The 144,179-nt window shown below is 39.2% G+C and overlaps 3 protein-coding genes and 2 long non-coding RNA genes across 13 annotated transcripts in view; 2 read left to right on the top strand and 3 right to left on the bottom strand.

The window, feature by feature from the left end:
- Positions 1-3,832: 3,832 nt before the first annotated feature.
- Positions 3,833-25,634, bottom strand: LOC128850495 (uncharacterized). Its single transcript, XR_008447908.1, has 5 exons — positions 23,638-25,634; positions 15,519-15,668; positions 11,523-11,632; positions 9,089-9,237; positions 3,833-8,441 (listed from the first exon to the last, which is right to left on the bottom strand). It is a non-coding gene; the product is annotated as an uncharacterized LOC128850495 (long non-coding RNA).
- An 11,852-nt stretch (positions 25,635-37,486) lies between these two features.
- On the bottom strand, positions 37,487-45,218 carry NXNL2 (nucleoredoxin like 2). The gene is made up of 2 exons (XM_009566370.2): positions 44,904-45,218; positions 37,487-38,080 (listed from the first exon to the last, which is right to left on the bottom strand). The coding sequence occupies exons 1-2, from the start codon at positions 45,203-45,205 to the stop codon at positions 37,912-37,914; spliced, it is 471 nt and encodes a 156-aa protein (XP_009564665.2). The 5' UTR covers positions 45,206-45,218; the 3' UTR covers positions 37,487-37,911.
- Positions 45,219-58,134: 12,916 nt separating this feature from the next.
- Positions 58,135-104,130, bottom strand: SPIN1 (spindlin 1). Of its 9 annotated transcripts, none has more exons than XM_054053383.1 (7): positions 103,485-103,702; positions 83,875-84,021; positions 76,496-76,712; positions 68,374-68,422; positions 62,913-63,166; positions 61,858-62,091; positions 58,135-61,735 (listed from the first exon to the last, which is right to left on the bottom strand). In XM_054053383.1, exons 3-7 carry the CDS (start codon positions 76,545-76,547, stop codon positions 61,536-61,538), a joined length of 789 nt encoding a protein of 262 aa, XP_053909358.1. In that variant the 5' UTR covers positions 76,548-76,712; positions 83,875-84,021; positions 103,485-103,702; the 3' UTR covers positions 58,135-61,535. The 9 variants fall into 9 exon arrangements, with proteins under 9 accessions (XP_053909358.1, XP_053909365.1, XP_053909360.1 ...); XM_054053390.1 differs by lacking the exon at positions 83,875-84,021 and adding an exon at positions 102,624-102,704; XM_054053385.1 differs by lacking the exon at positions 83,875-84,021 and adding an exon at positions 102,620-102,704.
- LOC128850437 (uncharacterized) lies at positions 91,873-104,091 on the top strand. The gene is made up of 3 exons (XM_054054781.1): positions 91,873-91,939; positions 93,357-93,419; positions 103,202-104,091. The coding sequence occupies exons 1-3, from the start codon at positions 91,873-91,875 to the stop codon at positions 104,089-104,091; spliced, it is 1,020 nt and encodes a 339-aa protein (XP_053910756.1).
- Positions 104,131-138,997: 34,867 nt separating the features above from the next.
- LOC128850534 (uncharacterized) overlaps positions 138,998-144,179 on the top strand; it is a 12,145-nt gene continuing 6,963 nt past the window's right edge. The window contains exon 1 of the long non-coding RNA XR_008447960.1: positions 138,998-143,988. This is a non-coding gene — a long non-coding RNA (uncharacterized LOC128850534). The remainder of the gene's footprint in view (positions 143,989-144,179) is intronic.

Raw genomic sequence — 144,179 nt, forward strand, 5'->3', positions numbered from 1 at the left:
TATAGCAGTTCAGATGCATGGTCACTCCTTGCTTTTTAATAGCAGTGATGAAGAAGCCTGGACAAAGAAAATAATGGAACATTATACTTTCCACTTCAGGGTCCTCATTCCTCTTAAATTCTCACTGTATTTTCATTGTGGACCTCTGAGGCATCCAGACAGTTTTCCCATAGTTTTGCCTTTCTCCTCTGAATTACTATGAGGCTAAAATTAGTGTATACTATGAAATAAATTTCAGTTCTTTCTTGTTTAATTTCATGGTGTAATCCAACCTCTTCAGACTACAAACCAATTCTTGTCATCCTCACTTTTTCCAAATTATTTTTGCTTGTAAATCCTTTCTCTAATTTTTAGGCAGGTTTTTTAGAAAGGCTTTACCACAAACTGGCGTTTTTTGTTCAGATTATCATTAAAACGCTTTTTCTTTTTTTTTAATACCACCTCTCCTAAAGACATTGAAGAAAAAGTAGTTTATGTGGGTTTCTACTTCTCATTCTTTCATGGCGTTTCTAATGTGGGAGGCAGCCACCAAGGTTCCACACGGCTCTCAAGCCTTTACTCTATCAAATAATAGACTTGACAAGTAGCAAGTATTTATTATTTTGGACCTTCACAGCACCAGACATAATCCATAGGTCTTATAAAACAAAACTCCTGAAACTGCCACCCCTCTGGATAAACTGAATCACTTCTTAACATACTCTTCGATAAACAGAATAGATTTTGCACCTTGGCATTTATATTGTAAATCACAGTGTTTTTCTTCCAAGTCTTAAGACATTATCAAAGTTTTTCTCTGACTGCCAACAAGGTAGTATTCAATTAATGATCCTACCAGTGATTATATCATAAAATAGCTTCATTAATCTCATTTTAGGGAGTTCCTGGATATAACTAAAATTGTCAGGATACAGACAGAGCCTGGCAACGGGCTGCTGCCTCCAAAAGGGTGCTATAAGCACAGTATTACTCAGATGCATTCCCATTGCATCCTCATAAAATTTTTCATCTGCAGCTGCTGCAGTTGCACAACATTGAAGAGCTAGTAGTCAGGGCATTGGGGTAGTAGGAGTTTTAGTTTCCTGGAAGAGAAGCAAAGTCGGGAATCCATCTAACCATAGTGCTGATCTCTGACAATCTGGTCCATTTTAAGCTATATTTTAAGAGCATAAACAAATGTTCTGTTCAGTTTGCTGGAGTTGAAACATCTTAGTAAAGACAAAAAAAAAGTGATTTCATAGTGATACTCTGGTCAAAGGATGGTGTAATCTGGGACTATTTCTTGTAAAGGTCTCGAGGCATTTCTGAATGACAAGGCCATCTTTCTTGGAAGTATTCCTTCTTCTTCTGTTGAATGAAAATCAAATGTTCTGTGTACCTCAAAGGACAAAACAAACTATGACTACCCTATCCTGACAAATCATGAAAATTGCTCAACAGTAAAAAACATTTTCAGTCTTTCTCCATCTCTCATGCATTTCCCTCACACGTGGCAGTCTGGTTTTCTCCAGCTGTGATTCCTCCTCTGTTTCCACTCTTGTAAGTTCTAGAAAAGGGTCCTTAGGACTAAATATTAGGGAGGGCGGGGGGAGGGTATCATTCCAATGAGAAGATTGTACAGATTAAAATGTAATGTAATAAAACAAGTATTTTAGAAATATGCACTTACAAGCATTTAACTATAAGCAGACCATTTCATAGATTTTACTACACTGGACTCTTGCCAGTAAATGAAAATTGCACAGAACATGCAAATTTCACAATAAGTTTTTTTGCATTATTGCATCTAACCAGCAGAGACAGCAGTAACCTCCACTGGTGCTCTGCCTTCGGCCCCCTTCTGAGATTTAGACCATTAAATTGCTTCCATATGACAAGACTAATAATGCTGAAAATCAATCTGACTATGATTCTGAAGTTTTCTTTCCTTTCAAGAGTCATATTTCAAAAGTTCACAGCTGAGCCTCATCTTCGTCTAGCTTCAAGCTAGAATCATTTAGAGATAATTTAAACATTGTGAGAAGATTCAAACATAAGCCGTTTCTCTGCATTCATTTATTTTTCAGCATGAAAGAGTTAAGAGAAGAAAAGCCTTTCAGAAGGTATCAAGCACTAATTAAAGCATTAATTGTGGAGAGCACAGGGAAGAATGAAGATGGTCTAAATGCTGTTTATTTGCACAAGTCATTTACTGTAAAATTCAACAGCTCGTTTTCAAGCTTTCCTCTCCCTGACACAGATTAAGAGATATGCTGATCTAGTTTCTGGTGAACTAGTGCATACTGAATGATGGATTTGGACACCGTTGCCCAATCTTCACAAATACTTCAGGGAAAAAAACATTAGCCTTTTTACTTTTGTTTGTTCTGGCCCCTCTTGCTGAAATCTCTTTGCCTAGGAAAAAGATTATATACCAGAATTTAAGTGTTCTTGATACATTTGGTCCCTAGTGGCCATGAAAGAACTGTGTTCATTTCTTAGTCTGTAAAATCTATGTGACTCTTTCACTAAACTGAGCCTTACTCGTCATTTTAAAGGTCTTTCCAGTAAGACTAAAAACAACATAAGAAGCAACGTACAAATATTTGGATATTATATTGGATATAGAATATGAAGCATTTGGGTTTTTTTCCTGGGGTTCTCTTTTGCACTAATTTACAGACTGAGGGTTAATCTGTAAACAATCATCTCTTTCAGAAGAAATTTCATCATTACTAAGCTATTCCATTCGTTAAAGAGAATCTCTGTTTCTTTATCCCAGTTGGGTTGAGGTAATTGCCTTAGGCTGCAGGCAGGAGAATGGAAAGAAGATGAAGCATGTTGAAGACTAACCACACAAAGAAACTGCCTGAACAAAGAAACTGCCTGAACAAAGAAAATGCCATGATGGCAGGAGGAGAGAAAGTCTCTCAGCCTAGGCAGGCATGCTGGAAAAGAAACTGCACAGAGCTGCTCACTACTTCGTATCTTCACAACAAAAAAAAAAACAAAACCAAAAAAAAACACAAAAAAACCCCCAAACAAACAAAACCAACTAAACAAAAAAAAAAAACAATGAAGAAAGTCATCAGCAATTCCTGTGCACTGATCTGTGTACATGCAAGCAAACTGCACTTAAAGGTACTTTCTGATAAGAAAGGAAATGTGACAGCCCACAAATTACACTGTTCATTAACCTAGATGCTGATAGAAAGAAGATTGTTTACAGGTAAAGCTCTTCCTGATTTTGATCTGTTTACTCTGACATTGGAGACCAGAGGAGCCTATTTAATCATGTTGGGGTCTCAAATCAAACCTGCTATCTCTTTAGCCACATTACCCCTATATGTCCTACTACCCTGTACGTCCCAAACGCAGTAATGACTTTTGTCTCCTGTATTTCATATGGGATTCATATTACTCAATGGAAGAAATCAAGTTTTAAAAAGTTTGAGCATTGGAACTACTCACCCTGGCTTCTTTTATAGTCAAATGAGGAAAAATAAGGAGTGATTTACATGACTTGTTTCAGCAATCTGTCTTAGAAAGAGATGAACTCTGTTCTAAAAAAGCTCACTTCTTTGTACTGACTGCAAAACAAAACCACAGCGAGCAGTACAGGCTTCAAAGCCTAACCCTGAAGCATCTAACTGAGGAAAGAGACAACTCGCTATATAAGCAGGGAGCTCCCTTGCTGCTACGGAAAAGTCTGTCGTAGACACATCAGGGAGACAGTGTCATTGCCACAGTGTGTTTCTGGCTGGCAATCTTAATATTAGTAATCATAGGAGAGTTTTTTATTATTATTCTTTCCATGAGAAGTCCCTAATGCATTGGCTGATGCTCACTGCCAGTTAAGCATCATTTTACCTAACAAAATAAAACTGAAACATGGTCAGTACTGGTGATAACTCAGAACAGTGTCTACGGCCCACTGGCAGACCCAAGGAGACATATTTGGAAGTCCTCTTGATGAAGACAAACCTTTGGAAGGTCCCCAGGCTATTTCTTTTCTCTATAAAATGGACACAGCATGCCACAGATGTACAGTCACATACTTTTAATGTGATAGCTCTTATGGGTCCAATCCTTCCTCTTCAGTCGCTAGCCATAGGATAGATCTTTATTTTTAAAATCTTTTCTTACTATACATTAAAAAACTTGTTTTCCGCTGTTTTTAAAGAAAAATTATTCGTGCATTTATATAGCTTCTATCTGAAATGTATGATAGCTCATACAGCAAAACAGCATTCTTAAAAAAATAAGGCTCATTTATTTTTTGGTAATTTTGTGCTTAAATAAATACGGGTCAGGTTGGGATACGAGTAGGAGTAATATACCAACAATTCATCAGCAACCATACACTGTTCCCTCTTTCTCTCCCAAGTGAATTAAATCTTAATTCTGTTCCTCAGCCACAACAACAGAAATTTCTACAGACAACTGAGGCAGACTTTCTGAAGCTAGGCTGAAAGTATCAAAGAGTTTAAGCATCCAGACTTGTGTTACTGATGAAATATGAAAGTTTCATCACACTTAGGTTAAGAAGGAAAAATATGCAGAAAACCATAGACCTACCTAAGCCCTGTGAAATCTAAACTAGTGTGTCCATGGCCTTTAACTGTCTATGGATCAGGCCATCATTATATGTTTGCCCAGACATGCTGATATAGACCCTGGAGTTCTGACTTTGTCTCTGTTTCAACGACTTCTGTGATACAAATGGACCAGACTCACTTTTCTTGAGGCTTTAGCTAACGGGCAAACAAAAGTAGGATTTTGGCTATCTGTGTAACCAGGCTGTCATCTGGATGTTCTGTCATAAGGAAGAATGTTCAGAAGTTTTGCCATATCAGAGTCACATATCAGAGTCATATAATCTGGGGATTTTCAGTGATCCTTATCATACAGTATTCTTCTGAGATGGTGAGTAATCTGGGATGAGTTCTGGTCTCTCCAGAGTGAATGACAAATCTGTTCATAACGATGGGGTCAGAAGCTCATACATGGACTCCTCTGCGGAGAGGCTGGTTGAACAATGTTACACTGCTAAGGGCTGACATGTCAGTGAAATGTTTTTTGCACACTGGTCTTGTGTTGGTATAAATTTCCCTTGATCGATTCTTCAAAACACGCTTTACTGTCTTCATAGAAAAGTTGCATTACCAGAATAATCTCTTCTTATACACTCTGTATAATTCTGACAAATGATCTAACAGATTTCTCCTCTTTTCTTGCTGAAGACACATTCCTGACTCTATTAAGGAAAGGACTAAGGCAAATCTGAGCAACCAGCTGACTTTTTGTTAGATTAATACGGTAGATTACTTCATGAGTTTTTCAGAGTGCAAAGTCTTCGTATGTTTGAGTAAATAAGTCTCACTACCCAGGAGCAATCCAAATATTTACGGTCTGTGTTTTATAAACATTTATTTTAACTGTTCACAGTAAAGCTATACTCAGCATACAGCCACTATCAGTGGCATCAGGAAAGCCTGTGATTTATCTTCTGTGGGGTGGTTTTGTCACTTCGGAGTACCAGTGCTCATGTTCTTTTTTAATTGGTTTCATAACCATTAATACCAGATGTTAATAGTAACACTGAAAATAAAATGCCACTTCCATTTCCAAAGACATTGTCTACCCACTAACGTGTCTTTCCAGTCTCATGGTGATATTTATTTTCTTGTTCTCTTTCAGATCATGCTAAACTGTAAACATGTATCTGGCAAGGCCAAAAAATGTTGGGTATCTGTGTCACACCACATAAATGCTACAGTGAATACCAGAAATCTAAGATCTAGGTGCCTGAAATTCATCTTTTGTTGAGTTGCTCATGCCAAAATATGCAGTTCTCCAAGGGTTTGTCTATATCTCATGAGAGTCTACCAGTTGTGGAACTGTTCTGTAGCCTTATTCTAGATCTCCACAGTCATGAAGGTTTTCTTTCTTGCCACAATGATTTGTTTTAAAAAAGTATAATCTGTTTCTGTGATGCATTTTCTCTCCTTATACTTTCATTACTGTTTGAGATTAACCACCAAAGATGACATGGTTTTGATTTTGATTTGTGGACACATGATGCGTATTGCACCACTGTTTTGCCAGGGGCATTCAAAGTGCCCTGGCAGATGAGTGCATACATGCTTCCCGCTCTTGGATATGAAGAGAGCTGTTTAAACAGCTCCATTGTGTTCACTGTAAACTCTGTGAAGTTCCTTACAGCTACATGTCACTTCTAATTTATGTTGACTAAAGTTTTAACAATGATAGATAGTACTAAGCTCTTTTCAAAATTTTTGCTCATACAGGAGCTGGTGCTCAACCTTGCACAAAATATTTAAAATATTATGACTCTTTCATTAAGAGTGAAATAATTTTCATGGGCACATTCAGACTTTTTTGGACATTCAGATATTTTATGCTATGCTACATATTTACCACTACCGTTTACCTATGAGAAGGAAAAATAATGAACTGGACAAATCTGCCATATGAGGAAGCCACAAATGAAAAGTATTCAGTGCTTTGCTTACCAGAAATAATACTGTTTGGTTTCTCACCATTGTCAACTCTAATTTCAGCTTAATCATTCTTTCCAAAGGCCAGGAGTACTTTCTTTAACTGTTCTGCAATAACTCCCCCATGTGGGCATTCCATTTTACTCTATATTTATTATTTGATTTTCAAAACGGAAAATTGTCTCAAATATTAGTTTTTCTTATAAGTGGCTGCACATACAAATTTTTCTGGCACACTTATGATGTATGAAAATCTTTATCTTGGTTACTTTTCCTGTGTCAGCAAGATGCGTAGCATGTCATTTATGCTAATCTAAGATTCAGCACAGGCAGACTGTTTTGATTTCCTATAAGTTAGGAAGGATAGTTCCAGCTGGATGGAAATTATCTGAATTGCCTTTATCGTTAAAAGAAGGCTAAACAGCAATCTTCTCTGATTTAGTTGTTTGAGTCTGACTCCTGTAGAAACTCATGTTGACCAGCACAGCTTCACCTCTATTTGTTTACTGAAGCTAGGCAAAGCCTGTTTGCTGTTAAGGGCTCTGAGCATGTCTAATCAGCCTAGTCTTTGAAGTACTGGTTAGAGCTGACCGCTATCCCTTGCTAATACTGTCAGCATAGCTCATACCGAGGGAGATGAACTGGTAGTGCAAACAATTTGGAGAGTACATACAGCCTGAAAGCTCTGGAGGATTATAGACCCTCCAAAACTCTGTGTAGTCAACACAGCTATGAAACTTCATACAGAAGTTTAATGTAATTAATTGTTTCTAAGCGGTTCGATCACACTGACTATGACTACTTCTCTGCTTCTTATTTAGGGGTAAAAATTGTCATCTAATTATCTGATGGGCTTTGTGAGAATAGAAAAACACTGACTTTTTTCTTCACTTTAGCAAACGCTAAAATCTAAATCTCTCAATGGACAGATCACCAAAGCACGAAAGACTATGTTACACTTCTGCTGCCACTAGGTTGTATCACACAAGCATCCCATACAGGTTTCCATGTGGGCACTAAATGTAAGTTGGCATGAAAAGAGGAAGAGATGCTTCAGTATGCTTCCCCATTTGAGCTGATTGATTGAACAGTGGGCTAGAAAGAGACAGGAGGGAGGCAATTTTCAGGCTAAGGAAATACAGCAATTTCTCATCCAGAAATCTCCCCACTGGCATCTGTTTGACCTATTGGGAACTTGTCTAGTCAAGAAGAAAATTGTGAAATGGCTCTTCTTAAATGTTGTCTTTTTCCTTAAACTTATTTCTTCTGGGAGTTAAGGTACCAAAATGCTACAATAAAGGCAGATTATGCCCCCTTTTCAGATGGACTGGTCCCACGAAGTCCTGGTATCTCTCTAGGTCATTTTTTACAATGTGATTCTATGCTGTATATAAACATCATTCATTCATGTATTTTGTCCAGGGGAAAACAAATTAAGAACCCTTCCTGTCTTTTTTCTTCTCTAGTCCAACAGATCTTTTGTTTCTCTCATTGTCCAAACTCGTTCACTAGGTTTCCCCTTGGATGTGTCTGTATCAGCTAGAAGGTACACAGCTTTTCTACTGAGATTTGTAAACCTGTATGAATATATATACTGCTCTCTAGAATTTATAATTTGCCTAGCAACATTTTTTGTGTATAACTTTTCTAAATGTACAGCTTATCTTAAATAAAATTTATCTTTCATTGGTCCTTGTTGAAACGAAATTAATGTTTTTTTCAGCAATGTTGAAAATTTAATCTTTTTAATTCTTAAGGTTTTAGTAATTTGGTAAATCCAGGATAGGCATACTTCATACATTTGAGAGTAAGTACTCTAGTGCATTTACTTTTATATCAACACCTGAATTTTCTGGTAAGGTCATTAACATGTCGCAGCTTCAGTTCCAGATGCATACAACTGTCTTCCTTTCATCTGAGCTGGAGGTGTATTGTCACAGGCTGAAAGACAAGTGTTAAAATTTAGAACTGATACTTGGCATAAACTACTGCATTACAAGTGCTATCCAAAATTACAAAACATCACAAGTTAATCACTGTAATTAAATAAATGGTACCTATTGTATCTTTGTATCGTGTGTCCTTCAAGGATAGTGGAATATCTTCTAAATATTGAGGAAACACCATAACACACAAGTGAAATAAGACCCTAAGAAAGCAGAATTTGTGAATATGTGGAAGCTGATGAGGGATATATTAACACTAGCTGCTTTAGCAGTCAGAGGTTCAGAGAGGAAGCTCTCTGAATGTCCTATACAGTCAATGGAGTGATGCATGCCCTCATAGCGCGATTCATAGAATCATGGAATCATAGAATTGCTAGGTTGGAAAAGACCTTTGAGATCATCAAGCCCAACCATATCTGTCCACTACTAAATCACATTCCTAAGCATTTCATCTACCTTTCTTTTAAATACCTCCAGGGATAGTGACCCAACCACCACCCTGGACAGCCTATTACAGTGCTTGATAATTCTTTCACCGAAGACATTTTACCTAATGTCCAATCTGAACCACACCCGATGCAGCTTGAGGCCACTCCTTCTCATCCTGTCACCTATCACTTGAGAGAAGAGACCAACACCCACCTTCATATAACCTCCTTTCAGGTAGTTGTAGACAGGGTTCATTCATTAGATTTCACATGTGTCTGTAACCTGAAATGGCAAACTTTGAACTTCCTCACTTTCAAACATGTATTGTATCTGCAGGAAGAGACCAAGCAGTCTAAAAAAGCCTGAAAAAAAGAAAACAATTTACATAACTGGGTTCTACTAAATAACAACTCAATCAGCTACTAAGCATTTTTGCTCAGTGAATTTCATTACATTTTTGACATTTCTGTGATTTTTTATAAAAACCTGTTCTAAACGCAGATTTCCTTATTGTGTTGCCTTAGGTAAGGATAAGTAACTGATCACGAAGTAATCCTATATTATGCATCAGATTAGTCATCCTATTGCACATGTAAGTGTGAAAACTGCTTTGGAAAGCCTGAAGAAGGTCAAGCATTTGATGGCATTTTCTTAAAACTTGGGTTTCGATTTTCTAGGCCAGAAAGTCCAACGCTTCTTGTTCTCTTGACAGAGGATACAGTAATATGAAGGAAACTCCCATTTATAGGTCTTCTTAAATGCAATGACATCAACCAAAACCAGCCAAAGAAGCTGATTCATCTTCTGTGGTGACGGGTTGACAAGTCACAGATGTCTTATTTTTTTTGGAAAGTCTCCCAGAAAATCCTCCCAGTTCTGTCTAGCACCACTGTTATCACATTCTTTCTTACTTCCTTATTTTTCATATTTCTCCCATTCATGCCCTGTAAATCAGAACTGTATTGATTATCGTTTCTTGGTTACTTCCAACAGGTAATTAACAACACACATACAGTATAGATCAATTTAAAATTAAAATTCAGAGCCACTTTGCTTCATAGACAGCAGGTTGCCTGTTGCTTGTCAATGAACTCAAGCATCTAATGAAACTTAGAAAGAAAGCTCATAATGTTTTTAAGTTGGTGAATTACATTTTAGGTTAGAAATAATGGCAGAAATTATCCACGAAAATCATGCCAAAATCAAGCATAACAAAAATATACGCTTCCAGTTTCAGGTAGCTTTATAGCTCAGTGACTGTAGTGCTGTCTCAATTACTTTAAAAGACTTGATTATATTTTCTGAATATATGAAGAGTTTATTTCTGTCTATTCCAAATCCACTTCTCTTCTGGCTGTTGCTTTAACCCCAAAGGAATAAATCAATTGCCTTGCCATCTATATAGTCCTCTGTTTGGAAGAATTCTGTCACTAAATTGACAACATCCAGCAGTTATCATTTTAAAGCATTGTTGTTCCTGCCAAAACCAGTTTCTTTCTTAATTTTAGTCCTCATCAGTTGGGTAACAATCTAAACTTCTTCTGTGGTCAATGGAGCGTGACAAGAGTCTTCAGAGGACAATTACTTGTCTAACCTAGACAGTTATTTCTGGATATGATTAATTATGTTTTCTGGATTGCTCCTGGTTTCCACATTCACAGACAAAAAGCGTGACACCTATGTTTTAGACCATTAATGCTCATAAGAGAGATACCATCTGCAATGTAGAGTTTAGTTACAGGAGTTCATATTTGTTTATGAAGTAGTCTTAAAGCATTTAAAAAAACAAACAAACAAACCTTAATTGCTTGTAATTACTTTCAGCCCTTAATAACATCTGCTGCCAATTTTTTTAAATACCTGTGGAAAATACTTTTATTTTTCAGCTAACTACCCCATTGATTTAATGAGATGAATCTTAAACTCTCTGCAGTATGACCTTACATTTTTTACTGTCTTGGTTGTGTTGCGAGGACATTTTCATAAAATCTTACCTTACTGTTAAAGACTGAGGCAAAGAAGGCATTAAGTCCCCAGCCTTATCCTCATCCTTTGTCACTAATGTCTCCCCTGCGTCCAGTAAAGGATGGAGATTCTCCTTGTTCCTCCATTTGTTGTGAATATATTTGTAGAAGCATTTTTTTACTATCTTTCACAGAATTGGCCAATCTAAGTTCTAGTCGGGCTTCAGCCTTCTGATTTTCTCTCTACATCATCTCACTTCATCCCTGTAATCCTTGCAAAATGCCTGCTTCTTCTTCCAAAGCTCATATACTTCCCTATTTTTTTCTATCCACCCAGATCTCTTTGCTTAGCCAAGCTGGTTTTCTCCCCTGCCGATTCATTTCCGGCACACAGGGACAGCCTGCTTTTGTGCTGCCAGGATTTCCATCTTAAAGAGCACCCAGCCCTCTCAGGCTGCTTTGCCCTTAAGGACTGTCTCCCATGGAACTTTATCAATTGTCCCTCTAAACAGTCCAAAGTCTGCCCTCTGAAAGCCCAAGGTGGCCATTCTACTGATCCCTGTTTTAACTTCTTCTAGAACAGAGAGTTCTATCATCTTGTCATCGCTATGCCCCAGACATCCTCCAACAATCACATCTGTTTTACGTTAAGAAGTGTGGTAGAGACCATACGTTGTACATACCTTTTTGCCTCTCCTCTCTGAACATATCATTAAAGATGTTTAATTCATTTATTTTCATTGCTGGAACTTTCTTGGAATCCTAGAATCTTTGTTGCCGGCTTTCTATTTTCCTGAAATAGAAGCATGGATTTTGTTAAAGTATATAAATAGCTGTGAAGAACACGGTATTTTAATGAACTTCAGAATGTGGGATTTTATGTACTTTCAGAAATGGAGAACAAGTAATGAAATAACTCATATATATTACACCTCCTAGCAGATGCAATAGACATGTCCAGCATCTTACGATTCACAGATCCATACATGTAATTTTGTCCCTTTCTAGCTAAGTGCAATAACATTATGCAAAATATTGTTTCTTGCTTTTGGGTTCTGGGATTTGGACTCTTGGCTGCACAGTGCTCCAATGTCATGGCTGAGGTGGTGTACAATCTGCTAATTATTGCACTCATTTTCTTAGGATTTTAGAAAGATTACTACAAATTTGTGCGGTTTAGAACAGTTTGCAGTCCAGCTTTCCTGCTGACAAATGTGTGTTCCTACCATTATGTGAGTGAATGAGAGGTAAGAGTTGCAAACCCCACTTAACACTCCATTTAATGTCCCCCAGGTACTTTTCCATGTACTGCATTTCATGTTTATACTTCTGACAAATGTATGATAAATTATTAATAATCTGCAATTGTGTGACTATTTTCCTTTTTTAAAATACATATTTTCATTTCTCATGGAAAAAGCTCCAGTTTGCCATAGTCTCCAAAATATGCAAAGGTAACATAGGTCTTTAAAATTACTGTCTGCTTGAGAATTTCAAGGCTGCTAATCTTTTCTACCCAAACACTTACCTATGCTCCTCAGAGATTGTAAATCACAGTCATCATTAAGTTCTGATGCTAAAAACATTGATTTTTTTTTTTAATAGTGGAAAGGTTTAGCTTTTTCTTTGCCATAAATAATATCACATGGGTTACATAAACCAAAGTGGTTTTGCACCCTCATTAAACAGGTTTATTTTATTTTATTCCTAAGGCCAGATTCTAAAGACAGGACAGGACTATAAATGATAATTATATGTGTGAGGAAAATCCTAATTGGTCAATTTTTGCAAGACGCTGATACCACATCATAACAACTCTACACCATAACAGTGTCCTGTCTTTAGATGTGCAAGTTGAAGTACCCACTAAAAAATTTAGTCTTTTTTTTTAACTGTTAAAGTAGCTAGAAAAATTACCCTTTAAGCAATCTCAAGCTACAAAATAGGAAGCAAGTAGTCTTGGTTCCTTTTGCAAATTAAAATTCTAGCGACCTGGTTCTTAAAGCATCTGTCACTTGTCAGGTGAATTTTGAATAATATCATACAAGAGCTGGATGGTCTACACCAAGTGTGATGAGGTGTAGAGCAGTGGGTCCAAACAGCTGGCTACCAGTCCTACACGGTGGGGAACGAATGAGCAGTTACAGCCCTTCCTGCCATCTACTCTGCTCTGAGCTATGGTGTCTGTGACTACCGTCATGTTGTGGCTAGCATCAGCGTGCATTGGAATAACCATCATGCTTACAGTGTTAACTTCTGCAGCACAAATGATTTTGAGAAACACTTCATCTTTGACTGGGATATTTTAGACAAAGGGAACTCGTAGGAAATCATGGGGTAGAGCTGATCTTTCTGATGGGATTCACCTGACTGAAAGGAAATGTCTACATTAAAGATATTTACCTCTGTCTAGATCAAAGTTCATCTTTGTATAGAGGAATATAGGGCTTGATTTGTTATGATTCTTCTCATCTTCAAGTGGGTACTAAAGCAGTATTGATAGTCATGATCTGTTTAACCCTAACTGCTGTGAATTAGAAACATAGAATCATTTATGTTGGAAAAGACTTTATAAATGCCTGTATAGAAAATGTTTAAAATGAGGTGAGGCCAAACGTAGCATCTGTCTTTCCAGATAAAACTCATGGGACTGATCCACAGTCCACCAAAGTCTATGCAAGGCTGTTTGTTGACCTCTCTGGGTCTGAGGTTGTTCTTTTCTTAATGAAAGATAAACTGTAATAAAGAATAAGTGTTGGATTTCTTGAGCTCAGCTGCCAGAACTTTCTCAGAGTTCTGGCACAGCTATGGGAATACATTAGAGATTTTTAAAAGCCCATTTTCTCATGTTAGTCATTGGATACTGGCCATGTTCCTTTCAACCTTTGATTTAGTTAGAGAAAACCATCTAAATCTATCTTTTTGGGTTTTTTATTTAGTAAGCAAAATCGCTGGTTTAATACTTGGAAACCTCTGAAAAATTCCGGGAAAGGAAAAGATTTAACTGAAGTAAGGGATGTACAGACCATTCCTCTCATTTCTTCTGTTCCAAAACGCCTATATTTTGAATGATAAATTATTATTGCCAAAATGCAAGTTGCTGAGGATTACTACATACTTCAACTACAAAGTATCAGTTGTGAGGATTATTACACACTTCCAGACTGTTGGGCGAATATGATCAAAGTAGGCCACATCAAACTTCTAGCTGCCATTTCAGCATTTAATTACCAAAGCATCTCAATCTGTATCTCGATAAGTGAGGGTAAGTTGTTTATAAACAAAGTCATGTTCCACCTTGACACTGCTACATCCTTCGGGGGCCCTGAAGGTGTATCATTACAGAGAAGAGGATCTTCTCTTCTTACCTACAAAATTATTCTGTGCTTCAGTCAGGAGTGGCGTTGCGCTAATACTGCTTGTAAGAAATCCCTAAAGCTTTGCAATGAGACACAATGTCTACTGGGGAAAAAAAAAACCTGTTTTATCTTGCTAACTGAAGATCATATGTAATACAATAAACCATTCTATGCAATTTTCCAATCTCAATCATAGAACTCATCAATTGTGTTTCAAGATTGCTACACTAAAGATGTAGCAACAAAATTCTCTCTATATATGGATAATTAACAGTTATCACTGCATGTCAAAAGTCAGATTTTCTGTTGTCTGACTTGGAATTTCTAAACGCGCTCTAATATTAGTAAAAAATTATGGAGGTTGCACAGAAGTTCTGTTTATTGTGAAACGTTTTTATCAGATAATGTTGCTGCAGTGTTCAGAGAATTTTTACACGGAATTACATGAGAAACATGTCATGCATTGGCTACAAATATAGACTAATAAATCAAGATATCTTAGCTCTGGGGTCAGTAACACTGCAGAATATTAATGCGAAAATGGAAATCTCATAGACTAAGAAAAGCTAACAGCAGAAAAAAGCACTAGAAAATGTACTTTCTAGGAATAGCCTTTCATTGGTTAACATACATGTCTAAATAAAAACAAGTTTAATATTGCAAAGTAGCATGCCTTTTTTGTTTTCTTGGTTTTTGAGATAAACTGGGCCTCCAAAATATATGACATAATTGTCTCTGCTCAAAATTTTTTTACTTTCACCTCTAAAATTAAAAACCCCAAGAACAAGGACAAAACCCCCCAAAAAATCTGTGAATTTTCAAAAATGTCCTAACTTTTCTGTCACCGTAGCCTAAATTAAGCCCTTTTATATTTTCTATTCACTATGGAATATTAAATACTGAAGTCACAACCAGGCGTTTTTTCTTCATTTTGCAGGCTACTTTCTTTTTCTTGACCATAACACAACAGAATTATTTGAAACTTCCTGAAATGTACAGTAATTATATGATCTTATAAATGCCAGTACAGTTTAAACATAGCCAGAAGAAACAGCAACAAAGACAACTTATGTAGTCAAAAAAGCAGTGCAAATTTTTCCTGCAAAACTGACAATGACTGAATTTCAAAATAGGTTTTACAAGTTCTTAAGAACAATGTAAGTTGGAAGGAAAGACGTAAACATCATTTCCCCATTTAACTGAAGCTGCTGAATTAAAATGCAGGGTATTGTCCATTATTTCGGGTAAGAGGAAAAGTAAGTGATGAGTATATTAAACACAGGGCTGTCTATATGTAAGAATGCACAAAAACATAATTACCTGAGCACAGGAGGTGTTAAAAATTCCAGTTTCTCCACTTGCCTCTCCAGACCTCTCTCAGCTATCAGGAAGCCCAAGAGGTAAGAATGTCAGCTGTACCAAGACCAATGACAAAATCCAGAGCTGATTCCAGTGGGAGTGGGATGTCAGCTGAGGAAAAGAGCCAGAGTGGTGCTGATATATTAACCTCCTGACAATTTGAATGGCTCAGAATAATCCCCTTCCTCGTTTAAAAGACAGTGAAGCACACTTTGTAAACAAACATTCAAAGGAGATAACAGATGCCCACTATCTCCCTAATAATGTTTAATAATTCATGTAAATGTGCCATTGGCATTACGTCAGTCACAGACACTAAAACCATGGTTTAAACAAGCAAGTCAGAGTCTGGATTGTCTTCACTTCTGTGTACACAGCCTGAGAAAAATTGCAGGATCACACAGCCACAGGCAATGCCTTTGCTGAAAAATCAGAGCTTGGCTGCTGTCTGTACAGACTTTGTTCTCTCTCTGTGAGCAACAGTTTTGGATGTTTTGGTCAGAGATGTCATTTTTGGAGAACGTGATGGGGAATTCTACTTTCTATGCTGAGCAGAAATCCACTGTGAGGATGCACTGAGCAGCTTTTCTTAGCTTATTATTTTTTCCAAATTTGTCAATTTCTGTGTGGTAAGAAGAGAGAAACTTGCAGTTTAATATAGTTTTGCAATGTGAATTTGTCTTAGAAACACTGGAGAGCATGAGGAGGCCCCATGTAACACTTCTTGACATCCTGTTTGAATTTCTGTAGGTATTATTCTTTGTGAAACTTGAACCTCCTAGGACAGTTAGGGCCTTTCTGGTCTCATACCAATAATGCCTCCAGCTGAGGCACAGGAAATCCAAATTGTTCTTGAAATTAAATCACGGGAAACCTTGATTTCTTGCTTGTCTCAAGCAAAGTTAATGGGAAACAGATGCACACTTCTGTCAAAGCAGCACATCGTATATTTATCTACTGCTGGCTTAACTTTTGGTGTAGTTGGTTAAAATGAAGATATTAGGTTTTATTTTCTTCAATTAGCGTTGCATTTTGTTAGCAGGCTTTTACAAAATACTAATGAAAATAAATTACCAGTTTGCACTGATACTGACAACTCCGATAATTACTGGCACAGTAAAATCACTAATTTTATCAAAAATGAAATTTGTGTCCTCTGCAAAACACAATAGCAGAAATACTATTCAGAATCTAAATTGGTACAAAAGGATGAAATACGTAATCAACTGGTGTAACAAAACATTCATTCCAGACTCAAATAAAATATTTTTGTTTTGACTTCAGCTAACAACATTCTGTTAAAATAAAGCTCCCCCTAATGCAAAATTAAGATCTATCTTTTTTTTAATACTCCTCCACCCTCAATATGAAAGTATGCAATCCATCCAATTGAACTATCACTTCAGTTGTCATGAAAGAAGCACCTCTATCACAACCCCCAAGACAATGTTTTAGGATCATCAGTTATATTATTATATGCTGTGAAACATGTGAGCAGCTCTCAGTGACAGTATGGGGCAAAAGTAGTACTTTCAAGACAGTTTAGATACACGTATACATTGGTTATTATTCTCCTTTACATTTCTCAGCACTATGAGTGGACAAGACTAACACCTTCTGCCTCCCTCTGAATAGGGGTACACAGAAAATACTGTCGCAATGTAAAAAGCATTTTGTAAGAGTCTGATTAGTGGTTCTTGCTGTTTAGTATATATTAGAATCAGCAGTGATCAGGCATATACCATAGAGATGATGCAAAACAGAAAAAAAACTCTCCTCTTTTGTGAACAAAGCTAGGAGTCTTTTTAATTCAAATTCTTTGTGGTATTCAGAAATATGAACAAAAATTGCTGATAGTTGAAGAAGGAGAGTAATCTGGGTATCTAGTTTAATACTACCTTTTATACATACAGTGCATACGATTCAGGTCTCAACTTCCCACTGTACATGACTAATGCCCTGAATTCAATGAGATTGCCCTCACCTGCAAGCACATAACTGAAGATTAATCAGGTCTCTTCATACCTTCATAGAGCAAATTCAGGAACTGTTCACAACACTGAATATCTCAGTGTCGTCCTGAAATTTATGTTTAGTGTGACACAAAAAGCCAGCATTCAAAATTTGTCTTTTTCATACATATGACGTATTCATGCAGCTGCGTCAATATAAAGCTTTGAAAGGGATATACTCATTCTCTAGTCCTCAATATTTCCTAAAAATATATGACATCTTAGAATCACAGGCTCATTAAGGTTGGAAAGATCCGAAGATCATCAAGTCCAGCCCAACACCTCCATGCTTACTAAACCATATCCTGAAGTGCCACATTTACAAGCTTTTTGAATGCCTTCAGGGAAGGAGACTCCACCACTTCCCTAGGCAGCCTATTGCAATGCTTCACCACTCTTTCACTAAATTTTTTTTTTCTACTTTCTGATCCAAACCTCCCCTGGTGCAGCTTGAGGCCATTTCCGTGTTGGTCTGGAGCACACGTACCAGTCTCAGTGGGCCCCAGCCTGTGGTCACAAGGTATACTCTCATGCTTTAACTGAGGTTACTATGAGTTTATAGCCATTTCACTTCTTTGCTTTCTTGAAAACATCAACTTAATCATCCCTGGGGACCTTGTGGTCTGCAGAATGCTGTGGAGGAAATGTACTAAAGGAGCTGTAACTCACTTGCAAGGGTAGAATTATACCCACTTTCTAGCTTCTTTATCAGCCTGTCAGTGAAGAAGGAATGAAAGCAAAAGGCAAAGCAAGGAATGTTCATGCAGTGCCACATGCCTCTCCTACTGCTGACCTGCGTGGGCTCACTATCGGCTCCCCAGAAACCCTCCTCACTGTTCCCGAGGGCTATCTAACTTGCTCATGGGTCACACAGCTGTCTCCTTCTTCACATAGTGCCATAGACACTGAGGCCATGACAGATTTAAATACTGAAAATATTCCTTCGTTATTGGTTTATCATTTTCCTACTCTCTTTCCAGAACATATTTTTATAATCTTCCACTCGTGATAGCCTGGCTTGCTGAAGGAAGTTTTTTGTTTTCAGCTACAAAGTAACTTTGCACTTAAAATAATGAAATAAGTACAAGCTGCTAAGTTTTCTGCCTTCATTACCCCACTGGAAATAGGCCTAATCCAGCTGGTAGAATATATATCTTTAGGAAACACCATGATGGGGATTTTAGATAACGCTTTGTGTCACTGAAGGTAACAACTAGGGGGGATTGGACTGCAGAAGTCATCCCATTAAATGCTTGTCATCAGAGAGAAAAAGTGCTTGCATGTACAGTCTCCTGTACCATTAAAGGCACATCAGTTTGAACCATGCAGGAAAGGTAGGAAGATAGAGAGGCAGGCAACAGAAGAAAGGTAATTGTAAGAAATGCCAGGGGTCATAGTTTGGGAAGGAGTGGAAGTGTAAGGGATCATAGACTTGGGAAGTAGATACAGCGATTGTAGCAGAAAACTGAAGATAGCTTGTCTGAGGGAGGGGAAGAAGAGTGGTGTTGGTTTTGATTTTATTTGTATTCATGTTCTGTGCAGAGCATTTGCAAGTGCTTTAGGCTGATTATGATTGGGACTTTCTATGTGGTATAAAATCATTCACAGGATAGCGTAAACCTTATTTAGACATGTTTTTTTCAGATATTTGAACATCTTCTGGGAACAAATATTTAGTATCCTTGTCACTTCTTTTGCTATGACTATTGGACAATACATATATTAATCTTGCAGAACCAAGGTGAAATAAGAAAATATTACCCCATGAGGCACAGGCAGACGTGGCCTGCCCAGAGCTAGCCTGCAGTGACTAACTCCCAAGCAAGCATGCAAATTACTTATTTTACCCCAGATCTCATGTTCCTTGTTGTTTCCTGTCACTGCATAGACCTGAGATCTGCACTGATAGCCACTGAAAGGAGTAACCTCCCCGTTAATTTACATCTGCTTAAACAATTGCTCCCTGGGTTAATCAGCTCCTGTAAGTCCCAATACAGTAAGCTGTGTTGCTTCCCTGAGCATTGCTTCCTCATCCTTGTAAGCAACATTTTGCAGCTAGTGGCTAAGGGCCAGACCCTGATCTCAAATACAGCAGGATAGATAGCTGCATATTTTGTACACTGCTGTCGAGTTTATCCTTTTTGGTTTGATTCAGACTTCGTGAAAAGCTAGGGATGTTTTTAAAAAGAAAAACTTTTTTTCTTACAAATGCACAGTGTTGCTCTGTTGTAATTCTGCCACAATTTCTTATTCACTGCTTCCTGACGACTTCAGGGTCAAAATAAAGCATTTCAAATAGTATGTGTGCTACAGCAACACATTGAGGCAAGTCTATGTATTTTTAATTCCACAACAATATTTGAATATCTAGTACAAATGACTCGTATTTTCAGCAGGTTATTACCTTCTTGAAATATTAGTAAATTCAGTCTGTCTTCCTCAGTTGCTGCATGGTACTCTACATTTTTGGCTATTTCCCATCATAGCAGAAAAGTTAAAGAACAGTGCTCACAGTGGCAACAGTGTGCTCTCAAGCCTAATACCGTCCCTTTTTGGTAATGTTTGGTTTAGGTTCTGGCGGAGAAACAAACTGTCTGAAGAAAAGCGCCTTGATGTTTGCAATGGTGGAAAATTCCAATCTTCTCATTAGTTTATTTGCTATGTTTTGCATGGAATTAACAGCAGGTTTAAATCCTGTGAGTATTTTTAATGGTCTTAGTAAGAAACAGCCCTGCTGCTTGGAAGCTATTGAAATTTTTTAAGAAATAAAAAAATACTTTGGAATATCAAAATCAAAGCCTTAGCTATAAACCAGTCAAAAATCAGTGGTCTGGTTTTCTCAGAAGTGTTTCAAGGACTGATTTACTCCTTTGTCACAATGTCTCTTGCCATTCCTGCTGGAGACTGACTTTTGCTAAGACAGATTCACTATTTCAGACACAAAATTCTCATCTTTTAAGCGGGTTTTGGACCGGGCCAGTGGGAGAGAGAAAATATAATGGAGGAAAAAGGTTTACCATTCTAGCTGTGCAATGGAAAATGATCTGCCTGTCCAAAAGGAGAGGAAAGACAGAAAAGGAAAACGAGAATGTCTTCCCTTTTTCCTATGAAGAGAAGGGAGAAGGGTGGCAGTGTAAACTGTGGCTCTAGTTTCCATGTCAAACTGGCTTAATTTTGCTTTCAGTGAAATTTTATGGGATTCTTCCTGCTTGCTGCTATTTTGAGAGCCACTTGGAGTTTTTACTATCCTTCTTTAATCAAAAAGGCCGTCCAAGCCAAGGTGGGGACTGGGTTACCAGATTTCTCTAAGAAATGTTGCGAAGATGAAGGGGAAATTCAGGTTAGGCTAACTTAGTTTAGGACAGAAAGAGCAGCCAGGCAGGAGATTTTTAATGTCTCGTGTTGAAGTTTTTAAAGAAAAAAAAAAAACTGGTTATGCTTTCTTGTGTCAAGGGTGGAAAACCAAATCAAAACAACAAAAAAAAGCTATCTTTGCCCTTAAGGCTCTTACCAAACAACAGAACCTTTTCTTCTCCTTGCATTTAATGTTTTACAGAAAATAACGGTTTTGTATAAAATGAGTACACAAACAGACTTTAAGAGTTTCTTGCAGCAGCAGCCAACACCCAGGCTGTTTTACAACGCACATCAGAGTGCTCATCTGCCTTCCACCCCTCTGAACACAGGCAGGTAACACAAAATCCCTTCAGGTTGTGACAGGTCATCTCCTGCTCTCCAAATTCACCTGGAGTAGAGTTCTGGGAGAAGCATCCAGCGTGGTCCCTGCAGAGGAGAAAAGCAGGGTCCTGGAGCAAGTCTGGGGGAACAGTCAGCTACCCAGATGCTCGGCTCTCTGGGGGCACGGACGGCTCTACACGTGCCTGCAGAGATGCACAAGCTGAGGGACTACTTTTTCTGATACATAGCTGCTGTAGGACTGCAGGCATCTCAAGGAGAGAGCAGGTGGCCCTGACCCAGAGTGCTGGCCCGGGAACCCTAGCTTCCTTTGCTGATTTAACAGCCTTCGACTGGCTAGGCAGCTTTCAGTGGCTGTGAGCAAAGGGTTTGATTTTGCTACCTTCACTCTGTGTGAGCAGAGACCCCACTCTAAACTGGGCTTGCCTTTTGCCATGGACCTCCTGCTCTGAGGATCACCCTAGGGCACTAGTCAGTAGTTAGTGGAGAAAGATGGGGCCTTGGAGCATGAATGCAGGATTGATCCTTAACAAATAAGTAAGCCTAGGCAATCTTTATGCCTGCAGTCCTCAGAAGTAATAAAGAACCCAGTAGACTCTCTTTTCGAACCGTTGATTGGTGATACTGGGAGCTTGATGTCAGGGACTAGTTCCTAGTATGAATATCCATGCTTTCTAGCTGAAGCAAATAATAAGGGCAGAAATTAACGCCTCTGAAGCAGGATTATTCCTGAGGGAGCTAGTGTGCACTAGAGTCAATACAATCCTGCCTTAGCTGCTCTGAATGCAAACTGGATAGATTCAAAATTATTGCATAGGGTGCAACCATTCCTCCCACTCAGAGCAGTGCATGCCCTATAGGCCTTTCTATTCCTTCCAGAGTATTGCTTCATAATTATGCTAAATTGCAGTAACATCAAGGGTGTTTCTTCATCATACTCAGTAGCCTTGTTTAGCAGGGTTGTGTTAGCTAATTTTGATGTAGCCACTTGGGCTTCACTTTTCTGATGAGAATGGAGCAGATGTGTTTATAAATCCCTTTAGGGGTTCCAGCAGAAGATTAAAAGATCCACCTACACTGTTGGCATGATACCGTTGCATGTACGTATCATGCAACAGTAGCTTGCTGTGCAATCAGATATTGTCCCAGTACTGAACTATCTGAAGATTCAAGGCTAAATACAAACTTGATTGCAGAACTTACATTCCATGAGTGGTACAAGCAATTTTTAAATGAACTTGACCTGACTTTTTAACCTTCTTACCAAGTTATGCAGACTGTTTGTACTGGCAAGAGAATCTAATTGTTGGGGTCAAAAAGGGAAAGAACAAGAGTCAGTCACCTTATCTTAGCTGAATCACTGAAACACTCTGTGACCTGTGCAAAGTCCTTAGTTTCTGTTGCCTTACTGATTATTTTTTTAAAAAATAAGACTACTCTGGGAGCCAAGTATATCACTTGAAATGTAATTTTTTTGTTCAATTTATGTCTGCTTTCAGAAGAATTACCTAAATGTGGGACAGACTGTAATGCTAATACCAACACAGGGACATTGGAAAGAAGGTGATTTCTTGGTTGTGAGTCATGCAAAATACAAACTGGGCTACTGGTGCACAAACTTTATACTGAAGGCTGCCAATAATTCTTAAAAGTCACTACAGATTGCTTGGGTTTGGTTGTGACTTTTATTTTTCTCAGAATTCTCTGAATTCTCAAAGGCGGTGAATTTCAGCTAGCTGATCTCAATTTTAAGCTCTTCTCCTCAAAGCTGAATCATCAAAGTTTAGAGCCTCAGGACACTTTGAGAGCCCTCTCACTGAAACATTCAAGAAAGGCAAGTCTAGCCCAGTGGCTTTCACCTTTTTCTCATTCCTGAGAGCCATCTGCCTTGTATGAAGTATGAAGGTGATTGAATTGTGCTCTGTATAGTAGAGTCAGTGTCACAGAGATGCTAATTACCCAGGAATCTCTCAGATTCCTGCAGATAGTACCTGCCATCTTATATGCTGTTTCACTCCCAGAACATAAGGAAACAATTTACTACATGAACTGCTGTGTCCTTTGTAATAGCTTATTCTGTATTTCTTATCCTTAAGTTGATATTGAGGTAATATGCATTCAAAATTAAAAGACTGCCACTAGATCTCCTGACTCTGAGTTTGTCACAAGCGCGTAGCATTATGATTGTCTGTGGCTTAACATACGTGCCACAATTCTTGCCATCTGATCATGAGAAAATAAACCATGCCACAGATAATATAAGCATATGATGAACATGCACTGATGAAAAAAGAATGTTTACAGTATCAAGCACCACAACTGAAGTATTAATTTCATTCTTCCTTAAAGAAGAGCAAGAAATAACAACTTACCCACTTTTTCTCCTAAAGCAATACAATAGTATGTCCAGCTTCCAACAATGAAGAAAGTTCTCTTGGTCTGCTATCCTCCTGTCAGCAACAGTAGGGCTCCAGTGAAGGTGTGGAGGCAAGATGAAGTCACACTGTCCAGTAAGGATTCTGCCCTTTCAGTTCTCTTGGGACTTGACAACCACGGAGAGAAACAGCTGCTCAAACAGAATTCCCAGCTCTGCACCTCCTGGTCAAGGTGAGAGAGAAAAAAAAGTGTGACTGCACTTGATTTGAGCCATAGATTTCTCATTTAGAGGGTAACCAGTATACTCTCTTTCCTTTGTTGTGACTCAGAAAAGAACAAGCAAATAAAGTGGTTTTGAACAAAAGTTGGGTAGACAGCAGTGAAAAGGCCAGTGCTATAAGCACATGTGCAGTGCTGTTAATCCAGTGAACAGAAAAAAAAGCCACTGGGGTCACAGGGATGACTGAGGTATGTGTACAATCTTTCATTACCCAGAAAAAACACTCCTCTCTGCTAGTGTGAATTTAGTGCTTCATTACGAAAAGGACTGATTACTCGATACTGTTAATTTTACCTTACCCTATCAGCTTCTAAAGAGCTACCCATGGGTACATGCATTTAACGTCCACTGAAATCGCACCTCATGGGTTTTTTTGGATAATTTAGGGATTCTTTTTTTCTTTGTTTTCATTTTTTGTTTTGTTTTCCTGAAAAGGCACTAACGCTAGAATTGTTTGTGAAAAAAATAACTCAATGAATCAGGGCAGTATCGTGGGAATGGAAGAGGGGAGTAGAGAGCAGAGGAGAAAAAGAAAAATACCATGTTCAGATTTCGACAAGGCAGGAAACAGAAAGGCAATAGGAACACTGAAACATATAGTGGCCATAAGTTCTCTGTTGTGAAATTATCATGTCCTTGCAGGCTTATTCTTTATGTATTTTAAACTTCTTTGCAAATCATCCATTCATCTCAAAGGTCACATCAACAACAATTGACTACTGACTGAAGCTTGGAAAATGGCATATTTATTATTTTAGCAAAGTTGAAAAAATGTGTTGCACTAACAATCTCACTGCTCTGCAAAGGGAAATAGCTTCTTTGCTATCTATCTTTTAAAATAATAAAAATATGTTTTCCTATGTGCTGTAACACATTGGTACAGATATAAAAAAGGCCCAATAGTATCCTCATTAAGTAAAGGAATGCAAAGTCCCAGGCCCTCCTCCCTCTGAGCCAGACAGCACTTCTGTAAGACAGGTAGTCCCACAACTACCTCTTCAGGGTTCATGTGATTCCTCTAATTAGCACAGCAGCAATCACCTAGACTAGATACAGACATCAGGTCTAACGTGGTTTAACATGCTGTGTCTCCCTGTTGGATTTAATATGATGGCTCGTCAACTGAACTTTCCACTCCCAGTATAGGTAGTTTGGGTAAGAGCAATGCCAGCTTGATTAGAGCTACCCAGTGGATACTTGAGCCGCTTGTGAAGTATGGGGGCATTCAGTTCACTTATCTCTACTGATTCTATGCAAGTAAGATCTGACAAATCCTCTGCTATCATGAGATCCACTGGGAATTTTTTCTGTGGGACACAATACAGGTCTTCACTGGCAGCTGCTGAGTTTCATATCAGCTTGAGGAGAAGGCCAGATCCCTTACCACCTCTCTGCGGAGCAGATAAATTATTGAACAGATAAACCATTGAACACTAGGCCTGTTCTTGGTGTAGGCTGGAGACGCTGCTGTGGATGGCAGCCAAGGTGGTAGCCATCTGTACCTGCTCATCTGCATCAACGACAGCACAAGAGGAGGGCAGATGTTAGGGTCACTCCTGCCAAAAGCAACTGCCAGCACCACCCACTATGTTGCAGTTTGCACCTCCTGCAGGAGTCAAGAAGCAAGAGGCGAGCCTAAGAGCCATCTCTCTACTTTGCAAAAGGAAATACCATTTTACAAGTGTTGGGACCAGGTGGAGTGGCTACTGCTAACCAGTCAATTCTCTGAAAAAAAAAAAAAAAAATTGCACCGTGAGGAGTAGATAACATGGGCACAGGGTATTTTCTGCTTGCAGCCCAGAAAATGTGCTTCCCCTTGCTATCACACAGACTACGTTATTGCCCTTCTACAGCTGCTGGCTAACAGACTGGCCGCATGCCTAAAAGATGGGTTTGGGGTTGAGCTCTTCCCCTCACCTCTGCCCACCACTGCTGAAATCCTTGACCACCTGTGGAGCATCATAAAAGTCCCAAGAACCAGAGGAAGAGATCTCCACAGCGTTACCAAAGAGCAGAGTGTTATTAAGCCATTAGTCATCTCACAGATAAAGACTAGGAATGCTGCAGTTAACATTTCCTCCCATAAAGCAGCAAAAAGCTGCTACTACTTCTAAAGTGTCCCCCTGTGCAATTCCCACAAAGAGTGTGATGATTACTGCCTAGACTCACCCTCCTTTATTTAATGTTGGAGAGAAGGCAATGGGGTACAAGTATTATTTGTGTGCCTTTGGAAAACAGTGACACTGGGCTTTCTTGTTTTGATTTTAAGCAGTGATGCTATGCCACTTCTGTGCCAGAAGCTTCAAAAACAGGTCTGGGGGAGTGAGAGGAATAAAAGGTGTCAAAATCTGGGAAACAAAAAGCAGTGAATTCTTCAGAACTCTATTATGAAGTGCTATTAATGTTAAACTAAGGGAAAATTGAAGGCCTACTTCTACTGTACCCTTCCTGGGCACAACATGTCACCTTTAATTTCTAAGATAAATTCCAGATTTTTTACTGTCCTCTGATTTCAAAGCACTGTTTCAAGGTGAAAAAAATGTCAACCACATTTAATTCATGGGAAACAGGAGCTGGAAGGTCTGTTCAAGATCACACAGCAAGTGAATTTCAGAAACCAAAAAGAATAGAAACCAGCATGATTTTGAGTATCTTCCCCTGATCGTTGGCTCAATCAGCTTTCCCTTGAGAGACAGTGACTCTCATTGTCTGTTCATAGGACAGGCTCTGCCTGTAATGGGAGGTGGAAATGCATCCCCCTTCTGCATCCCCCTTCAGGCATAGCTTTTAAACCTGTGCCTATTTCCAAGACGGCTTCCCTGAGCATGCCACACAGTCTGCAGAACTTACAATAGGGTGAGCTCATTGCTTTCTATAGAAAGTCTCTGAGAAAGAAGGACAACATTTTATTGCTGTAATAAACATCATGACACTGCTTTCTTATATTCACACTATATTTTCAAAAAGTGCACACAGACCAGATCACAATAATAAGAAATATCTGTAATCTCTGTGAGAATGTTGGGGATTCATCTTGCAGACAGTTTACATTGTTAAGTTACCCAAAATCACACTAAGTTTTCACTGACTTAATCAACTGTTGATTCTAATTGGTAAGTGTAATCTATCTGCTCCAAAATCTGCAGGCTAGCAATAAAATTAGGACAGCTCATTGTATTGCATTAGCCACTAAAAGCTCCAGGCAGAGAACTGATCCTTGTCACACGAAGCACACAACAAAAAAGCACCCTCTCAAAGACACTGACATCTCTCAAGGATTGTCCAACACCTTGCAAGATGGGAGGGGCTTCTGTGCTAACCTTACTGCATCGATAGCTTCATCAAAGAACTACTGAAGCCCAGACCTCCTTTACCATGGCCGATTCTGCTTCTTTTCTCCGAGACCCTGTCCTAGGATGCATATGCCTGTTATCATCCTTCACTTGTCCAGTCCTGATCTCTCTGTAGGAGAACTGCTTTGCCACAGTTCACCAGAAGGAGCTTCCACCAGGTAGAGAGAGGAAGAGGAATACCCTATGTTCATGAGTCAAGCGAGTCCCCAGAAAACAGTGGAAACTCATAGGGGCCAAGCCACGAAAATGAAACATCTGGCAGCAAGTAGCAGAGGTCTATATCTGTGGTGATCAAACATCTCCTCATTTCTCTGAATAGAACAAGTCATTGGAAGCTGCTTTTTAATTTTCACTTGTAGACAATCTGATATGTGCTCAAACCAGTCTCGTCCAGTATTGTGCTGTGGCTGACCATTTTGAAGAATACAGCTTCCACCTTTTCTACCTAGCAGAAAGGGCATATTTTGACTCGCACAGTCCCAGCTCCCAGCAAAGTAGAAGGGGGTTACCGTACGTCTTCTGCATCACTCCACAGGTAATCACTTATGGAGTTATTACTGGCAAAGACCATCATGAATATATCATCTAATGCATCAACACCCACTTGTAGCAAGGAGGGAAAGTGGGTAGTGGGTAAGAAAAACGGGAAGGAACTGTCAATAATGCTCTAGGAGCTGGTAGGATAATCAAAGGGAAGCAGAAATTGGATTTGGCAAGAAACAAACTTGTCTCTCCTACTTGTCATGATAAAAAAAAATAATGACTTCTAACACTGTCACAAGGCTTTAGTCTTTTCACATATTAGTTTGGAAGGACGACACTTGGCTGTGTTTGCAGGGAACGGTAACAACTGGCAGCTTATCATTGCAGGCTTAATGTCTTTTTTTATTGCAAATATGTTAAAGAAATAAAGCTTCTATCATATTCTGTCTTTCTGTGCATTGGGTTTCAGTTTCACACCCTCAGATAAATACTGAGTTATTTAGAAGAAGCAGAAATAAAATTCAAAGACTTCAGGAATATGGAACTATAACAAGAGTACATTTGCAGATCTTTTGTCAGATGCATTTACCTTTTTGTGGGACATAATTTGTGCTTTATATCTTTGAAAAGGTACCTTTTCAAATCACTATTTTCAAACCAACTATTTCCCAGGTCAGTTTTGTGCTCTATTCAAAGAACAGAACAATGTGCAAATTTTAATTCTTCTGCTGAAATCCATAACAGAAAAAATTGAAACATGTCCATTTATATCAGATCAGTGCAAATAAGAGTGACCAACACACTTGCCTAGATTTCTTTCCCAGGCACAGATAGGTTAATGATAACAGGGTCCAATTGAAAAAAAAAATCATTGGGTTTCAAAATGCATCATTTTCCAAAGTGCATTTAGTGTTTATTTCAAAGGGTTTTGTTTCAAGGTACATCCAGGTAGTCTAGAATAATGATAGTTAAACAGTATTCAACAAAATCTCAGTGTCCATGTTTGGTCCAGTCAGAGGTCTTTTTAAATTATTTTTACAGTAATTTCACTTGCCAAAACAAGCAGACAGGTTATCATAAACACGTGTGTAATGCTCTATAGCTTTATGCAACCGGCAACGCAATCTAGCATTTTTTGAAACAGAACCCCCAGGAAGCAAAAGGAAATATGTCCTCATACATCTCACGCACTACAGTTCTTTAAGTCACACTATCAAAAACTAAAGCACAAGATCAGGGAAAACAGCTTTCTTTTATCTCCAAGCATGCACTTTGAAGTTAAAGCTTTAAGACTACAAGGGGCAGTAAGAGACATGTTTTATTTCAGTAGGACAAAGAAACTTCAAAACATACTTTTTATTCTTCTGTATCAAGCTTAGTCCACATGCAAGAAATGAAGACCAGTGAACATAGGATGGCAGTGTTACCACATATACCCTGCTGCTGCAGAGCCATGTGCTGAGAAGCCCAGTTCAGCTCAGCCCGCTTATCAGATCATTCCCTGCCTCAGTTTGGTTGTGTTCCACAGCTAGCAAAGAAGTGCTGAGAGAGTATTCTCTCCCATATTTAGCTTGTTTATTCAGAGAAATGCTCTGAGTTTAACTGCTACTTTTTTAAGGCCGTATGTACCCAGACAAAATATGAAACTGATAAGCAAGTCAGAGCTGCACTTAAATGGCAACAAAATGACTTCTGCATTTTTAAAGAAGAAAAAAACCCAAAATAAAACCAACCAAAACCCAAAACCAACCAACCAACCAACCAAAAAAAAAATATGTAAATATGTTCAGGCTTTTTTACCATACTGGAGAATTAAACTAACAAAGAATCTCTAGACAGAGTAACAGGGGGGTTACTCGGACATTGTAACACAAACTGCATGGCTGTTTATGCTCCACTTCTTCAAATCTACTTTTACACCATTCAGGTATCAGAAGAGGCATTGGATAGATGTAGATGGATGTTCAGGCAGTGGAAACCACAAAGCAGCTGAAAGAAACCATAATTGTACTGTTCATTTTCAAGCAGAGCTCCTTTCACACCGTGTCTGCAGGTGTAACTGAATGCCACAGAGAGCATCACCATTGCATCACATGAATAATCACAGCAGCCAAGACTGCACTGAGTGAACATCATCTTTAATGGCAAGAGGCAACAAGGAATGTAAAAAAGGCTGGGAACATTTCCAAACTCTAGAAAAGAAAACATCAGCAATTTGAATTTTTCTGATCACTGCATTACCAAATACCAAGAATATTTCAGAGGAAAATAGATCATTCCAATTGTAATATTTTTTGTGCTTTGAAGAACTTATTTGGGCACTAAAAAAATAGTAACTCAAATGAGAATGGGGTTTTTTTCCACCTCGTTGTTGGGGTTTTTTTCCACCTCGATGTTAGGATTTTAAAACTTGCAGCACGCATGTTCTGGGTAAACCAAAGTATTGTGTGAACTTCACCAGTTGTAATACTGAAGGCTCACCATCTGCATGCATCTACAGCTTTCTTTCCAAAGGGCTGTGTCAAAACAGAGAACCTGGAGCCAGAAAACCCTGATACCTAGCCCTGGACACAACACAGCCTCACTGGGGTACTTCAGGTAGGCTTGATCCTGAAAGGTATTAAGCTCCTCCTGTGAGATGCAGGGATGTGGCTTTGACATGGACTTCTGCCGGGATATCTCTTTTGAGGTATTTTTTATCTTTGCTGCCACTGTGCAAGGAGAGGTGTGGAGGAATCAGATGTTGTAGTATTGTGCTTGCACTGCTGACATACCAGAGAGAAAAATAAGTGGTAGCACTGGGATAGATGACGTTGCTAGCTTGTCCTCTCTTTGTTTAGAGACAAAGAGAACAAAACCAAGCTGCAAAAACTGCACTCTTTAAAGAGGCAGGTACACATCCAGGCATGAGTGACCCACACTCAAATAAGCACATCAGTTCGTTACTGCTAGGTATGAGAAGCTCTTACAGCAGATTAACAAAACCCAAGTTTGGTTTACAAGGCAGTCTACATAAGCATGTACCAGTGAACTAATGTCTTGCCAGGACACTGGACAGTAATTCTCATCTTCCTCTCATCAAGCTTTTCCCCTTACAGCTGCCCACCAGCCACAAAAAGCACATTGGGGTCACGTTCCTTTAATCTGCTTAATAAGTGTGTTACTTAAGGATAGCAGGTGAGAACTAAAGTCTGAAGACACTTTCTTCTTATAAAGATGTTTAGAAAATAGGTATCAGGATCTCAGCAGAGCACACAAGTTTGAGGCTCGAATAACGACCTAAGTTTTGGCCTTACATTCCTTTTCCAGTGAATGACCTCTCAGTTTCTGATGTTTCTATATTTTTGCCAAGAAATGGTGGTTCAGTTATTAATTATTAATAACTATACTGTTAAACAGATCTACTTATATAGGAGCAACTCAGGAAACCGAGTATGGAGATGTTAGTGAGGTGGCAATGTGCAAGATAGCAAAGGCTTTGGAGGTTTTCTGCTACTGAACGATTGAATGTAGGGATGATGGTGCCCTCTTGTGGGTAATCGCGGAAATAGAAAATGGCAAGTCTCATTACAGCAGGTGCTTAAACTTCTCTACATTTTCGTCTCATGTGTTCAGATCATTCAGAGTAGAGAACTCGTAGCATGCTGCAGGACTGCAATTTGGTCTTGGTTAGAAAACTCAGTGTGTTGGCTAGGAATACAGCTCTGAGGTTGTGGTCCACAAGCATCCCTGTAGATACCAGATATTTGAGCTCAATTCTCTTTACTGGAAGAACACAGGGATAAGAAGTGCATTTTAGTGGTGTAGCCTAAGAGCTAAGACACAGGGATAGGCCACTGTGAGTCAAATCTGGCTAGGACTACTTCGCTTTATAAATGTTCCTTCTTTTCTCTCTGTCACCAAGTGTTTAACCCAAGTAGCATTAAAAATGGACTGTCTTGAGGGGTTACATGTCTTAAAGAGAACAGATTTTGTGTCTTTCCCAGACATTTTCAGAAAACTTGGTTTTAGAGGATTAACTATTCAACTGGTAGACTGAGGAAGGAGAAGAGTGAGCAAAGTGAGCAAGCAGGAGAGGACATGCTGACAGGAAGGCTGAGGGCAGCCTAGCTTGGTTTTGCCTTAGGTACAGCAGCTTGTTTCCTGTGACCAGAAATATTTCTGAAGTCCACAGTGCTGGAAGGACAAAACTGCCACAAGCGCTGTCTCAGAGTACAGAATCATAAAATCTTATAATCACAGAATTGTTAAGGCTGGAAAAGACCTCTAAGATCAAGTCCAACCATCAGCCCAAACCCACTGTGCCTACTAAACCATGCCCCAAAGTACCACATCACACACTTTTTGAACACCTCCACATAAGATGACTCCACGAGTTCCCTGGGCAGCCTCTTCCAATGCTTCACCACTCTTTAAGTAAATAAATTTTTCCTAATATCCAATCAAAACTTCCTGTGGAACAACTTGAGACCATTTCCTCTCATCCTATCACTTGTAACTTGAGAGAAGAGACCAGCACCCGCCTCACTACAAGCTCCTTCCAGGTAGTTATTAAGAGCAAAGGTAAAGGCCTCCCTCAGCCTTCTCTCCTCCAGGCTAAACAATCCCAGATTCCTCAGATGCTCCTCATAAGACTTGTGCTCCAGATGCTTCACGGGCTTTGTTGCTTTCCTTTGAAGATGCTGCAGCATCTCAATGTCTTTCCTGTAGCAAGGGGGCCAAAACTGAACACAGTATTTGAGGTGTGGCCTCACCAGTGCCAACTACAAGGGCTCAATCACTTCCCTACTCCTGCTGGCCACACCATGGCTTATACAAGCCAGGATGCTGCTGGCCTTCTTGGCCACCTGAGCACACTGCTGGCTCACGTCCAGTTGGCTGTCAACCAGCATCGCCAGGCCCTTTCCCACTGGGCAGCTTTCCAGCCACTCTTCCGCAAGCCTGTAGCGCTGCATGGTGTCATAATCAAAGTGCATGACCCGGAATATCTTGCTGAAGTAGGCACATTGTTTATACAGGTGGGTGACTACCAACAGTGCACACGGGATTGTTACAGAAAGCATGGCTGCTGGGATTTTACTCATCAAAATACATTTTCTTCTCAACACCAGAAGAATATCCGCAGCTCCTGTCATCCACTGTGAAGAGCAGCTGTTGACAATCACACCAGAACTATTTCAGAGTACATTAGATTAGTAATATTTTGGTTTTAAAATTACTTTTTTATCTCCCATTTTCCCCATGAGTATATTAAAAATGTGGGTAGCAACTGCAATGACTAAGTAAAACCTTAATCTATAAAACTCCCTGTTCAAACTGTCTCAATCTCAAATTATTTTGGATGGAGGATAAGTACTGTGAGAACAAGAAATATCTTGCTCAGAGAACAAACAGTGCTTTGAAGCTTTGAAGATTCAGCGGACTGTTTGAAAGGTGAGATAGGAGATAAGAGGACTATCTAAGCAATCAATGCACACAAAAAGAAACCCCATTCAGACAGCTTGTCCTTCAGAAGTAACACAATAGAGTAGAAGGTAAGCACTTTTAAAAACTAGCTACCTTTATTGTATTGTATACTGCACTTATAAGCTGTTTAAAGACAGTAAAACGGTAGCATTAGTGCTTCTCTAGATTAAGGCAGTTGAGTTAATGCTGCGAGCAAAAGGAACTGTTTCAGGTCCATTTTTATACACTTGCCAGAGCTCAGCTAAAGAAATGATGTCACACTGAGGTAAGAAAAGTAGTGCCCGGGTTAGATGACATACTAACTCTGGGACTGAATAACAAGAAGTACAACACCCATGCCTCCTGCACATCCTCTGCACTATCATGGCATGACACAGCAGAACAGATGAACCAAACACCAGCCCAGCGGCAAAACCAGAGCTGACCTGTGAGTGCTTCAGTGGCCCTCAGTGTCTCTTCTGGGCAGCAGAAGACCCTACAGTCTGCCCACAACACTACAAATAGCCAGAAAAATCTCTTCTGTGAACTTAGTGACTGTAACCTGGAACAGCAATAGCCTTGTGGCTCCTTCCTGCGGCATCTGCTGGTGACAGAACAAGTTTCCATTATCAAAAAAGAAGAGAAGGTAGCACCTGGCCTCCAAGATGTAGCAGCTGTTTATACAAGTTTTGTTCGTCTGCTCTGGTTCGCAAGCTTGAGAAGATCTTGTTGCCTGAGTATGTCCTGTTGCCGGAGTAGGAAGAGGATGGAGGTGTCAAAGGGTAAATCTATCCCTCCTGAACCCTCATGTAACATGCAGTCTCCAGCCTCTTCTGCTCTGGTCCCTGATTGTCCTGACACTGCAAGTGTATCCTACCTCAGAATTATTTGGCTACAAGATGAAAATTAATCTTCTCTGACTCTAGATCATCCCATTTCTTTCAAATGTCTCCTTAAATTCTTCACTCTGAGCTGCCAGTCTTCCTCTGTCTTCTCGTATCAGCATAAGCTCTCTCTCTGTCAGAAGCCTTCCTGTGCCCTATTGTATGTCTGGTAACATCAGTGTACTGAAAATTCATCATTTTTCTTGGTGTAACAAAGAAGCTCATACACTGGAGCTACATATTTTTATTTCAAGTAAATATTCACTTTTTTCCTTTTCAGGATATATGTGCATTTGGTGCTGTGAGTGTGAATACGTAAGTAACATACCTCGCTGTCAAGGTGTTTTTCATTTGCACATCTCTGCAGAAAAAACCACAGACGAGTGAAGGCACAAACTCGTTTGGCAATTACAGCTACAGTCCTTTTGGGTTTTAGGTGTTCCATACTCACAGCAAAAAGTGATGCTTTCCAAATATTTCAGCCCAAGGGAGTCTAACTTTTCCACACTCTCTTACCATCAACTTTTTCAATTGAAAACATCATGAAGGCAGTGTAGTTTTCTGAATCACCTGTAGATTATTTACGGAAATTGTGCAGTGAGTTCACAGCCACAGTTTGGTAACCACTGGCTTGGGAATCAAATTGCATTTGGGTCCACAGATTGCATTGGGGTCCTGGCATTGCCACAAATTTCACAGGCAACCTTCTCAGACACTTTCATTATGTCTTGTTTTCCCTGTCAGTAAAATGAATACAGATCATATCAGCTGCTTCCCAGGACCATTGAGATGTCTGGTGTTTTGATGATGGTGAAATCTGGGTGGATGTAGCCAGACAAGCACAAACTGTCATTATTGTATTTTACCACCAAATAAACCCTTCAGCCTAGAGTTAGACTTCAACAGACTTTGAGGAAACAGAATAGAACGCTAAATAAAAATCCAAGGATTGAACAGCAAAGAACGCTCACCATCTTTTGTTAAAGTAGGTGTTTAAGAAAAAATTACTTGCTTCGACAGTCACAAAAAACAGGTAGATTCATGTACAAGACGATAAAATTAAAACAAACAGCCATGCAGAAGAAAATAATTCTGCCTTTAGCGACTGCCTTGCCTTCCCTGGAGCTGGGTAACAGCATGATTTGTCACAAAGATTTAAAAACCAGAATGCTTTAGCGACTATAAAATGTTCATTACTCTCTTGTTTGGGACAAGTTTTAAGCCATCATTTCCCTGGCTAGTTTATAGCTTTGCAGCTTCTAGTATATGGAAGAAAAGGCTTTTCTGCAACACTAAATTGAAAAAACATGATTGCTGCATTGTTTCTCATAACAGATCTCTTTTCTGGTGGACAAATCATGCAATTTAACTGATGGCTAAGAAATGAACCTTAAAAATCTGCCCTGGAATTTGCTATTTATCTCGCAATTACTAGCTTGCTCTTGTGAATCTATTTGCTACTTTCACAGTAAGAAAAAAAATCTCTTCTATGCATTTTTGCAGTCAGAGGTCTTGGAATTAAAAAAAACATTCTGCTTTTCATCACTGCTATTTGCACCAACTTGCTTTTGCTGTTGTAATAGCCTAGAGCAGCCCAGCAGAAGATTTCCACCTAGTGCAAAATAAATGCAAGAGCACTGCTGATCTACATTCACAATATTATATGAAAAGAATCATTATTTCTGAACATGCTGACAAAGATGTTTAGTCTTGCGCTCTTTAAATAAAGAATAATAATTACTTTGATACACAATGGGAGCTACTTTACATTGTATTTTCCACTAAAATTATGGCTAATATTTATGCAATTTCCAGAGATGTTCTTAACTAGTAACCATGGATAAACTGAGACAACAGTGCCCATAGGCATCAATGTCATAGTTATGGTGAGATCAGTGCCATGAGCAAAAGATTAATTTCACTGGTCTTCTGAAAATCATCTTTGAATTAGTTAGGTCCCACTTAATTCCCTTTTTTTGTGCCTTTTTTAAAATCTGAGAAGGTCACAATAAGGTGCAAGTTTTGTGAGTCCATATTCTCTTTTCAGCTAAATTTTTAAAGATAAGCTACAAGTCTCAGTGTTAATAAGCAAGTCAGGACTGCAACACCAGGACACAATCAAGATCTCAACTCTTACTCATTACCCGCCCTTTCAGTCTTTGCTCTCTTCATTACACAGCACTACATGTGACAGCAAATTTAGGAAGTTGTAGAAAGAAGATGTTTACACTTAGATGATGGAATTTTGCTGTGGTCTATTTTGTGCCAACAAAATAGAGCTGCACACCTCCAATGCATACAGGCTATATGGGTCACAAAATGTGCATGCACTGAAATTTCATTAGCTTATCTTGAGTACCGGAGCACACTTCAAACACCTCAATCTTCGGAGGCAGCATTCATTGTGTTATTACATGTTACAGTGGAAGAAACTACGAGAAGAGAGATTTATCAACCTCTTACATATCTAACTAGGCATAGTTACTGAATAAGCACAGTACAAACATTCCCAAAACAGTACTTTTATCTGTTCACAAACTGATCGCACAGTTTTGATCATCTATTCAAATAATCAGGGCTTACATCTCAGTTCCTACTCAGAACCTGAAAACACTTCTATGCTAAATTATTTCAACTTGTATTTGAAGTATTTGTTTGGGACATTGTGCCTATGTTCAGGTCTTGGAGACAAACAGCACATTCCATAGCAACTTCTTCAGTTGTCATTAACAACATTTCTTAGCACTGAAGAGTCATGAATTGTATTGAACTTCATCTAGGGAAATTTAAATGAAATTGAGGAGGCAGAAGGCTTAAATCAGCCTCTGTTTGGATTTGTTCCTTTACATTTCCACCTTCATAGAACCTGACAGAAGAAAATTTAGGGTTGCCCATTTATTAATACTGCCCACACAGAGAGCATGTAACAGCTAAAGTTGATGCTTATCAGTATCTGGCCTTAACAAATAACTCAGCTGTACAAAAAGCAGGTGGTTGAGCAGAAGGTGAAAATGGTATGAAAATTAAAAAGCTGTCATGTATGCATCAACTGTTACTTGTTTTCTGGAGAACACCTGTTTGCGGTCTACTCTTTCTTCTTACTGCAAAAAGAGCTACTGATATTTCATTTTGTATATACCCTCAGTTGAGATGCTAAGTAGAAGTTTAAGTCGATATTAAAAATGCATATTCAAGAAATCATTAAATCATTTGAAGAAAAATCCAGGGGTAAGGAACATTTAGCAGAACTTAAATAAATCCCACATAAAGTAAAATAAAAACAAAGAATGACATTTACCCAGAATTGACAAATGAAGGTGTCTTATTTTTTTAAAAAATGACATTTTCTGATTATCTTAGGATAAACAAGGAAGACACATTAGACACATATACTGCATAAAGTTATTTATTAAAGAAAACTATTTCTTAATAAAATATATGTGCTAATCACCAGAAAATGCACTGTCATCAAGAAAAATAAGTTTGTGCTTACATGTAACCTTTATTGTACAGATTTTGCAAAGGAAGTGCATAGAGTTGCATAGATTTCACAGTGCTCTATTATTACTGCCTAGAACAGCCCACCCTCTTGAAATTCTTCAGTATTATCAGGAATGTTTTGATTTATACTGAATATAGTAGATGGAACACTACAAATAAAACAATTACATTTTGTAACCTAATGCTAATCTTCAAGTTGAAAACAAACTTTGTTTACAAGAGAAGATAAATAACCTTGCCCTTCTTTTTGAAAAAGGCAATCACAGTTTCAGAGCTCTACAAAGTTTTCCATGATGCCTTCTCTTGCTTTCATCTGCCAGCATTTCAGATATTAAAGTTTTGAAAGATATCCGCACCCTCAAGCCAGTTCTGGAAACAGGATAGTCCCTTGTCTCTGATCTGTTTCCTTCCCTTGTCAGTAATGACTTCTCCAGTTTGTTTCACAATCACCAGCTTAGGAATTGCTGTTATGTTGTATTTCTTCTTCAGATCACTGAGGGGGAAAAAAATTGAAAATAAAACACATGATTAGGAAACATATTAAGGAAACTCCTAGTCTCTCACGAAGGGTACTCTGGACAGGGTACATGGGAGAGCAGCAGTGATGAGAGCCTGGGATTCCTCAGAGCTTGAGGTAAAGTACTGTGTAGCACAGGGAGATGAAGAAGACTGCAGCTGGTACTTTACATGGTGAAACTTAGCTCAGGTTGTTCAGAAAGCTGCAGCACCCTTCCTGTAACTGCTCTTCACCACTGCCTGCAGTTTCCACAGGAGCAGAGATGACTCTCAGAGACTATAAAGAGGTCCACATAAGGAAAGCGTGACATGTCCCTCCACCTTCTTTTTACTAGTCAGCAACAGATGTCTTCTGATGTTTTTTTACTGGATAGGAAGAGGTTCTCACCTAAGTCAACATTCGACATTTATTCCCATACAAAGATAGTCAAGTATGCCAATCCTACAGAGCTACTCTCTAAAACCACCATTAAAGCACAATGCATAATCCTTCAGTGTAAACAGAAGAGTCTGAATAAATGCCTTAGAATTCCACAGTGAAACAGGCCTTCTACACACAGACACGTAAGCCACTGAAAGATTTAGAACAAGGTCCACTTGTCTAAGTTGTCCAAAAATAAAATTTTAATTCCTCGTCTGTCCATCACACAGGCGATAGTAGTCATTTCTCTGTCAAAAGGTGGGAAAATCCAGATAGGTTACAAATAACTCGGTCTTTAATAGCTTACTGTTTTATAACAAAACATAGTTAAAATACAGTTAAAAAATGTAAAAGCCATACAAACGGCCAGACATAAATACAGGCTGGGCAGAGAATGGATAGAGTGTAGCCCTGAGGAGAAGGACTTGGGGGTGCTGGTGGATGAGAAGCTCAACATGAGCTAGCGTTGTGTGCTTGCAGCCAGAAAGCCAAGCATACCCTGGCCTGCATCAAAAGAAGTGAGACCAGCAGGTTGAAGGAGGTGATTCTGTCTCTCTACTCTGCTCTCATGAGACCTCACCTGGAGTACTATGTTCGGTTCTGGAGTCCTCACCACAGGAAGGACAAGGATCTATTCAAGTGAGTTCAGGAGGGCCACAATGATCAGAGGGTTGGAGTACCTCTCATATGAGGACAGGCTGAGTGAGTTGGTTTTGCTTAGCCAAGAGAAAAGAAGGCTCCAGGGAGACCTTATAGCAGCTTTCCAGTACTTAAAGGGGATCTACAGGAAAGCTGGGGAGCGTTTCTTCATCAGGGAGTGCAGTGATAGGACGATGGGTAACAGTTTCAAGCTGAAAGAGGGTAGATTTAGATTAGATATTAGGAAGAAATCTTTTACTGTGAAAGTGGTGAAACACTGGCAGAGTTTACCCAGAGAAGTTGTGGATGCTCCATTCCTGGAAATGTTCAAGGCCAGGCTGGATGGGGTGTTGAGCAACCTCATCACATAGATGAGTTCAAAAAGATAAGTAAGGCACAAACAAAAGGAATATGTGAAGACTGAAAAGGAATCGAAAAATACCACAGGGTATAATGCTTCAGTTGAGCATGACACACGTAACAGAAATGGCAAGATGAAAAACATTTCCAAAGAAAACAGTTTAAGACACAGTTTGCTTGCTAAAGGATAAAATGAAGCTGAGAAATAAAGCATGTCCTGGTTATGGCTGGGATAGAGTTAATTTTCATCCCAGCAGCTTCTGTGTTTTGGATTTAGTATGGATTTAGTATGAAAATAATGTTGAAAACACATACTGTTTTAGTTGTCACCAGGTAATGTTAATGCCTAGCTGAGACAGAGTTAATTTTCTTCCGAGCAGATGCTGTTGTTCAGATTTAGTAAGAGAATAATGTTGATAATGTGCCTAGACCTTTAGTTGCTCCTAAAAATTAAAGACTTTTTTCCCAGTTTCCCACATTTTTCAGGTGTACAGGTGCACAAGAAACTGGGAGGTACACAGCCAGGCAGCTGACCTAAGCCAGCCACAGAGGTACCTGATGCCGTGTAACATTGTGCTTAGTATATAAACGGGAAGTTGGTGATGGGCCAGGGCTTGCTGATCCATGATCACAAGCCGGGCAACAGGTGGTTAGGCGGTGAAAAACTGCATTGAATTGTACATTACTTGTTTCATATACTCTTCATTATTACTATCATACCTTCCTTTGTAGTTTTATTACCCTGATGTATCTCTACCCACATGATTCACTTTATTCCAGATTTTACTCCAGGGCAGGAGAGTGAACAAGTGGGTACATGATATTTAGCTGCCAGCTGAGGGTAAGCCATGACAGTATCGCACATGGTTCTATCTTTCTAGAAAGATACCTTCTGTATATGAAATTCACCACTTGGTAGGGCAATGTTTCAATGCAAATGACAAAGCAAAATTCAGGATACAAATAGGCCAGAAAAAAAGTGATTTTGAGACTAAGACTTATCACTAGTATTGAAAACAACTTTCTGGCATGAATTTTATTAATTCATAACAGCTCATGTAGAAACCATGTAGAAGACTACCACTTCATGCCACCTGTATGAAAAACAAGATGGGTGGAAGACACATTTTACTGGCTTAGTGGACAATAAAATAGCTTAAGATGCCTAACAACAGTAGCAATCAGACAGAGCAGTAGGAAATGGAAGATAATTTGCTATGGAGACTGGAAACTAACACTGCTTTCCTAAGGGGAATGCATATGCAGCTCATCCACTCCCACAGACATCTTGTTTACACACCTTATGGGCCCAAGGTCGCTTGCATCAAACTAGACCCAAGCACACACAGATTTTGCTCACATTTGTGTGCAGCTTGTAAAATGCCCTGAAGAAGGATCTGTAACGGTTCTGCTGACAATGGTGCTTAATCACTGTGTCCATGTGTACAGGTGGTAATAAAACCAACTTTTTAAAATCTGTTAAGAACATCCTCTCCTATAGGGATTTCAAGTCCTGAGACTCACCTGTACAAACTACATTATGTGCCATGGGACCAATTCCAATGACAACTCATTAAATCATTAACCACAAATAGAAACACTGTATGTAATACAAAGGCAAACTCAACTCTCTACAGTAAAATACAGTCATGCGACCAAGGACATCCCTCAAAAATCAGTTGCCTAGCTATTCCCAGGTAAGTGTAATGGCACATAGAGTGTCTTATTGACTAGCAGAAACTAAGGTCAAAACAAAGCAGAAGAGGAAACTGTAATAAAAAGTAACTAAGGGGGCTGAACAAGTAACCTTTGTACAGAGACAGGGAGCCTTTTAGCCAAATCCTTTGATGTATCAGACTATGGCCATGCAGACTATAACGTGAGAGGGTAACCTTCATTTGCACGTGAAATAACAAAAAGATGAAATTAAGACTGAGGGAAAGTGGAAGTCATTGCTGTTGGCGGTCTGTTGACTCTTACAAAAAGGCTGGATGGAAGTTTCTGAGACCGCAGATTTTATATTACTAGGTAGTATTGGAATTGGCTGGGATGGAGTTAATTTTCTTCATAGCTACTTGCATGCTGCTGTGTTTTATATTTGTTACCAAAACAATGTTGATAACAACCACCTTGTGAAACAGTGCTTACACAGCATCAATGCCCTTCTCTCACTGCCCCACCAGCGAGTAGGTTGAGGGTGCACAAGAAGCTGAAAAGGGACACAGATAGGACAGCTGACCCCAAACTGACCAGAGAGATATCCCATGCCATATGACACCGTGCTCAGCAATAAAAACTGAAGAAAGAAGGAAGGAACAGACCTTTGTAGTTAGGGCATTTGTCTTCCCAAGCAACCATTACACATGATGAAGCCCTGGAAATTGCTTAACACATGCCTGCCAATGGGAAGTAGTGAATGAAATTCTTCATTTTGTTTTTTCTATCAAACTGTCTTTATCTCACTCCACAAGTAGTCTCATTTTGACCCTTCAGATTCTGTCCCCCATCCCACTGAGGCAGGGAGTGACTGAACAGCAGCAGGGCTTGTCTGTCCACGAGAGCCGACTTACAACGTAATTGGGTATTTTTAATTAAGGGTTTAAGATCTATACACAAGATACAGACAATACCGGGCAAAGTTAATATCATATTGGGAACATGGTGTGGTTTTTTTTTTTTTTTTTTTTACACTTGTGTGATGTGATACCTGACAATATTTTAAATTTTAACAATATTCACTTGGAAGTGCTTCCACTTGAAACTGAAGGGCACCTTGTGAATTTGCTTCTAGCAGTATAGCCTGTAATATATAATTATATGCCTATTGCCTCTTTCTTTAAAGTGTCTGTTAAGATTTTGGGATAGCAGTCTAAAAAGACTAAGAACAGGCAATAGTTCTTAACTGGTCATATACTTTCACTCTGTCTACCTGGGAGCCTTCAAGAACTACTAGCCTGTTCTGGGCATTGACACAGAATGACGCCTTTCACAGTAGCGCTCAGTATAAACACAGCAGTATGTCTCTTGTGTATCATAATTAAAACATCAGCCCCCATTCACTAGGATTGATGTTGACATGTTCTGCCGCATACCTGCTCTTCCACTACACTATTCCCTTTCTCCTCGTAGTGCTCATTTCCAGCTACATTGTCTTCACACACCCCTGCAAGAATAAAAAAAGGCTGTGCCTCAGGCAGCAAAAATTCACATTAAAGCTGAAAACAGTCAAGGCATCAGGAGCAGTATTTCCTGCAACAGACTACGCGAAGTAGTAAAGGTGTAGTCCCATCTCAGGGAAAAAGTCAGGACTGACAGCATGGAAGAGTCTTGAGATCCTGATCTGAATTCAATATTTTGCTTCTCTGCAGGTATGTGCAAAGCATTACACTTCATACACTACAAGTATGAATGCACGCTATTACTCTACAAGACAAAATTCACCTGAAAGAAATTCCAGGCTTCTGTTTGTGACATGTGTTTCAGATGGCAAATATAAAATTGGCTTTATTGTGCCTAGAAGAGACTTTAGTCCGTGCTGCGATTATACATATATTAAACACTGAAGTTACTAACTAGAATGTTTTAACTTCATGGAAGATATCGAAATGCCTTCTCTACATTGTCCACAAAAGAGCAACCAATTGGAACTTCAAAAAACGTTAATGAATATTAACATGTTAACAATTATGTGCATATTAATAAATATTAATAACCAAATTATTAATTTACATTAGTCAATTTTAAACTCATATCCTTACTTAGAGCTAGCATCTAGCCAGAATTACAGTTTGGTTTAGTGAACATCTGTCTACTCTAAGTCCGCAACGAATCACTAGTATCACTGAAAACAAACTACCAGTTAATTCAACCTAAGCACCCTGAACATCTCCATACAACCCTTTATTGTCATATGCAAGAAACAACTTCAAAACCATTGCTTTTTCATATCTCTTTGCACTTTGTCCTTCAGTAAACGACTTCAAATGCTACAATGGGACGATCTGTGACAGAACAAGCTGTGCTTCTCTACAGGATTCTGAAGGGCGTTACGGACTGCCGCAGAAAAGCCAATTAAGATATCTGTACCTCCATTCCTCATGACTTGAGCAAAAGCAGAGTCAGAAATAGACCCCTAATCCACAGGGGCTGAAGATGTAAGCGCATTCCCATGGTCTATGCCAAAGAGATTTCCGGATGCAGTAACTTAAAATGCTACATTTCCATTAGGAAATCTGCCTGTATTCTATTACGATTAGTATTAATACGTAACCAAATACAATTACTGCCTGGGGAGCCTTTGGAGAACTACGGAAAACAGCCTTGCTGTTTCAACACATTTTTAAGTCAACAGAAACTAATCATTTAAAAGGCCTGACATTAATTGGTCACTTGCATCCAGGAATGTGTCAAGAACAATGAAATAAGTTCTGGCTTCAGGCTGTTTGCTCTTGAGGCTGTCAAACTGCACAGACAAAACAAAATTAGCAAACCTGCTTTATGCTGAGTGAGTAGCTAAGGTGTTACACAGGTCTATCCCAGACAGCGCACAGGGGGTGGATCTACAGTCAAATGAACACTAGAAGTTACCAGAAGCATTAAAATAGAGTTGTCACAAGAAAAAATCTTGAAAAGGAGTCACACTAACTCCTTTACTTTGATGCCACCTGTAACAATATTTTCTGCAGCCTATTACATTTATACATTTATTTACGTAAAGAGGAAAAGGAATCCCTTTATCAGTATTTACATGTATTTTGTCTCCCACTATAGGCATTTCAGTAGCCCTAAACATCTTATCTGTGCTCCTGTCATCCCAATCCACACTTCCTGATATGAGCTGAACCAGCAAACTCCTGTCCAAAGGAGTCTGCACCCTCGACTTAAGTCATTAAAAGTGTTCTTGACAGCATCTTCCACCCTGTGACTTACACACGGCCATGCCCTTTCCCTTTGTTGTTCTGCTGAGCAAGCTGCCTATAGAAATGCCCCTTTAGAAAGAACAGCACAAGAATTTTACATCCAGTTACCACGTACATTTATCACCGCAAAATTCCAGCTGTTATTACGTTTAATTTTCACCTACTTTACCCGCACGTCTGAAACTCCTCACGGTTTGCTCTGCTCTCCACTAAGCTTTTCAGCTGTGAGTTTTGCTACTTCTTTATTTCATTTCCGACTTCTTCTTTTATTTACTCATTGATAGCCTTTCTTTCCAGAGAATTAATAAGCTAGAAACCCCGAAACAACCGCGACAACAGCTACTGCAGTGCTAAAAACCACTCGATTCTCACCGGGAATTTGGGGCAGCCTGATAGGAGGTGAAGGTGGCAGCGTTGGGGTGGGTGGGAGCGGGACCGGGAGGGGCGGCAGCGGTACTCACTGCTTGTAGGGGTCGTGGAAGGGCAGCGCCAGCCAGTCCCCGTGCATAGCGTGCATGTACCCCGCCATCTCCTCGGCGCTGTGGTCGGAGGAGATGAAGACGACCTCGAAGGGGGCGGGGGGCTGGGTCTCCTCCAGCAGCTCCGTGTAGAAGTCGCAGAGCACGGGGGTGAAGTCGCGGCAGGGCGAGCACCAGCTGGCGGAGAAGTACAAGCCCACGACCTTGTTCTGCAGCGCCTCCTCGGCGTCCACGCTGCGGCCGTCCTTGCTGACCAGGACCCTCCCGCTGAACACATCCACCATCCTGCCCCGACCCCGCCACCCATCCCGCCCCGCTCCGCCCGCCGCCCGCTTTTATAGCGCCCGCGCCGCCCACGGTCACCGAGAGCGCCGCCAAGCGGGGGTGCGGACCCTCCGGTACCGGGATGCGATGGGGGGGCGGACCCTCCGGGACCGGGATGCGATGGGGGGAGCAGACCCTCCGGTACCGGGATGCGATGGGGGGAGCAGACCCTCCGGTACCGGGATGCGATGGGGGGGGCGGACCCTCCGGTACCGGGATGCGATGGGGGGGGCGGACCCTCCGGGACCGGGATGCGATGAGGGGGCGGACCCTCCGGTACTGGGATGCGATGGGGGGGCGGACCCTCCGGTACCGGGATGCGATGGGGGGAGCGGACCCTCCGGGACCGGGATGCGATGAGGGGAGCGGACCCTCCGGGACCGGGATGCGATGAGGGGGCGGACCCTCCGGTACCGGGATGCGATGGGGGGAGCGGACCCTCCGGGACTGGGATGCGATGGGGGGAGCGGACCCTCCGGGACCGGGATGCGATGAGGGGGCGGACCCTCCGGTACTGGGATGCGATGGGGGGGCGGACCCTCCGGTACCGGGATGCGATGGGGGGAGCAGACCCTCCGGGACCGGGATGCGATGGGGGGGCGGACCCTCCGTACAGGGGTGCAGCGCCGGGAGGTGCTCTCCCCACACCAGGATGCAGCGCCCGTCCGCTGTGTTGTTTTTCCCCTGGCAACTCTGGAGGGGCAGACGGGGCGGGGCTGTGAGCGAGCAGGTGGGTTTCACCAGGGAGGAATGGCACATTCCTTGTTTCCCACCCTGCCCCACGTTATCGGTACAACGCTTAGAGATGTTGTTTCCATACTGGGACCAGTGCTGTTTAATATCTTCACCCATGATATGGACGCCGAGATCGACATCAAGTTTGCAGATGGTCCCAAGCTGAGTGCTGTACTTGCTGCAGCAGAAGGACAGGATGTCATCCAGAAGGACCTGGACAGGCTGGAGAAGTAGGTCTGTGTGGACCTCATGAGGTTCAACCAGGCCAAGTGCAAGGTCCTACACCTGGGTCGGGGCAATCCCCAATTTCAGTACACAATGGGGGATGATGTGCTTGAGAGCAGCCCTCTGTAGAAGGACTTGGCAGTGCTCATTGAAGAGAAGCTCGACACGAGCTGGCAATGTGCGCTCGCAGCCCAGAAGGCAAACCGTGTCCTGGGCTGCATCAACAGAAGTGTGGCCAGCAGGGCGAGGGAAGTGATTCTGCCCTTCTGTTCCTCTCTTGTGAGACCTCATCTGGAGTATTGTGTCCAGTTCTGGAATCCTCAATATAAGAAGGATACGGAGGTGTTGAAATGGGTCCAGAGAAGGGCTACAAAGATGATCGGAGATGACCTTCCATATGAGGACAGGCTAAGAGAGTTGGGGTTGTTCAGCCTGGAGAAGTGAAGGCTCCGAAGAGATCTTACAGCTATGTTCCAGTACCTGAAGGGGCTACAGAAAAGCTGGAGAGGCACTGTTCATAAAGGCTTGTAGTGATAGGACGAGAAGCAATGGGTATAAACTGGAGAGGGGCAGATTTAGGCTAGACATCAGGAGGAATTTCTTCATGAGAGTGGTGAGGCAGTGGAACAGGTTGCACAGGGACGTTGTGGATGCCTCTTCCCTGGAGGTGTTCAAGACCAGGTTGGATGGGGCCTTGGGCAGCCTGATCTAGTGGGATGTCCCTCCCTGTGGCAGGGGGGTTGGAACTAGAGGATCTTTAAGGTGCCTTCCAACCCAAACTATTCTATCATTCTTATGTTCCTCTTAAGTGCCAACTTGCCCTTCTGGGAATGCGTTTCCCAGCTTACTAAACTGGCTGAAGATAGTGAACCTGTAATGGGTTTAAGCAGTAATCGCCTTGGCACCAGTGTCAGACTTCTTCAGACAACTTCAGATAAACTTCAGCTTGTCAGGGGTTTCACCTTCTCACCTACTCTTCCTGAACATCTCACCACAGGGCTTGGTCAGCTTTGCCACTGAACTTTTTAATTCTTTTGTCAGACAGATCACGTTGTTTTGTGTTTGGGTTTTTGTTTTTTTCACCAGCATGGAAAATGGTCGGAATTCCTGTTACAAAAGAAATTATCTATTCTGTGACCAAACAGAGGAGGAATTGTCATTTTATTCCAGTGCATTTATCATGTGTTTGGTTTGAATAATATTTTTTTTTCCTCCAGCTGATACCAAGTTAGAAATTAATAAAAATATCAATTTGTATTACAACTATGCAATCTCTTTTCTGCCTAAAGTGGCCTGCAAAAGTGAAATTAAAGGTGATTGGGCCATAGGAGACTTGAATTACAGTTTAATTAAAAGGTCGTGATAGGATGATAACCATACCTGGTAGATTTCCTCATTTTCTTTACGTGCACAATGCCCAATTAAAGTAAACTTTAACTTAAAAAAATTATCCATATCTCCCAAACTACACTCTAGTATTTATAATGGATACTCCAAGTGTCTAATCATGGTGCTACCACAGAAAATACTTCACATTAATACTCTGTATCCAAATGCAGTTTAGGCTTTTGGTATTTGGTTGGTCCTCATTTTTTAAGCTGCGGCACTCAAAAATTTGTCAATTTTACTTTCAGAAAAGGCAGAGTTCTAACAGATATATATCATGATTCAAATACTGAACACTAGAAAGGAACTAACGTTAATTGCGATGAGTTCTTGCTTATGTAAACTGCAACTATGCTCATAGTGAGATGAAGTCCAGTTTCTACAGCTGACCATCTACTGACCACGTAGCATGTACTGTAAGACACTTGAAGTAAAAAATGCCATTTTATAGGAACGAACTGAGCACAGGTGTCCCCCTGCACACATCTTTCCTTTTGAGATACTTTTGAAATGTTATTTTTCTTCTGTTGACTTGACCCAGAATTTCTGTCATCTTCTGCTCTGCCACAGGTCTGTCCTGAGCGAAAGAAGCAAGGTATCATTTAAAAAACTTGATCATGTGAGAGAAATCCCAAAGAAGCACCATCAAAGTTACACTGGAACATCAAGGTTTTTTTGTAGGCTTCATGTAACTGCCTGGTTTTAGGATGAATGCTTTGGGAGATGCATTCCTCTGCCCTTTCTCTTTTCCCATCTTTCCATTTATTATGTAGATACGATGCTAATTAAAAGATTGCTTACTTCTGCAAAAGCACACACATCATTAAAAAAGTGTGAGAGGTCAGTCAGTCATTATTATTTTCTAAGAGATCTTTACCAATCAGGCCTTTTTATTCATGTCCTGATATATCTGACTAATTTGTAACTACTACTCTGGGGAAAAAAAAAACCCAACCTGCTTAGGTGTTTGGAAACTGTTTTATTCAAACACAATATTTCTCCATTTTCATGGCCTGTTCAGCTATGTTATTTTCAAATCCAAGTATCCATTTCCAGCAAATAAGTGACATTTAAAATAAGGTAATCCCCCATCTCTTACATCTCACCCCAGTCCTTTCTCTAAGTTTTCAATGACATTTTGTGCTGTCCCCTCTTCTGATTTTCAACTGATGTCGGAAAAAGAAGACAAAAGGAGCTGTGAATTGTTGCCATTTTTAAAAATACCATTAAAGGGAAGTTCAGCTCACTTGAGCCTTTGATTTACCACCCTGTCTGCCTTTGTGAGATCAGTTGTGAAACAGGATTGATTTGGAGCCTTTGGAGTTACAGGAAAATGGAAATAAGTTTCTGTATACCTTCAGGATCCCGGAGGCTCATTACTGATATTCCTGCCAATTTCTCCTTCTGTAGGTGAAAGAGTATTTTCTCAGATATTGTGAACAGAAGTAATGATCCAAGGAACTTGCAGCCACCCCACCTCTGCAGGTTAGAAAGCTGGTTAGCCAGATATAGTAGTATTCTGTGAGAAAATGACATATTGAGATTGTCTTCAAGGCCTCTGGGCATGGAGGGAAAAGTTCACGGCTACCAACAAAGAGCCAGATGCACCAGGTACACAAGGTTTGAGCTTACAGTTATCTATGCTAAGCTTGTAGACAAAGGTAAGAAACAAAGAAGGGAAGCGAAGTTGACAGAGAGTACAGCTGTAATTAATAGTTTTGCTGCTTCTGGTACGCATAACTTGCTGGAAGGCTGTCTGCATGCAAAGTAACTGCCATATTTTACCTCTGGTAATTCCTGTATCTGGTAGAAAGAACGATCTTGTGTATGAGAAGGTAACTGTATTACCTCTGGAAATTGTTTTATAAAACTTTGTGTATGCTTCCCCTTCCCTAAACACAGAAACAACAGATGACAGGAAAAAAGTTGAAAATGTGTGCAGAAGACTGCATGGTTTAGGCTGCACCCTGCCTGTGCAGAAGGCCAGCACAAGCGCACATACTAGCTTAGAAAGGAAACTACAAATTATTGGCTGTTGTTCTCCAGATTGTAAGTCTCAATGACAGTGATACTAAAATTCTTGAAACTATTTAACGAATAACTAGCATGCATGAAAAAACATAAGATACCTTCCTTGGGAGACTCAGGATGATAACTCTTATTAAGACACCACAGATTTTCTAAAAATGCTGCGTATCACAGAAAGTCTTATCTTTCACTTGCCTTTCATTTGAATACAAGAGCAGTTCTCTATGGCACTATAAAGAGTTTCAGATTATGACTTGTACCAAAAAGGCTAGAGCCTGTTTTGGCTACAAACATTTTATAGGGCTGTTCTCGTTAGAGATGTTAACACTATCATTACTTATCCCATTCCCTAACCTCCACTTGAACTGATGCTAATGGAGCTTTTTATACAGAACCCATGGTCCTTTCTCAAGGGAGTGTATTAGCTCTGAGATGACACTGTCAGAAAGCTTGTAAACACTACTCATCCAGTGGTGCTCTCTGGGGAATTCCAGGATAAATTCAGATAAAAACTTCCCACCATGAAATACCGTATTTCTGATTTTTTTAGAAAACAAGCTTTTTATTATAGAATCTATACATTATTTTAATGTACCAGTATTTATTTCTGTCTTTTAACCTAAAAGCAAAACTTCCAGTTTATTTGTACTCACACTCCAAAGATGATCCTACTTCCCTTGTGTGTTGTGCTTCAATTAACATTGAAGTTAATTACATATCCAGGTTTTGACAAGCAAATGAGAATTTATAATATTTTAAGAGTTTGCATCAGTAATTCATGTTTTCGATTATATAGGGCAGCATGTTGAGAAAGAGACAGAAAGGAAATGAAATGGAAGAAAAAAATGTCCAAAGTTGCTAAGCCCTACAGTATACGCTCAAGACAGTGTCATTCTATACACCTTTGGTGGCAGAGTTAACGTCTCTTTAGGCGATGTGCAAGTTAAACTAGGAGAAGGTTCTGAAAGGTTGTCCAGGTCATTAACTTATATTCCCTTCACTCTCTCCTTTGTGCACCTTTTTCATAGTTGGCACTGTTCTGACCAGTAAAGGATTTGATCTGATAAACATTTGCAATAAGCAGCCTCTTATAGTACAATTACAGCTTGCTGTATATCATGATGGTGGATTTTTGAGTGAAAGAGTATTAAGCACAAGGTTTCAATCTGCTTACAGTTCTTCAGTGGTCTGTAGAGTATGCATACTGGTGCTGCGACAGTGAGGCAAGGCAAGATGTTCCAGCAATGTTGCCTGCTATGAAGCAAACATTCATTTGACCACAATGAAGCAAACATTCGTTGAGGTGAGATGTTCCAGCAATGTTGAGACATCGGTTGCAAACACGGTTCTGACAAAGTCCTTTACAACAGTATATATCAATATGCTGTATGGGAGAGTTATAATCTGAGTTATTGATGAGAAAACAGGTAAAATTACTTTGCATAGTGTACATAATGGCTTACAAAGGAGAAGAAAGCTTCTTGGTCTCAAGCCAATACATTAATTAATAATCTGTGAAAAAAGACTGGTGTACAAAGAAATAGTGAGCCAAAAAAAGGTAATTTTTACCATACACTCTGCCAGCTAAAATCATTATTGGACATTCATAGCACTCCTTAAAGGTGCCCTGTTTGATGCATCTTTCCACATCTGGGATCAGGAGACTTAAACACATGGGTCATTATTATACAGTCAATAATAATATCGTACTTTGTGAATCCTTTATGACTGTTCTTGGATCTCCTTTCTCTATGTAACCTCCAAACACAAAGGAAATAATTTTTTTTTCAAGCATAAACATTAACCATATAAGTAGCACATAGGTTCTTCAAATTAGAATTTTATTACTGTCAATCAAATTGTTTAGTGCCTAACAACATACTGGAGACACCAAAGGCTAGCTGTAAGGGAATCTTGCTTTCCCTGAATAAAAGAGGTCCTGGAACACAGCTTACCACTTTTACCAAAAAGCGATCCAGCATTAAGTCGGTACTGAACATGGGCTGTAACAGGTACCAATTAACTAAAATGTTCTTTACCTGTTTAAGTAAGGAATATCCCCTTTTTCTAAGCACCACATTATTGCAAATAACACATAACAATTATTATAGTTACCAATTGTTATACTAACATTTGGAACATAGCCCTGGGTCCCATCTTAGAGCACATTCTTGGCATAAATAAGCAATAGGACATTCAGCAGGTGGAAAGAATAACAATACAAAGACTTAAAAATTATCTGGATTCGAGAGATTGCCAGGCATATTTTTTTCTTTTAATGAGGAAATATGCAAACCTGTTAATACAATAGATTCTAACTAAGCAAGAAATCTGTTATAAAAAGTGCAAAAACTAGGGCTACATTCTTCACATTGTTCTCTGGGTTCAAAACGATAGCAGTGCTGAACACTGGGAAAATAGCAAACATATGCAAATTTCTCCTTGCACTGGGAAAAGCCTGATTTAGCCATCCATTGCACCTGACTTTATCCTAGCTTGTGTGTATCAAAGTAGTGTTAGACAAGTCTTAGTATCAGTTCTGTAGCGTTTCTGACTTTCAAACAGGCACAACAGGGGAGCAATTTGGAGTCCTCTAATAGGACAGTAGCAGCACGGCAACAAGTAATAACATTTGTGCCTGCAGCAGTGGAAAAAAAAAATAAAGTTCTGCTCAAGTTCATTTGAGTTCAGACATTCTTTCTTCTTCACTCTTTAGCCTTTTGGCAGATTAGTGTAATTAAGCAGACTTTTTTTCCTTGTCATGAGACTTCTGACTAGGTGGATCCCTTTAAGGGTCAGAATCATGCAGAATCATGTTAGATCCTGTGTTGCTGTGCCTTATAAGAAGCATACGGCTGTGTGAGACTACCTGCAGGATCCAGCTTAGTCCTCTACAGTCACTAGCAAACACCATCTAATCCTGCTTGTTCCCAGAGCTTTTGATAATAGGAGGCTGCCTGATTATCACAAGGTCTCTGTCACAAGGATGGACTCCAGAGGTTTGGTGGTAGTTTCAGTTGCTTTGTTTAAGTAATTTGATAGGCATATAGGAAAGTAAATAGTCTCTGCTATATAAACACACTCTCTTCTTGTAAAACTCCAGTAATAGGCTTCAGTCATGGAAAGTACAGCCTGCATCTACTCCTGCTAGTTTTGTTAGCAATCTCTATTCTAGCTAGGTTGACTTTAAATGTCTTAATGTACCAGTTCTGATGAGTTGAGTTATATTTTAAAGAAGAAAAGGATTATATTCTCACTTACAGAAGAAGAGATGACACTACTAAAAGTTTGTCATGTATAATGGTGCTATTTCAGTCTAATAACATTTTTTCCAGCTTCATCTTTGAAAGAGTTATTTGAAACAACCTATTGTTTCATTAGATCATTTTCACTACAGATTTACAGAGTGCAAGATCAACATAAACAGAACACACTTTGAGTACTCAGCCTTGTTTTGTATTGCCCCTATTCCAAGTTCCTACCGTATAACTCTCTTCTTTAGCAACTAAAAAGAACACTTCCTGAGGGGGAAAAAAATAAAAAGGAAAGCTTATGTAAATATTACAAGGCTGTGAGCTAGCATAATTCTATGCAACTAAGCAAGCTGCCAATGCAGCTATGTTGCAGCTGCTAGTAGGATCTCCTAGTAGGAGTTTTGGCAGAGCACACTGACCCCGCTGTAGTCACTTCTCTCACGGATTTGCAGGTAGTCTCCAGAGTGTTTTGTCTAGTGTGCTCATTTTCACACAAAAAATCTGGTTTTGCTGTTTGCATAAAGGAAATTGTATTTTAAAGCTGGGATTCACTGTCACATATATTGTACATGCTTTATCTAATCATGAGAAAAATACCAAAGACCTTCCCCTTGCACAGACACACCCAGAATACATACATCCCCTAGCCTCTAGTCTTAAGTTTTCTAATTTTGAAACCTTTAGAAAGAGAGAAATAATTATCAGCTAGGACAGTTAAAACACAGTGTATTTTTCGCACTGCTAAAGAATTATCCCCAGAAAATTGGCACAGGTTGAAAGTTCCATTACAAAAAGGAAAAAGTCTAAGAAAAAAAGAGCTGCTTCTTTGGTTGAACATGGGTTAAGAAAACATAGGTTATATTTTAGAATTCTGAAATTACATTTAAGTTAGAAGAACAAAAGATGTCAAGGACTCAGGTATCACCTGCTAAGTCTGCCTCATGAACTTCGATTTTCATATGAAAACATCACTTTCAATTACACACAAACTTATCCCAGCCAAGGGAAATAAAGAAATCATACATGGCTGTCAGGTAAGGTGCTCTTTCAATCAATTTAAATTTTACCCAGCTGCTCTTTCAATCCCCCTCCTCAACAGATGAGAGGAAAACATATGATAAATTCATCAGCTGTGATAAAGGCAGGGACGTTGCTTACCACTTACCATCATGGACAAGGAAGACTTTACTTTATTGCCAATTAAAAATAAGAGTAGGACGGTGACAGACAAAGACGAAACCAAACATACCTTCCTCCTGTTCACCTCTTCTTCCCAGGCTCAACTTCAGCTTCAACCTTCTACATCCTCCACCCTTCCCTGAGTGGAACAGGGAGCTGTAGAGTGGGGGTTGTGGTTAGTTTGTAACACTCCACTTCTGGTGCTCCTTCCTCCTCACACTTTTCCCCTGCTCAGACGGAGGGGTCTCTCCCATGGGATACATTTCTTCATGAATGGCTCCAAAACGGGTCCTTTCCACATGGTGCAGTCCTTCATGAAGAAGGTTCCTCCAGAATGGATTCTCCATGGGCTGCAGCTTTCTTCAGGGCATGTTCATTTGCTGCAGTGTGAGTACCTACTCCAACATGGTAATCCATGGGCTGCAGGGGGACAGCCTTCTCTACTATAGTCTTCTTCGCAGGCTGCAGTGGAATCTCTGCCCTGGCCCCTGGAGCACCTCCTCCCTCTCCTTCTTCACTGACCTTGGTATTTGCAGGGCTGTTTCTCGTATGGTTTGCTCAGACCTCACAGCTGCCACGCAGTATTCTGTACCCTTTTTCTAACACGCTTTCTAGAGCTGCCACCAGTAGGCATGGTGGTGTTAGGCTGAAGGTTGGACTTGATGATCTTAAGAGTTCCAACGTTAATGATCTTGGTTCTACATCCTGTGGTGGGTCCATTGGGGCTGGCTGTGTCCAGCACAGGGGCAGCTGCTGGCCTCTTCTCACAGAGAAGACCTTACTGCCTCCCTGCTGCCAATACCTTGCTACATAAACCCAATACAGCTCTTCTAAATTCAGGCACCCTGTGAATACCAGACTTTTTGGCGCCTACAGTAGGAAGTAGCAAGGCAGATGAGGTGGATATTGTAGTCCAGCACTCAATCTAATCAGTAGTGTTTGGGGTGATACAGAATATTGTCAAAGGCTGCTGTAGTAAAATCAGGTAAGACCATTGCCTCCTTCCCTGCCTTCTATCTGTGTACTGAAAATCCTTTGTTTGGAGGAGCGGACTGAGACACTGGGTCCTGCTGATGACAACACAATAAATTTTGCCACAAGCCATTTTGCCACCTGATTAATTGACTTAGTCTCACCTCACTATGAATCACTAGGAGTATAAATCTGGCATTCAGAATACTGTTTGGAAGATGAAAACTCCAATTACAGGTCAGGTTGATGGGCCTGAATCTGTGTCTCTCCTGCCCAAAGAAGGATGCCTCTTTGATAAGACTTGTGTGCCTGGCTTTGTCAGATGTTACCAGAGAACATATTGCTTACTAAAGCACTGTATTCTTAATCAAAGCTAGTAATTGCAGTAAGAGAGCAGCCTCAGTAGACAACACACTGAGACTTACTAATAATAGAACAGACTTGTGTCAGGCAGAATGAATATCCTATTAAGGCAGAAAACAGAGAACGAGTGAACGAAGACCAAGATTAATGAGAATTTCCAGCAAGTAACAATTTGAACCTTCCTTAATGAAATGTATAAGTAGCTTTTTGCTACATTACTACATAACTGTCACAATTCTTTTTTACACTTTTGAGCATAACCTTTAAATCACTATAGGCATCTTCTCTAATGCTTGGACTATTAGTCTTGTTTTTTTGTTCTTACAACTTATAGTTACTTTAATTCATGAAATTCACCCTAAGCTAGGCTCTTGGAAGTTAAAAATGCCTAGGAGTTAGTAAACAATGATTGTAAAGTCAAACTAACTAGAACTTTCATGGGAAGCACAACAAAGTAAATGTGCAGATATCCACATTCCTTAGCTTTCAACAGGTCAGTTTTAGTGTAGAGTCCTGAGCAACAACATGGCACCAAAATGCATAAAAATGTTCAAAAAGGACTTGTAAAAGTCAGACTGCATTAAACAGAAGTAAACTTAAGGATTATTTCCAGAGAGGTGGGTGAACAGGTGCCAAAGTATATAGTTTTTTTAAATGTCATGTTACAAAACCATTTACACAAATGGCATATAAGTGAAGTTATGCAAATCATAACTGGTTTCAGAAAAATAATGTACAGAAATATGTTACATCTTAGTAAAATAAGGAAGTGTTAAGTAGACACCACCTAATTTACACTAGCTAGACCCCAGTCAGCTGCTCTGTGTTGTGCATATATAGCTGTATATCGTGCATATGCAGCTCTGCACTCTGAATTTGGGAGAGGAATCAAGGAATTCACAGGGCAGTAAACTATTAAAAACAGGGAGAGCAGAGTGTGAATACTTAGGAGCCTGGTAGCTTTCCCAGGCTGCCAATCCTCGAACAAATTAAAAGATATTGATATTGGCAGAGAAAAAGAACTCAATGATAGAACGCTCCAAGGCAGGAATCACTGAAAAAGAAAAAAAAAACACTTCTAAGTGTGCTAAAAAAGTTAAAATCTTTTATTATCTGGTGCTTGAAGATGAAAATACATACCTGTTGCTTCCCTAACCTATTACTTCTCCTTTTACAATATAACAAACTTAATTTTCAGCAGCCCAACCTCTCCCAAAATATCCTTACTAGAACTTATCCTTTCTGAAGAAAAATGGAGACCACTAAAATCATCAGTAGCTCAGCTGCTTACAGCATGAATATTTAAAAAATTATTACATTCCAAAATAAATAACTTGGTAGGCAGAGAGAGAAGCTATTTTGTTCTGAAAAATATAACCTGCTTATACTCACAAGGAGGAACGTGACAGATGTGGAAACAGAATACAGTAGTATTAAAGCTGTACCTCCAGGTAGGACTCCCAACCTCCATCCTCCTACATCTGTGGGACACTCCTGTCTTCAAGTCATTGACATTTGAGGTGCTTGCAAATGAACTCCTAAGCTTTCAGAGGCAGTTTTATTACTGCAGTAATAGAGAACAAAAATGTCTTTGGTTTTATAAGGCTCCTTCGTCTGTGAAAAGAGATGATACAAAACTGAGGCTGGTCTATCAACTGTAATACAGAACAGGTTCAGACATTAGTCGAACTGTTAGTGTATCTATTTTTAATTATAATTTAATGTAGCCAGCTCACACAGATTAACATCTGCTTTTTGAATGCCTTTCTCTTGCTAAAATGAAGTCTTAGACTCTCCCTAATTGGCAGATGTATAAAATATAAATAATCACTGGGACAAGTCTCTCAGGCAGCAGGATACAATAAACACGACACTGAACTAAAGGAACTGAAGCTTGGGTATTCACCCCAACTGCACACTGGCATGCTCCAAGACTTTCAGTATACATCTAATGAGCTTGGTGCCAAAAAAATGTGTTTCGGGGTATCCGTATAACACTTTCCCCTTTATTATCAGGAAATAGGGTAGGAATAGAGAAAATCTGTACAATATGAAAGTCTGCCTTAACATAATTAACATAACATAATTAAATCTTTATGCATTAATCAGAACAATTTACATGACAGTAAAAAAAGCTGCAGCATGGTAATGTTATCTTCTCTACCCACCACCTCTAATTTGGATCAATACTACTTTTTTATCACGAGTAATACGTGCTTAATTGAATTTTGAATTCTATTAATTCTAAGCAGACATATGTATCACCTAAACGCTGCCAAATACTTTTTGCTTTTCCCAACTGGAATATTTTGCGTGCTCTAGCAGTAGAGACTTCTTGACAGACTTGCAAAATCCATTAAAGAGGATTTTTTTTTTGTGTTCAATAAAATACAATTTAAGCAGTATGCTTTACTTTTGCCAAGTTCCATCTCATCAGTATTTATACTTAGAAAAAATGAAATTAAGTTTGTAAGCAAACTTATTTCAGAGGGCAAGCATTACACTAGCATACAAGTCTCAGCATTAAAATAACAAATCTTCTTCAGTTAGAGAACTGAAAAAAATCTGCTCCTTCACAATCGGAAATGACATCACTATGTTTCGCTCATGAGAACAAAGTTTACAGTCAGAAGTTGCACATAAAGGGTTTATTTTAAATGTTTTATGGATAGACTTACATCATAATTATAAAAATTACTTACAGAATTAAGTAACAGATTTAAAGTGTTTATACTTCTAAATGCAGAGAACAGGGAACCGTCTACATTGTTCAAAATAAAATAAAAATGAAACCAAGCTCTAAAGATGAATTCATTACCTAATTTTAAAATGTGAACACGAAGACCTTTGAACTATACACATACCGAGAACCATCCAAATTGCACTAATGATGTAAAATACAAAAAGCACAGCATTTTCAGGGAACCAGAAACTGTTTTTAACATATTTTTTTCCCCTTGAAGCAGCTAGTCAATTCTATTTGAAGATAAGCCTCCCTCCTTAAATAATTCATTTAAAGAAGGCTTCTACCTGATGCAATAAAAAACTTCCCCCTTAGTCCACTCTAACATAGTTTGTGGTTTGGCACTCAAAAAGAAAGAAGAAAAATGTAGTGTTTTGCTAATCAACTGCAATTTTATTTTTTCTTTAACAGACTACATGGTCCCTTCAAATGCTGTATGACACATACGACTGGAAAATTACCTTCCGTTGGCACTATGCTCGTCTCACCGGTGCATTTAATCCTACTAACAACCATTAAAACAGCACAATAAGCAAATTCACAAAAAATTGAACACAAAAAAACCCAGAACAAAACAAAAACCTAAACATCTTAACATGCAACTTTAGTTTGTTACACTGAACGTTCTAATCTTCTAAGCATGCAAAAAAGGATGGTCTGCATTTAAGGTGTTTTTTTTTTTTTCTTTTAAAAAGTTTTACATGGCAGCCTGACGTCACACACGCACACACACAATATACAACAATACTACAGCAGGTAAATGTGAAAGGCGAATAACTTTTATACAAAGATCCATGGCTTGTGCCATCACAAGCCCTATGTCATTTTGGAAATTAATGTTGAACCCCTATAACAAGGAACCAACATTTAGTTACCAGGGTAACGCAAGCACTGCATGCAGATCTGAAACATGAGCCTAAAACAAAGCCCAAAGCAGATGGGCAGGGAGTGGAATTAGTCTCAAGCCTCAAAAAGGTGGTTTAAGATATAAAAAAAAAAAAAAAAAAAAAAAAGAAAAAAAGAGGAAAACAGATGAAAAGAAATATCTACGCATCAGACAATGGGGACATCTAAAAACAATCATAAAATTTACAGTTTATAGATTATACTCTAATTGGCAGAACACATGGTGTATTCAAGAGGCTTGCAGAAAACCCACAAATGCAAGCCTATGCTAAAAATGTTCCAGTAGACCTAAACCTCAGATATTTCAAAACAAACCTTGCATTCCTCAGATATTTAGCCCAAAGTTCAGTGTACTAGGTTATTCATGTATCTTGTGTATATTCAATACACTCATTCATTCTTGTGCCACAAATATCAACTTGGGCTCATGGAGCCAGGCTCAGCTTTGAGATTTACATGCAGGACTCTTAAGAGTCAATAGAAAACACTTAACAGATCTGCAGGATGAAAACACTGTGTTGCAAATCTGCTCACTTTGTTCAAAACACACGGAACATTTAGGACTCAGGTACTTAGTGCTTAAGGACTGCATTGAGAAGCTATTCACTGAAAGACAATAGCCTGCCTTTGGTTGCCCATGATGAAATACTGGACATAATGCAATATAGTAGCAATGGACAAAGAATTAAGGTATCATATTTATATGGAGAGCATTTATTACCATTCAACAGCATAATGAGGCACAAGCCTTAAGGCTAAAACATGAAATCAGGCAAAAAAAAAAAAAAAAAATGGACAGAAAGGGGCTTAAACCACTGAGTCTTCAATATCAAGAATACTCACAACAGAGGTCATCCAGACCTTTGATTAACAGAACCTCTCCTGCATCCTTCCACTAATGGCATACAGTTAGGTATCAGTGTATTTGTTCCTTCCATCAACTGTGTTGACTGTCCTCACATACTGTAAGAAATGCACTTTTTGAAACTTGTAGAGCTCTGCCTTAACGTAACATGACAATTTTGTTACTGTGCTGATTGTGTTGCAATTCTAATATTTTTAAAAGCTGCCACACTTAAAAAATCCTAATCTTCATTTGTAACTATCTTGCAAGATTAAAACCATGAAAGGATTTTGCTGTTGTGGGCTGCTATTTACATCCACAATCTAACGCAGAGGACTGAACCACTGAGACTGCCTATAGCTCCCATTAGTACACCACTGGCATGCAGAACTCTAGTGTTCATAGAATGAAATTCACGTTAACAGCATACCTCAAAGCATGTACAATGTACACCACAAAAGGCAACGACAGGTTTAAGCTGTAGATTTGTCCAGACAATCCGTATGTGGAAAAGCCAGAAAAAGAGTAAGTGGGGAAGATGCCTTCTTGAACCAAAATGGTTAAAAACAAAAAACCATACAAAACAAAGAAATGCAACAGACTAAGCAGAAGGCAAGAAATGTTTATCCTCTAAAGTCTTTAATGTAAAAGGACTCCTACCCCACACCCCCCAGCATGAGACTGTATTTACCATGTAAAATATTAAGTAATTTTAGGCTTCTAAGTCCACACACAAACATTCAGGTTTTAAACGAGAGACTACTGATTGCCAATATGTAGTCTAAAGTCTTCCACAGTAGCATATATAGTTAAAATTGTGGCACTAAGCACTTGGGTTTTGCTAAGAAGTGTGTATAACAAAGAAAGAAGTACATATAGGATTGAAGGCAGCCTTGTTGCATGTATTTTACTGGTTCCTACAACCTGCAAATATGGGCCATTAACCTGTAATTCGCTAATTAACTGGTTATACAGATTAAATATATTTTCATAGTTTAAAGCCTTTTCACTGAAAGGTGCATAAGTCAAACACTTGATATCCTACTGCCCTGCAACTACTAAAAATGCACAAGTATTTCCCATGTACTGCAAATTCTTAGAAAGCTAAATTGGAAATAAAGTGTGTAGAAACGCAACAGGTTGATGTTACTTCGGTTAGGCACTCCTCAATGCTCTGCAAACTGTTTAAACCTTTCAGAAAAGTCACTTCTATCCCAACCCTGCAAACAAGGACTGCCAGTAGCCAAGAAATTAAATTTAATGTAACAAAAGAAGGCATATCAAAATATCAAACTGCACTTGCATGTGGCAGTTGAACAGGTGAGTGCAAGGTTGAAGAAAAAGTTAAAATCTATGAAAAATTTAGATTAATGATTACAATAGTAGATCAACTTCACACAGCTTGAATTTGCAGCTGTTCTTTGCTTTTAACTCCCTCCTGCCCAAATATATTGACTTCCTTCAAGAAAAGGAGTTCTTACACAAAATGTGTCATGTTTGTTTATACTATTCAGAACCAAACAGTTTTGCTGGCAGAGATTGTGGGTTCGCAGGGACATTTAAGCTTTCATTAAACTGGAAAGCAGTCAAGTCTTTGTGTCTACAAATTTTACATTTTATAGTTCCACAAATTTGGCAAAAGTTCATGATGACGTCTAGGATGTCTTCACCAAATCGTAGACATAAATATGGAAATCATCATCAAACTTGATGAAATAGACAGATGGTTTGGCTTCAACTTGATGAATGACCATGCCAGTCCTTTTTGAGCCATCTTCTTTGGCATATTCCACTTGTTTACCTACCAGGCTGTCCACAACTTCACCTGGTTCCCGTTCAGCAGGAGGTGAATCATCTGTAACACAAAACCAGTGTACTTTGGTACTTTAACAGATTTTTTCAACACAGAAAACAACTGTGGTCTTCTTTAAAACTCATAGGAAACAATCTGAAAAAAACAATAACCGGCCTACTTACTCGAATCAGGCATGATGCGAAGATCACCTTCTTTATAATCATCTAAGAGTTGGTACATGTACAAGACGGGATCTTTCTCGTAGGTAATATAAAACCACGTGTTCATAATAGGAGCTCGAGCCAAAACCATTCCCCTCCATTCATCTTTTGAGCCATCTTCTGTCTCAAACATGTGTTCCACAGCTTTACCAATCATTGTGTCTGCCAAGTGGGCATCACTGATTCGAGATGAAGCTGAAATGACAGCATTTTGTAAGTTCATTCAAAAGCACAGATACATAATTTTTTAAAAAATAATCTTTATCCCAATTCATAAACAAATTTGACTGAAAGTCAATCCACATACAAAACAAACACTGTTAATTCTGGACAGTTTACTACTGAAGAACTGCAGAATTCTATAAATGTTTCTGAAATAACAATATACCATTGCAGTCCCTACAATTAAACAATCATAATGCAAGCTAATGGGAGATAAATAAAGCCACAATAGTGAACCCTGTCTATACTTTACCTAGACACTGGAGAGAGTGAGATAGGCTTGGGAGAAGCAGAAGACTGGCCAATCACAGAACAGTTCTGTGAATTTATTAATGAAATTCTGGGGTTTGGTTTCCCATAATGCCATTCTCACAGTCTCATACCAATTTATTAAAAGTATTCTGGCGAAGTACAAGAAGAAGAATGTGACATTATCACTGTCAGACATTCACAACAGAAAACACAAGACAACACTGCTTATAGTTTAAATTTAAACAGAAATATCAACATCAACTTTACATACGGTTCTTGGGGGCAAGACTCTAAAAAAAACCTACACAATGTACTACCTACTACTTAAAGACAGAAGACAGCACTGTGCTTCCTGGTATCATCAAATATTTGTGGAATAAAGAAAATGTAAACAGAGCATTTAGATTACCTGCTATATGACAAAAATGAAGTTCAATAACAACAATTAAGTGGCCATCTTGAGGGAAGTCTGGAGAGAGAGATTACTGGAGAACACCACCTTGTATGTATGTGAACTTCGGAGAAAATCCCAGCACACTTACCAACTCTGTCTGGAAGAACTTCAAGTGCTGAAACTCTTTCATCTTTGTGCAGTTCTAGTCCATACACACAGTCAAATCCATCATACTTTATAAGATACAGGGAGGGATTTACAGGAACTTGATCAAGGACTGTGCCCTTCCATTGTGTAACAGGTCCACTCCCTTCTTTCCATCCATGCTGTATTCTGCAGCCTACAATATTTCTTCGTGGCTGAGAAATAGGTTTGCTTGGTCCCACATTGTTTCTATGTTTTCTGTACACAGATACAAACATAACATTAAAAAAGTACATACATATTCAAAACTCTACCCTAGACAAGAGTTGTATGGTGTAAGATGACAATTTTATAACTTAGTATACGTTATTCAAATTAAGGGTATAACACACATTACAAAATATCTGGAGGAAAAAAACCCAAACAAACAAAAAAAACCCTCAAAAACAAACAAACAAACAAAAAACCCCACAAAGAAAACTACACCGAAAATGCCGAACACGTAATGAAACATTTTTTGTGCTTTGTATGGTCAGTTTCCTAAATAGTCATTTCTAAAACTAGTTTGCTTCAACTAAAAGAACTATTTTAGCCCTTGCTACACTGAATGCCAAAAGTAAAACTCACCTGATCAGGTCTCAAAGCACAAGGTTACCCAGCAGCAATATAACTTTACTATCACAATGCTCTCTGCAGAATTGCAAACTTAACTGCTGTCCCAGGAGGCAGTAGTCACTGGAAACACTACTCATGGCTGACTAGAATTCTTCCAAGGCACTTGTTTTCCTTAAGCTGTGTTTTCACCTGAAGGAAATTTAGCTTCCTTTGGCATTTACAAGTATTTTTACTCCAAGTATTTCTAAACACACATGGTAGCATTTCTCTAGCTTCCCTTTTATATTCTTCTATTGTAAAAGAAAAAAAAAGATACATAATGATAATGGCAATAGAAGGGATATTCCTTAGTGTGGAAAACAATACACACACTTTTTTTGTCCTGGCTCTGTTTTCATGGAAGTTGCACTGAAATTCCTGCTGCTGAATAACAGCTGTTGTTCTGATCAACAGTCATGTAAGCCATTTGACAGTTTGAAATGACTGAAAACTGTCAAATGTCATAAAAGTTTTGGTCTACCCAATTATTAAAAACACTATTTGTCAGTTTGAGTACAAATTGAGAAACTAAGGAGCATTATGACAGTATATTGGTGATAAGAAACAAACACCATATCTATTTTATCATGTTACAATGCACTAATTTCTGGAAAGATTATTTATAGGGTTGCCTGATCAAAATTCTCATGAATATGAAGTAGCTGTAGTTACTAGTTGTAGTAGATTACTAGTTGTAGCACTATACATTTAAATGGAAATAAAATATGCACACTAGTAGCATGCATAAAAGCGACATTTAAAACAGAAATTCACTTGCAGAAAGCAATATTTTTCCTTAGATTAGAAATAGTAAGCAAAGAGAAACATCTCCAGGAATGATGAATGCTCTCAGAGAGGTTCCTATATGATCCAAAAAAGACTAACCATCATACCACTTTAATCCTGCAAGCAGTCCTGCAGAATTCTGTATTCCTAACTTTGATAGCACAGATTATTATAGGAACTCCAATCTCTTCCAGTTAAGAGTCACTCTCCGACAAAGCTGATTTTAATTTTATACAGACACTAGAATGTACTTTCAAATTCTAGTTCTTGCTCTACATAGAATGTGCATATATATACATATATTGGTTCTGAAAAATTGTAATAGTCTCAGTAATAGCTTACCACTACAAAGTGAGATCACAGATCTGGTTCTTGGCACAATAAAAGTGATAGGTTTTTGCATGCAATTTATTTAGTTCTAATAAATTAGATTTACATTCTAAAGCAGAATAAAACCAACTGAAGTAAAAAAAAAAAGTTAGATAAAACAATGCCAGTTTTAAACAGTTTGTCTACGCTGCTATGTTTAACCTCACAGTCAATTTTCCTTTCTGCCTATAAATCATAATCCACTTTAATTTTTAAATTGGGACATTTAAGCAAAAAGTTTCACACTCATTTGCAGAACTATGATGGAAGATACATAACTGAGGTCAAATTGGTAAACTTTAAAATGCCTCAGACATCAAACAGCATTATAAATTTAATTACACCCATCAGGTGTACTTGCAGTTCAAATTTTCTGTTTGAAGGTTGTACTACTGAACAGCCATTCACACTTATTTGCAGTGGTTGATACTGTAAGAAATAAGATTTTCAAACCAACGAATTACCAGGCAAAACCTACTACTTCTTGGATGTGGCCATGTAGCCAGAAAGAAAGTATAGATTTCTAACTATCAGTAAATAATAGCTATGAATATACATACGTGTAAGACAACCAAGTAACCAACTTACACCTCTTGTCTCCTCGAAAGTGTGTTATTTCTGTGATTCAGCAAGTAACACAAACATCCATATGCTTCTATGATGTTCTATCCAGAAGGCCCAGCACGATTTTTTTTCCTTCCATTTCATTAGAATTACTTTTACAATTACATAAGTATTTGCTCTTGTAGATTGCATAACAGCTTTCCTCAACATGCAGAACATGGAGCCAAGAAAACCAGACAAAAAGCAAGCTGGAAATAGCTGTTGACACGTCAGAAACATCATTATAAATGACCCTTCAATCCCCAAAAGTTTCAGATGCTCTTCCTCATCTTGAAGGCAGAAGTTGGTAAGTAAAACCTAGTTATGTGAAAAAATTTCATTATCTCAATCAGATACTCCAGAAATCTTCTAGACTACACAAGAAGGAAGAAATCTTTCCAGATTTTAAAGTTGTATTTACATGGTCCTCACACAAACTTCTATTCAGCAGCTACTATCAGGGCAACCAAAATAGCAAAGAACTGGACAGGCTCGGCACCAGAAAAAATAAACCTTTACTTCAGGGTTGTATTTTAAAGATCAGCTAGTATTTAAAAAAAAAGAGAATGGCAACTCTGAATAACCTAGCTATCAAGTAAAGCTATCTATTAAGGTTTGATTGGGTTTTGTGTGTGGGTCTGTTTTTTCGCCTGATCATCTCATCTGAGAAAAACACAAGGTAGAAAAAACTAAGGTTAAAAAAAAAAAAACCAAAACAGAAGGGGGCAAGAAAATTGTATCCGAGATGTGCAAAAAAGGCACAATTGAAAAATATGAAGGAAAACTATAAACCAGTATAAATGCAGTATAGCAGCAATGATGAGTACAATTTTGAGTCTTTCATGGTGACAAGCAGAAAAGTTATTAAAATTAGGACCCAAAAGTTACTAAAATTGTGATCTTATTACAGACTATCATTAATAGCAGAACGACGACGAGAGACTTGTTATTAACTACTTTTCACAATATTAAGACAATTAGGCGTATTAGTTGAGGCAAAAGTTTTAAAGTATTTTCTGCACTCCCTCAAAAGCCACCATACAATTTTGAGTTTCATCTTCAGACTCTGCAGGAATGAAGATTACAAATTCGCTTAAAGTGGGATCAGAAATTCAAAACAGTTAAGTTCACTTGTAGTTAAATTGCAGGTATAATCTGGGCCTCAAGGTCTTTGAATTGCCAACTACAGGAAATCTAGAAAACCAATGAAGAAAGCATAAAACAATTCTGTTTCTTGAACTCTTTTCTTATGCAACACAGGTAGAAAAAATAAGCTCTGTGAGATTACTGACTGATCTGATGCCAGTGAAGTCAGTTTCGTATTGGCGGAGATCACTACTAGCCACTGACAGAGCACTTGGAAGAATTGCTCTACACCCACGGGAACTCTTCAAAAGGCTTAACTAAGTAAAAGTTGAGAAGGTTCATCCACACTGCTCATTCTATTACATCTTCAATTACTGAGTCATGCCCTGTTCCATCCTCATGGCTCCTTCCTCTGTCAGAAACCTTCTGAAGCTAGTTTAAAATTTCCTTGTGTTCTTTGGGTGCCAGCAGGCTTATTCCTCTTTTTCTTGAAATGAGGAGTAAGTAAATAAATACCTAAATTGTTGATAAAATATGTGTTACTAACTCACAGTTTACTATAACAGCTCAGAGTAGTATCAGCATATATTACTACATGGTCATTCATATCCTACTCGTTTATGGTAAACTATTACAGTCTATTACTCTGCCTCACTCTAAGACGCATCAGAGAGCAGCACACCACAAATCACCTTGGTTTGGTACAAAAAACCCTCACTACGTAATTCATAAACAATTAAATTAAGCTACATTAACAGAAAACTAAGTTGAATGCTTTAGTTAAGTGCCTCAAAATCACGTCACTTAGGATAAAAACTTCTTATGCCCATAAAGGCCTTTACGCTAACAAATTGACAGCCTATTTAGGTATTGAAATAACTGTACATCACAACAGTAAAGACAAATCTAGCCACCCTCAAGTACAAAAGGCAACCCACCTCTGATAGTCTTCCCATCATACACTCCTTTCTCTGAGCGGTTGAAAGAGAACAAGAGAAATTAAGTTTTAACCAACTCTACCCTGCCCCTAGATAAATAAATGTTTCTCTTCGCCTTCTATGAAGATAGACAAGAATGGATAATGAGGAGCCGGTGGAAGGGATTAGAGTAGTTTTACATCAGGTGTTGTCTCTGGGAAAATAATACTGTCAGCAGTGATTAGCTATGTTAATAGCAGCAAACCCACTTGCTAAACAAATTGCTTTTGACAGATGCACCACTATATGCTTTACACTTAAAATATATAATATAACATTTCAGTAAGTTTCACACTTACCCAGCCTAGGTTTCTCCCAGAGATGCAGCTAGATAACCATATCTTGCTGTTTGATCTTAAGACCAATTATACCCAGAACACAACCTCTATTTTCACACAGTTACTCACCCATATTCAGCTGCTACTACTTAAAAATGTCGTAGAGAGAAAAATACATGCCATATGTAGGATAAGCAGATATCCTTTAAACACAAATATCAGCCTCCTTAAAGAACATACTGCAATACTTCTGTATTTAAGAAAGAAGAGAAGTCCCTTTTAAAACTATGGTTGTGCTGAATGCAACATTAGGCATTTCTGAGATTATTTCCAGACTAAGTTATCAGTAAGTATGCTTTGTAGTTTTTATTGGCCTGGTGACAATGTATGAGGTCTGTGCCAGAGAACAGAGATACTACCGTACACATGCCTAATTTCTGGCTCACAACTTCTCTAACTTCCATAAAGAATTACAAAATTGTACTTAAGGACAATTTCACATTAACAGTAAAAACAATGTTTAAAACCCTCTATTCGTGGGGCGTTCTTTCCTATCACCTTCCTGAAAAAATTCCAAGTGACTCTACACATACATTGACTGAATACTATTCCACATGATTTTCAACAACAGCATGAGTGGAACAAAAAGACATACTTCTGTAGCAGCACCTCCAGCTATGACAGCTATACGTCAGTAAAAGTATTAACTTACTTGTGGGAAGTTCTTTTCTTCATCATGCTCGCAGACACTCCTGCATGACCTACAATATAAATGACAGAATTATGGAAAAATAGTGTACATATAATGCCAAAACCACCATCTTATAAAAAGCCTTCCTTTTGAATGTTAAAATGTAAAGAATCCAAACACTTCACGTTATGACTGATCTACTACTGTATGTCATGTTATGACTGAACTGCTACTATGGGAGAAGGCTCTGAAGAAACAGATCCAGGGTATGTGCTCATGAAGTTCAGGGATGAACAGGAGGAGTGACTGACCACAACTGTTAAAAAGAAAGCTAAACTTAACACAACAGGGACCTGTGTGGTCTTTGTTCTAAGAAAACTGCTATAATAGTTGACATGATCAATCAGCTACAACAATGAAGCAAATCAGCTGGCTGGGTAACTACATCCCGAAATTAATCAAAAGGGTGCAAATACATGTCTTCCTCAGTTAGCCAGACCAGCAGTAGGGAAGTATATACACATCTCAGCCTAAGAGAGAACATAAGGACTAGGCAATAAACAAAAAGAGCATTGACAAGAGCAACAGGCTTGAACTGGCTTCAACTGGTGTATTCCTTTCCAGCAATTGAGGGGACACAGTGCTGTGATGGTTAGCATATTACACAGACCAGTAAGCAGAATCCCATTTTTATTGCAATGGAACTGTATATTTCAATTATTATATTCTGCTAAGTACTGGTGATTTTATGGTTGCAATATCCTGCAAAATAAAAAACTAGTGCAATGTAAAAAAAAAAAAATTAAAAGGTATTAAAACATTAAACTCTCTTTCTGGAGGTGACCTGTGTTGTCAGTAAGGGAGGGTAGTGAAGACTGTGCAGACAGGCCCCTTGCCATCTAGATGGTGTAAAACATTTCAAGTGCTAATCTAATAAAATCTAATAAAGAAGAAAGATAGCTGATAAATTACAAAAGAGGAATGGAGAAATCCCAAGTGGGACTTTTCATGGGTAACAGAACATTGCACTGATACCACTGATATTTTGGGATATGAAAAGCAGAAAGCTTCTAGCAAGTTCAAGAAAGGAAAGGGGAAAGTAGGCTTATGCTGGTTTTTAGAAAGTTACTTATGAGCTGTAGTAAAAAAATCAGCATATATAAAACTTGATGTGCAACAGCTAGAAAAAACCAAAGTAAGTTCTTAGAATGAAATCTGCAGCCTCAACTCATTTCCCACACCCACATGTGATCACTTACTAAGGTCAACTCAAACAAACTCTGTTAAAGCAATGGCTGCTACATATGCTGAGAATGATAAATGACCAGATGTTTGGCTTGATCCTGATTCTCCCAGTCTTCTCATTGTACTGGTTTTGACTGGGACAGAAGTAATTTCCTTCACAGTAGCTTCTATAGGGTTATGTTTTGGAATTGTACTGGTAACAGCCTTGATAACACAGGGATGTTATAGTTACTGCTGAGTAGTGCCTACACAGAGTAAAGCACACTTTCTGCTCCCCGTACAGCCCCACCACAGAGTTGACTGCAGATGCACAAGAATTTGGGAGGGGACACAGCTGGGACAGCTAACTCCACTGACCAAAGGGATATTCCATACCATATAACATCATGCTCAGCAATAAATTAAAATAAACTACATCTTATGGTTACAATACTCAAACAACTCCTCAGGAACCTACATTTCCAGCTGTAATGACATCTAAAATGTTCGGGTTCCAAAAATTAAGCCCTATTTGCCAATTGCTACAGTAAAGATCCTATTTATAAGACCCATGTTTGTAAGAACTATTAGCTGGAAATTAAAAAATAGTATTAGAAAAAAGCTTGTTTAGAAACCCAAGATGCACTGGGACTTGACTACAACTACTAAACAAACTTTCTGACCATACTGTCAACTACCTCTTCAGTATACAAGGTAGCTGCATTTTATTAACACATAATATAATAAAACATGTTCTATTAAATATATAGTGATGTTCTATTAAAAATATTTAGAAAAAGAAATCTGTTATTAAAAAATAAAGGAGCTGCACCACAGAACACCAGAATCATAGAATGGTTTGGGTTGGAAGGGACCTTAAAGAACATCTGGTTCGAACTCCCCCACCATGGGCAGGCACATCTCCCCACATTTTATGTTTGACATTACGAGTAGTAATGTCCATTACATAACCGGAATTAAGATTTTGGCTAATTAAGCTCAAGCAGTTAAAACCACTACAGAAATAACACCCACATATGCTGCAGAATAGTTTGGGGCAAAGCTTGCTCTGTCCGCCTCTCAAGGACTCTCAGCCTCCACCTAAGAAGGCAAGTCCAAAGCATGAAATCTCCCAAAATGACGAATAGGAATTCTGGATGTATCCAGGAAGATTTACTACAGAAGCTGCTACAAACCCACGGGAGAATCCAGGTAGAACCTTTGAAACGAGTGTCCTGTTCACTAAGTTCTCATCTTAGAAACCTCATTTTTCATAGGATCTAGCTTGTTAATTTCTGTAATGAGCTCTAAACCAAAGCCAATTAAGATGATTAAGCACTGCTCAGAGTCTTATGTCAAGCAGTACAATAAGACAGCTCCCAGCTTAATATACAAAGTTATGGCATTTCAATTAATACCACTGTAACAAGCTCTCAAGAAGAAATGATACTAAGTAGTTGGATCCTAGGACAAACCCACTCTCTTAGCTACTAGAAGCATATTTGCCAGAATTAACTCACTTTTGTATTTTGGACTGCCTGAATTCAGTTATGTCTCAAGAAGATACAATCTCCTTAAAAAGGCTTCTCAGGTTACACTACCGAGTTGTGTAGCACTTCAGCTGGCTAGACAATTGCAAAAATATTAGCAAGTTTTCACTGAATCATGAGCATTGCTGTCCCCTACAGCAGCTATAAATAAAGGGAGGAACAGCACAGAATCCTTGCACTTAGCATATTTTAGTAACAAGGTCAAAATCAGAAGATTTTGAAATCAAGACAATTAAAAGGAAGCAACTTAAGCAATTTATTAACAGGTAACAGACAGTCTGATGTAGCAGCTGCACTGTTAAAACATACACACCCCCTCCCCCACCACACTCCCTAATTTCACTACCTAATCCCCTTTCAGTCACCAAAACCCAAGGATGATGTCCAAGTAAAATGGTAGTGGTAAAATGGTAATAACACCTGAACTGCTTTTCCTCCAATTTACTATCAAAACCATCTCAAACAATTAAGTAATGCTTTGACATAACTGCTAAAAGTTAGATATTATTTATTAAAAAAAATAAAAATCTCAAGCAAAGGTAGTTTTTATACTTCAGGAAACTAGTTCCATTCTTGAAGACCATATGTTACATGATGTACACAGTTCTATCTGTTTAACAGCAGCACGTGAAAAAACATTTCCCTAATAGAAGCTTCGCTTAAGTCCAGTGATGGCATGAGAAGACAGTATGTTCCAACAGCCACAAGCATCACTTGTAAAAACATAAAAAGTATGCTGAACAGCTCCTGTCACACAGAAGGATAGCTATGGATCCAAAAGCAACTCTTTATTACCTCTTCCTTGCAAAGTATCATTTGACCCATGCCAAGATAAGGTATTTCTCTGAAGCAGCTAATGTAAAGTAGTCTGAATTGCTGCAAAAACGATGCCTTTGAAGTGGTAAAGTCCATTATAACCAATTCACACACGCAAAGTCCTGTTCAGTTTTTCTTCTCCTTATAGGAATTAAAAAAATAACTGGAAATTCTAAAATTATTCTATGTCAGAATATTTTAAATCCTGTGTATTTTGGGTTTTCTGCAAGAGTCAAGGGAAAATGCAAGTTAAAACAGACACAAAACTTATTATGGTAAGAAATGAGCTCTGCAGAAGACTCTTCTTTCCAATTTAGAGTTTAGATTTGCCAAGAGCTTGTACGGTTTCTATACAGAAACATTTATTTGTAAATGCATGTCATTTTAATGAGTAATACCTATGTCATACTGTTATGTCTTAATCACTTAAACTTTTTTTTAGAGGAAACAGATTTTCTTAAATTATCTTTTGACACAGACATATATTGCTGATCATCTTTTCCACCTAGTGACTGCAGAACATACCAAAGCAGTAAGCTGGATGACATAAGTTTTCCCCAAACCTCCAGTACTATCTAAACAGCTTGGAATAGACACCTAACTAGCATTAGTCGTTCAGTTGTTCGAAGCAGAAAAGCATTTAAAAAATCCTAAACATTTCAAGGGCAGTATCTTCATGCAAACCTTTGATGAGAAAAACAACAACATCTGTGCACTAAGTGTTTTGGGGTCAAGCACGGTTTGGTCACAAGCGACGAGACTTCAAAGATATTAATACTAATTAGAGAACAATAAAGACGAGTTACTACATTCTATACAGCATAAATGGTATTGACTAAATGGGTTATATTTCAGAATCTTCTGTGGGAATAGAAGTAATCTCACAGGATTTATTCTGTGTCTGGAGGCTACTTCAGGGACTTAAGAAATACGTCAACACGCTTATTCATATGTAGCATTGCTCAGCTTCAAACTAAGAGTCTGGTGCAGCAAGAAGAGTTGTTTTAATCGAACTGAAGGAGACAGAGACAAAACGAATTCCGACTCTGCCAGAAGATTTCAATGAAATCCTACACAAGTCACATCTATGAGTAAGATCCATTTTCTTAGTTCACAAAGACAGTACTGAAACAATTTATACTTGCTTTTAAATGCAAAAACAACTACAAAAGCTTCTGAATGACTTAAAGTCTCTTATTTCCTTTTGTCTTCTGAGAAACTGCTTTATTTTCAAACCAATCAGTAAGGGCACTACAATTGTTTCTTGACCATCAGGCAGTTTGGTGGGATTCTGTACCTCTGGGAAATAACTATTAGGAAGGACTCTAGAGGACTATGCCTTTTACTTACACAGTATTAAAGAGGTGATCACTAGATAAGAAAGCGCAATTTTTAGTGTAAACACAAAGGTACTCAATTTATTTTACAATCAATTATACTATATAATGTTAATTCTACAAAAATCTGTATTCCCCTATATTGGAGACAGACATACACTGATTACAGACAGGTATACTGCCATGCATAGGCAACGCTGGCTGAAATATCCTAGAAAGTGACTTTGACAAACTCACAGAAGCTGTAGCCATGTACCTGACTACTGTGAAAAAACAAGAAGTCTAACTTTCCCTCTTTTCTCCATCTTCAACTCCGCCCCTGCTGAGGGTGCACTCGATCCCCCTGTTACAGCATTTAAGAAAATACTAAACAGTACTGGTCCAAGTACAGACAAGTGAAGGACATCACTTGTTACAGGTTTCCAACTGGAGATTCAGCTGTTGACTGCAACTCTTCAGATGTAGCCATTCAGCCAATTCCTTATCCATAAAACAGTCCATCCACCAGGTGTATCTCTCCAATTAAATACATAACAAATGTCATACTCAACCCCCCCTGCCACTGTCATTACTAATTATTTCAAATAAAGTAACCATCACGTTCAGTATTCACTTAACTAGGGTAAATCCTTAACATCTCCAAATAAGACAAAACCCCCTAAATATAACCCAAAACATCTTCAAAAGTTTATTTAAAAAAAAAAGTTCACAAGGATTACTGACAAGTAGTTAATCCAAATGTATAAAACACTGCCACAACTACAGGACTAAAAGTCATTCTTCCCTACCAAATAAACTTTTAACATAAAACCAAGGAAGAATATCTCATTACTCATTATGCAACCAAATACTCCTAAAAGGAAAGCTGCCCACCTAAACCACTGTCACTTTACCTAGTTGCTCTTCTGATAGCTTTTTAAAACCCCATACAACTAAATCACTATAATTTTAATTTATATCACAACTTGTAAGGCCTTTCTTCCAACCATCAAAATAATTTTATAAACCCTGATGAACACAATTATTTCATTTGCTATTCTTTTCAAAAGAATTTTACCACTATTTAACTACTGCTGTGAAAAACAAATGTTCTGCCTCTCTTGTTCAGGAGCCACCTTTAAAAGTTCCATGCCCAGTCTTCACTGAAGAGCAGGCTACAGTCTCCTAATGACTACCCGCTGCACTTCCCCCTACTGCATACTCATAGTCAAGAAATAAACAGCAGATAACACCATAATATGCAGATAATCTCCAGACACGGATAAATAACTTGAAAGAATGGACACCCTCTTAAGGTTGCAAGTATTTATTGATATCCTTAATTGTCTTGTAAGCAGTAGTTTTCTTAGGTCAAGAGATAACCTGAAAGTAGTCTCCAGACACGGTTAGACAACCTAAAAAAATAAACATTCTTTGAGGACTTCCAGGTTTTTTTTTTCTAAAATCAGTATATATACCTACTGCTTTTGTAAGATGGGATGCCTTACTTAGAAGGGCATCTGATTCAGCACTGAACTGCAAAATAAAGATATTACTGTCTTTGCTTCAAAGACTTTGTCATTTTCTGTATTTTACCAGTGAATAAGTATTTCTCACAAATGTAAGTTAAAGACTTCTCAGTCAAGATTAAAAACTTTGCAGATAAGAACATAAACCCAAAATTTTAGCTGTTGCACAGGGGTATTAAAAAGCAAAAATGGCATTTGTAGTGTGTCAATTTTGATGATACTTTGGCATGGTGCCAGCTACAGTACAAAGTATAATAAACAAATAATGGAAAATGAGACTATTCAAAGTAAGTCTACAAATTTCATAATATTTTTAAGAGTCAGAAGAACCAACAGGAAGCAAGTTTTTTTTCCCTCCAATTTGAGTAAAGTGTTCTAGCTTAACTTCTTCATTTCTAGAAAAAAAAAACTTGCCACATATTCACCTCGTACACCAGTTTCACATACGACAAATCTGTGCTGTATTTTTATTGTTCATCACATGCCATGTTTAAGTTGGTTGATAAAATTCTTCTAATACCCGTCCTAAAAACCTAGTGTCTGAATTCTCTGAACTTTGGCAAAGTGCCCAGTTAATGCTTAGAAGTCAATCATACTGAAGTTAAGTACCAAGTCAAAACAGCTCTCCTTTCTTTTCTCTCACAAAATTCTACTGCCACAGGTATTCTGCTAGTGTCAAGGAAAAGTTGACAGAGTGAAAACTCACTGAACCAAATGTTTTTGATTTTGCATTCTTTGAAAAGAGTAGATGTTTGAAACTAGTGGCAGCAAATTAATTTTGTAACAGAAAAAGAATATATCTAAAAAAACCAATGTGCATTACCCAAATAAGTTCAGCTAAAAATCGAATTAATAGAAGAATGAGCAACATTCATACGCAACCTTTTCATCCTCAAAATGAAAAATAGGATTTCTACCTTGCAAACAATAACTTAACAGTCCCCCAACACTAGCTGTTGCATAATGCACAGTCAGAGCAGAGTCGAGCTTAATTTGTAGAGGACCAAGTACTAACCTACAGAGCAATTCTTCATTGGCCAGTTGATGCTTTTTTCACATCATTGCTGATAATCCCATCTATGGAGCACATAAGACTGACTGAGATAAATTAGTGTTTCAAAATGCAAAACTTCGAATGTCTAGTCATAAGAGGATAATGCTTACTCTTAGTTTGCATTTCTGTGAATAACAAATTCCTTTTAAATACTTTGACTAACCTATCTCATTTTAGAAAGTACACATAAGAACAGTATTCACATTTTTTGGTGTTTTCAAGTGATTCTTTTACAATTACTAGCTGGTCAGCTCTGACAAAACCACAGTTTTACCTTAGGTTATAAATATATTGTGAACAAATTTCTGTTTATGTTCCTGCAATTCTAAGACAAACAACAGAAATTCTCCTGTCATTGCAATCTTACAATAAACTGGATTTTGTTCCTTTTCAGAATTCTATGTAACTTGTAGGTCTAAGAAAACTTCTATATTATCAACTATATTAAACGCTTCTTTATGTATGTCTGTATTGCTAAGTTAAATTTACGTATGCTGTTTTAAGCCCATCAGCTTTTATAACATAAGTAAACACTAAGATAGGAATGATAACACCTTCATAAAATCATTACCTTATTTAAAAAACCCCAAAACTATGAAGTAAGAACACTTTTTACCCACTAAAACCAAACAAAACCACCCAGAAAAACCTCACCTGCATCAGCTCGGGAGCGCTGACCTGGTGATTTTCCAAATGGGGTCTTCATTCATCTGTGTTTAAGTGAGCAGCAAAGCTGCTGGACTAGGGTGAAAATCCAGTTCTTCTTGACTCCCAGGTATCTTCTTATTCTTGAAATAATATAGCTACTTATTAATCCACCATCCAATCATGAATTTGTTCTTGTAGAAGATGCACTTTCAATTACAGTACTCTGAAAAACAAAAAGTATAACTAGTTTGAGACCTGGCTAAAATAAGCATTAAATGACTTAGTTAAAATACAAATATTTTGTTTCACTTTAATGATTGCTTTCGTACTCAACCGAAGTTCCTTCATATTCTGTCACTCTGAAAACATTCAGCAAACATAGGCCATACAGGCAAGAACAGCAGCGCTAGTATTTGTTCTACTGTACTTTCCCCTCATTCACTGTCAAGCTCCATATCACATTAAAGTCAACTACATAAAGCAAAGAACGCTTCTTAAATCCCACCAAGCTTTGTACAGGGAAGAATGACAACCAGCTTAGAAGCAACTACAACATTTACTGGACATAAAGCACAAATCAACCATTTCCATTTATAAGAACACTTTCACACCAAGCAGAGTGAGTTTACCTCATAGAAGTTAAAGACAGACACTGAATTGCTGAAGCAGATCCAGAGGAGAGCGATGAAGCTGGGGAAAGTGCTGGAGAACAAGTCTCACAGGGGACAGCTGAGGGAACTGGGATTGTTAAGTCTGGAGCAGGCTGAGGGGTGACCATATTGGTCTCTACAGCTACCTGAAAGCAGACTGCAGCAAGGTGGGTGCTGGTTTCTTCTTCCAAGTATGAAGTGATAGGATAAGAGGAAATGGCCTCAAGTTGCACCAGGGGAGGTTTAGATTGGATATTAGGAAAAATTTATTTACTTAAAGAGTGGTGAAGCATTGGAACAGGCTGCCCAGGGAAGTGGTGCAGTCACTATCCTTAGAGATGTTCAACAAACGTGTATATGTGGCACTTCAGGACATGATTTAGTAGACTAGTTGTTATTGAGTTGTTATAAACGAACGATGCAAAATCTTTTATCCAATCATACAAAAGTTTATTATGAAAAATTTATTATGAGGCATTCAATTTTTTGAAGCAAGGAAGCAGCGCTGGGCGCGTGGCTGAGGCGCACCTGGTCCAGGCACCCCTCCCTATCTGTAAATTTCATAAAAACCCTTACATTTTGGAGCAAAAACAGTTAACAAACAAAAAGGACCACCCGCCCCTCCTCCCCCCCAATCAGAACAATAAGGCCCACCCATCCCCTCATCAGAAGGGTCATGCCAGGCGGTCTGATGGGCAGAGGAAGAGGGGAGAAAAGGGGCAGGGCGGGGGGCGAGCAGCGCCTGCTGGTGAGCACTACCCCTCCACTGAACCCCGCACCATAGACAAGTTGGAGTCACCAAAGAGAGACATTTTGGATCTCCACCCCCACTCAAGCCAAAAATGCCAATACCTTGTTTATTCCCTTAATATTTGATCTAATTTTTTTTGGCTTGGCTTGAGGTTGGAACTATTAATCCACTTTTCTTTCCACCGTTTTTCTACACCTAAATTGAACTCATCCATGTCTGAACTAAAACATGAACAAACCACTAAATTTTAAACAGTTGTCAGTGCTTTATCTTCCCCCTCCCTCACAGTCCATTGTGAGTGTCTTTAGGAGCAGCATTACACATCCTTATTTGGCATTGTTACTAGCGCAAAGCCAAGCATTCTCCGCAAAGCCAAGCATTCTCCCCCGTCTTTCACACTGATGGTTGGACTTGATGTTCTTAGAGGTCTTTTCCAACCTTAATGATCCTAAGAAAAAAAGTCTGTTGAAAAAACCCAAAATGCAAAAGGTAACAAAATACTGATTCCACTGCAATCATTACTCATGCCACCAATTCGTTAAGTCATTGGTTCATAGAAGACCTGCAGAAGTTTTTTAGCAATTTTCTACAGCTGAACCAACTAGATTCCCAATACATTTAATTATCACATTCTTCTAGATGAAGGGGATAAGTGAGTACAACTTTTTAAAGTCCTTTCTAGAATTTGATTACAATAACTTAAGATCACCTGACAATTTGGTTAACCTACTTCAGACTAACTTTTCTGGAAAGGAAACATTTACCCAGATTAACCCATTTCTTCAGAGCTGCGTACAGATAAAACAAGAGAGGTCAGATCATCCCTTTAGCCTCCATTCCTTAAGAAATGCCACTGCTATAATCATGGTCCCTGTAAGCTGTTAATCTACAATGGTCTTACCTCTTTTATGTCTGTTTTGGAACCTGCTATCAATTTTCATACAGCGATTAAAAACAGAAGAATGCCCTTAAGCTGGTGACCCAGCTGAGGGAAAAAAACATACCTTGTCGTCACACCTTACCAAATAAAGGAACATACAGATAGATACATGCCTTGATGTACGGTGAAATTGTCACACGTAAAACTGCTACTACATCTAACCACACTTGCCTAATCTTCCATGAATTGTACTCATTAACTTCTAGGAACGTTAGAGCAACAGAGAGGAATGGCTCCGTGGAAAAGAACAGCAGGGCAACAAACATTCAGTAATTTGCACCTTTTAGAAAGATCCATATTATGTTTGAAAGTGCTAACTTAAACGTTCACAGTCAGGGATGTGTAAGAATTTGTGAAATTAAAGGTAAAAATTAATTTAGAAGAAATTAGTAATTTTTCTGCATTTCACCTCTTCCTGAAATCTACCACTGTATACACACAACGTGAATGACATCAGGGCAACAACAGCCAACTTTTACAAAAGCACCTGAAGATGCAAGAGGAAACAATTAGCTTGCTGAACTACTTTACTAGAATACAGCACTAGATTTTTTTTACATTAGCACAGAAGCATCACCAATTATGAGAAGAATGTCTCATAATTCATGAGCACTTCATGATATACTACCATATTCTATATCACAGGCACCGCATAAATATACAAAAGAAATACAATTTTTCCTCCAAGCACGCTATTAGTTAAAAAAAAAAAATGTAATGTAGTATTACATTTTTTCTACTTGGGGGGAAAAAAAAAAAAGATCCAACAACCTCCTCCCAAACCCCCCAAAACCATAAAATAAACAACCTTCTTGCCACAACACCACAAAATGTAAAAATTCTTCAGGTTTAAAAACTCACATAGGCTTTTGCAGCAAGCCGGTACCCTTTTATTCAAGAAACTGTAAATATTTCCTAAAAACCGTATTACATATTCCTCCCTCATGACTTCTAATTCATGGTGAAAATATAAAGTACTATGTAGATATTTTTATTTCACTTTTTTTGAAGTAGATATGTGTTTATAAAGATAACTGTATCACCACAACAATTGGTTCTCTACCAGTTAACTTTTTTTTAATGGTATGTTCCCAATCATTACTACACTACAAATCTGAAGTCTTACCTCTAAAAAGGAAAAAAAGAAACCTTAATCTTTTAACGTCACAATTCATTTACTGGCACTTGAAGTTTCACCGCTCTCTCTGAACCTAAAGACACAAGACTACTGAAGCCAAAACTTGAATCAGCAGCTGAAACTGATCTTACAGAAACTAAGTCAGTAACTGTCATCAATTCAAAACCTCACTGAAGATTTTTGCTGAAAGCAAGGGGAACTTGAGTTTTCCCCACAACCAGTATTCTGAATTCAATTTCATTTCAATTTCACACTGACCATTCTGAAGATATTAATATGATTTTCTGAATAAACTGCTGTACTTTGAGAAGATCTTGACTTTTAAAACATCATTTACTAGACTAAAATTAAAACAAACCCATATCTTAGGATTCTTAAATATGTTGAATGACAAAATGCATATTTCATGCCATCATTCAAATATCTTAAGCTCTTAATATGGAAAACTATCAAGAGGAAAAACTCACAAAATGCAAAAGTTTATTACAAAATTTTATTACAAGTCTTGAAAAATATCGTGCTTCATGTAAACAGAAAAGTTTTTGACATTCCTCTGACATACTAAGTAGAAATAAGCTATCCTGTTAAGGAAGAGGAGAAACTAGTTGTTTTGCTGCACATAAAATTACCTACGAAACAATCAACTTTTTAGGGTAATTGATAGCGGCAGATATAGCAAAAATAACAAGAGTTTTTCGGAACACATTGACTCACCTGAAACAAGTTATGGTAGTCTTCACAGACTCCCAACAACTTTCAGAAGCTAAGTGCCACTGCCTACCAGTTAGGCACTGATTTCGCTAACACCAGACAGCACAGATCACCAGCACTGCAGGTTACACTTAAAGACAGGTATCCTTTCCTTAGTGCAAAGGTTTGCAGTGACAGGACTAGGGACAACGGGTATAAACCGGAGAGGGGCAGATTTGGACTAGGCATAAGGAGGAATTTCTTCACTATGACAGTGGTGAGGCACTGGGACAGGTTGCCCAGGAAGGTTGTGGATGCCCCATCCCTGGAAGTGTTCAAGGCCAGGTTGCTGCCTTGGGCAGCCTGATTTAGTGGGATGTCCCTGCCCATGGCAGGGGGGTTGGAACTAGATGATTTTTAAGGTCCCTTCCAACCCAAACTAATCTGTTTCTATGATTTGTCATCAGCTGCAACTACTCACTAATCCAGGTAGTTTTGTTTGTTTTTGCAAACCTTCCTAGATCACCGCACACTATTAAAGAAACAATGTGGAAGTCAGATAACTACTTTGTCCAAGAGTATTACTGTGATGCATTTCACAGAAGGCCAAGTGTTGGACTAAAAATGCAAGCCCAATAAACAGTCAATCATACCAGTTTTAATAAGAGTAGCACAATTGTACTATCAGACTAGGGAGAAAGACACAACAGCAAGACAGGAAAAAAAAAAAGCTGGGTAAAAAATTATTTATGTAGTATAAAGGCAGAAGGAGGAAAACCCAGTATGCACACAGACTGCAGCTTTCACTGTGAACTAGCTTAAACCCCTAAGGATGAAAGTTTAAAAACATTAAAGTGTTTTTATATGACCTTAAATTCCACAGAAATCTGTAACCACCTAAAATAACTCTCTAGATTAACTTTCATGCACCAAACTGCATACATTTCAGTGCAACACACAGCCCCATGTTGTATACTGTATTCTGGCAAAAGCTTCATGACCCTACTGACAGAATAACGACACCAAACACAGAGTTAGGTGCAGGCTGTGCACAGGGTGCAAGAGGGATCTTTCCTCCAAGCTTGCACACCATGTGTCAAAGCTGACATATTTATTGTGCTATAATATACATATGTATTGGGTTAACATACATAGTCAGGACTTTTCCAAGAAGTAGGTATGGTTAGCAAGATTAGTCACTGGAACTCATGGTAGTAAGATTAATTACAGGAACTCATTATCATAGGTCTCCTCCTCTTAGCGCTTGCGCATTTTCTCATGGTAGTGGTCAATAGGGTCTTCAGGGATGAAAGGCCGGCAGTCTTCCCCGTGTTGAACTTTCCACCTTTCCTCCTTGAGTGTGCTCTTGGAGACCCTAGGCCGCCTTCAGGCCTGATGTGGCCCAGCTGATGGTTCCTCCTTTTACTGTTGTACCAGTCCTTGTTATCTGCCTTCAATCAGATACAGTCACCACCTCCTTAAGAAAAAACCCTTTATGTCAGAATTCTGTATTTCAGTTAATATTCTACTTTCATTACTATCCATGGAAGACAGATGTTAGCACAAAAACAGAACCAGAAGCAGATTTCAGCATCAGGCCCCCAGTACCACTAAGTTCTTATAATTCTTGTTTGGAAGCATTTCCAAACCATACAATCATCCCACCAGTCAAAAATCCAATAGAAACTACTTTAAATTCCTAATCTTACACCAACATACCCTAACCAGCTTCTACACACTGTTTGTTCCAGCCTTTTGTTGGAGGCTGGAAGTTTATCCATCAAGCTTTAGAACCAGTGGTCACTTTCCACCTTTTACCCAATGTTCTCTCATTTACAATTAAACTCATTATGCCCCTCAAATTAATAAAAAGCCTATAACAGGAATTCAGTTCATCGGCTACTACCTCAATTAAAATCTAAAGTTGAATACGCTTTCTAACGTATTGGCAACTCTTAGTTAACAAACAACTCCTTGCAGTGAGGTACTGCATCTTCATTAATATTTGTCAGAAAACCTTAACTGATATTTGACAAGCCAAGTCATAAATATTTTTCAGTTAAGTATTCAACAGTTTTGTTGAATACTGTTGACAATTTTTAGTCAACAGCAAAACACAGGGCACACATAAGCAAGCAGAGGTCAATTTCTTATTTAAGTTTTAATGAGAAAATCCTTTTTAAAAAATATTTAAAATATTACTTAAGCTATCCAAACTATTGTCTTTTACTTTAAATAAGAGCAATATTTTCCATTACAAAACATACAACTCACACTTCATACACTTTATCTTATGTTACTATCCAGAACTTTAAGAACAAAAGAGGCAGCATAGGACTTCAAAGGTTTTTTTAGGTTTTGTTCCCATTTAAAATAAGTGTTTTTCCAAATTCTGCAAACTGACCACAATTAGTTAATGTTGTTAAGAAGCAAAGTCCTTCCAAGCACTCTACTATCATTAACTTCACCTGCCCTTCTCCCTCGATGAGATAATACGCAACGGAAAACTGTTGACATTCCACATTCTATGAAGGGGTAACCACAGCAGTGGACACAGGTAAACCAATGGATGTGATCTGTCTGGACTTCTGTAAAGCCTTTGAAACGGTCCCCCACAACATCCTTCTCTATAAACTGGAAAGATATGGATTTGATGGGTGGACTGTTCGGTGGATAAGAAGCTGGCTGCATGGTCATATTTAGAGAGTAGTGGTCAATGACTTGATGTCCAGATGGAGATCCATGACAAGTGGTGTCCCTTAGGGGTCCGTACTAGGACCAGTGCTGTTTAGTGTCTTCGTCAATATATAGACAGTGATATTGAGTGCACCCTCAGCAAGGCTGCAGATGATATAAAGCTGAGTGGTGCAGTTGTCACACCGGAAGGACAGAGTGTGATCCAGAGGGACTTGGACAAGCTGTAGAAGTGAGCCTGTGTGAACCTCATGAGATTCAACAAGGCCAAGTGCAAAGTCCGCCACCAGGGTCCGGACAATCCTCAATTTCAATACAGGACAGCGCATGTGTCGTGACTGAGAGCAGCTCTGCTGAGAACAACTTGAGGTTGTGGATTGATGAGAACCTCGACATGAGCTGGCAATGCGTGCTCGCAGCCCAGAAGGCCAACTATATCCTGGGCTACATCAAAGGAAGCATGGCCAGCAGGCCGAGGTAGGTGATCCTGCCCCCTCTTACCCTGCTCTCCTAAGACCTCACCTGGAGCATTATGTCCCGTTCTGCAGTCCTCAGCATAAGAAGGATATGGAGCTGTTCGAACAGGTCCAGAAGAGGGCTACAAAGATGATCAGAGGGCTGGAGCACCTCCCAGAAAAGGATAAGCCGGAAGAGTTGAGGTTGCTCAGCCTAGAGAAGAGAAGGCTCTGATGAGACTTTATAGAGATCTCCCAGTACCTGAAGGAGGCCTTCAGAAAGCTGGGGAGAGACTTTTTACAAAGACATGTAGTGATAGGACTAGAAGGAATGGCTATAAATTGGAGAGGGGCAGATTTAGGCTAGACATGAGGAAGAATTTCTTCCCAAGTGGTGAGGCACTGACACAGGTTGCCCAGGGAAGTTGTGGATGCCCCCTCCCTGGAAGTGTTCAAGGTCAGGTTGGATAGAGCCTTGAACAGCCTGATCTGGTGGGAGGTGTCCCTGCCCATGGCAGGGGGGTTGGATGATCTTTAAGGTCCCTTACAACTCAAACCATTCTTTGATTCTATGATTGTTCAGCAGCAAACACTTAGGAAGATAGCTAATGAAAACCAGCACTGGTCGGAATGAATTTCAAACACATATTTATGCAGACACAACTGTGTACAGCAAAAGAAAGAAATACACTGGTTAATTCAAGTGTCCTTTTCACGTTTAGAAGGTGGAACAGCTCTAAACTCAGAAAGAACTATTATGGGTGAACACAAATTACAATTATCACATATGACAAATCAGCACTTTGCACACATTAGGGGCAGTCTTGAGGTATACAGAATGCAAAAGGATAAACAGCATTTCTAGTGGAAGAGAAAAAAGTTTTCATATTTTACTGTTAAGAGTCAGCAAAATAATCAAGGCTTTCAGCTGCAGATCTACAGAAAACCCATTTCTGTTCCACGTACACAATGGACAGTTTCCCTTTTACAGGAGGCCATTACATAATGCTATTCTCTCTGACCTGTTTACTATTCATTGCTTTGTTGAAACAGTATAGATATCTAAATATATGACTACAAACTACAGAGGTGTTTCTTCCTCATTTTCTGTAGCCAGAAAAAGAAGCTTCCAGAGCAGAAACAGTTCTCATTTATAGTTTTATTATTTCTAATAGTATTTTTTCTCACAATTAAGACATGGCTTTTTCTACTATGCATGGTACACAACCTGTAACAACAAAAAATACTGGTATCAGAAATGCTTCAGGCATTGTCAATATCCTTTTAAAGGCCAAATATTCCAGCTGTGAACAATGCACTGAAGATTCAGCGCAATTTTTCAGCAACTCAGTATCTCGCTCTCAGATTCTTTAATAGGTTCTAAATAATGCAAAATTCAGCTTAAGCTCTACAAATGCAGCTGTTTCTACAAGACCTGCAGAATCATAACTATTCCTCATAGTAGCTAGTTCCACTAGCAATGCATTACACTTTTGTTTGCCTTTTTTTTTTAAAATGAAAAGTTGTTGTAATTGAGCTTTAGACATGTGAGTTGCACCTCCTTACAAAGTAGTCATACACAAGGCTGGGTCTCGCTGGTCCTCTAAGACAAACACTATCTTTTCTCGGTTTAAACATCAATGCAAAAAAATTCTCCAGATCACCTCTAAACACCCAGCTTACGCAATCATGTATTTTAAAACTCTCCACTTACATCGCTTTTAATGTTGTCCACCTGTAAAGCTGGCTGGAAACAGGTTTCTCCGCTGAGGTCTCCTATAAAGTCCGTATAATGTTTAAGCAGGAAGACTCAACATGATGTTATTTCTGCGTAAAGTGTTACAAATGGATGCTTTTCACTACTGGTAGAGTTGGGGATTAAGGTAATGTACCTGCTGTGAGGGTATGACTTCTTTGAAAAGAAACCTTTGTGCTTTCTTTTCTAATTCCCCAGGACACTGGCAATTAAATTACTACTACATGGACAAGTTGGTGAATTTTCTCTCTCCTGTTACAAGTCTTAACACTTAACTCTACCAACATAGGTAGTCCAGTCACCTAACAACAATGATAATCCTGGCCATTAAAGCAAGATGAGTTTACAGCACCGTACAATTCTCTTCACATGGCTTAAGAAAAACATTAATCTAGCTTTTTCTAATAACAATACTTTTTTCCTTCAACAGTAGACAGGATTCATACAGGCTCACTCATGCAAAAAACAAATCACACATAAAAAACCCCTAATCAAGTTGTATGCATTATCAGGATTTTATTCTAATAGCTTTCAAAAAACATATTACCAATTCATACAAATTTGAACCAACAGTTTTGCCAGAAAGTCTACATTATTTAGCCGGAGCTTTTCCAACCACTCCTGAATTATTTGGTATGCTGAAGGCTTCAAAGACAACTACAAAGGTGCCTTCCCCCTCCCTGTAACAGGTATAATAAAATGGCATCTGGGAGAAGTAGGCCTTAAAAAAAGGTCAAAATTATTATCTACTTTTAGTAGCTAAATTGTTTATAGCTAAAGCATACTTACTAACTCTTGTGTTTTCTACTTACTATTCCTCTATACTTTTGACTTTTATTTTTAAAGTACACTGCCTAAAATTTTTCTTTCAGATTTTGTAAGCATTGTCACAAGCCGAATATTCTGGGGCTGTTACACGCAGCTAAATGTTCAGGCTGCCCAGGACTTATCTGGGTCAGAACACTTAAGATTCTGTCCCGGCCACCCTACTTCTGCCTACTTTTTAAAGTGGGTGTACATAACAATGCAGAACAATGTCCTCAGAACAATGCTTAAAAAAAGGAAATAAATGTACCCACTAAGCTCCAGTAGGTCAAGAATTAAACCAATCAAACATTAGTAATACATGTTTTATTATGCATGCAATTGTTCTCATTTTATTCAAACATTCATGTTTAAAGTACTTATATGCCCAACAGTAACAAGAACAATAATACAGATAACACTTCCAACTGCAATTAAGGAGACTGGCAGTATCCCACGGCTAGGAGGATGTCAATGTGCTAGTGAGGTACTTGACCAGCTCTGTCCTAAAATCAGCATTTATAAGTTTGCTTTACTTATGCAAGATTACTTACAGCTATGATCTAAAATTATTCCCCCAAAAGAATATCACAAGCCACTGGCAAAGGTGCATCTTTCAGCATTTTGCTGAATAAAATGCTTGTGGATTTGCATCAGCGACATCCACTGCAGCCCACTGTCCTGTCTAGAGTTGACGAGAGAGAAGGGGGGGGGGGGAGGCAATCTGTCACCACAAGTATGCTTTCAAATCACTAATGGAACTCAAATGAAAACTAATCCAAGTATATGCTAGGCATGGTTTATCAGAAATCCCCAAGAGACCATGTAACAAGTTATAAGAATCTTCCACAGCTGAAAGAAACTCACCTTCCCAACAGAAACTACCTCTCAGTGCACACATACGATTTCTTATACCTATCACTTCCTTAATAAGTGGTTTTCATGTGAAGGATAGCTGATTGCTGAAATCAGTCTCTGCTTTGATACAATTCCCTCACTACATCTCACTGTATTTAAGAAAATCACTTCTGTTCTAAGAGATAAGACATTTTCTTTCTCAAAATACACAGAACCTCTTGTAACCACTGTAACAGATCCTTATGGAGTAAAATCACAGTAACTTTTTTAAAAACACAAGTAAATAATCACAGAATCACAAGGTTGGAAAGGACCCACTGGGTCATCGAGTCCAACCATTCCTAACACTCCCTAAACCATGTCCCTAAGCACTTCATCCACCCGTTCCTTAAACACCTCCAGGGAAGGCGACTCGACCACCTCCCTGGGCAGCCTGTTCCAGTACCCAATGACTCTTACTGTGAAGAATTTTTTTCTGATATCCAACATGAACCTCCCCTGACGGAGCTTCAGGCCATTCCCTCTTGTCCTGTCCCCTGTCACTTGGGAGAAGAGGCCAGCTCCCTCCTCTCCACAACCTCCTTTCAGGTAGTTGTAGAGAGTAATAAGGTCTCCACTCAGCCTCCTCTTCTCCAGGCTAAACAACCCCAGCTCTCTCAGCCGCTCCTCGTAAGACTTGTTCTCCAGCCCCCTCACCAGCTTTGTTGCTCTTCTCTGGACACGCTCCAGAGCCTCAACATCCTTCTTGTGGTGAGGGGTCCAGAACTGAACACAGTATTCAAGGTGCGGTCTCACCAGTGCTGAGTACAGAGGGAGAAGAACCTCCCTGGACCTGCTGGTGACCCCATTTCTGATACAAGCCAAGATGCCGTTGGCCTTCTTGGCCACCTGGGCACACTGCTGGCTCATGTTCAGTCGGCTGTCAACCAGCACCCCCAGGTCCTTCTCTTCCGTGCAGCTCTCCAGCCATTCTTCCCCCAGTCTGTAGCGCTGCATAGGGTTGTTGTGCCCCAAGTGCAGGACCCGGCATTTGGCCTTGTTAAACCTCATCCCATTGGTACCGGCCCAGCAGTCCAGCCTGTTCAGATCCCTTTGCAGAGCCTCCCTACCCTCCAGCAGATCGACACTTCCTCCCAGCTTAGTGTCATCTGCAAACTTGCTGAGGGTGCACTCGATGCCTTCATCCAGGTCATTGATAAAGACATTGACCAGAGCTGGACCCAGTACTGCGCCCTGAGGAACTCCACTTGTGACTGGCCTCCAGCTGGAGTTAACTCCATTGACCACCACTCTCTGGGCCTGGCCATCCAACCAGTTTTCAACCCAGGAGAGTGTGCGCCTGTCCAGGCCAGAGGCTGACAGTTTCTGACGCAGAATGCTGCGAGAAACTGTGTCAAAGGCTTTACTGAAGTCCAAGAAGACTACATCCACAGCCTTTCCCCCATCCAGTAATCGAGTGATTTTGTCATAGAAGGTGATCAGGTTAGTTTGGCAAGATCTGCCTTTTGTAAACCCATGTTGACTGGGCCTGATCACCCGGTAAATGATGAGGTAATTTCCAGACAGGCAATTTGGTATACACAAGCACCTAAAAACTCAGCACCTCTTAACAACTGTCTGTAAGTATATCCCAATTTCTGCACCACGAACAAAGACAAAGCCTACAAACTTCAACAGCAAGAACTCTTCCATTTTGCCCTCATAACCCCTTCATAGCAGTGATGGACTGAACACCTCTCAGCCCTCAGACAGGCAGCAATGAAAAGTGCCTTTGGCTCTTATGACCAAAACAATACAAGATGTGGGACAATTCAAAACCAATTTTTTAAAAACCTGTTTCCTAAAGAGTAGTAGAAGACTGGCAAACCATTACTTGAAGCTCATGTGACCTCATCAGAAAGTAGTAAATCCCTAATAAATAATTGTAGATGAACTTGCCTGAGTAGTGACTGACGTTGCAGTTCAAACTGTTCAGAGAAGAACTCTGAACTCACAGGAGAAAGAATTATCAACGCAGCAGAAAACCCTGAACTATTATGCTTCAGTAAAATCTGTGAACATTTAATTGTTCATAAAACGTTCTACCACAGGTCCACAAAAACCTTGCAATTTGCAGCCTTATTCATCTACTAGGCACAGAACTCACGAAAGCGAAAGCAATACAAAAACCATTTTTGCACTCAAGTTTTGTGTTGAGTATAATAAACTAATTAAGAGTTCCCTGAATGTCAAACTTGCATAGCATGCAACCTCTGTCACATGTGCACGTACATGATACATTGAGCAATCTTTGCAACAGTACTGAAAGTGCAAGCTAATTCTCTCATTTGTGGAATTAAAAGAGATGGACAAAGAAATACAGAGAATGACTAACTTTGCTTTCATCAGAAGATGTACTTTTACGATGATTTACCTGTTTTTCTCAAAAAAGGCAGCAAGAAGTTCTATTAATGGATACATTACTCAGACCAGAACTGTTGTGTATTAGTCACCCTGTGTCCAAAGGTTTTTAAAGTTCTTGATCTTCCCAGGGTGAACAGACAGATGTGCCTACAACAGATAATCATGTTGGCTGTTCCAGCTCCATAGTTAACAGATCAAGGCTTCTCCCATTGTTTGGGTCTTTGACTCAACTGAAAACACTATGGAAACCTCTCATCAAAGCCTTCTTCATTACGTTGAATTAGATGTTGCCTGTAGCTCTTTATCTTCCTGTAGTTCTTCAGAGGAAGAAAAGCCAGGAAAGGCCTATAACCTGCTTCTAAAGGAATCAAATTGTACATCAGTGGTTTCACAGCTTACATCTGAAAAGCACTGATCTCAATTCTTATAGGCTGATTAGAAGTGACAGTGATAACACTATATGTTCACTAAACCAGGCAAGCTATCAATACGTCAGCTGATGGTCACAACTAACTATAGACATAGGATTTTACCTGAAAGGTAAATGAGCGGAAAAGAGCTAGTCATTAACACCCTCAGGCAAAAAAAAAGCAGTGACAAAACCAAAGTGACAAAATAACCAAAGAAAAATATAATTATTACGATAAAAGGAGTTAGAAGTGGGAAACGACATACGCATGCCATACCCAGAAAGTAGTAATTAAAAAAAAGAAAGCTCTTTTCAGTTACAGGTTTGAAGTTTAGTCTCACACTAAATATTAGTAGCTTTCTGAAATTCACTCCATGATTCAGGGGGAAAGGACAATTATACGCTTGCCCCCTTAAGAACATATAAAGTAACTTTCTTTTCTTTCGGGGCCAAGATCTCCAAAGACGCATTCCAGAAATCTTTGCAGGTTTAGCCTGTTTTTTTGGGGTTATCAGCAGTAAAGCTAGGTATTAAGCATTTCTCTATAATTAAACTAATTTATACATAATAGTGTCTTATTTGATCTGCCTCCCACCTGAGCAACATCATAACCACATACAATAATAGTTGGCTAAGAGACTCGATGACATTTTACCATATGCTTGCCCTTTGAAAAAGTTCTTGTTTCCCATATTAGGCAAAAAAATACATACCAAAAATTGAACACAAGAATAAAAAATTTGATCTGAAATTCGGTATTAAACACACTTGCACCGGTTGCTCTACTGAAAAGGAATCAAGCTATAAGCAGGAATAAGAGAATTGACTAGTGCCAATTGAGCTTGCAACAGCTTTATTAAAAAAACAGAGTCTGCTTGCCAACCTACAATTTTAAATTCCACATTAATTCATGTACCATTTTTTAAACAAATAAACAAACAAAAATTCTAGTATATTTTCCTTTCCAACAGCTGAGAAGAACAAGTGAAACATTTATCCATACACAAACCTTTCAGCCATTCTTTGGCACAACAAAACTAATTCAGCAAAAATGAAGGATTTGTCCATTACTGTAATATTACACACAACACTACTAGAACAACAAAGATACATGCATGGAGTTAAGGAGCTGATTTAGAGCTGCAGTCTACTCTTCCCTCCCACAGCATGGATAAGCACAAATTTTGTTCATTATGGAATGATCTGCCTATGCCAACAGAAGGTATAGTTCAATTTCTTCTATCCTTCGACTATGGAATCACCATAAACAGGTACTTGAGTTTGGCCAAAGAGCTGGTAAATTTTATATCCTACTTAGTAATATTAAGATATTTCTCTACACCACACCGCTACAATTCTTCCTGGGACTCTACACAACATGCCAGCACTCTGAAGACCAATGACTGTTTAAGCTATCTTAGAGACAATGCAAAACTACTTTGCTGACTAAACCTTGTAAATGTTCAACTTAGTGACTGATCATTTCATAAGTGTACAGCCCACTTTAAGAAAGCTTCCAAGGCAATGCTTTTATAAAAAATTTTAAGAGAAGATCTAGTGTTTAACCAAAGGCAGGAGAACCTTCCCTCCATCTCTTTATCCAAACGTAAATTTTAATTCACTCCTAATTGTTCAGTCTACTGCAAATTACTTTGCATTTAATCACAATGCAAGAGCATGCACAGACACTAGGGTTACTAGTTAAATTAAAGTTGTAATAGGTCACTGTAATTGTCTTAAGTTGCACACTTCTGCATCATGGCAAATACGAAGCAGCTTAGCTTCTCCTTATTGGTAAGTAGCTGTAGAAACATTTTATATTAATGAAGGCCATGATGCCCTTGAAGGACCATGAACAGTGCAGTAGGAGGAAGCAACTCATAGCAACAGTAAGCTATGGCTGTATGCCCAGAACCTGAGAGGGAGGTGTAAGCTAGAAAAGTAGAAATCATGATAACTTACGGGAAAAGCATGTAAAATATGCAAAGCTAATTAATCAAGTAAGCATTTGATCTAGGCGCATGGACAGTAGCAACTAACCAACAGTAATATAAACTTATATGCATGAAGAGTTGTTTGTAACCAATCAGAGGATGCCAAGTTTTAGATGCAACATAACATCGTGTATATAAGGAGCTTGCTAAAAGCAATATAGGTCTTCGATACAAGATATCGGAGTCCATGTGATCAATCTCCTCGTGTCATCCTCTTCCCCTAAATCCAAAAAAACATCTGCACAGAAATAACCAGTGCCCAGGATACAACAGCAGTACCTTATTATTGGACAAGCCATATAATTGCTACCATTCTATGGTAAATGCAAATGAACCTTTAAGATTTATAATGCACATATTTTGTCCTTACTGGTGCTCTTACAGATGGGAGTAACAACTTACTGTAACTGTAAGCAAATTTACTCAGTTTGGTCTGGGAACAGTTGCAAATAGGTCTGGAACTAGAGAGGGAAATATCTATTTAAAAAAAGAAAGACTGCTCCCTGCGTATGCATCTCCTCAGAAGGGATACTTAGGTCATCAGCCTTTGTTTGAAGATTAGGTTTAATTGCTATCGTGTTAACCTGAGAAAGGTCAAAAGGATCACTCAAACATTCTAGAACAGCAAGCCCAGGGCAAATGTAAGGTAACTAACTGCTATTAGAAGGTAATGCAGTGGTAACTTCGTGCACTTTGCTAAGTTTGCTAGGTTAATTGAACACAGCAAATCAAACTCTCTGGTTCATGTCTCTTCAGGAGGCTGGCTCATCTTTCCAAGTCACATTTTAAGTGTACAACAGCCAGTTCTAACAATCCAGGCCAGCAATACTGCTATGGATTCCTTCCAACATTGAGGGAATAGAGATTTCATATCATATTTCAAAGAAGGGGAAAAAAAAAATCTGCCATTTGACAAACCACTTTCAAGCTTTTTTAGCTCACCAACAGCCTACTGATCATGAGTAACAAATTATCGGACATGTGTTCTGAGACCTTAAAGCCTAGTACACCGAGAAGACACCACTGCAACACTATATTGAAAATAAGCATAATTAAAATATTTTCCTAAACCAAGCTTAAGAATTTGTGACATCAGTTAGTTTTGCAAGACCAAATATTTTGCTGACATACTTGAAGCATTTTTTCAGTCTCTAATGCTGCAACTTCTATAACTTGATTCATGAAGGCCCATAGTAAAGAACACATTTTGCTTCCTGTATTCAGACATGACAGCTCATGCTTTAAAAATCCTTGATTCTTATGGTTTACATCTGATTTCTGTAGCTGTTTTATAACTTTTGACATAATCACTATTTGTCTTCAAGATGAGAAGTGGCAGGCCACCAACTTACAGAAGAGGGCCAGGAAGCACCCCAACAGTGCTGAGGGTAAGAAAGTCAAGTAATTATAGATCAGTACTTAAGAATTCTGCTACAACAACTACCTACTAGTTTTAAAAGCAGACAACATGTGAGCATTCAGAATTCTTATTAGGACAACATTACTCGCAGCATTGAATAGGACGTCAAAATGCAATTTTCATAAACCTCAACCTAAGCAACCAACAAGGACATTGACAAATAAGTAGTAATTCAGCACTTAAAGTAACAAAAACAAACAAACAAAAAAGCAGTGTCACAAATACTAAGTTAGAACACACAGTTACTCACATTAGCTCTGCATACAACAACTACGACAAGCTGTACTATAAGCCAACTTATTCATGAATTTGAGACATCCATGCCTAAACTTCTCCCATAAACAACACCACAGTAACCACAATTTTAACAGACAGTGTTCAACAAATCACAGGCCTTAACTCATATCTCTGCTGGACACAAATACTAACTGTACCTACTGTGATAAAAATGTAATTCTCTTTCTTAATCCAGCTGGGCACAGGGGGAAGAAATACAGTGAAGTTTTTGGGTAAACTAAGGCCCTCTTTACTCACATGAGAGCAGACAATTTCGTTAGGAATTTCTGCAATGAAAAAGTAAACATTAACATGTAGCACACTGAAGCATGCTCATGCAGACAGACACTAAGCCCACACTCAAAGCATAGAAAAACCTCTCCCTACAGACCTGATTTTAAAAAAAGCCAATAGACACTAGTCAATTTTAAACAGTGTTTAAAATTAAATTTAAAAATTTTAAACATTTTCATCCTGTCCTTGCAATGATTAGGGAAAAAAAAACCCAAAACAACACAAACTGAAAATAGGACTCAGGGAAAATGATCTCTTGCCTTTAATCTGCGTATTGAAAAAGCTCAGCAACCTGTCATTAACTGACTTTGTCTTACCTATTTTCTTCACAACTTCAGCCATTTTAGCTTGGATTAAACAGTTATACAAGTGCATTAAAGTAACTAATTACACTGGAAAAGTAAATCACTTAAGTGAAAGTATTTGCTGTTAAGAATGGCAAGTCTCTTGCCATGGCTACTAACCAATAAGGCAATCTTCATTTTTCCAACCAACAGCAGAATATTCACTCATTGTCTACAATGTTAATACAAATCTCAGCCTAAACAGGACACCAGATTTGAACTGTAAATAGCTGCAACAGATGTCAGAGTTGTAACATACAGCAACAGCAAAGCACTGAAAACAAAATTCAGCTAATAATGCTGTTTTTTATAAATTTGGAAGGTCAATGAAAGAATACTACTATAAAACAAAAATTAATTACCTTACAGAAAGGTAGTACAGTTGTACAGAAAAGATATTACAGCCCTGTAATATTAAAAATTTAAATCCTGCAGTCAACACTGGATTCATCAGCAAGGATATGATAACTAACTAAACTGCTGATCATACTATTTCCTATAAAAGATGAGAACCACCAGCATTGTGGCATGACATGGCATTTTCTTTGATTAACACACAGGTATTTCAGATTTTTGGTGGAAAACACAACATATGCTGCCTAAGTCCAAGGTGATGGAGGCAGGACAACAGGGAGAGAAAAAAATCAAACCGTGAAAACACTTACTCCCCCCAAAAGCAGTGAAGATAACAGAACAATCCTCAAACTGATGGCGCTTTTTAAAACATAGAAGGAAAAATGCACAAAGCACTAGTTCTGAAACCAGTATGGTATCTGCATACTCCTAAATCTAATTAGATCTTGAAGTACTTAAGAGGATGAAGAATTGTTTCAAGTTACTCTGAAAAATTATTCACTGGACTCGGAAAAAACGTACTTTAAGAAAACACCTGCATGAGTTTGAATATGTAATTTTTTTCTCAGAAACAGCTGCCTTAAAATACTGAATTGCTCTTGCTCCACAGTAGTAGAAAGGTGACAAAATAACGGCAAGAAGGAAGTTAAGACTTTAAGAACAAGGATCACTTTGGTTTTCACTTGTTCCCTGCCATACCTTGTTTGTCACACAGCAAACACACTTTACTTTTTCAGACTTTGACAAAATGCTCTGATCAAAACCCCTGCTTTGAAATTACTTCACTGTCCATGCTGCACAAATGGAGATGAAATCAGAAAGTAAATTAGAGATACAACTTCAGAGCAGGAGCTTGCAGGAGCAGCAACAGCTAGAGGGAGGCTCTTCTTATGAGCTTCACAGGCCAGTTTTCTCTGCAGAATACTTTTTATCTAACCTGAACTAGATATACTAACATAATTTGCGTTCCAAAGATTTTGCATCAGTCTAGGTACCAGTAACAACCACCACCCCCCCAAAAAAACACATCCCTTTTTCCTTTTGAAAATGCACATAATTATTTGCAGAGGACTAAATTCTCCTGTAGTACTTTAAAAAAGTTTGAGTCTAATCAACTGAGGAGCAACAAGGGGGAGAAATGGAAATATAAAAAATGAAAAAAGCAAGGCATCTTTCAATGAAAACGGGATCTCCTAAAGCAGGATATCCTTCCCCATAAAAGCACGAGGCTTTCTACAAGTGTGTCCTACAGATAAACAGAGCACACAAGAGAGCATACAACTAGACAACTATGCTTCCGCCTTTTATGCTGTTCCCTGCTTCATATTTCACCTTTCGCCACCCATGTCCAAACATGACTTCTCCTAGAAATGCGTTAGAGTATTAAGTATGACTGAAAACTATGGTGTTTATTTGCAGCAAAGGATCACTTCCCCGCCTTTCCTCCTTTAATTCAAACCAAAACAAAAAACAGGATCCGTCTGAATTCTGTTCTTCAAGCATCTAGACTAAAACTATCTGTAATGCAATGCTTCCTTCACCCATGCTTTACCACTAAGGTCACAGCAAGACATTACCATTTAAAAATGTACTTATCATCCATTATTAATACACCCACAAGTCCACGGTGATAGGAAAAAACACAGATTTGTCTCATCTCTCTTCAAACAAGCCATAGGTATACACGCAGGTATAATTAAGGATAGGAGTGACTCTCACCCTCAACTTGAACAGTTGGGAGAGCACATGAACCAGAAGATAGTCTGCTTGCTCTCTGCTTCACAGCTGGCATCCAACAATAAGGTATGCTTTTATTGACAAAACAGAAGTGTAGAAGATGGAGATCATATCTGCCCAAGGTGTACTTGGGCAGCCTAGGCAAGAGAAGTTTTCTATCCTTATGCATTTCTAAAGAAGACTTTTCCTCCTCCCTCCAGCAGCAGAGATGAACCTGAGGATAACCACTGCGAATTCCCCTCCTTCTAAAAACACAATGTTAACCTTGAGTATCCAACACTCTGTGGTTTACAAGTATATCAAACACCTGCACATTCCTTAACCCTAAAAACATTGATTTATAGTTCTGTGAAGGCTGGATTTACTGTTAAGCTGTTTTTTGAATACACTCTTGTGGCAGCACATATTTTCACTGGTCACATCTCAGCAAGATGCATTTCCACTTATGGCAAAACAAGCATTAATGAATTTATGTTATCTTTCAGCATTAAGACAAAGAACTCCTGAAGGAGATTAATGAATAGAAAAGTAATTATGTCCATTTAATAAAGCTTTACAACTGGAAGCTTTTGAGAAGGAAGTAGTAAATTTCTAACATATTTGCTCCCATTCTGATTTCACTTTGTTGTTCAGATCATTGCCCAAACCCACACAGAGTTATAAAACAGGACAGGCAAGCAATTGTCCGGATCATAGACAACTGTCTTCCAAGTATAATTATACAAGTTATACAACCTAGATCCTCCAAGCATTATTTTTATCATTCCTAGAAACTTAAATACGGTCTACTCTTCAAACATTTTTGCAGTTCAACTTGAAGACCAGAGATTGGTCAGACATGCAGAAAAAAAAGACAGTATTTGCAAGTATATGATAAGAACTTAATCTTAGCAGACATTATGTTTATCAAGAAATTTGAGAAAAGTTACCAAGAAAACAGAAACATCACCAGGGAACTATTCTAGAACCTGCCTCCCCCATGCTACTCGGCTCACAATATCTACATTGAATCCAGAAAGTGGAAACTTCTATATTTACAAATCTCAACAGCAAACATATGATTTTACACTGGACTTAAGCTACCTTCATTCCACGTACTAGAAAGAAATCTCAGAGAACAAAAAAACTAAATTATGAAAATTAGTTCTGTAACAGAAATAATTATTTAATTTTAATAAATAACAGACCCAAAGCCTGACATTAATAAATCTTTCAGTGCTTACCCACTTAGAGTAAGAGACTATGATCCAAAGTTCACTTTTACATTTACACTGGATTAATACAAAAGTTTTTTTTAAAGGAGGTCAAATTAAAGTCTACAGAGGTGAAAGTTTACAGACCTCAGCAAGATAGCATAGACCAGGTAGAACAGCTTACTGTGCTACAAGTCAAAGAACATGACTTGGAAAAAAAAGTGAAGCTTACTACTTTTTCATTTTATATATCCCTGGCCACATCTGGGTAGAGTAGTATCAGTCTACACAGCAGCATGATTAAATTGACAGGTAACGATACACTTTACAACCTAGTTTGCATAGTAAACTTTGATCAAGTGTACATATGTCCTCTGTATTCATTAATTGTTATGCTCTAGCAGGAATCTAGGAGAAAAAACAAAGCAACAGAATGATATGGGAAAAAAAGCCTCTGAGACACACACACATTCAGAGGGATCTGTCATCCTAATAAGCAACTCCCTGAAGTTACACAGAGATTGGATCTCAGGAGTCAAGACTAATTTTGAACCAGTAGGAAGGCTCTCTGAAAAAAATAGGATGGAAGACGCACAAGCGACCTTAAAGAGAGCAACATGTTTTATCAGAGCACTTTTATTCCAAAGCACTTCTAAACTTGGAGATAAAAGCAGCCTTAAACTTCACCCAGACAGGTTCCCCAACACTCCTGACAGTAAAAGAAACAACTCTGAAAACTAACATTAAGAATAGTTCGTTTACTACACACCAACAACCATTCAAGAAAGGCTGCTGTAGCAATTGACTGCAGGGCCCTTCAGCTGAGATAGCTGACACTGTTAGAAGGGAATTACTGTTTACAATGCAGCCAGAGAACGGGACCCACATACAGCTCACATACAGATTGGCCAGAAGTGGTAATACTAAAAGAGGTGACTTCAAAGACAGTAGTGGACTCAACAGTTTGTCACCATAATGAAAGTGTTCTCCCTATGCAAGACCACCATAAGTGAGCAATTTAAGAACAACTGGAACACCAAGGGAAAACACAACAACAAAGCAGTAATTAAAACTTAAATAATTCCATTTTGTTGAAACTACCATATGACAACTGCCTGAAAGGAGGTTGTAGTGAGATGGGTGTTCGACTCGTCTTTTCTCCCAGTCTCTTCTCCCAAGTAAGGAGTGATAGGATGAGAGGAAATGGCCCCAAGTTGCGCCAGGGGAGGTTTAGATTGGATATTAGGAAAAAATTCTTCAAGGAAAGGGTTCTCAGCACTGGCAGAGGCTGCCCAGGGAGGTGGCGGAGTCCCCAGCCCTGGAGATGTTAAAAAGATGGGTGGATGAGGTGCTCAGGGATCTGCTTTAGCAGTGGTCAGTTACGGTTGGACTTGATCTCAAAGGTCTCTTCAAACCAAACGATTCTATGAGTCTATGAAACTGAAGGTCTAAAGTTCAGCAGTCATTCTGTGTAAGCTTTTACAAAATCACTGGAATCCAAGAACTACTCTTGAAATAAGTATCTATCCTTGCTAGTACTTGTAGGTGCAGATCTCAGATTTCACATTGGAACATCCAGAAATAACGTTTAAAAAAGCCTAAGCAAACCATCCAACCAAGCAAACAAAAAAGAACCCAAACCACAAACCAAGAGTTAATCAGCCTCTTTAAGGGTTTATAAGCTTTATAGTCTTATCAAAAAGACTATAAAAACCTAGTTGAGAGTGCCTAACAATACACCAAATTTATTCTACAAGCAGATCCCAAAGAAAAAAGTCATCAGAAAAATACTTCAATATCTCAACCACATTGCAACGACTGCAAAGAACAGAATATGATTACATAATAGTTAAAGCTAGTGATCACCACAGGTAATGCCAACAAATTTCTATATATTTCAGCTTTTTGTAGAATCATTTCAATAAAGTTTCCAAATAAACAAGTCAAACAAGACCTCATATAGCAAAAAGTTATAGTGATTTCACAACACACATTATAAGAAAGAAACCTTAAAAGGGAGTCAGGATTTGTAGAATAATTCTCTACAAGCCCACAGCCGAATCAATGTACCATCTGAATTCCGCATACCATGAGCAAATTCACATTTTGCCCTAAAACAGAAAGCTAACTCCAGCCATCACATGGCGGAAGCGCTAAGTCTGACTTAAATAATTTCCTCATTGGTTGAAACTATCAGTGAAGAAGCCCCCTTACCACTAGAATCAACTGTTCATAGATAATACAGATCAGTTAACTACATTGTTTCAAGGAATTTGCCACATAGAAGTGTCATAGAAATCCGGATGGAAGCAAGCCTGCACATTTACACACCAGTCACATTCCACATTCCTTTTAGTCGTGTGGTATGCTGACGTCTAGGTAGGAACTGGACAGCAAGCAGGACACAGCTTCATATATAGAAAATATTCATTAAGAAAATAAATTTCAAGTAAGATCAGCACACACCTTCTGATCATAAAACTATCTAACTCTGAAGTGTAGTAAGAAAAGGAAAACGGGAAACCAACAAACCAAAATATCTTCTCACACTTGGTATGAGAAACAAGCTATCTAACCATACAGCAGGAAGTTAACTTTCCATTATACAGATTTTCTCTCTTGGTCCAGCTTCAGAGAACAGCTTTCGAAAGACGTTTTTTAAAGCACTTTGATGAATCAGTTTTAGTCAAATACAAAAACATATTCTCACGACATATCATTAAGAAGTTTGACCTTTCTAGTACCTGGGTAAAGAAAGTAAAGGAGGCAAAGAAAAGCAAAATTAAAGCCTGAAAAGTTTACAAGAACAGGCTCAATTCTAAAAATAAAAAAAAAAAAGGCTGTTAAGATTTTCAGTAAGATTCTGGTTTTTTTGAAGTTTCTCTTGCCAAGTATTAAGCAAATTATGCATTACATTTTTTAAAAAAAACACTTCAAAACAACTGTTGCATCAGCTAGATGTTTACAGATCTGAACATGTCAGAGTGCAACTTGGCAACACATAGCAAGCAAAGACACAAGGTAAGAAGTCAATGGAAGAATACTACTCAGATCGAGAAAACATACAAAAAAGTATGGAAGTGTAAGATTAACTACTAGTATTTATTATGTTTAGGACTTCATATTTTAATTGGTAACCTAATAAATATTTAAAACTACACTGAGTCATGACTTACTTGGGAAGACTGGTTGAAAAGTATTTCTTGTTTAAAGGAAACTAATTTCTAGCATCTTCCAGCAAGCTGATCAGAGACTGCATTTCCTTGCAGAAATCTTTTTCTTCAGTCTAACTTCCCGATATGAAAATTAAACAGTATTGGAAAAGAGGATTTTACTAGTACTTGTTTTTTAACTTGGTTAAACACAGCTTAGTATTACACCCAATGACAAAAAAAATCTTGACTATCTTCACTTAGTGGTTCCAAAGACATAGAGATTTGGCAAGCTCTTCAACTAAATCAGCTCCTCCTGGAATACCCACTATTGATTTTTCACCAACTCATCAACACAACCAAGACAAAAAGAAAAAATTTTGAACTGTTGTAGAAAAGAACACAACTGTATACTACAGCAAAGATCACAGAAACAAGAAATTTCAAAAAGCTGATTAGGTAGACCTGAATTTTACAGAATAAAATTCACTTTCAGCAACAAAACTACCATGTACTAGAGTTAAGAAACATGACTACTTTTAAGTGATCCATTATTTAAACAGATGTGTCAAGGATGGCCTATTTTTATCTTGCTCTTAAACCTAAGAATCAGCTTAAGTATCCAAAGGCCAATTCTGAGGGAGGAGCTGCATACCTCTGTACATTTCACACTTTTACTAAAGACAGCAGTAATTCCAAAATCCGGTGGCTAGCATAATGAATGACTAATTAGTTACAATTGGTAAACTACTCTAGTGACTTTACTAATATTGCCTTCAAGTTGTTAAATGGAAAACAAACAAACAAAAAAGTAGTAACTGCTGCAAGAATCTACTGATATATCAAGTTACAGACTTTTGCTTGGACTTTTCCATCTAGAATATTACAGTTGGCTCAGGAGCCATGATGCAGATACACATTCCAAAATGATCTTGCAACTTGGATGACTCCACTCAAGTTTTACACTGTTATAAACTCATGATTATACATTATTTTCTCCCCGCCTCTAGTTAACAAATACTTGTTAATAGGTATGGGAAAAACAGCAGAAAAAAAAGTATTAATATATAATAATTAATTCTAGCATTGTAGCGTAGTATTTACTTCTATTTCAGAAAAAGCTGATTATGCCATGCTGGTGCTTCTCCACTAGAAGCTTCCAAAGCAAAGCAGACAAAGATGACAGAGCCAGGGGATTCCTTACTTTATGGCAGTGCTCAGACAGATATTAACAGAAGCCATGGTGGTCCACATAAATGTGGCTGAATAAAGATCGTTTTTTAAAATATAATCTCCGAAAAAATAAACATTTACAATTACAGTAACGTCTCTAGAAAGCAGGAGAAACATCACGCCTTTGCACCTTCAGCATTCATTCTTGAGTTACAAACTGGATATAAACCTGCTCCTGGGCAGACCCCTTCAAATGTGCCCACCAAACTACCTTCAAACCAGAAGGGGGTGCTCTGAAGAACTGGGGTGGGGGCTACTGAACCGAGCATTTGCCTTGTTAGGAGAGGTCAGAGGCACGCTGTCTTGTTTTAGTTTGGGAGCTCACTTAAGTTCACGATGTCGTGTCTCTTTTACGGAAGAGGAACCTAAAAAGCAGAAGCGCTCCTTTTAATAAAAAAAATAAATGCATCGGTTTGTGCTATTGTCATCACAAGGGCAAATTAATCTGTGACAGAAAACCAGCAACACAAAGACCTGACAAATGTTAATTCCAGTTTTGTATGCTATGATTTGCAACCAATTCAAGACACTGACGAGACTGAGGGAACGTGAAGAAATCAAAAAAGCCTGTGCTGCGGTTTTTACCTACACAATGGCTATTCTGACATAACCAGTTCCAAGTCTTCTCCATATGACAGTACCGAGTTGATATCTTGTACCAAACTACGTCCTAAAACGAAAGAAAGGGGCCTAGATCGTTCTGCAACTGTTAACATCCCTGCCAGCGCCTTGGTGCATCTGCCTCCCCCACCCAAAAAGAGAAAAAGATACGCACATTCCAAGCAAGCCTCACTCAGTGGGGCTCATCCGGCTCCCCCTCCTTCCCTCCATTCCTCCCTCGTCCCAGGCCTCACCGGGTTCCCGAATCCCCTTTGACTTTAGGTTTCATTTTGTTGTAAACAGCGAAGCGAAAGGAGAAAGCTTCCAAAGCGAGGATCCTTACCCTTGCAATCCCGCCATGCGCGCACTAAGGAGAGTGACTTGTTTTTCCTCTTTTTTTTTTTTTTTTTTATGGGAAACGAAGGGGGAGGGGAAAGAAACAAAAGCCTAAAACGGAGGAGAGGCTTAATCAGCGTAGACAGAGGGAGAAGGCGGAGACCCTGGTGGAGAAGCAGGGCGGGCGTCAGCCATGTTGTGTGTGTGGGTCCAGTATTTACAAACCTGCAGCTGCGGCAGCGCTGGGAGCTAGGGGCACGGAAGGAGCGGGGCGGGGGAGGAAGGGAGGGGAGGAGGCGGCAGACAAAGGACACCGGCTCGCAGGGCTGTGGGGCCGCTGCCGGGCCCGCCCGGGGCGGCAGCTCTCCCGAACCCCGTGCACAAAGGGGGGCGGCGGCGGCGGCCCCGCGTCCCCCACCACAGCGACTCCCTCCGGCGCTGCCCGGTACTGGCCCGGCCGAGGGCGGCGCGACGGGCCGCGCTGCCCCCCCCCCCCATCCCCCGGCTCGCTCACCTGCCGGCGGGACGGGGGGTGCCAGGCCCGGCGGTGCCAGCCGCGGGCCCCCGCCTCGCCGGGCCGCTCAGCTGCTCCGCGGCGGCAGCGGGGACGGCCGCTCCCCTCGGCTCGATCGCCCCCCTCCACCTCCTCCGCCGCCGCCTCCTCCTGCTCGCCTCTGCCACATTGGGATCCCCCTCTGCCTTACGCGATCTCCGCCGCTAGGATAGAGGCCTCCTCACCTTCCTGCCAAATAGTGAGCCACCCGCATCGAGCTGTTCAAAACACGGAGCCCCACCCCCCGCCCTCCCCAGCTCTACCCCCGCTCCCCCCGCCCTCGTCCTCCGCGGCTCGCGCACGCGCGGTGTGGCCGCCCAACTGCGACAGCGGCGGAACCGGGGGGAGGGGGGAGGGCGGGAAGGAGCGAGGTAAGGAGCGCGCGCGCGCCGCCCGAGGCCCTCGGCGCGCGCCTGGCGGCCCCGCAGTCACCCTGCCTCCTCCCTACGCGGACACGGGCCTACCTGGGGCTGCGAGGCTGTCACCGTGCCCGCAGCGCTGTCCTGGGCATCTTCCGGCCTCCCCACCCTCCGAGAAACGCTCGGGTGATCCGGAGAAGTGTTGTTGACGGAGTTGTTGCGGAGAAGCCCAGGAGTGCCGGTACCTGGAGGCTGGCTGGCATTCACGTGACCGGGCGAAACGTTCGTGAGGAGGAGAGGATCTCGGGTGTGCCGAGCGCAGCCTGGGCTGGGGAAGCGGAATGCTGCATGCTGAGGTGTCTGCTTGTCGCGAGAGAGGCGGTGTTGGGATTGAGACGGAGCAGGTCGTAGGATAACGGAATGGTTTGAGTTGGAAGGGACTTTAAAGCCCATCCAGTTCCAACCTCCCTGCCATGGGCAGGGACACCTCCCGCTAGATCAGGCTGCCCAAGGCCCCATCCTACCTGGCCCTGAATACCTCCAAGAAGGGAGTATCCACAGCTTTCCTGGGCAACCTGTTCCAGTGCCTCACCACTTTCCGTGAAGGAATTCCTCCTTATGTCTAATCTAAATCTGCCCCTCTCCAGTTGCCATTGCCCCTCGTCCTATCATTACAAGCCTTTGTTAACAGCCCCTCCCCAGATTTCTTGTAGGCACCCTTCAGGTAGTGGAAGGTTACTATAAGGTCTCCTTGGAGCCTTCTCCAGGCTGTCCTCAGTTCTTTCAAAACGTAAAAAAATCTCATTGAAAGCGTGTTTTGTCAACTGTGGAACAGGGAAACAAAAATGGGATTGGAGGAACCATTCAAAAATGCCAGCTGAGCGAAAGTTATACTTCTTCCCACAGTCTTGGTGGACTGTCCTGAGGCACTCCCACCTTTTAACTTCCAGTAGACTGACAAAACTTGGGAGAGCAGTTGGTGGAAAACCTGCAAATAGTGAAGACTTGTTCAGCAGTTGCCAGACCATAGAGAGTGTAATATACTTCTAAGAAACACTTATGAGCTGATGAAATATGAAAAAGGACAAAGTCTTCAAAACAAAGGCAATAATATTTTTATTTAGCAATTCAGTGCAGAATGGGATGCCCTTCTAAGTAAGGCATCCCATCTTACAGAAACAGTGGGTATATATATATACTAGTTTTAGACAAAGAACTAAGTCCCCAGAGGATGTTCGTTTTTTTTTAGTTTATACAACCATATCTGGAGACTCCCTTCAGGTTATGGCTTCACCTAAGACAACTGTGTCCTACAAGACAGTTAAGCGTATCTTATCAATTAAGCAGAACTTGCCAATTAATTCTCACATACTGCACCATTAGTGTTAAATACCAGGGCATCCCGAAGAGAAGCAGCAAGCTTGACTATCACGTGGAGCATTTTCTAGTTCATGAAATGTGCACAGTCTAGATGGAGTTGAACTCACGAGGAAAATTCAAGTAATACATACCAGAAAATTTCAGATTAAATTGTGCATCATAGAAAAGAGTAAATAATAAAATAATCTGTACACATTCTCATAAAAATATAGTAGTGTCATCAAATCCTAGTCCATCAATTTGGTATGTCATTCACGCAGAGACTTCTAGGAGCCATTCATAGCTTCAGACTGACAACAAAATGGCAATCGGTATGTAAGACTATTCTCCTCTGACAAATAAAGTTACTTGCTTAACAATGAAAACAGGTGAACAGCGGGAGTCTGGTCTGCCATAACAAATCAAATGGGTACTATTTTCGAAGTAGAGCTTGATACAAGTGTGTTGTGACGACTTCTTTCTGTTTACGACATCATAAGACGAAGTTCCATTGATTAATGGAGCTACAAAGTATTGTTATGTGCAGGGCTTTTGCATCTGTCTAAGAGCCCCATGCACACTAGGGAGACCAAGAAATTCAATTGATTTGAGGAATGATTTGGGTCAGAAGATGGGTACACATTTGGGATTTCCTAGTTTGACAGTAGCAAATACATAGGGTAAGATCTAAATTTCTAGTTCACACTCATGGATCACATTAAGTCAGTCTTTGACAGAAAATAAAATACAGGAACATGAATGTACAGGCGTTGATAATTTTGCTTAAAATTGCTTCTGGCAAAACAGGAGAAGAAAGGATCATATCTTTAGTCATCCTCTTAATTTCACAACTGTATCACCGGTAGTTCCACTGACAAAGGGGATCCCCAGGGCATTAGCTGTTTACAATTTAAGGAAACTTAAGGATTGTGAGAATGGATTTAGCTTCAGCCATTTTATACATTTAACTGTTTTGGAGGATGCAGCTATCTTGTGTCGGGAGATAACATGCAGACAAGAAACCAGCCTCCAAACATGTTGACACAAATTGGATAACCTGAAATAATAAACACTCCCTTAAGAAGAAATACAAACTGAAGTTTATGATAAGGCAACTGATCGCAGAACAATGTGGGCCCTGTCCAATGAGAGATCACTGGGGGACGGGGAATCAGGTAATTAAGAATGAGAGATAGATACCTCAAATTTTTGTAAACTGCTGTGCTCTCCTCTTTGAGAGAGATGCATCTGACTCAGCTGACTCGTATATTTTAAATAAACTTTTATGCCTTTGCTTCTAAGACTTAATCCTTTTTGATTTTTTTTACCAGTGAACAAGTGTTTCTCGTATCATGAGTGACTCGTATATTTTAAATAAACTTTTATGCCTTTGCTTCTAAGACTTAATCCTTTTTGATTTTTTTTGCCAGTGAACAAGTGTTTCTCACATCATGAGTGGCTAAAGAGAGAAGCTTCTGAAAGCATTAGGAAAAGAGGGAGAAGAAGAGCAAGAAAACATGGAAAAGAGCTCTTCACTTTCTCATAGGAGTATTGAGGAGAGTTGTACCTGTTTTTATATTTAGTAGTGGGTGGGGTCAAAATCCCTGCTCGCTTGCTGGTTTGGAACTTGTTTTCCATCCCTTCTTCTGGTTTTCTCTCAATCTCAATCTCTCTCTTCCTCTTTCTTTCTTTCTGGCTTTCTCTCTTTCTCTCTTTCTTTCTCTCGTTTCCTGTAGACCCTAGTTATGTGGAAATCCGTGCATTGATTCTTTTTGAGTCTTTTCAAACAGGCCTTTAATAACTGTTCGTGCAGTAGAGGCAGAGAATAAAAGATTGCTGTTAATCGCTGAGGAAAGGGAGTAGTAGATGTCTTCTCCAGGGAACAAAAGGGAGGTTCTAGAGAGCTATTACCTTGAAAAACTCTCCCAGAGCAGGTTCATCAACTCTTTAAAGAGCCAACCACTCCTCCTAGTTTTCTGTGGGTACTGGGAATTGTCCAGAGAAGGGGAACTACGTTTTCATGCCTGGAAGGAGAAATGCACGGATCTTGCATTGCCATCTCATGCCCATCACAGGTGTGGTGATCGCTGAGCTGGCATGAGACAGTGCCCACTTCCATTTAGGAGCATTTAAGACTGGCTGCCCATCAAACCCATTTGTTCTCTCTTCTGAATCGTTAACAGCTCCTTCCCTTAGTCTTGTCGAGGCAGACCTAACTCTTCAACCCTTGCAGCTTTGAGTCTGTGTGGAGAACTGGCTCGCTGAGGAAGGTCATGTAGAAATCCTGCAAATGGCCTTCTTGACTTAAGAAAGAAGGCCATTTGACTTCTTGACTTAAGAAAACACAGGACTTAGCTAATATAGTGGAAAAGTACCGAGCAGCTGCAGAATCATGCTGATAGTGCAATCTGGCAAGGGCACAGTAACCTTGACTAGTTTTGGTAAACAACTTGAAGGAACTAGCTGTAGAAAGAAAGAGGAACAAAACTAAACTAAAAACCGCAAGTAGGAGGACACATGTAAATGCTAACCTTTAGGCTTAGCCTATCAATAACGGCCTAGTAGGCATAATTATCCCCTATTGTATATATTGAGACTATCTGAATACAATAAACGAAGCTTGGTAATCACTCATATTGAGTGTCCGTATCTTCCCTCCGTTCGCAACAAGTCTGACCCTCTGCTTTGTCAGGACTATGTGAGTCATTGGCTTGTCTGAGCACAAACTTGGAGCTCTGCGTTAAGGTACCGCCGAATGATGGTCATTCAGGTTATCTGAGGAAGTGTGCGTTGTCTTGTTTGTATAGAGAAGCCCAAGAGTGTGCAGCTACCTGACTCCTAACTAGCAATTCATGTAAGTAGGCAAAGTGTTTGTAAGCAGTGGAGGCAGTTAGATGTTGACAAAAACATAACAAAAAACTCTTGTTTTGTGCTAAATTGTCTTCTTTATGGAAGAGAGCCAGCATTATTTCTTGGGATAAAGGAGGAGTTCCTTCAAAAGAATTCCTTTAAAATCATGTGCTTGGAACGGGGAAACAAAAAAGAGAGTTAGGGAATGCTTCAAAAATCCCAGCTGAACAGAAGCACTGTTTACAGGTTCTTTACACACTCTTGATGGATTCAGTCTGTCCTTGGTACTCCTAGCATTTAGCTTCCTTTAAGCTGGCAAGGCTTTTGTTAGAGCTTGTCAGCTATGGCATGATGTGATTCAACTTTTTCTGGTACAATATGTTAAGGCAAAGAAAGTTTAATGCATGAAGACAGCCATGATGCAGTCTTCATTTGTCTTCCTGTACGTTAAGAGTCGAGAAGAGTTTGATTACAGGCCATGATACTCTGAAATCAAAATGCAACTTAACCTAGTTGATAATATTCTACAAATTGTCTTTTAACTTACCAGTGCTTTTTTTATAAAGTGTGGTACATAATCTTCTTGCAGTTTTGGAATACTTTAAATGCTACCTAATTTTGCTGGGAACAAAATGGCTGAGCTCTTCCACAAGCTCTGAAGGCTATTGGCATGCTTTGGGTGGGAACCAGGTTCCCTCCAGTTCTAAACCCCTTGTCTTTTCCAACATCCTCTCAGCCTAAGAAAAGGCTACGGAACTAGTGAAGAATCAGACCTCCTGTCTTGATGGTAGGACCAAGAACCCTGTGAAAGCAAGTGGGAACATCTCTTGCTTGATCTGAGTTTGAAGAAGGAATGACGTCAAACCCCTGAGCCTCGTTTTCAACGAATATCGTTTAATGTTGGGATCAATCAGCCTATTCTGCTTTAACTCTGAGTTAAGGGAGTAATTAAGGGAACTTTATTAAAGTGTAACTTTAACTGGCTCCCTAGACAATTGTCTTTTCCAAGCAAGTTGCTCTGAAGCTGGTACAGAACTTACTTAAAATTAAGAGAAACAGAGGCCTCCGTCCAATGAATTTGCTGAATGACACGGCTGCATCATTTATGAAATTACATGCCTACACGAATCAAACGTCTGTCTTTTAACAATTCCAGTAAAACGGCAATGAGGTTCAAATTTAGTTGATCTACATTTAATTTTGCCTCTTTTGAAGTGAACCCTTGCATACATCAGGAAGCGGTGAATGGAACTCAGCTTTTAAGGAAAATGCTCCAACTATTAGTGAACTAAAACTCAGGCATCTAGCGTGTATTTCTAACTTCTGCTCACAGAGAAGGTGACTTCTGATCAATGTATTTAACTTCTAGGAGGAAGCTTACAATGACTTTACTTAGGATTGAAACATAAGTAGAAAGCAAATGAAAACAATGTATTTAAAATAAATTAAATCAGCACTTTGATTTGAGCAAAATCCAAACCCAGAGGTTTTAGATGTTCTACAGGGAAGATTTTGTGGTAAAATTAATTATTTTTTTCAAACCTCGGTCTCTATTAATGATTAGATTTTTCTTCATATCATTTTTACCAGTACTTATAAATAGTATAAAAATGTACACTGCAGGAAAAAAAATACCCCTGTGAGAAATAGTGGAAAAAGGCATGGCATCCCAGCTTATTAATAGCTTTCAAAGAAGATGGGAAAGCTCTGTTCTTTCTAAGATTTAGTATGGAGAGGAGAGAAAAGAATTCTGAAATACTGATCAAATTTTTAAGGAAGTCAAGTTTATTTTCATACAAGATGGAAAATATGATGTAGATAATCTTCTATGATTTTACTTCCAGTAATGTTATATTTGGTAGTGCAAATGCCATCAAATAAACTCTTTAAGAGTCATTCTGGAGGTTTAGAAAGCAAGCATCGTTTGTTAGTGGGCAACACAAGGGGGTGATCTCCACGTGCAACAAGATAAAAGCTGGTTATAGAATATATTTCCCACTTATATGCATATGTATAAATTTTCCCAGAAAACTTAGCGTATTATATTACTTTCCAAGGTCTGGTTTTAATGTTATTATGAACTTCACAACAGTCAACAACCAGACGCACCAGAGGGACATGGTATCTAACTTTCAAAAAAAATACAAATACTTAGATAAAACTTAACTCTACTTTAGCTTTGTGAGAATTAATTGATAAGTTTTGCTGACTCTTGTTTGTATGTTTACTTATATAAATCAAGAGATAATACACAGAAAATCTCCAGATACGGATGAATAACCTGAAAGAATAAACACTCTCTTAGAGTTGCAAGGATTTAATAAAATTACTAGATTTTAACATGTTTCATTCTGCATGCATGGTGTAAAATATAACTGCAGATATTCACTCACTTTTACTGTATCCCTTGCCAACATCTGCGAGACCCTACATGCAGATCATTGTTTTTTTCTGTGGTCTTTTATGTTGATTAGTACAGTTCAATTAAATTTAGAGTAAATGTTCTTTGCTTAATGTGTGCCATTTTGATTTCTCAAAAGAATTTGAAGTTCTTCTGGTTTGGTTTCTCCTCGAACTCCCTGCTATGTTGGTAGATGCAGTAACAGCAATTATACTTTGTGTATACTGTTGGCATTGCTGTGACTGAACATTCTTGGGGGCCTAAGGGCCCTAAAATGAAAACTGGTAAGGCTTTCCCATGCTTCTTGTGCCAGACTTAACTAGATCACCACATGTATTGACTACTCATATAATAAAGTTCTGTAATGCACACTTTAAGTTTTTTCAGTCTGTTTATATTTAATAATACTATTCCAATATTCAGCCTGAGCACTCTTCTGGAGTGTGGAGTTAAATATAGCAGGAAGGCAACATTTATTTCAAATATGCAGTTAATACACGAGATAAAGATCACATTTTAAATTTTGATATGAATTAAGAAAGCTCCTTAACTTACAAAGATTCTCAGCACCTGTTTGTTAAGTCTTTCCTTTCTTAACTCGAAGAAGAAACATACCTATAATTTTGGTTTCAATTCAAGAGAGCAGATTGTTAATGTTCACTCCAACCTCCCAGTGATAGTATGTACTGGTTTTTATCATTGTATCATTGTAAATTTTTATCATTGTAATTTTTATCATTTATCATTGTAAATCAACACTTTCTTCCATTCCTTTCTGTCAGTTGCCTTTGCCTTTTAAACATTTTGAATGTTTTCATGTACCATTTATTTTTAAATTAAAAATCCAAATGAGCATCTCAAAGGAAAGTGAATGGCTCTAAAATTAATTTTCCCACAGTCACCCATGAACATATGTTTTTTGGCGTGCACTGAGCAATGACTGACAGGACTTCAGTGTGCTGTTTCAGATCTAACATGAAGACGTAATCTGACACACATCTCATGACACAGAGTTGGTTAGTTTACTTTTATACTGTTTCTGCACCCTGCAGGCCCTATAATACAGATGGTTACAAAACAAGCCATTGTGTTTTAAACAAGCTTGAAGGATTTTCATTCAGGTGTTTCATTGAGGGAAACATATTCCTGTGTAAGCAGAACTAGAATATCACCTTACTTTTTTGTGAAAATTTTATTTTAACTCTACAGTGATAAAAAATTATATAATCTGAAATCAGGTGATCATTGGGAAAAATAAATAATAGCCCATGGAAATTAAATCAGTATTGAAAAATATAGGAAATTTGCTTCAAAAGTTCCAGCTTAACTTTTTAAATGAATCTGAACTAAGCTAACCAGCCTCCCATCAAATGTACTGCAGAAAGAAAATTGTTTGAAAAATACTGAGGCAAATTCTTCCTTTTAATTTTTGTTCCAGAATGGATTTGTTTTCATCAGGAAAACTAAATTATAAGTTCCTGCTGTTAGGAAATGTTTAGAATGACCTTACAAAAAGATTGAACATGCAGTGAGGTATTAACTGACGCAGAAGTCATGAGTCTTTGCAACACAGTAGTATCTGAATATCTTAGGATTTAAGACATGGTTGTATACTGCAGCAGAAGTGAAGAAGGTGATCCTTGAAATTTTGGGCCTGTGGTTCTAAAGAATCCAGCAGTATCTTTTCCTTCAGGTAGGCAGAAAATCTCTTCTTTCTTCTGTAGATAAATAATGAATCAGAGGAGGTGAGTGAATTAGCAAAGTAGGTTGCAGCTGTTTGCCTTGGTCAGTAGTGGGGCTTAAGCTATTGCTACCTCCCTCTTTGCAGGTTGTTCTCACCATCTCTCCACCTCATACACAGTATTTGCAGAGTGGTTTGTGAACAGCATCAGGGCTGCTGCAGGTTGCACACTGACCTGCATGAAAATGATGAAATTCTTTATCCTGATGCATGCCTATTGCAGTGTAACCCTCTTCTTGAAAATTTGCTTTAGCTGGTCATAATGGAAATGCAAAATGTGTGGGAACAAATATATTATGAAGAGTCACTTTTGGTAGGTGAGGTGATTTCAACGTGATTTACAGGGCACCTGTTCTTTTCCTTCACAAGTGTGGTCTTTTTTTGATATCAGTATGTGCATATATGTTTTCCATATTGAAGACTATGCAGCCTTCCTGGACACCTTTGCCCTTTAGGTTTGTCCCTCAAGGGACTCTCTCAACCAGTGACACGAACAAGCCAAAGCCTTCCCTCCAGAAGTCCACGATAGTGGTTTTGCTGACCCCTACCCTTACTTCACCAAGAACAGAGAACTCTATCATTTCATGGTTGCTAAGCCCAGGACAGTCTCTGACCACCACATTTTCCACCAGTACTTCTCTGTAAACAACAGGTCAAGTGAGGCATCTCCCCTGCTAGGCTTACTTACCAGCTGTGTCAAGTAGTTATCTTCCACACTCTGCAGAAATCTCCCAGACTGTTTCCTCTCTGTTATCTTGTATTTTCAGCAGATATGAGGTAAGTTGAAGTCCCCCATGAGAACAAGAGGTAATGATTGTGAGACCTTTGCCAGCTGCTTGCAGAATGCTTTCTCAATGTCTTGGACCTGGTCAGGTGTTCTGTAATAGACTCCCAGTAAGATATCTGTCTTGTTGGCTTTGCCCACATCCTTGCCTTACTCGACCTTACAAGCACAATTTTTGAGCTCTATAAAAGCAAACCCTGCTTTTAGCAGCTTGTAGTTGTCCATTGCAGCACTCCAGTCCTAAATCCCACCATGTTTCTGTGATGGCAACTACGTCATAGCTATCCTGCTGCACAATGGCTTCCAACACCTCCTGTTTGTTGCATGTGCCACATGCTTTGGTGTAGAGGCACTTGAGCTGGGCTATTGATTTCGCCTCCAACATTGCCATGTTACCGCTAGGCTCATCTCTAGTGAGCCTGGTTATATCACCTTTCCACTTTGAACCTGGTTTAAAGCCCTCTTGATGAGCCTCACCAGCTCATGAGCAAGAATCCTTTTCCCCCTTTGCGACAGCTAAACTCCCTCTGTCACCAGCAGGCTTAGTCCTCAAGATAACAGAGTCTCCAAATCCCACCAATGACACCAGCCTCTGAGCTATGTGTTAATCACATGAATTTTCCTGTTCCTTTCAGTATTCATCCCTGACATTGACAAGATTGAGGAAAACATTGCCTGTTCTCCAGATCCTTTGACCAATTTTCCCAGTGCCCAGAAGTCCCTTTTGATCACTTTTGGTCTTTTCTCTGCGACCTCACCACTGCCAGCCTGTATAACTGAAAGTGTGTAATAATCAGAGGGCTGTACCAGACCAGGGAATATTCAAGTGATATCTCTAACCTGGGCCCCAGGAAGCAGCAGACTTCGCTGTGGAATGAATCTAGTCATCATATCACGTAGCATGATTTTCCTAATTTGGCAGATAACTACTTTTTTACCAGAGATAATCTTCTACTTCAGTTTAATCTCACTAGCTGAGTATTTACATTTCTTCAGACAGTTTGGCTTGTACTGCATGCTTTGTGAATGATAGTGGAGGGATGTATTCCTACGTTGCAAACCTGCTGATGTCTGAGAAATTAAGTACTTGCCTCGGCTTGGTATGTATGGGTTTTGAAACACAGATACCTCTATATGTTGCACTTCTACCCTGCCAGCCATTTCAAATCAGCTAGCCAAAATAGCTCTGTCCTGGAAACACACTTTTGAGTTATTTTTTTGTGTATATTCCACTATTGACATTACTATTCATGATATTCATTTGCAGGATGGGGGGCTGTAATTTTGTTTGAACTGATACATGCTTGCTCCATGAAGCTCTTGTTGACTTTGTATCCTTTCCCTGAAAGCAACATCAGGCCCTGATTCCCCCTTCCCACATTAACTAGTTTCTTTTTTGTGCTTTTCTCTAGTATTATCTAGGTCTCCAATTAAGAATTCAAGTAACCATTCTGTGAGGGGTAAGTCTTGTCTTAAAGGAAAAGGTATTTTTCTTGTTTACAGTGAGAGATGTTCCTCCACAACTCATGATGCGGGCAGTGTTTTTTTAAGGATTTGAAATTAACCCCTCAGATATTTGTTACTTGCAACAACAAAGGCAGATAGTTTTATTGGTCTGGGAAATTTGTGTCAAGACTGAAGGAAGTCCTGTCTGATTAGGAACAGCTAAACCATTGTTGTCATTTCACATATACATCTGTTACAAAGAAAATCTGAGAGAATCATACTCCCTTTTTGTTAAACAAGAGACTAAGTTGCCACAGCTGTAATACTGTAAGCAACAGCGTATTGTTTTCTTTTGATATAACTGTGACACTATGGAAATCAGCAATCTTATACATGTATTTCGATGATTTCCAAGAAATGGTAGAACCCCAAATATCCATGATACTACTGTCTTGAAAATATTATGTGGATGAAAGTCTACCTCTGGCTGAGAGCGTGCAGAGGATCTTCACGGCCCTTAAGAAGCCCAAGGAATGAACAGAGAGAAAAAGAAAACAAAAACAAAAAGAAACATTAGTTTTCTCAAAACTTAATCTACTACGAAGGCTTTATGACAGAAGCACTATCATACAAGAAAGCTTTTGTTATTCCCCTTGGCTTTTATATTCTTCTATACTGCAGTTTTACAGCAATGAGGTGTTACTAGGGCCTGACTGAGGAAGCAAAGCAGGCAAGTCTGATTTCAGTTCTCCAAGATGCATGAAGTAGTATATGTTTGTACACTGACAACCACCAAAATACCTAAATTTCTGAATGAAGTATGTTAATTGCTTCTTAGGAGGGCAACATAAATAGAATGAAGCATGACTATAAAAGCAAGTCTTTAAGGTCTTCAGCACTCATGCTCTCCTTCAGGATTTGTGGCTATGGCAAAGAAGTATGAAGATGCCCCTTGTGCTTTTTCTGGATCTTGTCAATCCTTTGCATGAACTCCTTTGGCATACGAATGAGAGCAACCAAAAGCTCTTTAGCTTGCATCTAAGCTCCATGTTCGCCTGTGATCCACACAATAAGACTCCAAACTGTGGAGAGGGTTGTTGAGTTATGGCAGTCATGATTAAAAGTTACCTACGAGAGACTACCTTTACTATACATGTACCTTTTTATTCTTATGCTTGAATCCTAAGCTTCGTGAATAGCATACTCTTGCTCCACCTGGAATTTTTTTTAACAAGTCCAAGGGTCTCGTTGGATGCCACCCATCAATCAGGACTTGCAGGAAATATATGAATGGACTCAGTGTGGTTGTTTGCTGCATTTCACTTAAGGAAATTCTACGGCAGCATGTGTCAATTTAATTTGCTTCTGTGTTGAATAAGCTCCGGGACTACCTGAATTAATATCCTATGCTGCCATTTGCAACCAGCAGTCTATTTTGAATATCTGAGGCAAAAATAATTTTCCTTTGAATCTTCTGCATCCAGCTGTGTCAGATGATTTTTGAATGGATTTCATTCTGTGGAGATAACGATTTGTGCTCTTTTGGCACCTGAGGTGTACAGCACAGTGTCTCACCCCTGAATTAAGCCCTTGTGAAGATATCAGTAAAGATTCATTCTGACTAACAATGAACTACTACTAGTAATACTATTACTACTAATACTACTGCTGTTGAGATATCTATAGAGCAGATCTCAATTTTTACTGTCTTTATTACAAAAACAAAAGGAGAATTTTCCTCAAATACTTGTCTCGAGTTTTTTCTCAGATGAATAAATTAAATCTAGAAATTAAATACCCACTGATACCTGATGTAGTGAGCAATTTATTTATGATTGGTTGAAAGAACAGTTCCATTAATGAAAATAATGATAATAAGAAAATAATGGAACTAGTGAAAATAAGATTATGTTTGCTGTGTTATGGTAATCTGGCTCATGAGTGAAAATACTTACGATAATTTTTAGGACACCCTATGAACTATTTGATGGAAGAAGAAAAATAGATGTCTTCAAGGCAGGGACTGGTAATCTAGACTCTAGGATTCTGAATTGCTGCTTAGTTAACTCTTATACAGCTTACACGTGGTTCTTCTTGCTTAAAAGACAATGACACAATGACCTACTTACTGGGTGAGAAAAGAGCTGTACATGTTTTTTTACTTGGGTTTTACTAAAGCCTTTGACACCGTTTCCCAAAGCATTCTCCTGAAGGAACTGGTTGCTCGTGGCTTGGATGTGTGTACATCTTGCTGGGTAAAAAAAGTCACTGGATGGCCAGGCCAAAAGTGTGGTGAATGGACTTAAATACAGTTTGCGACTGGACACAAGTGGTATTCCCCAGGGCTCGGTGTTGAGTCCAGTTCTTTTTATAATCTTTATCCATGATCTGGACAAGTGGATTGAGTGCAGCCTCAGTAACTTTGCAGGTGGCAACAAATTGGGCGGAAGAGTTGATCTGCTTGAGGACAGAAAGGGTTGACAGAGGGATCTGGACAGGCTGGATCAACAGGCCAAGGCCAGCTATATAAGATTCAACAAGTCCAAGTGTTGAGTCCTGTACTTGGTAACAACGACCCCATGCTACAGGCTTCAGGAAGAGTCTCTGGAAAGCTGCGTGGTGGAAAAGGACCTGAGTGTGTTGGCCAACAGGTAGCTGAATATCAGCCTGCAGCGTGCCTAAATGGCCAAGAAAGCCAACAGCATCCTGGCTTATATCAGAAATAGTGAGGCCAACAGGAGCAGGGAAGTGATTGTGTCCCTCTTTTTGGTGCTAATGAGGCTGCACCTCAAATACTGTGTTTAGGTTTGAGCCTCTCATTACAAGAAAGACATCGAGTTGCTGGAGCTTGTCTAGAGGAGAACAATGAAGCTGGTGAAGGGTCTGGTGCACAAGTCTTATGAGGAGTGGCTGAGGGAGCTAGGATTGTTTAGTCTGGAGAAGGGGAGGCTGAGGGGAGGCCTTATTGTTCTCTACAACTACCTGAAAGGTGGTTGTAGGGAGGTGGGTGTTGGTCTCTTCACCCAAGTAACAACTGACAGGATGAGAGCAAATGGCCTCAAGCAGCACCAGAAGAGGTGTAGATTTGGTATATGGAAGGATTATCAAGCACTGGAACAGACTGCACAGGGAAGTAGTTGAGTCACCATCTCTGGACGTATTCAAAAGATGTGTAGATGTGATGCTCAAGGGCATAGTTTACAAGTGGAATTGGCAATGTTAGGCATACAGTTGGACTTGATGATTCTAAGGATCTTTTGCAACTTAAAGGATTCTAAATTATAGTTGAGAGATCATATCTTTGGAGACAGCTCCAAAACCAAAAGCTTCAAACACACACTTATCTCCTAAAGTTACCTTCATTTACTTATCATTTGTAATCTATACTATGTGCTTAATAAGATACTTTATGAGTTAACAATAGTATCAGATCCCTTCCCATCAACAGCAGATCCAGGCTTCATCTTGCAAATATTTTCTAAAAAGCAGGAGTTGGCACAAGACAGAATCATTAATTATGTTGTAAGACCACTGTAAAAACATTCTCGTGACCTCATTGTTGCACACATTAAACTGACAGATGAACACCTAGCAAGGTTTTGTGCAAAATCACTGCAATAGTGAGAAGATATGCTATTTCTATGACTGGCATCCTGTACCTCTACCTCATACAAGTGCCACTTCTATATCAGTATGTCTTCTAGAAACCTAATAACTTTCAGTTCACAAAACTGAAAGTTTTAATGTCAACATATTTGTATGTTGCAGAAAAGTGATCTTTACAATCCTGGAACCAAATACTCTTATAAATGACTGAATGAGAAATAATTGTGACAGTTCACAATTGGGTTTTGTGCCTCTTTTTCAACCTTAAATAATTGTAGAATCTTGCACTGCTATTGAGTCTTGGAGAATTAATTTTGTCACTCAGTCATCAAGATGGGAGTAAGTCTAAGGAACAGTCTATAATACAGGAAGATCTGAGAAGTTTGCTTTATGTGGAAAAACCAAGATCCCAATATTGCCACTTGAATTGCAATTTGGATACAGCAGTTATCTAATAATAACATGATAAAGAAATCTACGAAGAAAAGTAGTCATTTCAGTAACTTACTCTGTAAAAATGCAGTGAGGAAGATTGGAGAGGTGTGTGGATTCATACCATACTCCATGTTCTCAGGAAGACCACAAAAGCCAGGAAAGTGCTTGCACAACAGCTGGAATTCATGGTTAGTGAAATTAAAGAAACTCACACACTCAGGATGTTCAGGTTCTATCTGAAAGATCAACAGACATGACAAATCTACAGGCTACCCCTTTGATAGGCAATCAAAAATTAAGCTGAGCTTGAAAGGAAGTTAAAAGTGTGTGGGAAGCATCCTATTCATATCTTTGTTTCTCTGGGGATGCCTTTATGACTGGTTCAAACTATGCTGAAGCTGTGCTGTTGCCGACAGGTCCTGCCATATTTTGCTGTTTTGCTATGCACTTCTACTGACTACCCTAAGATGGCTCTAGTGGCAATGAAGTTGTGTGGTGAGTTGGAGCCGCCTTTCCACTGAAAACATAGCTGTATGAAAAACAAAACGGGATACTAGAATGGGTAGACTATAAGAGCAAAAATAAAGGGTTGAGCTGGTCGTTTTGATATCAGCTCTGTATCTAGTTCATTTAACTCCAGAACTGCAGGAAGTGAAGGACAAAAGTAGATCCTTTTTGTCAATATTTTGGATGAATGTACATTTGCTGTTGTGTATTTTGTCACACTCTGCTGAATTCAAAGGCAAGAAGAAATGTTTGCATCCCAGACCAAATATTTGTAAAAGCATTAAGTATCTTGACCTCAGTTAAGTCCAGGAAGGATGCCTAAGAGAGGAACTCAAGGTAGTCACAAAGCTAGACATATCCTTTTCTTGGATTGGATTAGTGTTGTTTATCTGTAATGAATAGATTGTTAATTAGCTTTTAGGTGTTTACCATAATGTGAAGTTTGATGTGCACAATTAGTAAATATTTGCTCCAAGATATAGTCATCTCTATTTAGGGGCAATTACATCTATTTTGGAAATAATGGACAACCTCATCATGGATATCACTGTGATAGTGTGAAAAAGAAGATTAAAGTTGTATCTAAAGTATAGCTGCTTCTGGTAAGAGTCTAAGAAATTATATATTTTTAAATAAAAAATACCTGGTTTTGCTGTTTTCTACTGTCACACTTGAAGAAAAGTAAAGGAAAAAAAAGAAAAAGTAAAGGAAAAGTATGCAATGTTTAAGTATGGACTTACTTGCATATTTAACATATGAAACACATTAATATTGCATGGTCTAATCTAATCTAAATACTATTACTGTTGGGCAATTATATTTAGGTCAACTCAATACATATTTCAACAACAATAAATTAAGAACCTACACACATCATCACCTGGGAACAGATTTTATAGTTGTACGAGAAATCCATCAAGATGGTAGACTTTGTATTTACTGCAGAACTCACATTTATATTTTGTCAGTTCAAATTAATTCCTTATTCAAAGGGAAAGATTCAGAAACTCTCAAATAAATCCTGTTCTACTGAATTCCCACCCTCCAACCCAGAAAACTGTCAAGGACTGCTACTAACGTATAATTACTTTAATGAACTGGAAAATAAATAGCCGTTCAGATGATGTGATAATCTATGTATCGAATCTCTTTTATCCTAAGTTTGTTCTGCCAACAGTATTGTATTCAGCATGATACATCATGTTTTAGTACAACATTTGTGTTAAAAGCTACAAATACAATCTCTCTTCCAAAGAGTTCAGAAAAAGTTTAAATGGGATTAAATGGTAATTCATTGTAGTGGGTTGACCTTGGCTGGCTGCCAATAGCCTGTCACTACCCGTCTCCTGCTGCTCTGTCAATACGCCTCTTCAACAGGACAGCGGGAGAAAAGAAGATGGAAAAGCTTGTGGGTTGAGGTAAAAGCAACTGGAAAAGTAAAAGCTGCATGTGTAAACAAAGCAAAAAGAGGAATTTATTAACTACTTCTCACCATCAGGCAGATGTCCATGCCCTGAATGCCTAGAACACAGTGGCTTAGCACATGTAATGGTTGCTTTGGAAGACCAGCACCATAACTACAAATGTCACTCCCTCTTTCTCCTTTTCCCTAGCTTTTATTGATGATCTCAACATCACACAGTACAGGATATCCCTTTGGTCAGTTAGGGTCAGCCGTTCTGGCCCTGTCCCCTCCTGAATTATTGCCCACCCACAGCCTGCTGGCCTTTGATGATACTGGGGGGTTGTTGGAGAGAAAGCCTTGATGCTGTGCAAGCACTGCTTATCAACAGCCAAAACACTGGTGAGTTGTCAATACTGTTCTAGACACAAAAGCAAAGCACAGCACTGTAGGGGCTGCAAAGAGACCTAATCCCATCACAGCTGGATCTAGTACCTATGTACTTTTTCTTTTGTCCTACATTTTGGATATCTACTTAGACCAGCTTTTATTAGGAATGTATTATTTTTATTCAACATATAAAATTTTATCCTGTATATTGAGAAATTATGTGTTCTAAAATAGTTCATAAATACAGTTTTATCACAGATATGCAAGGTAATAAGTCTTTTGGTTTTACAGATAGTTGCATTATATCAAAGGCAGGGTGAACAGCCTGGCTTTATCAATTAAGTGACATTCAGAACTATGCACCAGTAGGAAGCCTCAACTTCCCAGTCCCTTTCCCAGGTGAAAAGCCATTTTTTTTCTAAAACAAACAATTTAGCATGTGACTTTTCTTTATTCTGCATAGAATAGATTTATGTGAGCAGTATCCTTATGTAGTGTGCATCCTGGTATTGAGAAATTAACTTCACAGTGTAGTTTGAGTGTTTTCAAAGGACTGACAGACAAAAATGATATGCTTTGTAATGTCAGACTATAAGACGTCCATGAAATTCTAACTGATTCTGTCAACACAGCATTCTGTTACTCAGGGCTAAAAGTTGTCAATATCTTTACTCCGTTGCTATGGCAGCCTTCCTGTCCTGCATTATTACTGATACCTTCGCCTTTCCATGAAAATGAAAATCTTATCTTAAGATAATTCACAAAATTCAGTTATTCATATTGCATATTCTTCGTGCCACCAACTGCTTTACCTCTCACAGTCAAACATATTGGAAACAACATTCTGTTTCCTTCAATTTCTACCACAACAAGATCCAGAATTCAACAGAAATAAGGAGTGTCGCTAAGTGCATCTTGGGATGATGGACAGATTGGTTGTGTCTTAATGCTTAAGTAGATATATGAATGTAAATTCTAGATTGAATGCTCTTACTACAGGGCCAGAAAGGCAAGGTACGCTTTCTGTAGCTTCCTAGGGTATGAGAAGACCGAAAGGAAACTCTGACTGTAGTTGGCAGTACTGTTGTTGCAGAATAAAGCACTGACTTTTTAAATTCAACACTGCTAAAGTAGACGAAAGTCCTTCCATTGACTCCTGCAGTATCAAGATCGAATCTCTACTATATAAGCATGAAAGTTAGGGGCTCAAGGGGCTTTCTATCATATTTGCAGAAAGTAAGATCTTTGATAATTTTCCTGGGAAAGTCATAAGGAACAAATTGGAGTGGTTTTGTCTGTGAAGACCAAACACTTGAGACACTAGGTTTCTGGTAGTAGGGGAAAGATACAAGTTTATGCAGACAAAGTTTATTCTGGCTCCTAATCCTGGGCACAGATATTTTTGTTTTATTGGAGTTGTATTTGTGGGTGTAAATATAGATCATAGAATAGAATCACCAGATCTAATAAATGGAGTTACATCAAGCTGATGGCCAGTCACCAGTGGAGTTCTCCAGGGCTTGATTTTTGGGCCAGTGCTCTTCAATGTTTTTATAAATGATCTGCATGCATAAGGCAACTGTATATTAAGATTCCTGGTGATACTAAATTAGGAATAGCTGAGAACTCCCTCAAGTTTAGAGAGACCTTACAGACGTATGGATAGACTGGAGACCTGGGCAATCACTAACAGTATGAAACAAGTCTTAGTGCTGGATTCTCCACCTGGGATGAGGTGATCCTGCCTATGTGTGGTAACTGGGGGATAAGAGGCTGGGGAACATCCCCACATAGTGTAGATGTTTGGGTTGATTTTTGGCAAGATTTATGAAGAGCAGCTTAGGTCACTTTGTTTGTGCAGCCTGGAGAAGAGAAGGCTGAGGAGTGACTTCATGATAGCCTACAACTTCCTCAAGGAGGGCATTGTAGAGGGAGGTGCTGATTGTGGTGACCAATAGCCTCCCTTCCTTCTCTCAGCAGCTCTAGACTGGATGGTGGGCTGCAGTGGATGCTGCTGACACAAACCCAACCAGCATTTTGTCAAAGCGAACTCTGCTCAACAAAATGCCAAAAGGTACCCCTTTGCCTGTGGCTTGTGATATTGTTTTAGGGGAATAGTATTCAGGTCATAGCTGTTAGCAATCACTCATAGGTAAAGCAACCTTTTTTCGGGGCAGAATTAGTTGAGGATCTTGCTAGTGTGTTGACATCCTTCCAGCCAGGGACACCTGACTGTATGACACTGCCAGTCTCCTTAATTGCAGTTGTCGGTGTTATCTGTATTATTATTGTTCTTGTTACTATTAGCTTTATAAGTATTTTTATCCATGAATATTTGAATAAAATGAGAATTATTAGATCTTCTGTAGAAAGTTCTAGTGATTATTTAGACACATAACAAAACATATATATGCTGCTAATCCTGATGTTTGACTGGTTTAATTCTTTACCTACTGGAGCTCAGTAGGTACTTTTATTTATGATATTGCTATGTACATCCACTTTAAAAAGTGGGTGGAAGTAGGACAGCCAGGGAGGACATTGGGTGTTCCTCTGACCCAGATCAGTCCTGTACAGCCCAAACATTTACCAACGCATAACCCCTCAGAGCAGTCAGGTTATGACACTGATCTCCTCTCTCTGTTCACCAGTGATGGGACACAAGGAAATGGAGTGAAGCTGCACTAGGGGAAATTCAGATTGTACATTAGGAAAAGGTTCTTCACTGAGAGGGTGTTCAGTCAGTGGAACATGCTCCCCAGGAAAGTGGTCATGGCACAAAGCCTGTCAGAGTTCAAGGACTTCATCTGCTTGACGCTCTTAGTCATATAGCTTAACGTTAGGTAATCCTGTAAGGATGGAGTCAGTCTTGATGATCCTTATGGATCCCCTTCAACTTGAGATATTCTATGATACTGTGATTCTGTGATGTCATGGCTGTTAGACTGAGATACAGGTCTGTAGGCTTTGGGTCACTTTTTTTGCTTTGTCTGCACACTCCTCCGAACACATATGAATTTGAAGAAATTAAAAACCCAAACACTTCATCACTGTCAAAAAAAACCCAAAACAAACTAGTGAAAAGGGCAAGTGTTTATGTGGCACTGACTTCAGATTTGATTGTTCAATCTCATTTTACATCAGAGGAGGACTTGTTACAGTCCAGAAAGTAGAGTTGGTAGAAATTACATGGTGATGCTATCCTATTTTTAACCCTACTTTGCCAATTCTGAGGCCTATTACACTGGAGCTTAGTATTCTTTCATCATGAATAAGCCTCAGCAGTCTGAAGGCTGCTACTTCATGCTAATTCCTAATAACTAAGAGCCTTTTATAAAAGCTGGGATAACTGAATATCAGAGGCTTCCCACCAATGTTCTTGTCAAGATGACAGGACCTGTAAATGCTGTAGGATTGCTGATTTTCCTGCATACTAGCATGTCTGTCCCATGGCTAAATTAGTTGTGGTGTGATTTTGTTCTTCTGAAAAACAGTTCATCTGATCTGGGACAGGAATAAATTTGAGATTCTCTGTTCAGGTTCCTGTAAGCAGTAGTGTGATTTGGTAAGTCCTCTTTGAAAGTAGAAGGTTAGTTAGGACATCCCTCTATATAGCTAGCTGAGAAGTAATGAAAACTTTGCCTTACTAAGACACTAGAAGCCTCCCTAAACTGACAAAAATATGTATAAGAAGGTGAAATTTGAAAAAAAATCCCAAACCATAAATGATCATTATAAATTATGGTATTCTAGTATCAATGATCTCAACAGGGCACTAAATGCTAGTGAAAGACTTATCTATATGATTAAATATCTGTTCAACAAAGACTTCAAAAGATGAACATGTTATGGACTATTGAAAGTCTTAATAATGAAGACAAAAAAGTAGTAAATTAAGAAACTTCTTCCTACTGGTTGTCTTGTCTGCAAATGATTATATTTCAAATTTATTTGGATTTATGGGTTGCAGTGTGAACTTCTTATCTTCTGTATTATTTCCTTTTTCCCAAACAGTAGCCTTTTAAAATTAATAAATCAAAAATATATCCCTTTTAACAGTATGCTACTTTTTTGCTAAGACATCCTACTGGTACCATAAATCAGGGGAATTGACATGCTGTGAGAAAATTCATAGAAATTAAGGGATTTAAGGTCCAGAAAATAGGATATCTAGGGAGCTGGGTTTATTTAGTTTAAAAGTGGGGATGTATTTCTTTTGGGGACTACCAAAAGCTCAAATGTAGATAAGCACAGGAATAAGTTGTATAATATAGTGGTAGAATCACATAAACACAAAAGGAAGTTGCCAAACAAAAACGCATCTGCCAAGTACAAGCTCGGTACAGCATCAAAGGTTCTCTCAGTCATATTTTCTACAGTTCAATGAAAAGCTTTTGGAGAAACATGGAAAAACATTACTGTTGTAGCACTAAAGAAAAGGGGTGCAAGTGATTTAAACTATCTGACAAAATGTTATGCAAGGTATTTTAGACCATTGTGAAACAGCATGAAGTAAGTAGTAAAGGGAAGCATGAGACACATCAGGCCAGATTCCACTCTAGAAATTGTCAAGCAGATTTCTCTTGTCAGACCTGTAACTGGAGAGAACTTTTGTGAGCCTCGCCTGCCCTTATTCCTTGTAATTTCCAGAAAAGTTTTGTTTGCTTAAATATTTGACAGCCACTATTCACTCAGGAATATCTACAGGTATTATGGCTTGGCAAAAATGTACAGATTATTGTGGAGTTTTTCCACAAATGAGAGGCCTAGCATGAAAAAGAAAATCCTTGTAATTTTTTGCTTGAACATACTTTGGAGGGAAAAGGAACAGAAGAAAAGAACCTGAACATGCTCCTTCCTCTCAAGACATCATCCAGGAAGGATGGGAGAAGACAATACTGTCATAAGTTGGAAGAGAAGCAACATTTACTCATCAAAGCCAAATTTGTTCTGCAAAAACATGCAGCATAAAGATCAAAATATCAGTCCTCCCTTCAAATGTTATGCTAGTCCTAATATACACTTATTAAAGCCGGAAATCCATCACAGACACAAAGAGATGCAATACCCTTAATATCAAATTACTTAGAAAAAGATTGGGTGATAATTGGAATGCATTTATAACAAAAAGTAAAGTTTAGTAGAACGTTAAACATCTTTTTCTCTAATGTTATTCAGGAAAGAAAATAAATATTCAGTCCTTTTCTGAATGAAATCAGATCATTTTATTTGGAAGACATGCCACAGAACAGCTAGAGAAGTACACTAAGTGGGGTAGGGTGAAAACATGTCACATATTTCTTGGATTTTTTCTGAGTTTCACTCATAGGTTTAGCAGTGCCTGGCGAAAGTATGAAAATTTGCAATCTTGAGAAGTAAAGCTACGAATTGGTCTAATGACAACAGGATTCAATAAGCTAGAGGAATATAACTGATTGACTTCAGTGTGTGAATTAAAATTAGTCATGCATGAGGATCTAGTACCACTTTTGCAAGAGTGAGACAGCAATATTCAGCAACTAGTGCCTTTGCAGGAATCATGGAATCATAGAATAGTTTGGGTTGGAAGCGACATTGAAGATCCTCTAGTTCCAACCCCCCTGCCATGGGCAGGGACACCTCACTAGATCAGGCTGCCCAAGGCCCATCCAACCTGGATTTGAACACCTCCAGGGATGGGGCAGCCACAACTTCCCTGGGCAACCTGTGCCAGTGTCTCACCACTCTCATGGTGAAGAAATTCTTTCTAATGTCTAGTCTAAATCTGCCCCTCTTCAGTTTGCACCCATTCTCCCTTGTCACCACAATCCTTTAGGAATACTGTAGTCCTGTGAAAAAAGAAGGGAAAAGGAAGAGTGTGGAGTTAAGGAGATGCCACTGACACAACTGCAGTTATGCCAGAAAGCTTTTTTCATCTCAGAGATGAAGATGTAGCACGATGCAGTGGTTGTCAGACGGTATCAGGAAAGTTAATGCAGGAACTGCAGTTTTAACAGGACATATAATTAAAAATTGTAACAAATAGGAGAAACCACACATCACTTGAAGACATGAAAAACGCAGCTCATTACAAAACTATGTGTAGGGCTCACTAGGTGAAGCCTGTGGCTTGCTTTATTCAGTGAGTGAGCCTAATTGGTGATTAATGAATTCTGATCTTTTAGTGTGTGAGTGCAGTGTTGCTGTTCATTACACACACGTGTGCAAAAAAAAATCCAGGAAGGGAAACACAGGCACAGTGGGGGCTGCATAAAAATATTTGCTGAAGGATAGCAAGTTAAAGAGGTGAGCTGTTTCTCTGTGCGCTGTGTTGCTCTGACATGCATCTGAGAACCACAGAAAGAAGGATGCAAGCTCACAAGTGGAGGCCACCAGGGGAGCTGAAATTCCAAAGACAGTGTGTAATTCCTGTACACCCAAGTGGAGAATTTTTGGTTATGGTTTTTTTTTGTTTTGTTTTGTTTTGTTTTTGTTTTTAAGATTGGTTGATTCATGGATGGCAATACTAAGCAACATGATGCCTTACATCTTGACCACTGTGGAGATGCCTTTCCATCACTGTGAGCCAAAGAAGAGGGTTTCATGGACAAAATACTGGTCACTGTAATGTGGAAATGGTTGCCGGACAAATGCACTTGGGTTAGATGAAGCCTGAAAACCTTGGCTTTAAACAGATAATTTTAATTGACAAAGCCTGGAAAATTGGGCTTTAAATGGGAACAGGACCATAGTGAAGTTATTACTATAAACCCATGAATCTCAATTTGAGGTTTTCAAACTACATGGCTTCACTTTGTACTAAATTCCTGTCTCAAACTGACATCTGTTGAGAAAGAGCAATCAAATAGGGAGATGCAGAGAATTTTCATTTTAAGGCAGGAATGGGTGAGTAGAGGGAGGTGAGAGACTTCAGGAGAGGATGTTTTTCATGATCATTTTCTGCAAGAAGTGGGGACAAATGAGAGCCCAACATAATCCCACTTAATTTCTGAGAATTCTTCCGTGATTAGTCATGCTCCCAGGAAGGTAAGGGTCTGCTGCTCTTTCTGTGAAACAGCTAGATATCATGACTGTTATCTGAAAATTGGTAGCAGTGTATGTGCCTGTGTGTATGTACACATGTTACTTCTCTTTTATTTTCTAATTCATAGATGAAATGTGACCGTAATGATCAGTGTGAACAGAAGTAAAAATAGCTAAATACAGCTAAAGACTACTGATAATACATTGGGATTTTAGCTGTTTGTTATAAAGTTCCAGTTTAAAGAGAATTTCAAAATTACAAATACTAGGTAAAGTGTCATACTAAGTTTGCAAATATTAAACCAACCTAACATCTTCAACTGGCACCAAACCCTGAACCACTGTAGTCATTGAGAGTTCTGTTATTGTCAGAAGTCTGGGACTATAGATCTACAAGAACAAACCTGTAGTGACAATTTTTATCGGCAGTTTCTCTAATATATTGCAGTACACTAGATGGCAGAATTTGGAAAATGATACCTGCCTACATTTTCAAGATGAGTTAACATTTGCCTTGAAGTTTTCAGAGGCAATATATAGAATGTGATCCCTATCAAAATATGTTAGTGTAAATGGCAAACTTAGAAGATTATACTTGTTCAGGAACTGAAAATATTTGGTGATCCCAAAAGCTGTATGAGCCCTTTTGCAAAAGTGGCTGGTCTACTATTCAACTTCTCACAAGACTGGGAGAAAATTATGTCAGAGACTGAAGGCACAGTGAGGTATCTTTGATACAAAACTACTTATTTACAAATGTTGTCTAAAGTCTCTTTCTCTGAATATGGGAGGAATTAAGTGCTGGGAGGAGGTTGTTTTTCCAAAGCTTATTTAATTTATTGGTTGATCTGTTCACTTTCTAGGATTTTTCTCAAGATTCTTCTTCCTCTAGATCTGTGACCATTGGCCACTTGAACTCAGTGTCTCCATATTTCTACCTCTGAACAGATTTGTACTGGATATTTTTACAGGGCAGGATACTTATTTTGTTTGAGACCTCTTGTAGTTTCAACTGAAACCATAGCTTTACACAAATGCAAAGATGCAAACAAGGATGAACAAAGAACTCCCAGACAAACTTAAACTCAAAAAAGAAGATTGCAGAGGGTGGAAGCAAGGACAGGTAGCTTTGGAGGAATATAGAGGAATTGTCCAAGCAGCCAGGGATCAGGTTAAGAAAGCTAAAGCCGTAATAGAATTAAATCTGTCCAAGGATGTCAAGCACAACCAGAACATTTCCTATAAGCATATCAGCGATAAAAGTAAGACTAGGGAGAAGTCTCCAGAAGGAAATAGGAGATGTGATCACCTGGGATATAGAGAAAACTGAGGTACTCAACAATTTTTTTGCCTCAGTCTTCACTGGCAATGGCTCAAGCCACACTATCCAAGTCACAGAAAGCAAAGAAAGGGAGTGGGAGAGTGAAGAACCACCCACCACAGAAGATCAGGTGGGGAATTATCTACAGAACCTGAAGCTGCACAAGTCCTGGGGATCTGAGGAGATGCATTCATATGTCCAAAGGTAAGTGGTGAATGAAGTTGCTAAGCCTCTATCCATCATATGTGAGACATCATGGCAATCCGGTGAAGTTCCCACAGGCTGGAAAAGGGGAAATATGGCCCCCATTTTTGAAAAAAGAAGACCCAGGTAATTACTGGCTGGTCAGTCTCACCTCTGTGTCTGACAAGGTCATGGAGCAGATCCTCCTGGAAATTGTGCTAAGACACATGGAAAATAAGGAGGTGATTGATGACAACCAACATGGCTTCACTAATGGTAAATCATGCCTGATGCATCTGGTTGCCTCCAATGACATGGCTACTGGATTGGTGGATAAAGGAAAAGTAACTGACATCATCTATCTGGACTTGTGTGAAAGCATTTGACAATGTCCAGCATGACATGCTTGTCTCTGAATTGGAAAGACACATTTCTGATGGATGGACCACTCAGTGGATAAGGAATTGGCTGAATGATTTCACTGAAAGAGCTGTGGTTGATGACTCAATGTCCAACTTGAAGCCAGTGATAAGTGGTGTCCTGCAGAGGTAAGTGTTGGGACCAGTGTTGTTAAACATCTTTGTCAGAGACATGGACAGTGGTATTGAAGGGATCCTCAGCAAGTTTGCTGATGACACCAAGATGTCTGGCATGTTTAACAAGCTGGAGGGAAGGAATGCCATCCAGAAAGACATTGACAGGCTTTAGAGGTGGGCCTGTGCAAACCTCATGAAGTTCAGCAAGGCTGAGTCCAAGGTCCTGTGCCTAGGTCAGGGCAATGCCAGGCACAAATACAGGCTGGGTAAAGAATGGATTGAGAGTAGCCCACTCTGCAGGAAATTGTCATTGTACCTACCTTTCTTGTTCCAAGAAATCTCAAATTCAAGAAATGGTTAATCCCCCACATTTATTTCTCTTATATTTCTCACTTCCTGACATTCTACGTGATGGGTTTGTAGATATAAAGGGTTCACACAGAGTCTTTGCAACCAAGGTAGAAAAGGCCATGTAAGATAAGGGGGAGCAAAGAACAGTAGCATATTAAGGAGTGGCATGGTTTTGAGGATCAACATGAGATCAAAAGAGTAGAGCCTTTTGACTAAATGTAGGAAGGATTACTCCAACAATAAATAACCTCTTAAAAAATAATTTCCTAGAATTGTGCTTTGAGAGGTTGTCCAGCATTTTGGAAGCTTTCCTGGACACCAAAATTGTGGTTGTTTCAACCCGTACTTGTAGACAAAGGCATATATCAGAGGATTCTATCAATGCCAGGCACAAAAGTTTGGCAGTTCATTTGGCTGACCTAACATCCAAAATATTAAGTACCTTCTAGGGAACAGGCACATCATCCAAATTTGGGATTCAGTCTCACCTGTAGAAGCCTTTGTTCTAAGTATCTTTTCCTTGATGTACTTTGCCTTTGGTTTTTTCCCCCCTTTTTTCTCTATTTGTTGTTTGCTCTTTCTGCTTTTATTTTGGCCAAAATGTTTGACCCATACATACAAAACTGGCTAAATCTGTAGGTTGAACCAAGAGGAATGGAGCCTAGAGTGATGTGGCAGAAGCAAAATTACTACATAAATTCATGACGTAGAACTGACATTACTTCACTATACTAAATTTGTATATATTTACAATGCAAACTCTTCACTGCTTGACAAAGAGGCTCTAGTTATCGAACATTTATTTCCGTCATTTTTTATTTTACCCTGATAAGTAAATAAATTAACTAAAGAATGAGGAGAATCCTAATTTAAATTATTAGCCTTATTTTAGCAATCTAAGTTAAACCAAACACAATTTACTGTTCCTTCAAATCAGCTTAATTAATCCTATGAAAACTAAATTAGTCTTTATGTTTGCTGTATTAAGGCCTGTTGTTAACAGGCAGAAATATAAGCTTACATCTCAGTATTTGTAAGAAACATAGACCTAAGATCTACAAATATAGTTCTGAAAATAGAAATGAAAACTATCTATCTACTTCATAAAGTAGAATCATATAATGGTTTGAGTTGGAAGGGATCTTAAAGATCAACTAGTTCCAACCCCCCTGCCATGGGCAGGGACACTTCCAATAAGATCAGGCTGCCTAAGGCCCCATCCAACCTGGCCTTGAACACTTCCAGGGTTGGGGCAGCCACAACTTCCCTGGGCAACCTCTGCCAGTGCCTCACCACTCTCATAGTGAGGAAATTCCTCCTTCTGTCTAGTCTAAATCTGCCTCTCTCCAGTTTATACCCATTGCCCCTCATCCTATCACTACAAGCCTTTGTAAACAGTCCCCCCTCAGCTTTTTTGTAGCCCTGTTCAGGTACTGAAAGGTCATTATAAGGTCTCCTCAGAGCCTTGTCTCCTCAAGGCTGAACAATCCCAACTCTCTCAGCCTGTCCTCATAGGAAAGGTGCTCCAGCCCTCTGATCATCTTTGTAGCCCTCTTCTGGACCAGTTCCAACAGCTCCATATTTTTTTTCTCTTTATTGCTAAAAAAAGGACCAAGTTAATTTTTTTCTGCCAAAAATGAGAATAAGATTTTAAGTACTTCAAAAAAATGTACCAAAAAAAAAAAAAAAAAAGGAAAACCAGCAATGATTTTCTGTTACTACTTAGAAGAGTGGTGTCTGATGAATGGATGTGTCATTTTTTTTGTAAAGCTCTCACTGGATTTTCTTTCATTGTCAGGGTAAGAGTAGACTCCAGTTCTGGTGAAGTGTTTATTCTTTAATATGATGTAGTCTTCTTATCTAGACCAAAGAGTACTATTAAATTTTTATGCTGTTTCCAACCATACCTTTCACAAAATTTTTAGGAATTGTAGTTTTTTAACTTCAATAATCCAACAGGTCCAAAACTTATTTAAGGTAACAAGATACACAGGCAGGCATGTAAACAAGCATACAGACAAGTTGCAGAAGTGTTATTTCCATAGATGATAATCTGAAAAATCACCTTAAGTGGTCTCCCTTTTTTCCTGTAGAAAATAAAGTACTTTAGCTGAAAAAAACAATTCTCTGAGAAATATTCTCTGGAAAAAAGTCAGCCAGCTCTTGCTGGAACCCTCAGGCTTGATGTGGGAACAGAATTTCCAGTGGAAATGAGTTGATGCATTATATTAGGTTGTCATGAAATAATAACAATTGTTCCATTTTATTCCAATGTATTTCCAGCAATACAGACTAGAAGGTTCTTCTTTGGATAACAACAGAGCTTTGGCTTGAGAAACTGGAGATTAATCATTAAAGTTAATGTTGCTGTCACCTATCTGTTCAAAAGATTTGTCACTTGCATTTTGGTGGCTATCATCTGGAGTGGCTTTCTCGGGCTTCTGCAAGAGGCTTTGTGGGTAGAAACATGCTTACACATGGGAGTGTGGTCTCAACTGATGTCTTTTCTGAAACAGTAGTAATTGCATCAGTGATAAATATGAGGCAAAATTTAAGAGGGCTTAAATTTGTGAGTGTTAGTCTTCCGGATTTAAATTTGAACTACATCTGACAAGATTATAGAATCCTAGAGTCATTGAGTATCTTGAGTTTGGAGGAACTCATAAGGATCACCAAGTCCAACTCACTACTCCTCACAGGAATACCTAAAACTAAACCATGTGACTAAGAACATTGTCCAGATGCTCCCTGAAGACTCTTTATAAGCTTGGTGCCATGACTGCTTCCCTGGGGAGCCTGTTCCAATCTCTCAGTAAAGAACCTTTTCAGAATGTCCAGTCTGAACTTCTTCTGATGCAGCTTAATTCCCTTTCCTTGTGTCCTAACATTGCTGTAGTATAACAGACTTGTTGGGCCCTGTGGATGGCAATGATCTTGGTTTTACAAAAGAGAGTAGTTGGCTTGAGGGAGCGCCAGGCAATGGACAACTGCATCTGGTAAAACAGATAGCTTGTGTGGTGGTCTTGCACTCATACCAACTAAATGACACCTAGGGTGAGACAGAGGTCTCACAGCCTGGTGTTGCTTCAGTTAAGACCAGAAACACCCCCAAAAGCAAGTGCTGAGCTCTTTGTCTCAAAGGCATGATGAACTGCCGAGTCCCTGTTTCTTATGACACAAGGAGCCTTGACAAGGGCCAATCAACACATACTAATTGACTTAGTCCCACCTCTTCAAGAGGGTACAAAAGGCTTTTCAAAAGAAAAGAAGAAATATCTTGTTAAGAATTGTGTGCCTCTGACTCTGTCAAATGTTTCCCCAGGAAAATAACTACTAACTCATTTTTCTATTATTTGTTTTATATATATATATATATATATATATATGCATGCTAATTGTTATTTAACCAGTTATCAGTGTCTAAGCACTGACACAGCAAGTTAATTTAGTAAGGCAATCCCAAAGTTGTTTTAGTCTGTCACTTTAGTTGAATTACTTACTCCCTCCAGCATTGCAAAACTGTCTCTCTGACAGGCATTGCTACAAGTGGCTGCTGGCCACCCCATTGAGGCTGTGAGCTGCAGATATCAGCCCTGTGTAAACCAGTCTCTAGGGAGACTCTCACAGGTAACTATGAGTCTGACTTGTGGAAAAAACATGTGTAAATACACATGCATTATCCTTTAATCTAAACTGTTGTTCAAGTCTGGGGCTAGAAAAGTATTCAGCCGAACCCAGGCCCCTCTCTGAGGGGATGCTTAGAAAGCAAGGGGGTCCACTTTGAAGCTTGTGACTCAACAGAAGGGTATCCCTCAGCCACTGGTTAGAATCTCACCTGTTTAACATGACATGCTGACCAAAGAATGGTGACCACAGAGAGGACATCATCACCTCTCCCTCAGCTACTGCCCTTGAGGAAGTTGTAGGTTGTGACGAGGTTGCCCCTCAGCCTTCTCTTCTCCAAGCTGAACAAGCCAAATCTTGCCCTTGTAAAGCTTGCCCTTGAAATCTTTCATCATCTTGATCACCTTCCTTTGGACACCATCAAACTCTACCAGTCTGATGTCCTTACATTGAGGCACCCACAACCACATACAGTATTCATTTACTATAATTCTTTGAGTCTGACCCATCAACCTGTACTTCACCCAATGTATTACAGACTTGTTACCTCACAGTTTATGCTGTTGTATGCCAACCACGATGCTTAATACTTTAGCAATGGAGGAAGTTGGCTCTCAGTAAAAGATGCAGCTGCTTTGGAAGGCTGCATATCACATGCAGTTGATAAATAGATTTACAAAGAAAAGGTGCTCTATGTACTATAGAATGTAATCACAATTCCACCCCCCAGTATTAGGCATATTAAAGTAAATGTAGTCGTGGTTATAGTTTCCCTGTTCCTATACATCTTGTTACATTAGTGAGCAGGAGTTCAGGCATAAGAAGGATTGACATTACTTGCTTTCTGGTCAGATAAAAAGCCTTGCAAACCTGGATAATTCAGCATTCGTGTCTGCTAATAGTGGCAGTGACAGCACTAATTCTGTGACTGGAACCATCTTGAAAATAAAATACAATCTGTTGTTTACCTGTATGTTTTATCTGTGATCACTGAGCAGCTTGCTGAGCAGCAAGCAGCTGCTGCCTAGAACTGTGGCCAAGGAAAGCAAAAATATGGGTACAAGCATTCAATCCCATGTTCCACCTGTTTTAATAAAACATTGGAAAACTATTTCCTATCTCAAAATCCTTTAGTGTCTCCATCTTCTTTTTGGAAGAAATACAGACAAGGATGGATGAGAACAGCCATTTGCCACACCGTACAGCTGCCACAGAGTGACTTCTTGACCAAATAGAGGGAACTGGTCACATGGATCTGACCATTAACATTTATGTATTTCTTAGTGTACTTGTGCCATGTGGAACACAACTTTGGTAAGGATGGCCTGAAATTTGTGTCATGATCCTTACACTCTTGGATCTGATACTGGTGCTTGCTTGAATTTCTGTGGGCACTTCAGATTTAGAAGTGACTATAGATATCTCTACAGCTGAGAGATTTCTCAAGCTACAGCTGAAAAACATTAGTGGCTATGTTTCAAATGATGCAATAAAGGAATTGCCAAGAACTTTCACTTTCAAGAAAAGATGGTGGCTATGGCAATATCAAAATAAAAACCCACCCACCCAAATAAATAAATAAATAAACAAAATCTTAATGTTTAGATGTCAGGTCAGTTGTAATGGTAGAAGCTCTGGCTCTAATTAGTCTTAATATTTATATATAGAGAAGTCCTTATTACACATTTGCAGTTGAAATCAGAGTGCATCTGAATTGGATAACATAATTCCCATCTAAAGAATGAGAAACAGTAATATCTGTAAGGTACCAATCTCCTATACACCTTAGTAGTATAAAGGAAAAACAATGGAAATCTAAAAGCCGAAGGAATATTGTGTGGCTGGTAAACTGTTTAAAGATTCTCTCAGTAAAAGGCTTTGTTTTTAAATGTCCTGGAAATTATAGAGAGGCAAGGTGCTGTTAAAATAACCATGCATAGCGCAAACTTCTTGTCTGCTGTGAACTCAAGTGAATACACACTGTATGTAAAAATAATGGGAATTCAAACTATCTTTGTTATTAAACCCAACTGTAGAAAGAATCACTACACTGTACAATACCGCTTGGATTTACAGTTTATAGTCCTTTACACTGCATGATAACAACTGCCAATAAATCAAACAGTACAGTTTTAGATGGCCTTGGGGCAGGAAGAAAGGCTTCTATGCAGCAAAATAATGCTATTGCAGTTAAAAATCCCCAGTTAACAATTATAGTGCAAGTGCCTTACAGTACTTCTCCGCTAAACTTATAAGTTCAAGGATTCATTATCTTTGAAAATGAAATTTATATGGAAATTAGGAAACAGAGGTCTTTTGCCTTTACTGATTTTTAAGTGCAAGGAAGCCAAATGTTCGATATGAAATAAATTGCAGCCAAAGCAGAGGAATGTTGCTCCCCGTAAAGTAATTTACACTAAATAGAGTGTAATTAGTACTCACCTCCCTAGAATTTATGTATAAATTCAACAAAAGGGTGTAAATAACAACAATATGTAAGTATTTTTGTAACACTGTAATACTGCTCAATACTTAAATAATATTCAAAAACTGACTAATGCAGACTTGTGACACAGTTGCACAGCCAGGGTGCAGGAATACACCCGAACAATACTTCAGGTAGAAAGCCCTTGAGACAGCTGTTATGGAGGCAGAACAAGTGGAGAAAACAGAAAATCCTGTGGAAAGCTGTCTGGTGGCATCCAGGCCCTGAAAGCAGATGAACAGTCCTGTGTGAAGATGAGAGTCCTACCCTTTGGTTTTTTTTTTTATACATTGGAACCAAGGAGCATAAGAATGTCAAAGGTGTTGAAACTGGGATGAAAAATATTGCCTCCTTCTAGTTTCAGCTTCTTTTCTCTGCTTTGAAGGGCTCTCAAGTTGGATCAGGTGGACTTACTGATTAACACAATGGAGAACTATTGCTGTCAGTGCTATCAGCGTGATATCAACTCGTCATAGTTAATTTCAGACAAGATTTTTAAGAACTAACTTTGAATATGCAGTGGCAATGACAGAGATTGAATAAAAGCTAGCCATTGGCAACGTCTACTATTAGTCATTGTCACTCTAACATAGGTCTAGGAAGACCACAGTGGAGCAGATATTCACACTGCAGCCCATGGAGGATCACACACCACAGAAAGTAGACATGCCTTTAAAGAAACTGCAGCCCACAGATGCTGGGGAATGGTTATGTGAACAAGGACATGATTCAATGGAAAAGCTTTGTGAGACACCTATTGTATAAATGGAAACCTTGTTAAACTTTGAGTGTGGGTATGGACTGAAAGAACAGTAAGCATGCAAGGAGGAACCTCTAAGAAGAAACTTCTAAGGGACAAGTGGATCTTTCTCAAGGAAACAGGATGGAACACTGAGCCCAACTGTAACTGCAATGTAACTGCAAGAAGATAAACAGAGACCGAAGTAACAGCATAGCAATAATGAATCAATAGGGGACAAATAGTTTTAGTAACTAATCATGTAGAGGCCATAACAAAGCACAAAGCATCTTTAGAATGTTAAGATATATAATCCGGGTAGATTTTGAATAAAGTCGAAGCTTGCTTTATCACTCACACTGAGTCGTCCGCTTACTTCCCTCGCCCGTCGCAAAGTGGCGCCCGAACAGGGACCCCCAATCCCTGTTTCCACCGGACGGCGAGCTCGGCACAGCACTGGTAGCAGCGACCAGGGGGCGGAAGATCGGGAGCACTGAATCAGTACTTACGATCCGCGCCTGAACCCGGATAACAAAGGAGGAGGTTCTCCGGCCGTGCAGAAGACTCCCCGCTCGTGAGTAGAAGGCTGCAACCTTTCATGGCTGGTCCGTGAGAGAGGGTCCGGACCGGCTGACATAAGAGGGTCCGATAAAGCGCGCGCAATGGAGCGGGAGGCAGCACTTGAAATTTTATGCTTTTTAGAAAAGCGGGGAGCAGGTCCGATTAAGGACTTAATAGACGAGTGGAGAAATTATGGAGATTGTTTGTGAGAGTCGGGAAAGGCGCCGGGATTCAGCGACCGGAGGGTGAAGATTAAGAGCTTATGATTTCGTTAGGGATCGTTGCACTCTAGTCTGAACGCCTGAATCGTCAAAAGGGATCCGCCGCCCGACATCATAAGGCTTTGGAGAGAAAAGACGGAACAGGGCTGCACGTAAGACTTTATAAATTTATAAGGGTTTTTTTTTTTCTCTGACCAGAAATGGATAGAGAAGTGGCTTATGAAATATTACAAAGCTTCTTAGAGAAGCGAGGACTTGACTCACAATATCTCAAACAACTTGCGGGACTCATTACCTTAGGAAAAACTAGGGGATGTTTTAAGGATCCAAATGAGATATTTGAGGAAAGTGAATGGCGCAAATTTGGGAACATCCCGTGGGAGGCATTTACAGATGATGATAAAACTGCAAAGAAACTAATGAAAGCTTGGAAAGATATTACAAATTGTATAAAACGTTACAAGGTAGAAAAACAGTTAGATATTGAAATGCAACACCAGAAAATAATAGCGAGGAATCAGAAGAGGAAGAAGATGCCACGAAAATGCTGTAACAACCAAGGACTGTTACCTGTTAAACAATTGATACAAACCTTATCTTATAATATATGAGCATATTGTAAGTGTTGTGTGTGTCTGGTGCCGTGTGTAGTTTAAATATTCATACCATCATGCTATTCTTATTGACCGGTCGTAAACAATATTGTATGGGTATATTAATCCAGCTCTCAAAAGAGTGGTTCTGCGTGTGTGTGTGCGTGCGTGTGTGTGTTTAAAGCGCTTTAAACGTTTGTAAGACTTGCAAATTGGGTTTTGGTTATATTGAGCCTCTGTTTTGATTAATCTTAAAAATGCAACTCTGAGACCTTTCAATCTCAAACGTCCACTAAGCCGGCAAACAGGTAGATTTACCTGGGACCTTTGAAGTGAAAGGCTGCAGAGGAAAAGATTTTAAAATACATTAAAAAAAATAGAAAAAAGAAAGAAAATATGAAATACGGAAAGAAAAACAGAAAAGAAAACGGAAAAAGAAAAAATAGAAAAATAGAAAAGAGAATGTAGAAAACAAAACAAAACAAAAAAAATGGAAAAAAACCCCAGCCCTGTGGCTGTGTGTGAGCTCCCCCCCCCATCCCCCCCCCTTACTCCTGTAAGGTTTTTTGTTTTGTTTCAGCTTGGGAGTCTTTATCTCTCTCTAAGGGAGTAACAGTTTATGAAGAACACTCTGCATTCCAGTGTCCCTTATCAGATCAGCAGCTGCTGGGTCCCAGTGCAGACAACCGTAAAGGGAATTTTAGCCAGATACTAATGAAGACATGATTTAAGAGTCCAAATAGGAGTATCCTCTGACAGTAAAAAACTGCAAAGGAATAGAAAAGTTAATGCATTTGCAGCCTTGAGAATTCCCATATAGGTAAAAACAGATAAAAGAAGCCAGAGGGTAAACCGTTAACATTACAGAACCAAGGAAACCAGCAACCCAGCATGCAGCGAAGACGTGTGACAACAGTCAATGCTCCTGACTGGATCTTCTTTACAGCCTCCTCAGTAATAAGAGATTGAAAAGCACACAAGGTTTCGCTCCAAGCTTTTGGTCCTATTGGTAATGGTTTAAGTGTTTTGATTAGTAAGTCATTCGAGTGTCACTTTGCAAAGTCTTTTTGTGTAACCTGGTGTTATTAATTCTGATTTTACTGGACAAATACAAGCTATGGTTTATATTCCTTTCCCACCTGTGTATATCACCCAAAGCAGTCGTGTTACTCAATTAATACCATTTCAAAGATTGTATTAGAGAAAATAGACCTTCAAGTCGCACCTGAAAAAATTCAAACCTGGAAATATTTTGAGTGGAAAATTTTGAATGCCACAATTGAACCCCAGCAAGCCAAATTGCAAATAGTAGTTAAAACAATTTACAAAAGCTAAACCTTATTTGTGTATAACTAATGCAGAATTAAGTCCATTATTTGATCTTCTTAAGGGAGGACATGGCTTTAACAGCACCTCGAGTGATGCACAACAAACTTTGGGCGGAATTGAAAAAGCCATTGCTCAGAAAAAAGCCCATAGACGACTTGATGGTCATCCAATATGTATGTTTTTGTTATTCTGTGTCAGGCATTTGCTGATCATAGACTTAAAGGACTGTTTCTTCACTATTCAGTTACATCCTAATGACACTCAATGCTTTGCATTCACTTTACCCACAATCAATAGGGAAGGACCTGATTTGCACTTTGAATGGACAGTATTGCCGCAGGGCATGAAAAATAGCCCCACTTTGTGTCAGTTGTTTGTGGATAATGCTTTAAGAGAAATAAGGCATGTATGGCCACAAACCATGATCTATCACTATATGGACGATATTCTTTTTGCACAGAACCAGCCATTTACCACTCAATAAGAGAAATATTTGGAGACACAACTAACCACACATAAATTGATTATAGCAATGGAAAAAAATTCAACGTTCCCCTGTTTGGAAATATCTAGGATGGAACATAACGAATTCTCAAGTACAACCACAAAAAATTAACCTTTTGCACCTCGCTTACAACAGTTAATGATGCTCAACGACTTTTAGGAGACCTGCAATGGTTATGACCTATAGCAGGAATCCCCAATGATGAACTGGATGTTTTGCGTCCTCTTTTAAAAGGAACTGATCCAGCACGGGAAATTAACAATCGAACAACGACAAATGATACAACGCCTTAGTGAAACTCTTGTCGACCGCACAGTGGACCTCACAATTCTCCAAGAGCGATCCCAATTTATCGGAGCCCTTACGCAAATAAAGAAAAAGGGGGAGATTAGAGTACTTGAATGGATCTTTACAATGGATACATCATGATCTGAATGTAGTAACGGACTCCATGTATGTTGCCAATATAGTGAATTGTGTAGAAGATGCTCGAATAAAAGAAATACACAATCAACACTTGTTTGATTTAATTCGACAACTACAATCAGCTATCCGACAACAAATGTGCCCTTTTTGCATAGTACATATTAGAAGTCATATGTGGACAGAAGGACTTGGAGAAGGAAATTATGGAGCAGATCAACTCGTATCTTTGGCTGCACCACTGAGTGATTTTGTGAAGGCACGAGAAGCACATAATGCCTTTCACCAAAATGCACGAGGACTACATCGACAATTCAACATTACAATGGAGGAAGCAAAAGGAATTGTCTGCGCCTGCCCTACATGCAGTCATCATGGACCTGGTTTAGGGTTAGGTGTAAATCCAAGAAGTCTCAGATCTCAAGAATTATGGCAAATGGACGTGACCCATTTTGCTGCATTTAGCAGATGGAAATATGTACATGTCATCATAGACACTTATAGCAAATATATATGGGCCTCTGCGCAAACGGGACCAAAATGGATTCCCAGTAAATGGACCGATGGGTTCTTCTGATGAAAGAAGACAAGCAGAGGGTCAATGACAAACTCCTGTTGACTGTAAAACCTATTATTGAGAGGTTAAGAGGCTATCAAAAAGAGATTGACGACATAGTTGAAAGTTGCACACCTTTTGAAAATATTGTAAATGGGATAGAAGAGTTAGCAACATTTAAAGTCAAGGGACCAGCTAAGCAGAACTGTCTTGATTGCAAAAGGCCACATTGTGTACCATGGGTAGCCTTACAATGTGGAATGTGTAAAGAAATATTTTGGATAAGGCAAAAATTTTTGAGAGCATTATGGTGTCCAAGTTGTGAATTTAAATTTAGTTTTTATAACTGGCAGAGAGAACTGCAAAAACAAACTAAATTACCTTTGTCCATTTCCCTAGCCTTATTTGAATCACCAGAACAAAAAATATTGGCCTTTTATCGCTTTGAGGCTGAGGCCTGTGTAAGAAGGATTCAGGCTCAGTTAAGTTCAAAAATTTTAACCTATTATTGTTCCAAGGAGGTACCATTTACAAGACATTCACTATTTGGTGCCATCAAAGGGAACTTGGAAGAAGGATTGTATAGAGCGATTGCAAAAGGGGAACTGTAATCATGTTTATAAAAATTGATCACGTTTGTGTTGTTTGGTGCACTAATAGCTATAGTTCTGGGGATAATACATTTTAATCAGCCAAGGGACAATATTTGGGTAATGTTTGCAAATCAGTTGAACCAGTCTTCACTTTGTCTTAGCTTAGGAGGAGTGACTAATCCTTTTCGAACTTGTTTAATAGGTCTGCCAGTGTGGAAGCCTGAGGAGTTTTGTGGTTTAGTGAGCAATGAAACATTGTGTTGAAATCTATCTGCGGTTAAGGTTTTAGATGGAGCGATTAATGGAACTCCACCACTTCATGATGCCTATCGGCAGTGTCAATACTGTCACTTAACACCACCTTGCAATCGCCCCCTGAAGAGTTAGACCTTTTTGGGAGTGCTAATGCCAGTTTGTCAGGAAGCAACTCAGGAGGCTGGATTAACTTTACTCCTGTAAGTGACACAGCGCCTTGACCGTGGTTAAAACACAGGGGCGCCTGGGCTACTTTGGACTCTAAATTAGATTGGCATAGTGTTCTCGACCAAACGTTTGATAAATGCAATGCCAGCAAAATTGGCACCCCAAAAAGGCTACCGAAAGGCATCTTCTTGATTTGTGGAGATAGAGCATGGAATGGTATACCGGCACAGCCACAAGGAGGGCCTTGTTATCTTGGCAGACTATCACTGTTTCACCCTAATATATCTTTGATCATGCAGTGGAGCCAAAACACGAGCAGGAAAAAACGCAGTGTACATGAGCTAGACTGCGATCAGATAGGAGACCCTACATTTTGGAGTGAATTCAAACAGGTAGCAGTTGCGACCATCCTCCCTGGAGCTGCAGCTAATAAGGCAATGAATTTAGCAAAACAATTGGGTTGTTGGACAAAAGACGAATTGAACATGACATCAGAAATTCTGAACATGCTCACAAGTGATGTACAAAGCGTCAATCATGCAGTGTTACAAGACAGAGCTGCCATAGATTTCTTGCTCCTGGCGCAAGGCCATGGGTGCGAGGAGTTTGAAGGAATGTGCTGCTTGAACCTGTCTGATCACTCCACATCTATACATGCTAAATTAAAAAGGTTACAGCAGGGCTTTCGCCAACTGAAACAAGAAGATGGATGGGGAATAGACAATTGGATACAATCAATATTTGGCTCTTTATCACCTTGGCTCCTCTCTATGATTAAAGAAGTATTGCGTTGGATAGGCCTAATATTGTTGCTTATAGTTGCATTTAAGATAGGCTACAATTGTATTATGCGCAGCATAACAAAAAATTACAATGCTCTGCTTGTGCAAAAAGAAAAAGGGGGAAGTGCTGGGGAATGGTTAAGTGAACAAGGACATGATTCAATAGAAGAGCTTTGTGAGACACATATTGTATAAATGGAAACCTTGTTAAACTCTGAGTGTGGGTATGGACTGAAAGAACAGTAAGCATGCAAGGAGGAACCTCTAAGAAGAAACTTCTAAGGGACAAGTGGATCTTTCTCAAGGAAACAGGATGGAACACTGAGCCCAACTGTGACTGCAATGTAACTGCAAGAAGATAAACAGAGCTCGAAGTAACAGCATAGCAACAATGAATCAATAGGGGGCAAATAGTTTTAGTAACTAATCATGTAGAGGCTATAACAAAGCACAAAGCATCTTTTGAATGTTAAGATATATAATCCGGGTAGATTTTGAATAAAGTCGAAGCTTGCTTTATCACTCACACTGAGTTGTCCGCTTGCTTCCCTCGCCCGTTCCACACAGAGGTCCTCTGCAGAGGATCTCATGGAGCAGCAGATTTTCTGTCAGGACTTGTGGCCTCACTGAGGACCTACACTGCAGTAGTCTATCCAGAGGAGCTGCACCCTGCAGAAAGGACCCATCTTGGAGCACTTCTTTAGGAATTACAGGTCATGAGAAAGACCCATCTTAGAGAATTTTGAGAACAACTGTCTCCTGTAGAAGGAACCTTACACTGGAGCAAGAGAAGAGGATGAGAGGGAAGTCGTGATAGAGATAAAGTGTTACAAACAGATCACAAACCTAATTCCCCATCCCCTACACCACTTGGAGGGTATGTGTGAGAAGGAGCAGAGGATTCAGGAGTGAAGATGAGCCTTGGAAGAAGAGAGAGGTGAGAGGAAGGTAGTTTTAGTTTTGTTTTTATTTCTTGCTATCTGACTCTTATTTTTAATTGGCAATAAAATAGTATTCTGAGAATTGAGTCTATTTTGCCTGTAATGGTAGTTGGCGAGCCATTTCTTTGTCCTTATCTCACCCTCTGGTCTTGTTCATCTTTCATCTTATTGTCTTCCTCTGATTTGT

This window comes from Cuculus canorus, chromosome Z (assembly GCF_017976375.1).
Source record: "Cuculus canorus isolate bCucCan1 chromosome Z, bCucCan1.pri, whole genome shotgun sequence".
In the NCBI taxonomy this organism is placed as follows: Eukaryota; Metazoa; Chordata; class Aves; order Cuculiformes; family Cuculidae; genus Cuculus; species Cuculus canorus.

What these genes read in the sequence shown, in the direction of transcription:
- SPIN1 (XM_054053384.1), bottom strand. Translation starts at nt 76,547, where the DNA reads ATGAAGACCCCATTTGGAAAATCACCAGGTCAGCGCTCCCGAGCTGAT. An exon ending in GCGCTCCCGAGCTGATGCAG is followed by an intron (nt 68,423 to 76,495) that starts GTGAGGTTTTTC and finishes TTTATATTGTAG; the next exon opens with GTCATGCAGGAGTGTCTGCG. An exon ending in TCGCATCATGCCTGATTCGA is followed by an intron (nt 61,736 to 61,857) that starts GTAAGTAGGCCG and finishes TTTGTGTTACAG; the next exon opens with ATGATTCACCTCCTGCTGAA.
- LOC128850437 (XM_054054781.1), top strand. Translation starts at nt 91,873, where the DNA reads ATGCCCTTGAAGGACCATGAACAGTGCAGTAGGAGGAAGCAACTCATA. An exon ending in AGCAACAGTAAGCTATGGCT is followed by an intron (nt 91,940 to 93,356) that starts GTATGCCCAGAA and finishes TTTGTCTTCAAG; the next exon opens with ATGAGAAGTGGCAGGCCACC. An exon ending in GCACCCCAACAGTGCTGAGG is followed by an intron (nt 93,420 to 103,201) that starts GTAAGAAAGTCA and finishes ACAAACCTGCAG; the next exon opens with CTGCGGCAGCGCTGGGAGCT.
- NXNL2 (XM_009566370.2), bottom strand. Translation starts at nt 45,205, where the DNA reads ATGGTGGATGTGTTCAGCGGGAGGGTCCTGGTCAGCAAGGACGGCCGC. An exon ending in TTCCACGACCCCTACAAGCA is followed by an intron (nt 38,081 to 44,903) that starts GTGAGTACCGCT and finishes TTTCCCCCTCAG; the next exon opens with TGATCTGAAGAAGAAATACA.